This window comes from Garra rufa, chromosome 17, assembly GCF_049309525.1.
Source record: "Garra rufa chromosome 17, GarRuf1.0, whole genome shotgun sequence".
NCBI lineage: Eukaryota > Metazoa > Chordata > Actinopteri > Cypriniformes > Cyprinidae > Garra > Garra rufa.
In genome coordinates this window covers 31623180-31738196 of record NC_133377.1, presented here as the reverse complement: position 1 = coordinate 31738196, position 115017 = coordinate 31623180, and the positions used below count along the sequence as shown (strand labels likewise).

Sequence of the window (115017 nt, the reverse complement as noted above, 5' to 3'; positions counted from 1 at the left end):
TTATGTTTTTGTCTACTTGACAGGACCATACAAAGTTAAAAGTTAAAATTAGGTGCTTTAAGTACAATTCTCTCATACTGGCCACTGGCTTTGAGAATTAGAATTGTTGCTCTCCACAAAGATGGCGAAGGCTATTAGAGGACCAGTAACACCCTGAAACCAAGTTACACTACAGTGGTCAGAGTCATACAGAGATTTCACTCATTCTGTGTGTCAGGTGCAAAATCTGGCTTCAAAAAACAGATACACGAGTGCTGCCAGCATTGCTTTAGAGGTTGCAGAAGTAGAAGGTCAGCTTGTCAGTGCTCAGACCATACGCCACACACTGCAACAAGTCGGTTTGCATAGTTGTCGTCCCAGAAGGAAGTCTCATCAGAAGCTGGCTCACAAGAAAGCCCGCAAACACTTTGCTGAAGACAACCTGTCCAAGAGCATGAATTACTGGAACCATGTCCTGTGGTCTGATGAGACTATAAGATAAACTTGTTTGGCTCAGATGGTGTCCAGCACGTGTGGCGATGCCCTGGTGAGGAGTACCAAGAAAATTGTGTCTTGCCCTCAGTCAAGCATAATGGTGGTAGCATCATGGTCTGGGGCTGCATGAGTGCTGCTGGTACTGGGGATCCTGCAGTTCATTGAGGGAAACATGGATTCAATCCAAACACACCACCAAGATGACAACAGCCTTGCTGAGGAAGCTGAAGGTGATGGGATGGCCAAGTATGCTTCCAGACCTGAACCCTATTAAGCACCTGTGGGGCATCCTCAAGCGTATGGTGGAGAAGCACCATGTGTCTAACATCCAGCAGCTCCGTGAGGAGCGGAAGAGGATCACAGCAACAACCTGTGCAGCTCTGGTCAATTCCATGCCCAGGATGATTAAGGCAGTGCCAGATAACAATGGTGCTAACACAATATATTGACACTTTGGACAAGTTCACTTATGGCGCTTTTCCACTACACAGTACCAGCTCGCCTAGGCTCGACTCGGCTCTGTTTGGTTTTCCACTGTGTAAAAGTAGTACCTGTACCTCCACAATAGTACCTGGTTGTCATAGCGACGCTGCAAGAAACTGCCGTGATGTAATCTTCTATGCGACACACACCCGCTGTCTGGACCTCCTCGTTTGACCACGGCGTATTCTTCCGAGTTGCCATAATATGTAATGGATTGGATATGTCACGCAATCTCTGGCCAAACTTTTTAAAAATGGCGGGGTTATTCTGGATACTATTGCTGGCGCGTGCAATGATGACACAGTGAATAGTGACGATTCTCTCTGACCAATCAGCAGTCTGCTGTGTTTTCACGTCACATTTTAGTATCGCCTCAGCTCGCTTGGAACCTCGCCGGAGGTGGTACGAAAAAAAGTACCTGGAAGCCGGTACAGGTACAACTTTTACACAGTGGAAAACCAAACAGAGCCGAGCCGAGGCGAGCTGGTACTGTGTAGTGGAAAAGCGCCATTAGGGTGTACTCACTTTTGTTGTCAGCTATTTTGACAATAATGGACAATAAATCTATACTGCTATACAAGCTGCACACTGACTACTCTAAAATATATCCAAGTTTCATTTCTATAGTATTGTTCCTTGAGAAGATACTAAAATGGTTGCTGAAATGTGAGGGGTGTACTCACTTTTGTGAGATACTGTACATGCATGTTTGTGTATTTAGAAATGGTAAAAAAAATAGGTAGAAAATTATAATAATATTATAATAGTACACTACCAGTCAAAAGTTTTTAAACAGTAAGATTTTTTTTAAGTCTTGTCTGCTCACCAAGACTGCATTTACTTGATCCAAAATACAGCAAAACAGTAAAATTGAAGTATTTTTACTATTTTAAATAACGGTTTTCTATTTGAATGTATTTTAAAATATAATTTATTCCTGTGATTTCGAAGCTTAATTTTTAGAATCCGTACTCCAGTCACATGATCCTTTAGAAAACATTTTCCTATATTTAGATTTGCTGCTCAAAAAACATTATTATTATGCTGAAAACAGCTGAGTAGAATTTTTTTAGGTTTCTTGGACGAATAGAAAGTTCAGAAAAACAGCATTTACCTGAAATAGAAATCTTTTGTAAAATTATCGTCACTTTTGATCAATTTAAAGCATCTTTGCTAAATAAAAGAATTAATTTCTATAATTTCTTTCCCCTAAAAAAAATTAACTGCCACCAAGCTTTTAAACGGTATAGTGTATGTTACAAAAGCCTTTTATTTCAGATAAATGCTGATCTTAGGATCTTTCTATTCATCAAAGAATCCTGAAAAATGTACTCAACTGTTTTAAATATTGATAATAAATTTTTCTTGATGAATAATTTCTGAAGGATCTTGTGGCACTGAAGACTAAAGTAATGATGCTAAAAATGTAGGTCTGATCACTGGAATAAGTTACATTTTTAAAATAGATTTACAAACAGAAAGCAGTTATTTTAAATAGTGAAAATATTTCACAATATTACTGCCTTTGCTGTATTTTGAATCAAATAAATGCAGGTTTGGTGAGCAGAAAAGACTTCTTTAAAAACATTAAAAATCTTACTGTTCAAAAACGTTTGACTGGTATAAATATAAATATGAATCTAAATATATAAATATAAATGTGATATTTCAATTTTCTCAAATAGGATGCCGGTTGGTTCTTTTTCAAGTGAAATAAAACACTATTCCACTAAAAGACTGTTGATTGTTGTAAAAGCATTTTACTACTGTTTGCATAATAAGAAAATCAAGACATTACCAAACGTATTCAATCAACAGAGAGAATGAGACTGAAACAGACATATCAACACACTACGAGCATAATTGTCCAAGCTGACAAAAACACACAATAGGCCTATTCAGTTTTCTACCAAACACGCTTGTTAACACTCCTCGATGTTGAAACCACCACAAACATGATTAGAGTAGATTTAAACGCAACAGCACAACATAAAAAACTGGCTTAAATCAGAACACACTAGTAAAAAACGTGTTTGCAGCATGTTGCTGCACGGCAGTGATAAACCCTTTAGCTTTACACAGAGAAAGAAGGGGAGAAAGAAGTGATCAACTTTGGTTCAGATTCACAAGACGTCATAAAACCAGATCAGCACAACTATCATCTCAATACACCCCAGTTCAATCTGGTCTCCTAAAACTTAGACTATGATGAAGCAATCACCTTCACAACCCAAATAAACTTCAGAGGCTTTGGAAAAGAGAACATGAAATAGTTCTTAAATGGAAACATTCAAAAATCTATCATTGATTTTAGACACTTGTGTATTATTTCAATCTACTGATTTCAAATATTAGCATTCACTAAATGATCATAGTAATATTTTAATAAATCAGCAAATGTACTGATAGTGCTGTGTAAGAAGCAATAAGCAACATAAAACTCAAAAGATGTGCAAAGGAAAAATTGGTTTAGTTTAGAATGTAAGCCAAAAATGAAGTACAAAATGTTACATATCGCTTCTTAACAGTAGCATGCGGCGCCTCGCAAACCAATGACAACCAGATTCAAAATTGATCATACTTCCAAGAGTTTTATTATCAAAAGTGGCCTATTATACTGAGAGAGAGAAAAAAAAACATCACAAATACAGAAAAGGTGCCACACTGGACAAATGTCATCACCGGCTAATGAGTTGGTGATATGCATGGAAGAGACCAAGTTTAAGAACAAAACCAGACAAAAACTGGGACAATCTAATACCTGGAGATATGAACTGCAAAAAGATACAAAACGGGAGGGAGACGCTGCGAGTCGGCCAACAGAGAAGACGAATGACTTCTGAGAAGGATCCGTCAAAGTGGGATATTCAAATGAGAAATAAAATGAGATAAAAACAAGGTAAGAGACCGGAATATGACATTTTCATTTGAATTATCTGGCTAATATGAACACATAAACATTTGGTTGGGCATCAATAGTTCTTTCGTCTTCTCTGATGGTCACGATTTTACATCATTTGTTTCGGTATACAATTAAAAAATAGTAATTTTATTAACAGAATAAGTATAATCAGTATAACAGAGAATATCTCCCGCTAATGTTCTTAAAATACAAACAAAAGCAAAAGCCCTCCTGTAATTGCTCACAAATCATCTTAGCCTAAAAAAAACAAAAAACAAAAAAAACAGAACATTCAGCTTTTGGCTTTTTTAAAGAGTACAAAAAAAAAAAAATGATCCCCCTTTTGTCATCTCTGCCTCAATTTCACTTTCTTTTTATGAGTTATCGCGAAGCTGCTAATCCACCCAATTTTTCTTGCTCTCATCCTCTACCAGAAGTCTCGGCGGTGGTAAGCATCTGGATCGCAGTACTTGGTCACCACCACCCTGTTGGCGAACTTTCTCCCCGTTAAGGCCTGCATGGCTTTCTGGGAGTCGAAAACAGTTGTGAACTCCACAAAGATCTGGAAAAACAAAGCAAATCATGAGATGGTTTGTGTATGTTTGTGTAGCGCTACCAGATGCTCATTGCTGGAGGGTTTGAAGTCAAAGTGCTTTAATCAGCGCCTACGTAAGGACCGAAGAACCACAGAAGAAGTTTGACCCCAAGCCCATGGCCTCCATTCATCACTTGAGCTGGTTTGGTACAGAAGCATGCTTACCTTGCCGGTTCCAGGGACCTCAAGGCCGTCGACAGGCCGAGGGATCTCTATGCTCTTGACCTGGCCGTATTTGGAGCACTCTTCCTTGACGTCCTCCACTATCTCCTCGTATTCCTCATCATCCAGGAGCTCCTCTGGAGCCACCATGTTCATTAGGCAAAGGACCTCAGTGGGAATGCCACCCATCTGCATCATGGGGTTCGTCATCATCCCCGGCACTTGCAACGTCACCGGAGTCTCATTTATGCTCGTCTACAGAAGGTTAATGAATGGAAAAACAAAAGAAGAAGACAGCTTGAGATTCATTTATGCATTTTAAAATAATGAACACCTGCATCAAGGTTTTTGTCATTTTATGAAAGACTTCTTTTTGGAACAACATGCACGGATGACACCAAGAACATATACTCTCAGTCAAAAGTTTTTGAACAGTAACATTTTTTATGTTTTTCAAAGAAGTCCCTTCCGCTCACCAAGCCTGCATTTGTTTGATCCAAAGTACAGCAAAAACAGTAACAGTCTGAATTTTTTTTTACTGCTTTCTATTTTAATAGTCACTTTTGAGACTATTTGAGTGTGACATGATCCTTCAGAAATCACTTTAATATGAAGATTTGCTTTACAATAACAATTGTATTATTATTATTATTATTATTATCATCATCAATAATAAACAGTTGAGTACATGTTTTTCAGGATTCTTTAATGAACAGAAAGATTAAAAGATTAACATCTGAAATAAAAAGCTTTCGTAACATTATTGTCAGTATAATCTTTTTTTTTAAGTTATAGAAATTAATACTTTTATTTAGCAAGGATGCTTTAAATTGATCAGAAGTGATGATAAAGACATTTATAAATGCTGTTCCTCTGAACTTTATATTCATTTAAGAAACCTGACAAATTCTACTCAGCTGTTTTCAACATAATAATAATAAATGTTTTTTGAGCAGCAAATCAGAATATTAGAATGATTTCTGAAGGATCATGTGACTGGAGTTATGATGCTAAAAATTCAGCTTTGAAATCACAGAAATAAATTACACTTTAAAATACATTCAAATAGAAATCTGTTATTTTAAATAGTAAAAATATTCCAAAATGTTACTGCTTTTGCTGTACTTTCGATAAAATAAATGCAAGCTTGGTGAGCAGAAGAGTCTTCTTTAAAAAACAAAAAACTTTTGACTGGTAGCGTATACACTAGCATTCAATACGTATGTTTTAAAACGATTTTTTTTTTTTAAGTTGAACTCCATGCTTACCAGTGTGGCATTCTTGGCTCCAACACTTGCCCTCTGAACCAGCAGCTTCTTATCTGCTAACTGCATTCCATTCAGTCCTGCAATAGCCTGGAAAAAATATTAACGGATTAACTTAAAATGGGCCAAAGGATGTTAAAATCCATGGATACAGTGGAAAATCTAACTATGCCAACTCACCTGATCATTGATGTTAACATCCACATATTCACAGAAAGCATAGCCCTTTGAGAGGCCAGTAGCACTGTCCTTAACCAAATTGAAGGCTTTGAGAGGTCCAAAAGAGGTTAACAATTCTTTAACCTGAGGACATAAATAAACTAATTCAGATTGTTACATTACACCTAACATAAGCAAGAAAAAAAGTAACAGAATTTTTTTTTGCCTTGTCCCAAAACAACCTGTGCCACACAAATAATTGGTTACCTTTTTAAAAATTAACCCCTGCTGCTTATTTCTCATGTCTCGTGATCTACACACAGCCAAGACAAGCAGAAATCTTGGCAAACTTTACCACATATTATTGTTAGTTCTTATGGGGTTTAGAAATAATGCAATCCATCCACCAAGCTCATTATTTAAATAAAACTTACTAATTATTTTGTGCAGTTTAGTTCAGTGATTCTTAACCTTTTTGACCCCAAGGCCCTACACTGTCCACAACAATATTTGAAGGCCCTATGACTTTTCCAGTTGTTTTATTAATTACCATGATCATTTCTAGGTCAAGAATTAATAAAGGTGAACCCCAGGTATTAAGACTTGTATGGCTTAATATAATGTAAATGCAAATATGTAGTAGAAAACCCATGAAAGATTCACGTTATTTAAAAAAATCCACATCGTTTTACACATATTTTGGACTTTGGGGGGGGGCACCATTATGACGTGAAATCGTTGCACTCTGTGAGCTACAGCCACTACCCGTTGCTATTTTTCCCACAACGCAACTCGGAATACAAAACTCAGAAAATAAAATACTATACGATGACCACAAGCTACCGAAAGAGCTTACAGGTGGTGATGGATATAAGCGTTCACTGTCGTTTGTAAGCTCTTTCAGTAGCTGTGGTCTACTAAAAGCCTCAAAGGCATCAGGGCTAAAGTGGAGAAAAGAAAGACGCGGGTCTTTAGGAAGTTTTTTTTCATTCACAGGCATCTTCCCATTTTTATCTCCTCTTCTTACAGCAAGGAAAGCAGTGAAGACTTACATCACTTCTCTTGTTGCCCTTCGAATGAAAATTACAACTAAAAGCTGCACAATGTGCCATCGTATCAGTATTTTTTTATAGTTGTGTTGCAGTAAAAATAGCAAAAGGTAGCGCCAGTAACTCACCGAGTGCAGTCATTTTACGTCACCGAAATAATGGTGCCTCCCATAGTCCAAAATATGTATAAAACGATGTGGAGTTTTCATAAAATTCAAGTCATTGGTTTTCTGCTACATATTTCAGTAAGAAATATAATTTACGTTGCATTAAGCCATACAAGTCTTAATACCCAGGGTTCCCTTTAAAAGTTACATTATTAAAACTAGGCTACTTGACATATTCAGGTTTTCCTAAACAATGTGAATATTGTCTCTCCAAAGAAAAATACAGTTGTTAAAGGGATGAATTAAAATAAGAAAGTGCCTGAAAGCTGTTTTAGCCCATTTCAAAACTTGCTTTATCTTATTTTTAATCATCTTGATGTCTCCTTGAAAGTTTGCTGAGGCCCCCAATAGGTCCCGGTCCCTTGGTTGAAAACTACTGGTTTAGTTTTAATAAACGGTAGCTCTTTTCTTTACAATAAAATATAAATATATGTTTTCATAGTACATTAGGCTCTTTTATCTAAAAAGACTTGATAAAATTGGTTAAAATATGCTCTGATGCATAAAGTCTTATATAGACTTTCTACTAAAAAAAACTGTAACAAACCTGGTCGTCATTGAGATAGTTTGGCAAACCACCAATGAAAAGCTTGTGAATAGAGTCTGGTACAACAGTGGACACCACACCTGTGGAGCAGATGGAGAACAGCCATTAACAGACAATTGACTTACAGAAGAAAAGGAAGAGAAAAATAGACTAAAGGCTTAAATGGGGGGTTGAAATAAAGAGAAATTACAGCATGCTAACATGCTCATTTTCTTAGGGTCAACTTTAAATAAAATTCATTCACCTGGAAATGCGAATGTAATACAAATGTATGCTAAAGCCATTTGTGATTAAAAAAAGTCATGTTTGTTGTGATCTGAGATCATAGAGTAAAGAAGGAAATGCAAAGTCTTCATACCCGGCACATATACGCTGGGATTCTCGCTCATGCCAGGCAGCGGCTGATAGTCATGTGGCCGGCGAATCTTTAAACTCTGCCCCTGGAAGATGATGCCATCAAACGCCATAGCCTGCGTGGTTTCATCCACCGATCGGAACTAAAGAGTTGATTGGAGGAAAACTGTAAGGAACCCAGCTTACCCATTCATTAGAAATATAAGCCTCTGTTAGTGTATACAAGTGTTTCCCACCTCAAGGAAAGCAAAGTTCTTGTCCTGATTAATCTGGACGGCGAGGACAGGGTTTCCTGGGGCCTGAGTCAGACCACCGAGTCTCATCTGGGCATTGAAAAAGTCCATCATAGATTCCTGCGGAAGAGGAATGTTAGGTGAGCTATGGAAAAAATTTGAGTTTGTTATATAATGCAAGGACATTTGTAGTGTTAAAAGGGATGCACCAATAATAATAACATAAATATATATTTACATATTAGAAACAAAGGATTATATTAGTGTATACTATTTATGTGTGTGTAAATAAGAAAAAACACACTAAAAACAACTTTTTAAAATTTGATTATATCAAGACTTTCTAAACTATATTTAGCAGTGTTATTACATTTAAAGATTATATTTATGGGAGAAGTTCACTTCCAGAACAAAAATTTACAGATAATTTACTCACCCCCTTGTCATCCAAGATGTTCATGTCTTTCTTTCTCCATATAGTGGACTTCTATAGGGTCTCCGAGTTTGAACTTCCAAAATGCAGTTCAAATGCAGCTTTAAAGGGCTCTAAACAATCCCAGCCGAGGAAGAAGGGTCGTTTGAGATTAAAAAGTATAAAAATTGTTTCACTACATTAATTATTTATTAATTTATTAATTAATTATTAATTTATTAGATTAAGACCCTTCTTTCTCTGCTGGGAACATTTAGAGCCCTTTGAAGCTGCATTTTGGAAGTTCAAATCTGAGGGCACCATGGAAGTCTACTATATGGAGAGAAATCCTGAAATGTTTTCCTCAAACTATTTCCTTACAGCTGAAGAAAGAAAGACATGAACATCTTGGATGACAAGGGGGTGAGTAAATTATCTGGAAATTTGTGTTGTGGAATTGAACTTCTCCTTTAAGCGAGTATTAGATGACGGCAAGTGTAATCTAAATGTAAAAACAGAGGAAATGAGAATGCAAAAATAAATCCACAATATGCTTCTGCATAATACATCTAATTCTGCCAGCGATCTCTATGTGGATCTGTTCTCCAAAGCCCTGCAGAGTAATTCTAATATGTGAATAGCATTCATTTAACACCTCCGTGATGCCAAATGGGATGTTGCCAACGTAAAGTCTGCGAGCCTGGCGAGTCATCTGACTGCCCACTACGGGTACAGGGGTCGGCGTTACTGCCAGGCCGTCTGGCGTCATGGTGGGCAGCAAAGCGGTAGCGGGGATCTGACCAGCAGCTGAGGGAGAGACAGAGAAAGTAATTGCATTAGCAACAGAACATGAATGACTTAACTACATTGTTATTATCAGGAGAGCTTTGTAAAGACCTGAACCAAAATAAATAAGAAAATCTAAGAAAGTGAGGGAAGAGAATAAATAATAGTGATCGACCGATACTGATTTTTTATTACCGATACCGATACCAATTATTTGCATGTTTATGTGCCCGATAACCAATATTCATAACCGATATTTATTTACTATTATACTTCTGTTTTTGACACAATGATTACAACACCACTGAACTGAACAACAATCTCTTTATAACAATCACTCCCTCCTTGCATAGTTGAGTGATGTATCTTTAGGTGAGTCCACAGGTTGGAGGTATTTTTTGTTGTTTTAGATTTTGACCCCATGCTCACATTCATTTGGAATTCTTTGCAAACTCAGCCCTGGCAATGACTGAGTGAAGTAATGCCGCGTTCCAGACAACCCATAACTCGTGTTTTTCCGACCTTCTACCAGTGAAAGTGCACTGAAACGGCAGTCAAACCTGTGACTTCCCACTCGTGAACTCGTACTAGATCGATGGACTCCCAGTTACGAGTTCTGACGTAACATAGCCCGCGAAACAACAAATGTCAGCCCTAATGGGAGCGGTGTTTATGCAAGTGGCACATGGTGGAAAAATAGAGCTTAGGACAATATAACGTTGCAATCAAATTAATAATAATATAAAAATAATAGTAATTCATAAATGTGCCCAGGCAGTTTGGCTTGACTTGCCTGGAACGCTACAAAGTCGTGAGTCGTGGTTTGAAGTGGTGATTTACCAGTTAAAAAACCTGCCTGGAACGCAGCATAAGTCCATACTTCACTTTGCTGTCTATTTTTTATTTTGGTCATCTTAAAAAAAAAATGTTGAATGTTAGCAGTCTTTCATGTTAAATTTAATATTCATATTACAACAATAAAATATTTTATGAAAAGCATGAGCAGCAACACTAACATTACCAATAAGCAAAATAAATATAGAATGTCTGTCTTCTAGCACAGGAGTCATATCAACCTTGCAGAAATGTAACTTCATTTTAAACTTCAATTTTATTAGGTTTATAAAGCTGTTTATAGGCTAAAGAGTGAAGAATAATGTTAATTTACTGATTAGTATTCTGAAATATTGAAATATAACAAACAAAACATCATTTTTATTGCATTTCTTATGTTATATCACAATTATGTTTTTGAAAGAAAAAAAAATGTTTTTGTCGTTCTAGATTATGAAACGCATGCTGACAAAGCGCATTCAATTTCTTAGTTATATTTATTTAGAAGATGTTTATTAGCGGAATGATGGTTATATAGTAAATGTTAATATAATTCGGGGTGTTTTAGTGAATCTTGTTAAAAGTTACATGCGGTGGCTGTGCTGGAGCATTTCATGAGCATCAACCTGGTGAGTGAACAGCAAAATGGAAGCCACTTCACGAGACGAATGATGAGCATATAGACGCTCATTAGTGGCTGTATTTAATTCAGGCAAGTTGCGTCTTTATTGGAACAGGACATGACGGTTTATTTTAGCATTCGTGACTCCGACTTCACGAGACTAATAATGAGCATGTAGACAACAGAGAGAGAATTAAATTCAGGGCTTTTATTTACAACATGTGCTTATTCATGGCTGTATATTATTTAATTCAGGTCACGATTGTGACAGGATTTGATGGATTATCTTGCGTGACTCTGTGAGTTTGTCTTTATTTCTTAGAGACAATCTGCATAAACTACATATCAGTCATTTATGTAACACATCTAATCTGTGCATTAATAGCTGTTATGTTAAATAAAGTTTACTAAATATAGCAAAGCAAGTTAGTATACTATACCTGTGCACGCAGCTGTTGTTTCCCCTCAGACGCGGTGCTGCAACGGCGATCATGCGTGTAATTCTCAAAACACCCACAAGATGGCGGCGTTTATCGGTGAACCCGATATTACAAAACCGATAACCGATTATGGTAAAATGCTTAAGTATCGGGAAAAATATCGGTAAATTGATATATCGGTCGATCTCTAATAAATAATACTTAGTGATGGGGTGGGTGATATGATTTTTTTTAACTCCAATATTCTAGCATAATATAGAAATGATATAGCAAAATAAATAATAAAACGTCATTTAAAATGTTATTTTTATTTTTATTTGTAGTTTTCTACACATTTCTGTGCATTGTTTCAATCGGTATAACACACACCTCTACTTAGTGAATAAAATGATTGGACATTGGGTAGTGTTTTATATCATGTCCCTCACCTTGCATTGCCTTGTACTGCATGGGTGTAATATGCTCAAAGCCAGGAGGTGGTACATCCCAGTACTTCTTGATTTTTATCTTCTTTTTCTCCCGATGAGGAGAACGGCTGATTTACAGAAAGGCGTAGAGAAAAAGAAAGGGACTAAAGTTCATTCATTTGTATCTAACTGGTGTATTAAATGTTCAAGGACATTTTTTTTCTGACAGAGCTAAGACTCATTATTATATTACCCTTTAAATCCTAGTGAAAAGTAGAAATTAAATCACAAAATAAAAATACTGCATAATAATAAACCACAATACTTACAATTAGCACTGATCAAAAAGATTTTACCTAACGAAATGCCATCACAGAGTAGGCTTTTAAAAGAACATTTCACCCAAAAAATATGTAAATTGGCCTAAATTTACTCACCCTCAGACCATACAAGATGTAGTTTGAGTTTTTTTATTCATCAAAATAGATTTTGGGAAATTTAGCATTACATTACCTACTCACCAACAGATCCTCTGTAGCCGAATGTGTGCCGTCAGAATGACAGTCCAAACAGCTGATAAAAACCTAACAATCCACATGACTTAATTCAACCAATAACATATTTCAAAGCAAAAAGCTGTGTGTTTGTAAGAAACAAATCCAGTATTAAGTCATTTTAACTTTTAACTGTCACTTCTGGGCAAAATATAGTCTATATTAATGCTTCCTCCAGTGAAAATATCAACCCCTGTTATCCTCTTACATCTAAATTTTTTTTTGTTTGTTTTTTTGTTTTGGCATATTTGTTTTGAACTGTTTTCGCTTGTAAACAGTGCTTGATCTATGCATATTTCTCTAAAAAAAAACGATGCTTTTCACTTCACAGGACGTTAATTAATGGACTGGAGTGTTGTGGATTGTGATGTTTTTAGCAGCTATTTGGACTCTCATTCTGACAGCCCCCATTTACTGCAGAGGATCCATTGGTGAACAAGTAACCTGCAATGCTAAAATGTTCTTAAAATATGTTTTGATGATGAAACAAACTCATCTACATCTTGTCCTACATGCCTTGAGAGTGAGAAATTATTTTAGCAAATATTCAACTATTTCTTTAATACAAAACTGAGAGTCCTGATTCACCTGACAAACGCCTTCAAACAGTCATAACACTTGGATTTGTAAGATGTTAAAAAAAAAAAAAAAAAAAACTGGGTCAGCACATCTGCAATATTACCTGACATTGTCTTGGGGATGGTTCTGTGTATGATCACTGAAATGACATTTAAGAACAGGGTTTGACATGTAGCTACTTTGCAGTAGCTTAAACCATGTACATAAACAAATGGATGAGGTTTAAAAGCAGGACTAATGATTTTACTGGGTAACCTGCTTTATTCTTGTTTACTGTACACTACTTCAGTTTTACATTCAGGGCATAAAGTGACTCATACGGCTCAACAATGAGACTTCATTCTGCTGGCCTTAACTTTTCATTATATGCATTTACACCAACCAGCCTAACGCTCTCCCTCTGGACTGAACCATGCTTTATTGTTGAGTCTTGAACAGTGCTAATATTCATTTTACAACATCCCCTCTCTCACCTGCGTCTATGGCGGCGGTCCTTGCTGTCACTGCGGCGTTCCCTACTTCTCCTCTCTCTGCTTCTCCTTTTCCTCTCTCGACTGCGACTGCGTGATGGGCTGCGTCGCCGGTGCCGGTTCTCCTTGTCCCGCTCTGTGACAGAATGAAGACATGAAAAACATCAGAAAAAGTTGCAGGTTCGGTTCCTGAATCCTGAAGCAAACAGGAGTAAGGAAAGTATAAGGAAAAAGAAGAGAAAGCCCAATCCAGCTGCAGAATGAAAGAAAATATGTGATCTGGCACAATATTATGCAGCTTTTCAGTTTTCACAGTGAGTATCTAGAGGGAAAAAAGAAAGATTAGATGGAAAGGACAGAGACAAGTTGTGCATGCTTTTTTGGGATACCCACCATGACCGTTTAGACTGTCACCTGTGCGGAAGAGAATGAGAGAGGTCAAGTCACCTTTATGTATACAGGGCTTTATACAATACAGATTGTTTCAATGTCGCTTAACAATAACAAACCGAAAAACAACAAAAATGCTGTAAATTGGAGGGACACAGGAAGTTATTGCAAACGACTTATAAGTCCTACAAGCAGAATACAGAATGTGTCACTAATGAAAGGTGATCTACATACAAAGCCTTTAGTTACAAGCTGATTATGTTAGCTTTAAATGGCATAGAATTTCTAGGACAATTACAACAAGCGAGCTGAGGTTTGAAATATAAAACTCTCTCAGCACTTTATGTTGAGGTGTGTTTTTAAAGAATCAATTGTGACTACAAAACATTATAACAATATAAGATTTAATAAGTGTATTGTGCTTTTGTTGACACTTTTATATCCAAACAACTGTGTATAAATTAATTTAAATAACTTTAAATTTAAATAAACAGCAACAATTAACAATTCTCAGATGTTTACGCACATTTACAGCTTTCTTGATCTCTTTTCTTTATAAGTTAAGCATAAGTCAACCAAAATCCTTCGAGTGCTGAATGAGTTTCATTACCTTAAGCGTCAATATGTGACTATTTATACTGACAACAGACACTATGTTTAGTTATTAACGACGTTATGCGCGTGATTATTGTTCCTTGAAGTCAGTAGTGAACATTTATACTCACCTTGTTTGTTTTCAGATAACTGTCTCTCGAATTCATCAAAATCAGACATCCTGGTGTTTTGGTCTGAAGCTGAAACTTCAGTTAACACGCTCTTTCGCTTATAGATAGCTTTCTCAGTCACACGCAATTTAAAGGGACTGAGTATAAAAATACAGATGTTTTAAAATGTTACACCAGCATATATACTTTTCCAAAACGCGTAAATTCGTGCTGAGGGAAATAAACGCGTCGCTTGAGATGGCTGTTAGCTGCTAATGCTAAGTCCAATCGGTGCAGGATGGAGGAAAATGAAAGGTTCGCGTCGGTCAAACAGATGATTTAATCGCTTATATGTAATAATTTGCTCTTTAGATATATTCCCTGATAGTCAAATGCAGTTATTTGTCATTATTGACTGTGCTGAAGTCTTGCCCGTCTTGGCCAAAGAGGCTAACCGCTTACTCCGCGTTGGCGGATGCGCTGATCGTTTCTTCCCCGCACCAAAACTCACTCTGAACAAGAGCTGCGGTGCCGTGCGCCCCCTACAGGCCTGGGGGAATGTGTTTTGTTCTTCTTTTGTCGTTTTGTGGCGGTTGGTGAAGTGTTTCTCTGTTTCTATCAGAGGTGGACAGAGTACACAGCTTCGTTACTTGAGTAAAAGTACAGATACCCCTTGCTAAATTTTACTCAAGTACAAGTAAAAGTACTACAGTCAGATGTCTACTTAAGTAAAAGTACTGAAGTACTTGTTTTTAAAAGTACTTGAGTATCAAGAGTACAAGAGTACATTTTCTAAATATTGCATTACTACTGCCACAGTGCTTACATTTATGTACAGAAATGTTCAACATGAAGTTATGAAAAATGTTAATACCTTGGAGAATGTAAAAGGAATTGAAAGTAAAATCAAGTCATTTTCATCTTTTTACCATGTTGCTTTATTTAACATTTCTTACTTGCCCACAAGGCAATAGCACAATGGCAATGCTCTGACAAACCTCTGCTAGAGTTTTAATGGATTTTTTGCATTTTTTCACATTTGAACCTGACTGTGTTAAACACACCGCATACTCAAGAACATCAAAGCAAATGCTCAGCATACATTAATGTGTAATATCAGAAAAGAAAATTCAGCTAACGGTTGTGTGTACATGTGAGTTTCTCTGTTTTTTCATCAATCAAATCAATAAACGTAAACCAGCAAAGAAGGCAATATAGCAATGTTCTGACACAACTCTGAACTGGGGCCACAGGTTGAATGTTTATTTTCTCTACTATAGATACGGCAATTTAAATTAGAGGCAACCACTGAATGTTTAAACAATCTACAGTATAAATAACACAAAATAATAAACGACACAGTTCTTTCTTAGTCGTGTAGACAATAAATACAGCCATAATCTAAGTAGACTACTCTTTCAATATTTAAAGTGCAAATAGAGACTGAATTTTTCAAGCATGATACAGTTAGACAACTACACAACTTATTATAGCCCACATATTAGTAACAGCCTAGATATTTTATGTAGCCAAATTTGCGCTCATTGGGGAGTCGCTCTCTAAATGTGGGGTATTAAAATTGCTTTTGAATGCACGTGCGCGTTTTACTTTTGGTTTCGTTTTAACGATCCATTAAACTCTCGGCGGTGAGCGTGCATTCTGCAATACAAGAGATTACTTTAAGGTTGGTTGGGAGAGAGAGAGAGAAAAACGGCCGGTTCCTAGTTCAGTGAAGAGCAGTGTCAGAGACAGACAGAGATTGGCGGCTAATATCTAAAATCTGCATTAAAGTTAAGAATAACGATGAAGTTTAAATGGTTATGTAATGTTGGAGAGAACTCTCTGTATCAGCTCACAGCAGCCTGTGCAGTAGTTAGACTAGCGAAAGTTTTGTAAAGAAATGAAACCAAGTCGCGCCACAATAATTTCTTGCACAAACACTCCCAAATATAATTTGAGGTCACGGAGATTAAATTTTGGGAGCATATGCGACCAAAACGGTCGTAATTTGGAGCCCTGCGAAAAGCTGAAGGTATTAAATAGCTGATAGGCTATTCTAATAGTAATCAGTGGCGCCTGCACAATCCAATCGCGTTTGAGAGGGAAACAACAAATTGAGGGTTTCCGAGATTTTTCTTTTTTCCTTTTTTTAGAAGAAGTAATGGGTACTCACGGTTATGGATAGAAATGTAGCGGAGTAAAGAGTACAATATTTGCCTCTCAAATGTACTTGAGTAAAGCCATGAGTACTCCCCAAAAATGATACTCGAGTAAAGTACAGATCCCTCAAAATTGTACTTAAGTACTGTACTCAAGTAAATGTACTCCGTTACTGTCCGGCTCTGGTTTCTATCTATTCATCTATTCATCTATTCATCCACAAGTCATTTTAGCTTTGATTATCTTAGACTAGATGTGAAAATAGTTGAAAATGCCTGAATGATGCGCTCTATACTGCGTTACCCTGCTGAAAAACACAGCTAAAACCAGCCTAGGCTGGTTTTAGCTGTTTTTTTCAGCAGGGTAGAAATATGTTTAAAGTCCCCATGAAATCAAAATGTACTTTTTTGGGTTTTAGTATGTTAGCCTTAAAGGAGTAGTTCACTTTCAGAACAAAAAAATTACAGATAATGTACTCACCCCCTTGTCATCCAAGATTTTCATATCTTTCTTCAGTTGTAAAGAAATTATGTTTTTTGAAGAAAACATTTCAGGCTTTCTCTCCATATAATGGACTTCTATGGTGCCCCCGAGTTTGAACTTACAAAATGCAGTTTCAAAGGGCTCTTAACGATCGCAGCTGAGGAAAGAAGGGTCTTATCTTGCAAAACGATTCTTTATTTTCTTAAAAAAATGACAATTTATATACTTTTTAACCTTAATGGCTTATCTTGTCTAGCTCTGTGTGTACTGTACTCTGTGTTTTCCGGTTCATGACAGTTATGGTATTTCATAAAACTCCTATCTCATTTTCTCCTCCAACTTTAAAATCACCCTACATCGCTGTTTTACCTTTTTTTGTAAAGGGTGTTTGATCATCTTTGCATGTTCACTTTGTAAACACTGGGTCGGTACTTCTGCAGTGACATAAGACAATTTTGAAGGTGGAGGAGAAAATGAGATGGAAGTTTTTCGACATACCCTAACTGTCATGAACTGGAATACACAGATTTCACGCAGAGCTAGCCAAGACGAGCATTTGAGGTTAAAAAGTATATAAATTGTAAATGTTTTTAGAAAATAACCAATCGTCTTTCTAGATAAGACCCTTCTTCCTCGGCTGGGATCATTTAGAGCCATCTGAAGTTGCATTGTCCGAAATTTTTGTGTGCGTTTTTTTCAGTGGTGTAATGTAACAAAGTAATAATACTTCATTACAGTACTTAAGTATTTTTTTTTACTTTTACTCCGATGCATTTCCCTGAAACATATTCACCACTTACTACAAAATAGTCAGAAGTCAGGATCTCAGTCAGAATATCTCACAAAAGGATTGCATTCTATCTAGAAAGTGTTTGCTCACAAAAATATTGCCTTTCCCTCAAAAGTTTTTGTGAGCAAACACAAAGTTTATAAACTCATAATTCTGACTTTTTATATCAGGAAAAAGTCAGAATTGCGAGATAAAACTCACAATTTTGAATTTTTTCCCCAGAATTGCGTGAAACAAACTCAATTCTGACTTTTCTCAGAATTGGGCGATATAAACTTGCAGTTGTGAGCAATAATATCAGAATTGCAAGATATAAACTCGGAATTCTTTTTTTTTTTTTAGAAATTGATTATATAAACTTTTTCCTCACAAATACGAGTTTGTATCTTGCAATTCTGTTTTCTCACAATTGCGAGTTTGTATCTCACAAATCTGACATTTTTCCTCACAAATGCACAAATGTATCGCACAATTCTGACTTTTTTTCCTCAGAAATGGATATAAACTCGCAGTTGCGAATAAAATTGCGTATACTTGTACTTTTACTTTCAATTCTTAAGGACATTTAAGATTAAAAAAATACTTTTTGTAATTAAAGTATGTGATATTTATTGTACTTAAGGCTTTTACTCAAGTAATATTCTAAACGGTGACTTCAACTTCTGCCAAAGTCGTTTTCTGGTAAGATATCTGTACTTTTACTTAAGTATGGCTTTCAGGTACTTTATACACCACTGCGTTTTTTCGTATTTGTCATCCTTTCCTATCAAAATGGTCGCTACGGATGCGAAAATGCAGTAAATCGAACCTGATCCAAACTTTTTTATGATGGACGAAAGTTTTGGAGGTGGTATGTAAACGTGATTGACAGAACGTGACGTCATATTTTTTTTTACCTTGCAAAAATATTGGACTCAAATGTGCAGTGACCTTAAGTTTCTAACTTCCACCAATATGGATCAATGATTTTGATGACATCAAGCTGCATTTTAGCTTTTCATCCAACTTTGTCCAATCAAATGCTCTAGAATCTGCATCCCGCCCCCTACACTATAAATAGATGCTGGAGCTGTGGCTGAAATGTTGTTCACAGAATTTTATTTTCTGTACAGTAAACGTAGGATACGGTTTTGAAATAAATAGTCGTAATAAAACAGGAAAACAATAATAGATAATAACAATAACAAAAACACCATTTAAGCTTTTAAAGTGACCTTGTAATGTATTAACACTGCTTTAGTATTATATTTAATCCATACTATGAACAGCCAAGGAATGTGGTAAACAACATTTTCTCATAAATAATATTTTAATAAACAAACAATCTCAAAAGAATAGACTGGTGGGACTAGTACCCAAAGTGTACAAAAAGTGCACAAATGTAAACAATTGTCTCCAATATCACCGCTTATAAATTATATACAAAATTATGTACAAAAAAGAAATGTGCTTAAATAGTCCCATATTACAACTAAATAAGGGGTTGTGGGTCTAACATGATTTATAAGTATAACACTGTGTTGGAGGGCCACAGTTATTTAATAAGGCATCAATACACTTAAATCCCAGTGATTTCAATGATAAAGTGATTTAAACACAAAACCTACTACTCTTTGTTCTTCAAGTTTCTCTCATTAGGTTTTGCATGGAAAATAACTGCAGTTTAAGTTTAGAAAGTCTGAAGATGACTTTTTTCCTTTAGCTAGTAGCAAGCTGAGAACTTTATTTTTATTAAATAATCTTTAGTCTGACTCAATTCGTCCAAATGTGACCACAATGGTCAGGACACTAAAGAAAAGTGGCACTTTGTGTGATCCCCAAACTTATGAACACAAAAAAGACAAAGTCCCTTTTACAAAAGGAGTGAGTTTCCAAAATTATACAATAAATAACTTAAGCATATATACAAAATAAAGACAGGCAACCCTTCAAATACAATGGCTGACTACTTATCTCACAAATGTTCTTCTTCCTCCTTTTATTCACCCGCATATTTTTTTTTTCTTTTTAAACTTTCAAAACTGTACATTATTTGTCCAGATGTTTGGTCAACATGCCATTCTTGGAATCTACACACTTTATTTAAAGAATTACTATCATTAACAGAGTTGGCACAGAGTTCAATGTGTAGACCTAGAACTGAGGTAGGGAACAAAAAGAAAAAAGCAGCCCATTAAAGGTCACTGGATGTACTCCGTAGTATCCAAACCACTATGTTAACCACACTGGCTTCTCCTCCCCCCACAAAGGAATGCATTTAGTGTCTAAACCTGTATGAAATGGGCAGCAAGAGGCTGTTCTTCTTCAAGGCCTGCACCTTAGCATGAGCGTCCTCATCAAGAGCTTTATAGCAGCGTCTTGCATAATCCAGAAGCTTTTCCTTGGAGGAATCAAACTCACCAACTTCAGATACCTTCTCAGGAGCAACTAAAAGCATTTCAGCAATAGGAGTGGTGGAGGCGACAGTGTTTCGGTCAACCCCGTGGACCTGGAATGCTCTTGACATGCTCTTCAACTTCTGATAGGTCACGAGGATCTTATTGTAGCGAAGCAGAACACCTGCAGGGTCCTTAACTGCAAACAAAAATGAAGTTATTGATTATTTCTTAAATATAGAGAGATACTTATATATGAGCCATTCTACAGGAGTTGGAAACGTCTTTAAAAAAAAAAAAAAAAAAGGTCAAAATCAAATGCAAATTGTATATTATCCAAGGTAAATGTGCAGTTAATTCTCATATTGTATTTTCAGGACGTTTTGGAATATATCTAAATTTGTCACTACCGAAACACAGTAATATATCATTTAATTAAAATAGTTATATTGACCTATCAAGATTTTGCTTACATCTACATTGTAAATGTATATTTTTTGCTATTTTATTAACTTTTTTTTTTCAGAGGTAAATCAATAACAATTACATTTTTATTAATATCTCAAGTGTAACTTATGAGATTTGTTGTATTTTGAATCCTATCTTTCTATATAAAAAGGATTCATTCGTTTCAATAGATATTAAACCAAACACTATCATAACATCTCATCTGATAATTCAGTTTACTTTATTTTTGACAAAACATTCCATGTTTTAGTAGTGACTGCACATTTTCAGTAGTGACCACATCACATTACAGAATTTTAACTTTACCGTTTATTTGCATAACTGTACTAATATTTTGTTTATTTCCCCAAAATATTTGGATCATGCATTCCCTTTCATCACTACCGAAACAATGACGACATGTAGCTCTAGATCTAGCTCAAAGATGCTAATCAGCACATGGTTATCTAGCACAGTTCTAAACAGCTGTACATATAAAAACTACATTTTATGGAAAAACACCCCAAAAAAACCAATGACGTCACTACTGAAACTTCACCAAATGTTTCGTTGTGACTGTTTCAGTAGTGATACTTTTGAACTAGCTCAAAGAAGCTAATCAGCACATGGTTAGCTAGCACAGTTCTGAACAGTTGTACGCATATAAAAACTAAATGTTATGGAATAACACCCAAAAAAAGTGCTAAACTGGAAAAAAGAGGTGTCGTAGTGACATTCCTTAAAGTTACACAGATTTTTCAGACTTTTGAGCACATTTACCTCAAAATGATGAGGCCTATCTACTCACACCTTGTAGCTATGAGAGAGAGTTTTAATCATAAACGTAGGGGTGTAGTTTAAAATCAGTCTTAGCAAATGGACTAAAACATTGCTTCGATAGTGACATGAAAAATGCAGGGCACGTTTTTGTTTTTTGTTTTTTTTTTACATAAAATTCCCTAATTTACAAAGAAAATACAAAATAAATATTTTTTTGGAACTTGAAAACAGCAATGGATTTTTTTCCCCCCAATATCATTTTTATAAATTGAAATTTAGGGATTAGGGTTAGAAAGAAAGAAATGACACAGGCTTCTCCCAAAAGATAGTAAGACGAGGCATCATTGTGGAAAAAAATATTTCTCAGCTTTTATTTACATTTGAACAAAAAGTGGCATGTCCAAAATTATTCATACCCTTTGCAATCTGTCACAATCTACGGGGAAATCCAAAGTCCGATACCATTCCAAATAGTCCAAGCTGTTCAAAAGCATCCTAATTACCCTGATTCATTGGGAACAGCTGTTTTAATCAACTCAACAGGTGAAAAACAAAAGCTCTCTGCTGTTGGTTTGTGGACAGTCTTGGCTAAGACAAAGGAGACCCTCCAACCTGAAAAAAATTTGAGCTCATCGCTAAAGATGAATAGGCAAAAACACCAGTGGAGACATGCACAAAGCTGGTCAACAATTATAGGAAGCGTTTGATTGCTGTAATAGCCAATAAAGGCTTTTCTATTGATTACTGAAAAGGGTATGAATAATTTTGGACATGGCACTTTTTGTTCAAATGTACATAAAAGCTGAGAAATATTTTTGTTGCCACAAAGATGCCTCTTGTACATCCTGTGTCATTTCCGGTCAAAAAAAAACCTTGCTGGTTAAATAAAAGTAACTTTAAGTCAGAATTTGCCAGGGGTATGAATAATTTCAGGCTTGACTGTATATAAATAAACTTCAAGCTTACTAATATTTTAAATATTATTGTGGGTTTCAATAGATAATACAAGGATCTTAATAAACATCTAAGATTTAAATACTTAAATCCTTTTAAATGCGTTCTTTGGTTGTGGGACAGCAGTTTGCACCAGTTCTGCAGAATGGCCCATATAGAAACTGAAAACAGAATTTCTTACCTCGTTGTCTTTCCATGCTTCGCGCAATACGGAAAACACGTCGTCTTTTCACCCTTGTCTGGCCATTTGGCCTGCCTGAACGACTCTTACGTGAGCTTTTACTTTCGGACTCATCACCTTCATCATCTGTAACAATCTGCTCCTCTTCCACATAGTCTTCCTCTGCTATATACTCTTCCTCTTCAATGACCTCCTCCTCTTCTTGATCTGAGATTAATAAAATGTAAAAAAAAAAAAATAACTATCATCTTTGCAGATCAGTTTTTTTATTTGAATTGAACCTATATTAAAGAAAAAGAAGAACGTAGTTCTAAAAACATAAATGAAAACTAATTAGCTGTTTTTTCTGCTGCGCTTCTGGTTGCGTGTAGGGATTTTTCCAGAGCGTGTCTTCATGGGTGATGGAGAAGGAATGGATGTCTTCCGGGCAGGTGGTTTCAGATTGATGGGCTGCTTATGACTGGTGGATTGAGGCTCATCTTCTGCTTCAATTTCTAAAATTAAAGAAAGATAACACTGGAGATAAAACTGCATTATTACATTACAAGACACTACATTGCACATGTAAAGCTACCTTTTCTTATCATGCCATTGCTCTCCTGACTCTTGGTGGTAAAAATAAATCGGTCGAGTTGGCAGCGCAGAAAGTCCCTCTCCTCCTCCAGATCTTCAATGCGTTTTTGGAGCCAGGAGTTTTTTTCCAGAGAAATCTGCAGTTGTGCTCGGAGGCTGGTAATCAGAAGGTACGGACTGCAAGGAGGAATCTGACCTGATGCTGACTCTGCAGAAGCATTGAAACATATGACAGTGAAGACCTCAATTGTGATAATCAAACATGTTACAACATGGCTGAAGTAAATACCATCGAAGATGTGGTCACTTTGATTATAGAAACCAGACTCATCCAGGCTGGTGTCCTCAAAGGGGATGGAAATTTCATACCCATCTTCATTCTTTAAACCTGTAATCAGGAACAAGTCAAATCTGGGTTTATTAATCAGTTGGATGGTAGCTGATTTTTAAGGTCCAAATGGGCTATTTCCTGGTCCAAGCTGGTTAACCACCCTCAGGCTTCTTAATGATCAACATGATCAAAACCTAAAAGAAAAACCTGTTGTACATAGTCTACCACATAACTTCCATGACTTCTATGACCACTTTCAGGTTGTGGAACATTTATCTTTATGCAAGTAAATGTAAGAAACAACTTTTGAATTGTAATATTTCAAGATGAACATTTACTGGACTGAAGAAACTGAAATTATCTGAAACTATCCAAATTCCATTATTTTTTAGAAAAAATATGTTGAAGTGTGATATGTTCAAATACCATACAACAAGCTTTTGAGGAATGTTTATTTGTAACTCTCAATTATTGTAAAGCATTGCATTGTAAGTTTTGAATACAAACTACAGAGCTCTGATCAAAACTAAGCATTTAAATATATTTTTAAAACATACTGATGGGAGATAAAGCAAAAAAATTACATTTACATACATTTACACTACCAGTCAAAAGTTGAACAGTAAGATTTTTTATGTTTTTTAAAGAAGTCTCTTCTGCTCACCAAGCCTGCATTTGTTTGATTCAAAGTGCAGCGAAAACAGTACAATTTTGAAATATTTTTTACTATTTAAAATAACTGTTTTCTATTTGAACACATTTTTAAATGTATAAAAGCATATTTCAAAATGTTGCTGTTTTTGCTGTACAAATGAAGGCTTGGTGGGAAGAAGAGACTTATTTAAAAAAACACAAAAAAATCTTACTGTTCAAAAACTTTTGACTGCTAGTGTAAATATAAGGTCAAAATAAATATCAAATATAAGCTTTCAGAATAGAATATATATATATATATATATAAGCAACAAATTGAATATTTTTCCCTCTGAATAAATTTGAGGTGTTTTACTTCTTGAGTGTGAGGGCTATTTGTGTCATAAAAGCCTGGTGTGTCATTATAAGAATGTTTTAAAGACATTTTACAATATTTTAAGTTTCAATAAACTGTTCCATTTGAAAGATTTTTCTGACTATTTGTCAGGTTTTATCTTGGTAAACCAGAAAACAAATCACTGGTCAAGTTGGTTTGTGGAACCAGCTGGCAACCAGCTAATAATCAGCTTATTCCATTTTTGACTAACTAGAAATCAGCTCCATATCTCCAAATCGCCTAAAACCATTTCAAACTACATTTGATCCTGTTTAAAGACTTTTTTAAATGGATTAAATCTGACCTCTGCAGCTCCTCGTGCTTCTCTGTGTATCAGTCATCATGATTTCGGTGACATTGATCTCGCTGATATTCACAAACCTACAAGCAAACATAAATTCTCTCAAAAAACACGAATCCAGCTAACGTTACGAACTGAACTAAACTAAACCGATACAAAAGAGCAAATGCATGATACAGAGCAGGGCGTGATGAAATTAATAACAACCAAGGACAACTAAGTAGTTAATTAGTCATTAACAGTCACTAACAAGTAGTTAATTAAACATTAGTTAATTTGCTTGTGTCTCTCCAGTCCTGTCTGTCAGACAGAGCAACGGATGATTGTTTCATGTGCGAGTAGGCTATATTTAAATTAGTTTTGGATATATTAATTCCACTAGTGTGCCTATCACACCTATTACTTGCATATACGAGGGCTAATAAACTTGTGTACTTACAAATTCAACTTCAAGAATCTCGTTTGCTAAACCCAGACGGGATTGTATGGGATTGGAGCGTCCACATTTTGATTGGCTCTTGTCTGTTTGTTGTGCGCCTGTGTTAATCGCTGTGTCATGAGGATTGACTGACTGAACCACAGTCTGCACAACGAGATTATCCGGGTCATTTAGAAGTCATACATCATGTGCGACACGCTCAAGTCTAAACTCCTACGGCCATTTTTAAATACTTAAATACACTTATAAAACTGTTTAGACAGTAAGATTTTTTAAAAGAAGCCTCTGCTCACCAAGCTTGCATTTTTTTGATCCAAAATACAGCAAAAACAGTAATATTGTTAAAAAAAATTATATTTAAAATAACTGCTTTCTACTTGAATATATTTTAAAATGTAATTTATTCCTTGATTAAAGCTACATTTTCAGCATCATTACTCCAGTCTCACATTCAGAAATCATTCTAATATGCTGATTTGCTGTTCAAGACACATTGTTTTTATTGTTGTTGTTGTTGTTGTTGTTTTTATTATCAGGACAGGATACTGCGGAGGATCTCAATGGGCAATCGTTTCCACACTGCAGCTGGAATTGCTCACCAGTTCAGCGCTGAACAGGGTAAGGATCTGTCTCGTCATACAGTGTCTCGACGTTTAAGAGCATTTGGACTGAAAAGACCACTCTGAAGTGACCAAACCTCTCATTAGCAGAAAGAATCAAAAGGCTAGACTAAGCTTTGCTGAGGAGCATGTTGTGTGGACAGAGGAGAACTGGTCCAAAGTTCACTTCAGTGATGAAAGCAAGTTTAATTCATTTGGGTCCGATGGGAAACATTATGTTCGGCGACAAACTGTAGAAAGACTGAACCCAAAGTGTGTAAAGAAGTCAGTGAATAGTGGAGGAGGAAGTGTCATGGTTTGGGGCATGTTTTCTGCAGCAGGAGTTGGGCCTCATATACAGCTACATGGCAGAGTGAATGCAAATGTTTATCAGAACCTTCTTCAACAACATAAATGGTTCCTTCCCTGCGTTCATCACCCAATCAGCCCGCAGTGTTCATGCAGGACAAGGCTCCATGTCACACAGCAAAACGGGTAAAGCAGTTCCTTGAAACTGAAAACATTGAAATAATGACATGGCCTGCCCAGAGTCCTGATCTCAACCCAATAGAGAACCTCTGGAAAATCAAAGTTATGGCCAAGAAACCCACTACAGTCACCGAACTGTGGAGGAGACTGGAAGAAGAGTGGACCAAAATCACACCAGAGCAGTGTGAGAGACTAGTGCTGTCCTGTGGCTGCAGATGTGCTGAAGTCATTCAGAGTAGAGGCCTGTACACTTCCTACTTATTGCTGACTGTTGTAACCTTCAGAAAATGTTGTTGTAATCTTTTTCCATGCTACAGTCATTGTTGTTCTCTAATTTTGATCAGTGTGTTTTCTGCAAAATAATGGTTCTGGTTGAAATGCCTTAGTTATTTTGTGGAAAAGGTGCTCTGGTAGCATGGTATAGACGGGACAAAAAATCAACTGTTGAGCAGTGAAGATGACATTATTTCAGAATTGTTCAATTGTTTATAAATTGTTCTCTAATTTTGATCGCCAATATATATATATTGATGATAAAGTGATGATAAAGATATTTATAATATTGCAAATGTTACAAATCATTTCTATTTCAGATAAAGATTTTTCTGAACTTTCTATATTTATCAAAGACACCTGAAAAAAATGTACTCAGCTGTTTTCAGCATAATAATGATAATAATAATAATAATATTTGTTTTTGAGCAACAAATCAGAATATTAGAATGATTTGTGAAGGATCATGTGACTGAAGTAATGGTGCTAAATTTTTAGCTTTGACATCACAGGAATACATTACATTTTAAAGTTATTCAAATAGAAAACATTCTTTTAAGTAGTAAATATATATTTTAAAATGTTACAGTTTTTGTTGTACTTTGGATCAAATAAATGCAGGCCTGGTGAGCAGAAGAGACTTCTTTAAAAACATTAAAAACATCTTATTGTTCAAAAGCTTTTGACTAGTAGTGTATGTAGTTTATTTTTGTCACTAAATTGTGTATTTATTTATTAATAAATGTATTTCATTTTTTGGTGGATACTAAAATGAATGAGCTAATTTCGACTGATGTTTTTTGGGTCAAGGTAGCACACATTAACTTATTTGTAACCTCTATAATATGATATAGGCTAGCGTACTACAATGTTAAATTTCATAATACATAAAATTTTATCTCATTTAAACAGTATTTATTCTGTATAATTTATGATTTGATGAAAGCGTTACAACATTTCCCGAACTATTTTCGCGGTAAATTGGTTACCGTGGTAACTACTTTGAAAGGGCCGCATTCCGGTGGTGTCATATAACAACATGTCTGGGTGGGTCCGGAAACAGCTTCAGACGGGTTTAGTTCATACCTGACGCAACCACACCTGAAAAGCGATGAAATATTTAATATCCTTGAATTGAAGATACCGAGAACCAAGGTCAGTTTATTAAATAATGCATCTTAGATCGACGAAACTCTAATGTCTTCTGTGTTTGTGTAATTTTTGTGAGGAGATAACACTGTCTATTGTTTGAGTGTTGACACTATCACATGGTTTTGCCGAGCACAAAAACATTATGAACGAAAGTTGGTTAACGCCTAAAGTAACTTCACTTTTACATCTGTTGGCTTCAGGTCTCAGTTCTTACAAATGGCCTTACAAAGAAACAATAGTTTGTAGAAAGGTAAACAGTTATGGACTTGGCTTCATTGTTCTTGGTGTGTCAACCTTTTTTTTATTTGCATTGTGCAATTGTTAATATATAGGCCTATTTATATATTATGTATTGTTAATACACTGTTAATATATATTATGTATTGTTGATAAATGCATTAATTTATGCTACACAAAATATATTTTACTATCTCTTTGTCTCTAACAGTTAACATGGCATGTACTGGTTTGAAACACTGCAAAGTGGCTCTTGGCTTTGCTGTTATATTTGACATTTTTGGCTTCACGGCCCTGTTTCTGGGGCTCTTTGCGCCACTGGAAATGAAGGGGAGAGATTACGGGGACCTTCTTGTCTACACCGGGGCTCTCTTGGTACTGATATCTCTTGGCGGTTGGGTCATGTGGTACAGCGGCAACATTGAGGGTATGCCAACGCAAAAGGATCTGAGTGGAATCGGCAATGCCGTGGATCGCTTGGCCCGCAACCTCAGCAGGAAAATATATACACATCGTGTCCACAGAGAGCCCTGACTTTTTGACAGTGATGCTGTTAGCTGTTTTAGTTCTACTTTCTGTTTTTTACTTCAAAAAGTCAGTGCCTGGTGGATTTAAATATGGAGATTTTAAGGGGAAAGAAATAGTATTGTTAAATTAAGGATTCTGGCCTTGCTTTTAGGTGAACTGCCTGGGAAGAGTCTGTAATAGATATTTGAATAATTGTATTGTACTTTTTTAATTTAATATAATACTACTATTGTAGTTCCGTTACTGTAACAGCAAGTCATTAAGAACTTACTAAACAGATTGTTACATCTGTAACCTACTGTAATGTAGTACAGTGTATTTTTTTGTGTACATGTATTGTATTTACTGTTGTTCTTGGCAATTTAAGGCCAAGAGCAGTGTTTATTTTCTGTGTAGTGTGTTTTAGTTGTCTTTTTTTCTAGTTTCATTGAACATGTCCACAAAATGTATATGAGCTTGATCTTAATTGATTTTTGGCAAATTGTCAGTATTGTTTTATATTAAATGAGCATGTTCAAGTGGCCTACTAAGAAAATTGTGATCCAACCGGATCCAACAATCAAGAGTACAACATTTGCAGTACTTCATATGATCTCTAGGTGGAGACAAACCTGAACCTTTCATGTTCTGACATGAATTAGTTATTAGCAGTCAAATTTTTTTACACGACTAAAAAAATGACATTTTGACTAATTAATTTACATTGTTCTTTGCTATAGTAGATATGACAGTTGTGAAGTTAAAATACAAATTTACAAGAAAAAGGGAAAAGTAGTATAAATATACTGTAAGACTATTAATATTGTTATTTGTTACTGAAATATCCTCCTCCCTCTCTTCTTCGGTTGCTCCCTTTATCAGCGGAGTGATCCGCACAGCCGATTTGGCACATGTTTTTTTTTTTTGTACGCTGGTTGCCCTTGTTACTGAAATATCTTTAACAGTAAATATTGTGTTTTTCTAAGTAGATCGACTCTTTTCTGCCTCATCTAAAAGTGTCTCCAGTAAACAAAAAAGAAGCTTAGCGTCAGTCTAAGACTGGGCTTTATTTAGCTCTAGGGTCTTTTCCAGTTTTACGCTTTATCTCTGAGGGCTTTTCTTGTTTTAAGCCGTCTAATGGGATTGGGACTTATTAGCACATGTGGTCTAAAAGTGGCATATTCTGTGTGGTACTGACTGAAGTGCGTAAGGAAGATTGGCGCTTGATGTGAGAAGAGTTGGCCAACAAATGTGGAAAAAGAGCAATGTTACATACAAACACAAATCAATGGTTGACATGCAATTGTAAATCAATAAATTGGTGTAATCTAAAATAACCCAAATTGTGAAAAAACAACTGCTAAGATTTTACATTTTGAAAATCTTATGGACAGATTATAACACATTTTATACTCATATGCAACTATTACAGAGGGTTCAAATGGTCACTGATGCTTTAGAAGGAAACATGATACATTAAAAGCTGGGGGGGGGGGGGTGAAAACTTTTTGAATAAAGATCAGGGTAAATTTAACTTATTTTGTCTTCTGGGAAACATGTAAGTAGCTTCTGAAGGGCATTACTAAAAGGAAAAACTAATATATTTAGGCAAAATAAGAAAAATGTACACATCTCCACTCTTTTCAAAAGTTTTCACCCCTGGCTCTTAATACATTGTGTTTCCTTCTGAAGCATCAGTGAGCGTTTGAACCTTATGTAATAGTTGCAAATGAGTCCCTCAGTCGTCCTCAGTGTTAAAAGATGGATCTCAAAATCATACAGTCATTTTTGGAAAGGGTTTAAATACATAAAAATACTGAAAAACCAAAGATTTTGTGGGACCTGAAGGATTTTTATGAAGAACAGCAGACAGTTTAACTGTTCAGGACAAACAGGGACTCAACTATTACTTAACAAAAAATGTATTTTATGTGAAATATCTTATTCAGGTCAGTACTAAATAAAAAAAATTACATGCATTTTGTAGGATCCCTCTTATTTTGGTAACTTTTGCAGATTCTACAAGGTGTATGTAAACTTTTGACTACAGATTAGGCATTTGCCACAATAGATTCAATTAAGAGGCATTTACTGGGTTAAATCTTGGGATATGGCCACTGGGGAGTGTTTATAGTAAACTGACATTATGTTTGAGTTTGCACTTAATCAAGTATTGGAAGATGTAATTAACTCGATACCAGTCAATTAAATGACCTGTGCTCAGAAGCTTGGCTTTTATTCCATGCCATGTTCTCTTTCCTTCACTCTTGCCAACTATGTTTTTCTGCGTGTCAAAAGGTGGAGGGATTGTCTGGTCTGGGGACTTTATCGTGGGCAGGACAAGGTAGACTAGGGACAGTAAGCTGATCAGAAGACTATCAGGATGTTTTTATGACTCAGAGAAAATCCAACGCTTGAAAAGGTGGAAAGGTCAAAAAAGATTTCATGTTAGAGAAGAAAACAAATGAAAGGTAAGGACAGCTTGTACAGTATATCAGAATTTCTTCAAACAGTTGTGTATATTATAGTAGTTTGGCCAACTATTTTATCTAAAGTAACTTACAGTATACTTATTACAAGGACAATCCCCCCAAAGGTTAAATGCCTTGGTCAAGGTCACAATGGTGGTATAAAGCATATGAGGAGAAGACCATTACCACTTAGTTTAATGAGATTTCTCCCTTTCTCTAGGCACTAATTGTTGAGATCAACGCACCCCTTGAGGGTATTACTGTTGTCTCGTTCTGGAGTTTTTTAAAAACTTTACCGTAATGTTGCTGTAAGATAAAATAACCAATACCACAAATAAACTGCGAAAACTGTCATCATTTCATCATTTTACTTTGAAAACAAACATGAAATTTAAAAATCTATTATTGTGGCAAACAGTTGGCTGTATCATGTTTCAGCTCATCCAGGAAAGTGCAACTTGTTTGTCATTTGTGACCCTGGACCACAAAACCAGTCTTAAGTCGCTGGGGTATATTTGTAGCAATAGCCAAAAATACATAGTATGGGTCAAAATTATTGATTTTTCTTTTATGCCAAAAATCATTAGGAAATTAAGTAAAGATCATGTTCCATGAAGATTTTTTGTAAAATTCCTACTGCAAACATTTCAAAATGTAATTTTTGATTAGTAATATGCATTGTTAAGAGCTCAATCTGGACAACTTGTGAAAACTGGTGATTTTCTCAGTATTTTGATTTTTTTGCACCCTTAGGTCCTATCCTAACAAACCATACATCAATAGAAAGTTTATTTATTGAGCTTTCATGTGTTGTATACATCTCAGTTTTGTAAAATTTAACCTTATGACTGGTTTTGTGGTCCAGGGTCACATTTGTCAGAGCGGTTTAGTTGAAACAGAAAAAGTGACTATAATGATAGGGTTAAAAAGAGATCTGAACAGAACAGAACAGAACCTTAAATCCAACTGTGCAAAACATGAAATGTAAATCTTTTTCGGGCTAAGCCTTATGCAATCTTGTTTAATTGACTTAACCCAGTATGGAGAGGTAGCTGCCTCTTTCAGCTCTGCTTCATTACTCTTTCACACTCTGCCTTGATAACTCAGCCTTGATTCTTTTTCGTTGGTCTACAATCACAGGTAAGCATACTGTTTTCTATTCATGCATACAGATATAAGATTTTTGATTTATATCTAAAGAACTATTACTAATTAGCTGAATGATTTTAATCAGATCTTGCATATTCTTTGCTGGGTTGCACCTATATTAATATAATATTGCTATAGTTTAGAAAATGGTAATAAAATATGACAAGAACTCAAGAGTTAAACTGTGTCAGAATGAGTTCTTTTTGATAATGTCAGATAACTTTGATAGAAAGGTATGTAACAAAACATGGTCAGGTAAAAGTGTCAAATAAAATGTTTGGTCCTAAATTTTTATCAATTTTACTTGTAGTACACTGTATGAAGTATTTTTGGGTATAATACGTCGCAGCTTACTTTATTTTGCTATCCTCACTTACTAAATATAAAACATAAGTATAAAACATATCTGGTGTCTGAATAATATTTGGTTTGACTGTACATACTTCTGAATTTATTCATTCATTTGTAGTTATAGGTGTTTTTCTTTCTACATTAAATATAGCCTTGAAAAGAAGCTTTATAAGACAAAATCTGTAATATGGATTGTGCAAAAACAAACTTCTTTTAGTTTACTGAAGTTTATTAGGATACTTTTTTATTTAATGACTTAAAAAGGTATAACCACTGACTATTAACTAGACAATATTGTAAATAGATTAAATAATGTGAGCTATGCACATATAACCATCATTTGTAGTTACAATTTCCTAATTACAGCATGCAAAAATGTTGGAATGCATCTTTTAAAGTATTTTCATAATTTTTTTCAGTGACACTGACAATACTTTATCAGAAGAGGGTGATAGAGAGCCACTAAAAGCCCATTTTAGAATACTTGGGTGCAATCCACCTTTTTCCTGAGTAACCGATTAGCGCCACAAATGAAGGATTCTACCTTCCGCTCTCAATAGAAATTAAATGTTAAAATGGAGTTAGAAACGAGTTAATTCATTAAACTGAAACATATAAAACTATATACTATAAATATAATTTAATATGAAAATGTGCGCAGGGTTAAGCTGAGTGTTAATTTGACTAGAAACACCAAAGACCGGAAATATAAAGCGTCTTTCTGTTATGAGGCAGACGAGACTTCCGCGTTCAGGAAAAAGGCGGAAAGGACTAAATCAAGATTTAGAAACGATAGGAAACTGTCTATAGACTGTAAATTGTTTAGTCTCACACATCACACTCATATATCACACTCATAACAATCATAAAAACAACAGAACATACCTATGTATTTAGTATAGTGTTTATTACAAAGACAATTTCAAAAACTCATCTTTGGGATTTTTTATGACCCACACTTGCACACATTTTCACAGATTCACCTAAATTTGTTTTTGTTTTTTACTGGAAACCCAAGTGACTAACATACCACCTGATTAACCTGCTGAAAAAACTATCTAAAACTGGCTGGCTGGTTTTAGCTGGTCATCCAGCCTGGTCTTAGCTGGTTATAGCTGGTTAGCAGGCTTGTTTTAGAGGGGTTTTGGCCATTTCCTTAGCTGGTAGACCAGCTAGAACAACCATATAAAATCAGCTTGACCAGCCTAGCCAGGCCTGGAGACCAGCTTAAACCAGCTAAGACAAACCAACCAGCTTAGGCTGGTTTTAGCTGTTTTTTTTTTTTTAGCAAGCACACATTTCCACACCTTTCTTAGTATATCAGTTTCTTTTATATTCTGTTCTTCTATCACTCAAAGGGAGGTCATGGGAAACGCACAGAGTGGAGGGATTCCCAGAGAAATCCTGGATGACCTCAAGCTGACCACCAGGTTCTCAGAAACTGAGATCACCCAGTGGTATGAGAACTTCCAGAAGCAGTGTCCAACAGGTCGCATCACACTAAAGCAGTTTGAGGAGATCTACGCTAAATTCTTCCCCGAGAGCGATGCCAAGGCTTACGCCCAACACGTTTTCCGATCCTTTGACGCCAACGATGATGGGACATTAGACTTTAAAGAATACGTTGTTGCACTTCACATGACCTCTTCGGGCAAGTCGACTTTGAAGCTGGAGTGGGTCTTCTCACTGTTTGATGTGGACAAGAATGGTTACGTCACAAAATCTGAAGTGACAGAACTCAGCCAGGTAAGAAAATGATTCAATTTCACATAAAATATACATGAACAGTGGCTGAAAAAGCTATTCTTCATGCTACTGGACAGAATTAATCTCTTCCCAACATATATGTAATAAAATGCAGTTTGCAAATATATTATTATGCTTTTATATCCACCTTTTTCTTGCCATTTGTAAATTTCATGGGTCTGGCTTCTGGTCTCATCTGCGTCCAGCTATTTTTTGTTTTGCTGCTTGATATAGCTAATTGGTGTGTCTTACCGTATTATCTTAATTATAAACACACTAGTTTGTTATGCAAACAGATTTACCATTTACTGCGGCTAATGAACCAGAGGTCTCGTTCATATAGGCTTACTTTCGATGGATACCTGATAGATTTTGTTAGCTTGGATTTCTGTGCTACTAATGTCACCAAATGGAACTAGATAATTAATAATTCCAAACGGGTTTCTTGAACACGCCCTCATCTGTCATTGGTCAGACAAACAGTTAGCCCCACCCCCAAATACAAGGGTTGACTCAATGCTGTTTCAGTTGCAGAATTCTTTACATATAACAATACTCTCTTCTTATTTATTAAGTTAGGCATGTGATTGGTACATGTAAAGAAACTTGGAACAAGAACAACTGCGGTTATACAATGGAGCAAAAATAAATGCCGGATTATTACCAAAATGAAGAGCGATGCTATTTTTGTAGATATAATTAAAAGGCCACTTAAAAACACCTTTCGTCATTAAATAATATTAATATAAAACATTATTGACGTAAACTCAGACAGTAAGGATGAAAAGTAATTTCAGCCATTTCTGAATCTGCAAAACTAGGAGTTTCAAGTTCAAGCTTTTTGAAGGGATAGTTCACCCAAAATTGAAATTCTGTCATTAATAACACATCCTTATGTTTTTCTAAACCCATAAGACCTTCAGACCATCTTCAGAACACAAATGAACCCTTCAATGCATGAATGTTTCACCAATCATTATTACATATTCGGGTCTTTAGCGTCCCAGACCTATATATCCAGCACAGATGGGATCACTAACTTCTGCAATAGCAAAAAACTCTCTTGATATTTTAAGAACAATTACAGAAGGATAAAATAAAGCATATTTAGTTACCTTTTGAAACTTAGAAGAGTTCAATTTGAGCAGATGATTTTACGATTGCCGTCATCCTCAGAGCGCACTTCCACAGTGCATTCAGCATCTGGCTGATATTCGTGATCTCAAACATATTCTCAAATCATTTTCAATGACTTTAAAGTCAATATTTTGATCACTGGCAGCTTATTCACCACATCCACCATCACATTGATGTTTATATTTTACAGTGTACAGTAATTGCTCTGCAGTAAAGCCATTCAAACCAGTTACATTTTTGCAGATGATATTCTTTTTTTATGCCTGCAATGATTATGAGTGAAACATCACATTATTGTCTAATAAACAGTGCCACCTTGAGGAATGAAGGTGAATTGCACATATTCATCAGTCAAGTCATCAGATATTTACATATTTTTGCGCGAAAAATATACTTACAGTATTACACACCTCGGGTCTATAGCGACCCTTTTATATTATATTTTTTTTATATTTTGTTATTTTCTTCTTTTTATATTGGTTATAATGAATAGATTGAGAAATGTTTTATTGATGTCCTTACCACCTTTCTGGACCTTAAATGTGGTAGCAGCATTGCTGTCTATGCAGGGTCAGAAAGCTCTAGGATTTCATCAAAAAATATCTTAATTTGTCTTCCGAAGATGAACTAAGGTCTTACAATTTAAGTAATTAATGACAGAATTTAAATTTTTCTGTGAACTGTACCTTTAAAATTGCAAATTGTCTGGTGGTGGGACACCCCATCTAAATTATAAGGGATAATGGCTGCTTGAACATGTCTCAGACTCTGAGTCAGGTCGTTTTGGCAGCGACGATTAAAACATAAAGAGCATTTAACATAAAAGCTGACCTAAGAACAGCGATTAGAAGCATAGAGTGACATCATCCTTAAGCTTAGGCTCTATAAGGTCTCATTGCGGACAGAGGCAGAAGGATTGGGTGGTGGGTACTGTGAGAGAGATAAGCGCTTCGATGTGCAATCAGGATTTAAGACTACGGGCGCAGGGGGATTCAATGTCAACTCTTAAGCCTTCTTCTCAGAAATGGCCGATCGGTTTCCCAGGGAGTAGTGTTGAGTGTTGGACAAAGATGTTGGAGTAGAGATGAATGGTATCCCTTATGTTATATCATCTGGAAACAGTTGATATAACAACTTTAATTCAAAAATAAACTAGTACAATATTGCATCAAAGCAGGGCTGTCGTTTGGATTATGACAACCGGGAATGCTCTGTTGTGAATACTTGTGAATTGTGGTACATAAGTACTCAAGGGGACAACAGAGTTTGCTTCAAACACTTTAATGTGCTCAGCAAGATTCTCTTTAAACTGTAGCTCCACCATGACAGAAAATTTACTCACCTCATGTCGTTCCACACATGACTTTCTTTCATGAAACACAGAGAGAATCTTAACACTGCATTGCATACAGTTGAAATTAATGGGGGGTTGTTCTGTCATTATCATTTTTTTCCGGTTGCAGAGTGATTCATTTAATAGAAAATCGGTTTAATTTAGCTTTTTATTTATACTTTTTCACCTTGTTATGTATGTTTTGATTTAAGACCACTTCGGACGTGGCTGTCCTATTTATCTTGCTAAAGCTCTGAAGTAAGATTGCCTGAGCTGGCACCATCTCGTCTATTTGTATTGGTCTATTGTTAGGTAACCTCAGTTATATTAGGTTGAGCCGAATCAGCATGCAAACAAATTACCAAACAATCACGTTAAGCTTTAAGACATATATAGCACTGAGGCAAGACAGATAGGGAGCTGAGAGAAAGTGAGGAGAAATAAATTTAGCACATAAACACAATCCATTAAAACTAAGCTAAGCATGGATTACAAGACAAAATAACAGATTTGGAAATAGGTTTGTGCGTCATGAGATGTTATCCAAAGAATAGGTCCATGTAATGGCCAACAACATCGTCATACTAAACAAAGGAAGAAATTAATAACCATGTACTGCGGTACAGCAATATTAGATGAACTCTGACTCAAATGAAACATGTTGAGATCCATAAAACACTATACAAATCAATTAGGGTAAAACTCATTACTTGACCAATGAACAAAGACACAAGTGTGAAATATATGCAACCCTGGACCACAAAACCAGTCGTAAGTAGCCAAAAATACATTGTGTGGGTCAAAATTGTTGATTTTTCTCATCTTTAGGATATTAAGATCATGTTTCATTAAGATATTTTGTACATGTCCTTCTGTAAATATATCAGATTTTCAAATAGTTGTATCTCAGCCAAATATTGTCCAATCCTAACAAACCATAACATCAGTGGAAAGCTTATTTATTCAGATAAATATCACTCTCAATCTCTAATCTCAGTTTACCCTTATGACTGGTTTTGTGGTCCAGGGTCACATTTAGATGATGTATTTCAGCTTTCTATGTGGCACAGTAGCTAATATAAATATGATGAATTGCCACTAAACCAGCAGTGATTAAAATAATTCAGTAGTCGGTTTGACGGATTCGTTCTCTCTTTTCCCATCAGGCCCTTTTCAGTCTCATACCAAAATCGAAGCATGCAAGTCTTCCCAGTGATGAGAGCACGGCAGAGAAGAGAGCGGAGAAACTCTGGGCCATCTTTGACAAAAAGGACAACGGTAAGAAAAACTAACCAAAGAAGGGAAGGTCCGTTGGTAGTTGATATTAGCATACAGAAAACACTTACTCAGTATATTCCCTTTTACTCATGCAGAACGAGTCGCAGAGGGTGAGTTCATCCAAGCCGTTGAATCAAACGACGCTGCTTTACGGCTCATTCAGTACGACCATAAATGAAACAACGCGATCAAGTTCATGTGCATTTGTTGTATATTAAATGTGTTAATTAAAGATTCGCCATCCTTAATTTGTGTCGCCATTGTGTTCTGCTAGACTAGTTTCACATGTCTTTTTAGTAAAGCAACTGTATGTAAGTTTTTTTTAACCTTGAAATATCAGTTTCAACGTCCTTCCAATGGTATACTCACTTATAAAAACACGAAAGGCTTCTGTTTAAAAAAAGATGGACGACGGGTCTCCGCTTTATTCCACTAAAGAAAAGTGAAGCCAAAGCATCTCAATATGGCCGCTGCCATTTTAGGGTAAAATAAGTCATTTTGAGCCAGAGTCTGCGCAGTAGAGATTTGTTTGGAGCCAGATGCTGCGTCCGAAATCGCATACTGCTTCAGTAGGTACTACATTTAAATTCAAACGTACTTCATGACCGTTAAAACAGTAATCTAATGGGAGGTGAGACTCGTGCAGCACAATTGGGTGGCTCCAAAGTAAAAAAAATGCACAAAACGTTTTAAAGGAGAAGTTTACTTCCTGATTGAAAATGTCCTGGCCATTTACTCACCCCTGTGTCATCCAAGATGTTAATGGCTTTTTTTTTTTTTCAGTCGAAAAGAATTTTAAGGTTTTTAAGGAAAACATTTCAAGATTTTCTCCACGTAGTCGACTTCAATAGTGGCCAGTGGGTCGAGTGGATTGAAACTGTCCAAATTGCACTTTCAATGCAGCTTCAAAGAGCTCAACACAACCCCAGCTGAGGAATAAGGGTCTTATCTAGCGAAACGAACTGTCATTTTCTAAGAAAAATACAAATGTATATATTTTAACCACAAATGCTTGTATTGCACCAGTCTAACCTCAAGTCACATGTGACAGAGCAAGTACCGACTGAGTATGACCGAAAGTAAAAATAAGTGTCAAACGCCCTTTACAAAAAAAAGGTAAAACAACGATGTTGGACAATTCTGAAGTTGGACGACAACATATTTTAACCAAAATACACAGACGAAGAACTAACCGCGCGTGACTTTTCCAGTGTGATTTCATTATGCTTGAAGATGCAGACGTGCATCGCAGAGCTAGTGCAAGATGAGCATTTGTGGTTAAAAAGTATATCGATTTTTATTTTTTTTAAAGAAAATGGTAGATCGTTTCACTAGATAAGACTCTTATTCCTTGGCTGGGATCGTGTGGAGCCCTTTGAAGCTACAAATTTAAATCTTCAACTGAATGGCTCCCATTGAAGTCCACTATATGGGAAAAAAATGCAATGTTTTCTTCAAAAAACAATTTCTTTGAAAAAAAAAGAAAGACATGAACATCTTGAATGACTTGGGGGTGAGTCAATTATAAGGAAATTTCATTGCTGAAGTGAAGTTCTAGTTTAAGCAACAGATCCGTTGCAATATTATAGGCCTATTCTATTCCATTTGAGTGCAACTTCTAGGTTAAGGGTATATTTGATTTATGTCATGCAGTTGCTGAATTAGAGGTTTGTATGCACGGCACTTTGCTTACACATACCTTCTAATTCGAATAGTCTTTTTAAGATTGCAGTTTGTCGGTTTGCGTTCAGTTGATGTATGCCATTGTTTAGTGTCCATTTGAAATTGTTTATTATTCTCTCACAATGTGTACTTTCATTGTATGTTAATCCAAACAAGCTTCTCATGGTTTATTTTTGCACTATATTACATTGCATAACAATTGTGTAAAGTTTTTTTTTCCAGACTATTATTCATTAGATATTGACTGAATTGAACAATTAAAAAAAATAACAACAAATTCAATTGTGTGTATACTTTTACCATAACTTGAATATGCTGTAACCTGACTGATCACTAAGAGAACACTGGCTTAAAAACATCAAAAAAATTATCTCTTCGCTCTTGTCCTTTGTGATTTTCTTTCTTACTGTTTCTCATTCTCTCCATCTCTCACTTGATCTCTGTCTCTTACTGGGGAGATTATTCACATAATCTTCTGTCCAGCTTTTGAAAGCATCTGTCTAAAGCTGCTAGAATTCCTGTTTTTTGTAATCTGTCCATCACTCCATCTTGTTGTATATTCAGATTATGTGATATATTGTGCTTGGTAATCTTATTGAAAAACCAAAATATAATGAAGTGAAGAACGATTGAACAGACCTTAAGTGCCAGACGTGATCCAAGCTAAATTGAAAGCACAATTTTCTTAGAATTCCTGGAGCTAAAACTCTAAATCTAAATCACTGTGTGAACACAAACATGTTGAAATGAAGAAGATTTTTTTACTAATATGGTACAAACAATAAAAGAAACATCAAGACCTACATTTTGAATTCCCACTTATGCATGTAGGACATGATTGATAATTAATGATAAAATTACAGTCCAAAATTACATCTAGTATGCTGATCGCATGAATACAGAAGAATGTAAACTTCTTTTTTAAAGGCCTAACCAAAATATGGATCTACATTAGAAAATGAGACTCATTTAAGCGTGGTCACTGACACTGCTGCAGATGAAGAAGGTCTTCCTGCAGACGTTCTTCTCAACACATTTCATCGTTCCCGTCCCTCTCTAAAGCATCTTCCACCTCATCCAGTTCTCTCTCACAGTCCTCGCATCCCTCTCTCCCGCAACCCCCCACCAGTACCAGTCCATGAGGACTTTTTGACCCCACCATACCACCACAAGACACTTCCTCCCTGGGGCTCCACGTGGTGTTGATAAATGCACCCTTTTGGCATTGCTGAACCAGTCGGCTGACGGAGTAGAGGCTCCCGCCACCGGTTGTGATGACCTCATCATATGGAGGTGCGTGGTTGGCGGCACGGGCCTCCTCTAGACGGATCCGGGCACGGTGCTTCATTTCAATCAGGGTTTTGGTGTAAGAGTTCAGGGTGAATACAGCTGCTGCCATGCAACAGCTGAAGGAGATCCATGCCATGCTATGGAATGAGCACAGAAATGATTTGTAACAGATCCTAAATTTTGTGTTTATTAGCAGGTTGTGATTATATAATGAATCTCAAATTTTCAATGTCGTCCTAGACTTTTAGACCCTATAGTATTTTGCAGTTATGTATATATTGAAGCTAAAGGTTGGAAGACAATTATAAAATTTGGAAAATTTGAGTTGGAAGTTAGAATAAAAAGATGGAGACTCACGCAAATGACCAGCCGTAGTCCCACGTCTGAGGTCTCCAGTCTTTGGGTCCAATACTGACAGTCATCTGGAACACTGTTGTATACATCATATGTGCCACCATTCCCATCATACCTAAAATGTAGAGAAGATATTGTTCTCCCTGTAACATACTGATTAAGAACCTTATTTCCCACACTCCCAAACCTCACAGAAACTCACCAGACAGCACAGTGCAGATGGCTGCAAAAGCATTGATCTTGAGCGCATACATGTCCTTATTCAGACACAAGAGCAGCAATTCCACCCACATCAGAAGAAAACCCATCGCCAGGAGGCTGATGTATGCAAACTCTGATATCACTGAGAGCCACAGAACTCCTACAGAATATGAAACAGAATCAGAAACGAGCTACAGTTGAAGTCAAAAGTTTACAGCTTGCAGAATTTGCAAAATAAGAGGGATCATACAAAATGCATGTTATTTTTTATTTATTTAGTACTGACCTGAATGTTTGTGTATTGAAATTGTAATATTTGTAATTTGTGTGTATTTGAACCCTATCCAACAATGACTGCATGATTTTGAGATCCACCTTTTCACACTGAGGACAACTGAGGGACTCAAATGCAACTATTACAGAAGGTTCAAATGCTCACTGATGCTTCAGAAGGAAAAACGATTAAGAGCCGGGGGTGAAAACTTTTGAACGGAATGAAGATGTGTACATTTTTGTGTATATTTTTCTTATTTTGCATAAATATCATATTTTCTCATTAGTACTGCCTCACAATACTTACCCTGATATTCAAATTCAAAAAGTTTTCACCCCCTGGCTCTTAATGCATCTTTTCCTATTGAAGCATCATTGAGCGTTCATCTGTAATAGTTGCATATGAGTCCCTCAGTTGTCCTTAGTGTGATAAGATGGATATTCTCTGTATTTCATGCCAGTTCCTGTATGTAAGCTCATTCATTCAAACATCTCACCTTGTGTTTCTCCAGGGGTCAGTTCAATGAAGCTCCGACATTTCTCACCTGTGAAGAATAAGCACAGTCTTTGCCAACTGTTTCTTTGTCTATCTATCTATCTATCTATCTATCTATCTATCTATCTATCTATCTATCTATCTATCTATCTATCTATCTATCTATCTATCTATCTATCTATCTATCAAAACAGTGTGTATTATGTAACTTAAGAAACTTGCAGCCATGTTCTCTGAGTTGTGTAAGACAGTCTCTTTGTAGCAGATGTTGAGGACTGGGGTGACCCCATAGCAGATAAATAAGAGTTAAGAAAGGCCACAACAGGAAACAGATGTTCAAAGGGACTGAATCGGGACATTAGTGTCAAGAACCGCTTTGACAGTTGGTCATATGACAGTAGTTCTTTTATGTGTTAATTGTGTATTTTACTCATTTTCTTTGGATCCGAATTGAATTCCTTCCTAATTAATTGGAATTTTATATGAAGAATATTAAAATTCACCATTAAAAAAGATAATTACATCAATTAAGGTGGATTTTTTATGATTTGTAGCTTATTAAAGTCATCCTTAAGAGTTTACAGATATCAGAATGTAGTATACGGAACTATTTGCCCTTACCATCACCGTCATTGTGTTTCTCACAGGACAACCAGAAGCCAGTGTGAAAGTAACGCTGCATGTATTTGTCTTCTCCCGTCTCCCAGATGTAGTGAACCGCGTTTGCCAGATTTTTGGCTCTCATACGGTCCAGTTCCTCCTTCTGCTTGGGGGACATTGTCACATTGGAGTCTGGTTTCTTGGGGTCTGCTGTTGGGACCTCTGTGGAAAGAGTGGATGAAACTGGATGAAAGGACAATGACAGATAAAAAGAGACTGACTGCATGCTTCAGATCTATTCTGTATGATTATATACACACAAACTATAATGTTTTGCTTTTGACTAGAACTGTGCAAGTGATACTGACGGCTGTGTTGTCCAGGATCTTTCTTTTTGTGTTCACATAATCTGAAGCAAAACCTTTCATTTTGTATCCTTCATAATGTTCAGATTTAGTGATAATAAAGGGGTTAAAATGATCTGTTAGATTTGTAGAGGTTTGACCTGGAAGATTACACTACAGCAAGTACTGACCTGTAAATCTCTGATCTTTACAGTTTGAAAGTGCAGTAGGTTATTTTCAGAGGATTATGACGGTTTTTACTGTGGTTATGAGTAGTTTTACGAAAGAACACATCTGTATCTGTAAAACAGTCTGCACATTTCACACTTCTTACCAAATGTTAGTCAAGTGTAGTTATGCAATAACTAGGATTGGAGCTTATTCACAACCAATTCCATTAAAAGAAATACCAGAACAGAATGACGTTTGGTTTTATTACAGGTTCTCGCAAGTCCGACGCGAACGCAAAGTCGTACTGAAATAGCCTGACAGAGTTTCCTGCGCTATTTAATCAACACCGTAACTCAAACTTAATAGCGAACAAATGTCGTGATCAGAGCATTTAGATTCCAAAGCAATTTTAGCGAATCAAAAACACGCTACGCAACTAGCGCAGTTAAAATGATGAACATACGACTCTTGAATGAATGAGTCTTTAATGAATCAAACACATACATCACGAACATGGAAGTCCCATTTCCGAACAAAAGGCTCTGATGAGTCGGTTCTTTTATGTGAATTAAACACATGATGTTTACAACTATACGTAGATGAGTTTAGATAACTGTTGAAAAAAAGATTATCTACATTATTGGTTATGTCAGTAATATTTTAGGAATAATAAATTAAATATCCCATTTTTAATTTTTTGTTAAGTAGCTATTGTTGGCTAAGCACATTTCCCTTACAAAAAATTACCCATTGTTTTAATATAGTGAAATGTTTTTTTTTTTGGCGCATTTGTATATCCACAGTTTTACTATACCAATATGGTTAGTGTAGCAAAATCATGGTTAAATTTGGATTATTATTGTTAAACACTGTAAAAAGTTTTCACCAGTTTCAACTTAAAAACTTAAGTTTAGCAGCTGCCTTAAGATTTTAGGTTAAATCAACTTAAGCCATTTAAGCTGCCAAGTTATGTCAACTCATATTTATTGCAATAAGTTAAAATTGTAGTTTTAAGCTGATTTAACTTTTTACAGTGCATGTTTTTTTTTTTTTTTTTTTTGTAGTTACTCCATGGTTAATTTTCGTAAGGGTTCTATAACCAAACACTTCTATAAATAAAAGTGCAATGAACCCCTTCAAGGATAGACTTTTGATTTTCCTTAAAAAGTTAATGCAGCAGTTACATTTGAAGTTGGGTTGAAATTATTTTAGTGTACACTCTTAAAAATGAAGCCTCCTTATTGGTATCTATGGTTCCAGGTAAGCTTTCCATTGTACAAAATTCGTTAGATATGCCTAATATGTTAATAACACCAAGAAAAAATGTTTAATTTAACAGCTGAAAGGTTCTTTGGGTAACCAAAAATGATGGTTCTATGGCATTGCTGGCATCCCCCTTTTGTAACCTTTATTTTTAAGAGTGTAGTTACACTCCTTACCAGTTGTGTAAGGCTGGCTGTTGTTCTGTCCGCAGTTCTTCATTTTGACAGGCGACAGACAGAGAGGTTTGACAACTTTGTGTGTGCCTTCGCACCAGTATGAGGTGCAGAAGGCCAAAACAGACAGCGCTAGGGCCAGAGAGGTCAGTGAGAGAGACAGCAAAGACCGATTCCTGCGGGACAAATGCTCCAACATGGTGGAATGATACAGACAGGACCTGATACTGCAAATAACAAAGAGAAGACAACTTTCAGGTTCTAGGAAAGAAGCTACTGATGAAATCAGAGTTAGTAAAGATGAGGCGAGCGACATAAATGTGGGCAGTTGCGTGTGGGAAAGTAAGATTACTAAACCAAGAAGAAATGATTGAAATGGCAGGTCAATGTGAAAATGTCAGAAGTCAGAGAGGAGGAGTTTATATGAGCAGAAGATGCAAGGGCAGAATTAAAGGTCAATGGAAGTGAGATGAAGTTCAGAGGATTTATAGGAAATTAATGTGTGCATGTGAAAATACACTTGCCAGTGCCTTAGGTTTCCATATAAAAATGCAGTTGATCAAATGCAGAAATGGCTGAGAAGGTGTTAAACATGTTCCCTTGGTCTACGACCAACGAATGTGGCCAATACGTCCTCAAAGTCACTGGAGATGAAGCTGCCGATCACAAAGATCACAAATCTTCATGATGAATATTCAGATGTATGCTCTTGAAATGAAATTAGTCTGTACAGTCAATCAAGAATAACCTTTTTCTTCTCTTTGATTCTGCCCATCTCTCACCTGGTCTCTTTCTTGGAGAGATTAAACATTTCTGGGAATTTTGTACTTATTCCATGTCTTAATCACCAACATCCATTTCTTCGTAATCCTTCATGATCTGGGTTAATCTCTGGAAGAAAGGTACATCTGTCTCTCCAGGTCCGTCCAGAACCTTCCAAAACACCTAAAGCAACAAATCATTATCAAGACAGATTAAGTATTATGAAGTAGATTTAAATGCAAATCTTTTAATAATGTATACATAAATGTTTAATTAAATATTTACTTGGACACATGGTGAATTCAGTATATATGTTTGGAACAGAAATTTGAAAAGAAACATCTCACACAGATATATGTTTAAATAAGTATGATCACATGAGGAAAAAATGTCACCGTGTTTGCAGAAATATATGTGGAGCATATATGGCCCTTTAAAAAAAATCTGAATAATACAAAAAGTAAAGGCAAAATGCACACACATAAAAACTGCCAAATTGACATTGGATTTCCTAAAAAAAGTATGCATTATCAAAACTTATTTTATAGACAGAAAAAAAGAATTGCAACTCACCTCGTCAGCCGTGAAGACACTTCACCTCTGCGTTACTTTTATTACCTCACTGTCTCTCGCTGTTTTCTTTTATTCATTCTCAACCTCGAGTGAATGTTTATGACAAACCCACCCAGATTTCACTTAATCCACCCAAGTCCATCTGTTCCTTCGATTCTGCCTCTTTCTATAGTTCCATTCAAATCTCTCTCTCTCTTCGCCTACAACAAGGTTAGATTCACCTCCTCCATGTGAGCCAGTTGAAATAAATGGTTCTCTATAGACATACAGAGGTTATTAAACCTCTTATTAAGAAACCACAGCTAGACCCTAGTGAACTGGCAAATTACAGACCCATTTCTAATCTTCCATTTATGTCTAAAATTCTAGAAAAAGTTGTGTCTGCTCAATTGTGCTCCTTCTTGCAAAATAATAATATCTTTGAAGAATTTCAGTCAGGTTTCAGGCCCCATCATAGCACAGAAACTGCACTTGTAAAAATCACAAACGACTTGCTACTTGCGGCAGATCAAGGCTGCGTCTCATTGCTAGTTTTACTTGATCTTAGTGCTGCGTTCGACACTATAGATCATGAAATACTCATAGATCGATTACAAAACTATACAGGTATTCAAGGGCAGGCATTAAGATGGTTCAGATCATACCTGTCCGATCGCTATCACTTTGTGTATTTAAATGGGGAGTCATCGCAGCTAACACCAGTAAAGTATGGAGTGCCACAAGGATCTGTCCTAGGTCCTCTACTATTTTCAATTTACATGTTACCCCTTGGTAATATTATTAGGAAATATGGGATTAGTTTCCATTGTTATGCTGATGACACTCAACTATATATTTCAACAAGACCAGATGACACTTCTAACTTAGCAAAGTTAACAGAGTGTGTTAAAAATGTGAAAGACTGGATGACCAATAATTTTCTACTGTTAAATTCAGATAAGACTGAAATATTACTTATTGGACCAAAAAAGAGTACACAGAATCTCTTAAACTACAACTTGCAACTAGACGGATGTACTGTTGTTTCCTCTACAGTCAAAAATCTGGGTGTTATATTAGACAGCAACCTGTCTTTTGAAAATCATATTTCCTATGTTACTAAAACAGCATTCTTTCATCTTAGAAACATTGCTAAGCTACGGAACATGTTACCTGTTTCTGATGCAGAAAAGTTAGTTCATGCATTTATGACGTCTAGACTGGACTATTGTAATGCACTACTAGGTGGTTGTCCTGCTTCTTCAATTAACAAGCTACAGGTAGTCCAAAATGCAGCCGCTAGAGTCCTTACCAGATCAAGAAAATATGATCATATTACCCCAGTTTTACGGTCTCTACACTGGCTACCTATTAGGTTCCGTATCACTTACAAAATAATACTTCTTACCTATAAGGCCCTTAATGGTTTAGCTCCTGCATACCTAACTAGTCTCCTACTACGCTACAATCCCTCACGCTCCCTAAGGTCGCAAAACTCTGGACTTTTAGTAGTACCTAGGATAGCAAAGTCCACTAAAGGAGGGAGAGCCTTTTCTCATTTGGCTCCCAAACTCTGGAATAGCCTTCCTGCTAACGTTCGGGTTTCAGACACACTCTCTATGTTTAAATCTAGATTAAAGACTCATCTCTTTAGCCAAGCATTCACATAATGTATCTCATAACGTTGTACTTCAGTTACATCTGATCAAATGCACATTAATATTCTTCAGCTTGGGCTAAACTCATCATTTTTGTTTGGTTGGAAGTTGGAACAGCAGCTACGCTAATTATTTCTCTATTTGTTTCTCTGTTTCTGCCACGGGATTTCCATCCCGTGGTAACTAGGATTTACACAAGATTCAGTCTGGATTCAGAAGAAGAAATGATGCCGACCCCTCAGAGGACCGCAGATGATGCCAGCCTTGAAACAACATACAGCACTACATAATTTTCTTACAAGTTTGATCACAGCACATAATCATTGCAATTAGTGTTCATCATCTGTTTGATTACACAGTTACTGATTTTAACATTTATATCATATGTACATCGACTTAACATACAGTATTCACCACTAAATACTAAAATTACTAAATATATTGTAGTAGCCTAAACTTTTGTACAGCGCTTTGCAACGATTCGTATTGTGAAAAGCGCTATACAAATAAACTTGAATTGAATTGAATTGAATTGAATACACAGTGTCAAGTCCTCCTGAGCACATGTATTATGTCCCTTGTATAATCTTTACAGCTTTACAGACTACATTGTGTTGTCCTGGGCTGCATCCAAAACTAAGCAATTTAACTCAACAGTGCCTAGAAGTGCTCTCTTTTTCATCAGTTAAGGAATACAGTAGCTTAATGGTTAAAGGAATATGTGCTGCTAACCTAGTGGTTGCAGGTTCATCGTAACAACTGCAAGAAATTGCTCTGAATAATTTAGGAATTGCTAAAAAGAAATCATATTATAAAACTGCACTTTTTTACGAGTGTAGCCACAAGCCTTCACATCTTTTTGAACACAGTGGTGAGTCTGGACAAATATTCCAGCATTTACTGTTGATGCAATGATCCCCCTGGTGTTTAAAGCACAGTAGTGCAATGGTGGAACTCAGATGAGGTCTTTCTCAATGCTTTCAAAATTATTTTCTGTGGTAGTTGACGTACTATAGTACGGAGCCCCTTACGTCACCTGTAGAAGAAAAATAATTAATCCGTGGGGACGGTTTTGCAATTCGTTCCCTCAGTTTATAAACCGTACTCACGAATTCTTAAACTTTTCCCTCGGTTTAACAATTCGTGCCCACGGATTAACAAATCGTGCCCACGAATTTCCAATCCGTGCGCTCAGATTTTGTAAACCGTACCCTCGGATTTTGAATCCGTACCCACAAATTCATAATCCGTGCGCACGCTTTCGCAATCGAGATAGGGCCGATTGCAGAACAGCAGAACCATACGTCACAGCAGTCACACGGCAGCAGCGCCACGGCAGCAGGCTAGTGGGCGGAGTCTCCATCTGAGATCGAAAGTGGGTGAAAATAATGATCAACTTATATTTTTCTATATATTTTTAAACAGTATAAACTGAGTACAAAGCTCAAACAAAAAACAAAACAAAACTTGAGCAATAGAATGTTTTTATTTAGTTAAACTATATTTTTTACCTAATCATTTCAGTATTAACCAATTTTTCATTGTACATAATACCATGTACTATACACTATACCCATCATAAACTGGATTTTCCAAAAAATATTACAAAATCAAACAAAACGTATAGCACAGAAGGCACACATTTAACAACAATAATAACCACACATTACTCGCCTAACTAAATTAGTTTAAACCTAAAATAAATCAAAACTCTTTAAACATGCAATTAATCCAGAGGCATGATTTGTTCACACACTCATTAAGGAAATGTCCATATCATCAAATTCAAAGTGAAACATGAAGGGCTCTTTGGCCAGCAGACTCTCATCATTTGTTTCTGCCATTATAAAAGTTCATTATGTTGCTGCACATGAAATATAACGCGAATAACATTAAATAAATATTTTTTTATAAGCTTACACACTGATTATTTATAACTTAAACCCCATTTTTCTACCCATCCGTTGGTCGCGCATATACGCCATGTTTGTAGTTTTTTACACTTTTTATGCGTATTTGTAGTTCTAATCAAATCCTCGTTCAACACGCAATGTGTTGTGGGCAATATAATAGCCGTTAGAGTGCGCATTAATCCGTACTTCGAATTCTAAAGGTAAATTGTAGTAGACCGTCCGGAAATCTTTGGAATACTTTTTAGGACATACCAATTCTATTTTCGAATACTATTTAGGACGGATATTTTGTGGGACCTGATTGGGCTGCAGCAGGAGACTCCGCCCACTACCGTCTGAGCCTGCTGCCGTGGCGCTGCTGCCGTGTGACTGCTGTGACGTATGGTTCTGCTGTTCTGCAATCAGTCATTATTGTCGCAATCCGTTCCCACAGTTTGTAAACTGCTCTCGCGGATTTGTGGCCCCGCCCCCAAATTCAACCAGGACACCTGTTTAGGTGCCAGATGCATTGTGTAGCAGTGTGGGATGGGCTTCCCTTTTCTTTTCTTTTCTTTTTGGGTGGTTATCCCTTTAGGGGAGGGAGCAAAAGGGGATAATTAATGTCGGAGTATTTAAATGCATGGACAGGAAGCATTAGATCATAGCCTCTGTTATACCCATCCCTTTTCCGGTCTTCAGCGTTAAGGTAGTTGAGGTAGGTGATGGGTGATTTATGCGTGCATTCATTTGTGTGGTTTTAGCCGTTATAGTAATGTTTGTTTTTTATTGTCAAGATGTGCTGTAGCTGTTCCGGCTAAGACTTCAGTGAGTCGCGTTGAGCGCTCGTTGGAAGTTTAGGTATGCAAGCTATGGTATTACTACGCGTCTTTGTTTGTATTGTTAGTTTGAAGTGTTTCTTTTGTGCTTTAGTGAAACTATTTATGAAGGCGTCCTTACATCCTATGCTTGTGAAGTGGCGGATTTGAGTATGTATGATTCTATTATTGTTTAACATTAGGTTGTTTGGGTTGTTTGATTTTGTTGTTTTGTTTTGCAGCTGTCCGCAGTGTATTGGACGATCTACTGCGGGTCGTGCTGCTGTTTTTCATAGTTGGTTCTTTATAAACATAGCGTTTGTGTTGTTTTGCGTTTTTGGGTTTGAGTATGATGACCTAAGTTGAATAGTTTGAACTGAATTGGTAGCGTGTCCTTTATACAAAACCTACTAGTTGAGTTTGGTTTATTGCCATTGAGAAAGGACGCTACATCATTCCATCAGTCAATCCCTTGAGTCATCAGTTGTGATTTGTTTTCTTTTCTTTGTGTAATTATTTGGTATTTTGTATTTGTACTGGACCCACTAACTTTTCTTCTTTTTTTCCTAGTTTGGCTCAAGGCTGGGTGCACCGAGGGGGAGGCTAGTCACCTGGGTGGAGCACACTGTTGTGAGTTTGGAGCACCAGGGTTTGAACACCTCTTCCTATTGTTTGCTGTGCACACATGTTTGGTTGAGAGCACAATTTATTTCAGCTAGTTTGCCACCCCTAAGGTAAGCTTTAGCCTTGTCTTTTTTTCTCTAATAAATTGTTTATATATTGGTTTGTGGGGAAGGTACAAAATTTATTTTGATTATGGATGCGTAGTAAAATATTGTTCTTATTGTGAACCTTTTTTCCTATTTTGTAATAAAAGAACTTGTTAATTTAGGAAGTGTTATATTGGTTTATTTATATATATATTCTTTTCTCCTTTATTCTTTTTTTTTGAATAAAGTTCTGTTTAGCTGTAATCACGTCTCCGTCTTCTCTTTATACCATTGGACCGGTGGTCCTTATATTTCCTTGGGTGTAATTCCCAGGGTGGCGTAGTCATTTAAGGTTATCTAAAAGTATTGCCCTGGTCACAATCTGGCGTAGTCGGCAGGGTCGGTTATATAGTAAAAGCGGAGACGTGAACTCTGAAGTTGTTGTTTTTGTATGTTTTTTTTGTGTGTTTCGTTTTGTGGAATTGTTTATAGAGGTAAAAGGGAAAAACAGCAGCCGACTCTGAGCCATGGATGGCGAACTGGCAGAACTCCGAGATATGGTGGCACAACTGCGAGCCGAAAATGAACGTCTGCGTCAGGATCGGGTGGTCCTTGCAGCAACAGACTCTGTTCCGGCTCTTTGTGATGACACAGCTGTAAGGCCATCTACTAATGCTGAAGGTATTCCAACTGCTATTGAGAGACTTGTTCTTGTTCCTCGGGACAGAAAGTGTCCTATGTTCCGAGGCAGATCTGGCATTGGTATTGACGAGTGGGTCGAGGAGGCCCGTGCATGTATGCGAGCTCGTCATTTGGCTCCAGCTGAAAAAGCCTTTTTTTTGTTTGATCATTTAGAAGGGGAGGCTAGGGACGAAATTAAATTTCGTTCAGGTGCTGAGCGGGGAGATCCTGAAACAATTATTAAAATTCTACTAGAACTGTATGGTTGTTGTCAATCATATGTTGCTTTGCAAGAGGCTTTCTTTTCCAGAAAACAGCAAGAGGGGGAGAGTCTTCATGAGTTTTCTTTGGCTTTGATGGGTCTCATGGATCGTGTAAAACGAGTTGCACCAGTGGGTATGTTGAACTCTGAGGTATTGTTACGTGATCAATTTATTGAGCATGTTTGTGATGGCTCTCTTCGTCGAGAGCTAAAGCAACTAGTACGTCGTCAGCCTACGGTTACGCTGTTAGATGTAAGAGGGGAGGCTATTAGATGGGAACGGGAGGGTATGCCCGGGGGTGTTCGGGGTCGTAGTTATTCAGTTCCATCGGCCTGTGGCCTCCAGTATGGGGTTCAGGGGGGGCCTGCTACCATGCAATATGATGGTTCATTTGGGTCCGAGTTAGGGGATCTTAAAGAGACTTTGAAACAACAGCAGGATCAGCTTAATCAGTTGACACAAAGTATTGCCGTACTTCAGAATAATCAAAGGCGCACTAGACTGCCTAGAGAGGGGCCTGTCATTTGCAGGAGGTGTCAGCGTCCTGGGCATTTTGCCAGGGAGTGTGATGGTGATAGGGTTTCCTTCCGCCCTCGATCTAATTCTGTAGTTCCATCCTCTTTGTCTGTTGTTAGGCCCCCTGCTCCCCAACAGGAGTCGGAAAACTAGTGCCCACCGAACTGTTGAGCCACGGTTTGGGTGGGGCCCCTATTGGCTCTACTGTTATGAATAGTCTGAGTACAACAGCAAAATTAATGTCATCTTGCCCTCATGTAGATGTCTCTATGGGGGGAGTTAAGGTGTCTTGTTTATTGGACACCGGTTCAATGGTGTCCACGGTTACCGAGAGCTTCTTTCTGCAACATTTGAAGACAGGCCGTTTACAGGCCTGTCGGTGGCTTCAGCTTAGGGCTGCTAACGGGTTAGCCATCCCTTATTTAGGCTATCTAGAATTGGACGTGTCCCTGTGTGGAAGGGTTATACCTGGTTGCGGCATACTCGTAGTAAAAGATCTTCCGGGTGGTGTTAGTGTCCCAGGGGTTCTTGGGATGAATATCATTAGCAAGTGCTATGAGCTTTTGTTTTGTCAACATGGGCCTGCTTTATTTGAGTTGCCAACAGTGTCCCAAGCGCCGGGTCCAGTACTTCAAGCCCTTCAGCGATGTCATCAGGCAGATGGTAGTCCTCCACCCGACTTGAGGAGTAGTGTGAAACTATGTCAAGGGAGGGTTCAGCGTATCCCAGGGGGTGTGACTAAGTTTGTTGCTGCAACTTGTTCAGACCAGTTTTCTGGTGGTTTTGCTTTATTTGAGCCTCTAGACTCTGGTCTGCCTGGAAGCTTGTTAGCTTCCCCTGCTTTAGTTAGGGTGTTTAGGGGGACAGTTTACATTCCTGTAGTGAATGTTGGTACCACTGACATTGTGCTTTATGCTCGCACACAGTTAGGTCACTTATGTAGCGTGGATGTGGTTAGTCTGCCTAAGGGAGTAGCTGAGTTGAGGGCTATTGAAGCTGCTAGTTCTTCTCCTAATCCAATTTTAAGCCAAATTGATGCTCTTGATTTATCTGGTGTTACTAGCGAGGATAGCCATCAGGTTAGGACGTTGCTACATAGATATCAGTCTGTGTTCTCTGCCCACGAGGGTGATTTAGGCTGTACCAGTCTTATATCACATGAAATCCTTCTGTTAGACGAAGTTCCTGTTAGGCAACGTTATAGGCGCTTGCCGCCATCAGAGTACGAGGTGGTTAAAGCCCATATCGATCAGTTGCTTGAGGCACAGGTCATTAGGGAGAGCTGCAGTCCCTATGCTTCCCCCATTGTGTTGGTGCGAAAAAAGGATGGTAGCCCTCGTCTTTGTGTGGACTACCGCCAGTTAAACCAGAAGACTCGCAAGGACGCTTTTCCTTTACCTCGTATTGAAGAGTCTTTGGATGCACTCTCTGGGGCCTGCTGGTTTTCTACTCTTGACTTAGCCAGTGGCTACAATCAAGTTCCGGTTGCTGAAAAGGATAAGGCCAAGACTGCTTTTTGTACTCCGTTTGGACTATTTGAGTTTAACCGTATGCCGTTCGGTCTCTGTAATGCCCCTAGTACTTTCCAGCGTCTTATGCAGCGTTTGTTTGGGAAACAACATTGTCAGTCTCTCTTGCTCTATCTTGATGATGTGGTGGTATTTTCTTCTACCATTTCACAGCATCTTGAACGACTAGAGGGGGTACTGAGCCGACTGGAGCAGGAAGGACTTAAAGCCAAGCTGGAGAAATGTGCCTTCCTTAAGCAGGAGGTTGGCTATTTGGGACATGTGATTTCCAGTGCTGGTGTTTCTACCGATCCAAAGAAGATTGAAGCGGTGGCAAAGTGGCAACGTCCAAGCCATGTGTCCGAGCTGCGATCGTTTCTAGGGTTTGCCAGCTATTATCGTCGCTTCGTCGAGGGTTTTTCTAAATTGGCAGCACCCCTGCATAAGTTAGTGGCTGAGTTGGCTGGTACGAAGTCTCGAAAAGGGACTGGACGAGACTTTGCGGTGGCATGGACGGAAGCCTGTGAGCAGAGCTTTGAGAGACTGAAAGCTAAACTTATTTCTACCCCAGTTCTGGCTTATGCCGACTTTGCGTTGCCTTTTATTTTAGAGGTAGACGCTAGCTATAGCGGCTTGGGGGCAATACTGTCACAGGAACAAGAAGGTAAGGTCCGGCCGATAGCATATGCGAGCCGCGGCCTCCGCCCACCAGAACGTAATATGATAAACTACAGCTCAATGAAGTTGGAGTTCTTGGCTCTGAAATGGGCAGTCACTGAAAAATTTCGTGAGTACCTTTTGGGGCATAAGTGTATAATTTACACTGATAACAATCCGCTAAGCCACCTCACTTCTGCCAAGTTGGGAGCAACCGAGCAGCGATGGGCAGCCCAGCTTGCATGTTTTAATTATGAAATTCGCTATCGATCTGGCCGAATTAACAAGAACGCTGATGCTCTCTCTCGGCAGTATTTACCAGCTGTTACTACCACTCCTGTCCCAGAGCCTCTGCAGCAGGCTGTGGCTTTACAACAGCAGCCTCATGTTACTCAAGCTGCCATTTGTGTTTTACCTCATCACTCTGCCTCTGATATGTGTTCTCTGCAGTGGGCTGATCCGGATATACGAGCTGTGATAATCCTTCTGAGACAGAGGAAGCGCCCTAGTTCATCGGCGCGCCAAGCACTATCCACCTCGGCTCTGGCTCTGCTGCGCCATTGGGATCGTCTAGTAGAGAGGAATGGCGTATTGTATCGTCGGATTCTTCGACCTAATGGTGGTGAGGAGGTTTTCCAAATAGTTCTTCCAGCCTCTTTGAAGAAGGATGTACTCACTCAGCTACATCAAGATCATGGACATCAGGGGGTAGAGCGAACGACAGAACTCGTCCGCCAGCGTTGTTTCTGGCCCGGAATGACTGCTGAGGTGAAGCGCTGGTGTCAAGAGTGTGAGCGGTGCCAAGTTGCTAAGGATACTAACCTCGCTGTCCCTAGTTTTATGGGGCATTTGTTGGCCTCGCGGCCTAACGAGATTCTAGCCCTGGACTTTACAATTCTGGAGCCTACCCATCATGGCCTGGAAAATGTGCTGGTTATGACTGATATCTTCAGTAAATTTACTTTGGCCATACCCACTCGGGATCAGAGGGCCTCTACTGTGGCCAAGGTCCTTGTGACTGAGTGGTTTTGTAAATTTGGGGTGCCTGGCCGTCTCCATTCTGATCAGGGTCGCAGTTTTGAGAGCAGTCTTATTCAGCAATTGTGCCAGCTGTATGGAGTTACACGGACTCATACAACACCTTACCATCCAGCTGGTAATGGACAATGCGAACGGTTTAATAGGACTATGCATAATTTACTGCGTACGTTACCTGTTTCAAGAAAGCGAGACTGGGCCTCCTGCCTTCCCCAGTTGGTGTTTTGTTACAACACCACTCCACATCAGTCAACTGGCGAGTCTCCACACTTTCTTATGTTCGGTCAAGATCCTCGGTTACCAATAGACTTCTTGTTAGGCAGAGTGCAGGAGTCTGAGGTTGGCACTGTCCATGACTGGATTCGAGAGCACCAGGCCCGTCTACAAGTTGCATTTGAAGGGGCTAGGGAGAGACTGATGAGTGCTGCCTCTCGCCGTAAGGATCATCACGATCAGAGGGTGAAAGAAGATCCGCTATATGAAGGCCAGCGAGTGTATCTACGGAATTTTGGAGTAAAAGGCCGCCATAAAATTCAAGATCATTGGCGTTCTGATGTATATCAGGTGGTTAAGGCACCTAAAGACAGAGGTGCTGTGTATACGATTGCACCTGTGAATGATCTCGGGAAGATTCGACACGTACATCGGACTATGTTGAAGGCCCAACTTCAGCCAGAGGCTCGAGATATTGGTGAGGCTAACTTGTCACCAACAGCTGAACTATGCCAAGAAGATGTTAGCCGAGAAGATTTTAATGACGACCTGTTTTTAGTATCTACCAGCATGGATGGTCTTGTCACTTCTAGTAGTTTTCCAGTGTCCACAGAGAGTCCAATACCGTGTACAGTTAACGCGGAGGTTCAGGAATCAAGACCATCGACCTCCCTTCCTGATCAGCCTGACTATCCAGTCCCAAGCTTGTATACAGTGACCCAAGCCCCATTGCGACGTACGGCACGTTCGACAGCAGGGCAGCATTCAAACCTGCACCATCTTCCCCAGGCAGTGCGGGGGGTTGCTAGTGGGACTGTCCTCTCTCCTAGGCCGGTGTCGCAGGCAGTTTCTGTTTTGTTTAGGCCCTGGAACTAGTTTTATGATGTTTTAATGGGCTACCCTATGTTACTCTTCTTGAGGTCAGCTTATCGTCGGGGCGACGAAAAGAAGAGGGGGGATAGATTGTAGCAGTGTGGGATGGGCTTCCCTTTTCTTTTCTTTTCTTTTTGGGTGGTTATCCCTTTAGGGGAGGGAGCAAAAGGGGATAATTAATGTCGGAGTATTTAAATGCATGGACAGGAAGCATTAGATCATAGCCTCTGTTATACCCATCCCTTTTCCGGTCTTCAGCGTTAAGGTAGTTGAGGTAGGTGATGGGTGATTTATGCGTGCATTCATTTGTGTGGTTTTAGCCGTTATAGTAATGTTTGTTTTTTATTGTCAAGATGTGCTGTAGCTGTTCCGGCTAAGACTTCAGTGAGTCGCGTTGAGCGCTCGTTGGAAGTTTAGGTATGCAAGCTATGGTATTACTACGCGTCTTTGTTTGTATTGTTAGTTTGAAGTGTTTCTTTTGTGCTTTAGTGAAACTATTTATGAAGGCGTCCTTACATCCTATGCTTGTGAAGTGGCGGATTTGAGTATGTATGATTCTATTATTGTTTAACATTAGGTTGTTTGGGTTGTTTGATTTTGTTGTTTTGTTTTGCAGCTGTCCGCAGTGTATTGGACGATCTACTGCGGGTCGTGCTGCTGTTTTTCATAGTTGGTTCTTTATAAACATAGCGTTTGTGTTGTTTTGCGTTTTTGGGTTTGAGTATGATGACCTAAGTTGAATAGTTTGAACTGAATTGGTAGCGTGTCCTTTATACAAAACCTACTAGTTGAGTTTGGTTTATTGCCATTGAGAAAGGACGCTACATCATTCCATCAGTCAATCCCTTGAGTCATCAGTTGTGATTTGTTTTCTTTTCTTTGTGTAATTATTTGGTATTTTGTATTTGTACTGGACCCACTAACTTTTCTTCTTTTTTTCCTAGTTTGGCTCAAGGCTGGGTGCACCGAGGGGGAGGCTAGTCACCTGGGTGGAGCACACTGTTGTGAGTTTGGAGCACCAGGGTTTGAACACCTCTTCCTATTGTTTGCTGTGCACACATGTTTGGTTGAGAGCACAATTTATTTCAGCTAGTTTGCCACCCCTAAGGTAAGCTTTAGCCTTGTCTTTTTTTCTCTAATAAATTGTTTATATATTGGTTTGTGGGGAAGGTACAAAATTTATTTTGATTATGGATGCGTAGTAAAATATTGTTCTTATTGTGAACCTTTTTTCCTATTTTGTAATAAAAGAACTTGTTAATTTAGGAAGTGTTATATTGGTTTATTTATATATATATTCTTTTCTCCTTTATTCTTTTTTTTTGAATAAAGTTCTGTTTAGCTGTAATCACGTCTCCGTCTTCTCTTTATACCATTGGACCGGTGGTCCTTATATTTCCTTGGGTGTAATTCCCAGGGTGGCGTAGTCATTTAAGGTTATCTAAAAGTATTGCCCTGGTCACAATCGTATTGCATTTATTAAACTTTATTTTCTCATAGTAGGCTATATGAGACTATGCAACACTGACAAAACAGAGTTTTTAGCTTTATTTTATATTAATCTCCAATAAATTAGCTGCTAAAACACCACACCTGTGTTTTATCCTATTGGTTATAATGTAAAATAAACGCTAAAAAAAAGCCTGTTTTGTAAGTGCGGTCATGGTACCAAAATAAAATAATAAGTGAAGAGCGCTGTTCAAACGGCTTTGTTTTATTTAATAATATTTTTCAAAATATAAAATTGCCTGAATAATAATAAAAAAAAAGTATTGGAGAGGAGAAGGTAAAAAACAATACAAAACAAATAATGTACAGGTTATTTTGTCATTCCTTTGCTCTCAAACTAAATGCAATGAAACAATAGGCCTTATTTAATAATAAAATTAATAGTGCAGCATGTATCTAACTCTGGGTGAAAAGCTTATCACAAAAATCACCAAAATGAGTTATGTTAAGAATGACATTTCCAAAACTGTAAAAGGTAAACAGTTTACTGTCTTAAGTGCACTCATTTATTTAGTCTACAAATTAAAATAATAATTATAATAATTACTATTATCAGTAATATTTACGGTGAGCATTGTCACAGTGTCATGATCGGGGCTGTGGGTTTTCCCTCAGCCACCTGAGGTCGCTGTTTGCACTGCACTCTGATTCTTCACGTCTGTTTTGTCATTTGCACTGATTACTTCACACTCCTGTTTCATGTCTGCATTGTCTTTATGTTCGGTTGTGTTTCTGGTATTCTTGTTCCTGGCTTTTGACCGTGTTTCTTGTTTTGTTGAGTTATGTTTAGTCTGCCGTGTTGGCTTTTGGTTTGTTTATTTGTGTTTATTTAATAAAATCATTCTCTCCCTGCATTTGGACCCAGACCTCCCTTGTGTTAACCGTGACAGAATGCAGACATCACCTATGGGTCCAGCGGGGAGTAATTTTTTTTTTTCTCTCTGAGGAGGCGGCGGCTTTTGAGGCGGCGTCGGCCGCTCGATTCAAGGAGATAATCTACCTCCAACTGGCTGAGATGGAAGCCTGCAGGGCTGAGATGGCGCAACGGCGTTCCCGCTTTGCGGTGGGGGCGGAGTGGCTCTTCCGTGAGAAGGCGGAAGGGTCCGTTGTCTCTGTTCCTGTGACCCCACCTCCTGTTCCTGGCGCTGAGGCGTCCGCGCTCTCTGTTCCTGATGCGGCGGTGACCGCTCTCTCTGTTCCGGACGCGGCGGTGTCCACGCTCTCTGTTCCTGACGCGGCGGTGACCGCGCTCTCTGTTCCTGACGCGGCGGCGACCGCTATCTTGGTTCCTGATGCGGCGGCTACCGCTATATCTGTTCCTCACGCGGCGGTGACCGCTCTCTCTGTTCCTGACGCGGCGGTGACCGCGCTCTCTGTTCCGGACGCGGCGGTGACCGCGCTCTCTGTTCCGGACGCGGCGGTGACCGCGCTCTCTGTTCCGGACGCGGCGGTGACCGCTCTCTCTGTTCCGGACGCGGCGGTGACCGCTCTCTCTGTTCCGGATGCGGCGGTGACCGCGCTCTCTGTTCCGGACGCGGCGGTGACCGCGCTCTCTGTTCCGGACGCGGCGGTGACCGCTCTCTCTTTTCCGGACGCGGCGGTGACCGCTCTCTCTTTTCCGGACGCGGCGGTGACCGCTCTCTCTGTTCCGGACGCGGCGGTGACCGCTCTCTCTGTTCCGGACGCGGCGGTGACCGCGCTCTCTGTTCCTGACGTGGCGGTGACCGCTGACGTTCCTCTGGTGGCGGTGCCCGCGGACATTCCTCTGGCGGCGAGGCCAGTTCACGTTCCTCTGACTGCGGTGCCCGCGGACGTTCCACTGGCGGCGAGGCCAGCTCACGTTCCTCTGGCGGCGGTGTCCGCTCACGTTCCTCCGCTGCACGGGCCTGGCCCGCCATCCCTCCCCCTGATGCACCTTCCACCGTTCCTCCTCCCTCCAGAATTTTTGTTTTGGGAACGTCTGGTAGCCGTTCCCTAGAGAGGGGGTACTGTCATGATCGGGGCTGTGGGTTTTCCCTCAGCCACCTGAGGTCGCTGTTTGCACTGCACTCTGATTCTTCACGTCTGTTTTGTCATTTGCACTGATTACTTCTCACTCCTGTTTCATGTCTGCATTGTCTTTATGTTCGGTTGTGTTTCTGGTATTCTTGTTCCTGGCTTTTGACCGTGTTTCTTGTTTTGTTGAGTTATGTTTAGTCTGCCGTGTTGGCTTTTGGTTTGTTTATTTGTGTTTATTTAATAAAATCATTCTCTCCCTGCATTTGGACCCAGACCTCCCTTGTGTTAACCGTGACACACAGAGCACCTTCTCCCAAAAACAGCGCATACAGTTTCAGCTATTAAAATAGTTCTGTTTTGTATGTCATGGCAAAGTGACTATATTTCGTTTCTTTTTTTATTAAGTTCATTTAGAAAAAAGGTTTGGAGCATTTTTTGTTCTTTAAAAATAAGTTTTTATTTTTTTTTAAGTAACGATCAGGCGGCCAGCGGCAGACAGTGAGTTGATCGTGTTTGATAAATTTTGCCTTCTCAGATAATCACGACTTGGCTAAAATAAATATAGATATAGTCTCAAAAAAGTTAAAGTATAAAACAATGTAATTTCATCTAGGGATGGGGCCGATCCGATCCAGTATCGGTATCGGGTTCCGATACCAGCTTAATTAATGGATCGGAAATTTCCGATCCAACCTAGAGAAATTTCCGATCCAGAGTTATGTCTACGTACAGTGCTGTCTGCTGAAATGACTTCACAAGTGATCCCGGGCTAGGTGACATGTCTGTGCTCCAATGAGACACTGAGAGAGATGACATGCCTCCTTTCAGAAAATCTTCAGTTTGCAGGTAGCAGTTTAGCATTGAGCGTCATACATGTCCGCTGTGTGGAAATACTTTACGGTCGGAAACGCCGCAAAGACGGCAACGTGCAATGTTTGCAAAGCCGTTGTTCCGAGAGGTGGCACCTCGTGGATTTATTTAGTAGATTAACTGTTAAATATTACCCATCATAGAGTAAAAGTTTATAATTTGTAGACTTCGTGCGTGTTATTTTCTGTTTTTAACGTTGCCGCACACACCTGAAGCGAGCACGCGCACAGAGAGAGAGAGAGAGAGAGAGAGAGAGAGAGAGAGAGACGTGATTCAAACTGCGCGACAAAGTTATGTTTAAATACCCGTTGTTTTATTCTGGTAACACCGTCGGTTATGTCTTCAGTGAACCGAAACAGCTGAGAAGGAGATGCGTGCCAGTATTACGTGCATTAGGCCTTAAAGAGACAGCATCCTATAAATACCTGCAGTGAGAAGCACTAGTTATTTATCAATGAATTATTAAATTTCTGCACCTGAATACTAGTATTATTGATTTTATTAGTAACTTTATGTTGTATTCATCTACACTTGTCATTTGTGTTAGTGTTCTTGTTTTGTTACTTATTATATTAGTTCAGCTAGTTTTTGCTGTGGATTAGAAGTACTTAAAGTAAGCATTCAGTAATTAATAAACAACAAACTTTTTTTTGTTTTGTTTGTTTTTTGCTGATCCGAAAAGTGCACTTATTGCACTTTTATTCAAAATGTTTAACATTTGAAAACCTTATTTTGTTGCTGCTACACAAGCAAGAATTTACTGAATTTATGTTGATCAGATGCACATTGTTCTATTTATAGTGTGAATATTTATTTTTTATTTCAAATATTTGAAAACCTTTTTGTTTTATGCAACAAGAGTGTATATTGCACTAGTATCTAGTAACCCTGTCTTGAAATTTAAATAAATATCAATTTAAACCCTTAAAGTTGCATATTTGTTTTCAGGATGGGATTTCTGCCATTTTCTAACCTCATACTTACCTCAAGTTGCTTTTTGGGAGATACTTAGACTTGCTTGTAGAGAAGTTTGTTACAGCCTCATAAAATCAACAATAATGATAATAGTCATAGTGATATAAAAGCAAATAGAGCTCTGGTATCGGAATAGTATCGGTATCGGCAGATATCCAAATTCAGGTATCGGAATCGGATCGGAAGTGAAATAATGTGGATCGGTGCATCCCTAATTTCATCATTAAAATAATATAAATGTGCACATAACATATAGGCACATATGCAATTGTTGGTGCAGAGAGTGGAAAGTAAGCTGTTAAAGTAATACATCATTTGGAACTGTAATAGGTCTATACTTTTATTTATGTGCATCACAATAACATCAGAACAGAAAACAATCATAATACCCTTTCTATCTCAACAGGAGCAAATACATACCTCACAGACAATTACATGTAGGCCAGGGGTGCCCAATACGTCGATCGCGGTCTACCGGTCGATCGCAAAGGTGGTGTGGGTAGATCGCACGGCATTAATTAGACGTCAAATAAAGTAGACGATCAGCCAATGTAGTCAGCCAATCATCCGTCCTCACTATTAATTTTGTCACTTGATTGACGTACAAGGCAGCCAGTCTAACATCTGTCCTTTTATGACACAAATCACCGCGCATGAACGTGCATACAGCAGCGCCAAGTGGCTGATTCCATTCAGTGCAAGTCATCAGAGTAAAGTAAAGTAAAGTAATGACAAAAAAATGTACTTGTATGTAGTTGTATTGTGCAATATGGGTTCATGTAGTTATGCAAGCTACACCAACATATAAAGAATTCTCTATATATTCATAAATAAATATATGTTTTGCATTTTTATAGTAGGTAGATCATCTTTGACTTCGTCATTTTATAAGTAGCTCACAAGCCAAAAAAGTGTGGGCACCCCTGATGTAGGCCTATATCGAGAATGCTTTAAATTATTACTTAATGAAATAATAAAACAATTAATTAATTAATTGGCAATAGGACAAAATGCAGGCGGTAAATATATACACATTTCTATTAGTTTATTGTTGAAATTAACATTGTTTCATGCTTGGCCTATAGATTTTATTGTCAGCAAGTCGTGATGATTTGAGAAGGCAAAACTGATCAAACACAGGCTATAATGAACTCATTCTCTGCCACTGGCCGCCTTGTCATTACTTTAAAAAACAAAAACTTATATTGAACGAACAAAAAAATGCTCCAAACATTTTTCTAAATTAACTTATTAAAAAAACGAAACGAAATAAAGTCACTTTGTCATTTCATGCAAAACTGAACTATTTTAATAGCTGAGAAACAGTAGTAGGCTATAAGCTTTTTACGTCATAATACTTAAAATAGTAATTATTATTATTTTAATTTATAGGCTAAATAAGTGCCCAAATGTGTTTGTGTACTATTCAATTCTTAACATGTAGAATTTTGGCGATTTTATGATAAGCTTTTCACCCACAGTTAGATGCTTGTTCACTGTTAATGTAATTATTAAATATGTAATATATTACACTGCATTTAGTTTAAGAGCAAAGTAATGACAACATAACCTGTACATTATTTATTTCGTTAATTTACCATGACCGCACTTACAAAACATTCTTCTTTTTAGCGTTTATTTTACATGAATAACCAATGGGATAAAACACAGGTGTGGTGTTTTAGCAGCTAATCTATTGGAGATTAATATAAAATAAAGCTAAAAACTCTGTTTTGTCAGTGTTGCATAGTCTCATATAGCCTACTATGAGAAAATAAAGTTTAATAAATGCAATACAATGCATCTGGCACCTAAACAGGTGTCCTGGTTGAATTTGGGGGCGGGGCCACAAATCCGTGAGAGCAGTTTACAAACTGTGGGAACGGATTGCGAAAGCGTGCGCACGGATTATGAATTTGTGGGTACGGATTCAAAATCCGAGGGTACGGTTTACAAAATCTGAGCGCACGGATTGGAAATTCGTGGGCACGGTTTGTTAATCCGTGGGCACGAATTGTTAAACCGAGGGAACAGTTTAAGAATTCGTGAGTACGGTTTATAAACTGAGGGAACGAATTGCAAAACCGTCCCCACGGATTAATTATTTTTCTTCTACAGGTGACGTAAGGGGCTCCGTACTATTGTACACTTTAAAAAAATCTGGGTTATTTTTGTAACCCCAATGCTGCATTTAGCCTGTTGGGTTATTTTATTGTGTTATTTGTGAATATTTTTACCCAGGTGCTGGGTAGTTTTTATGCACTCTAAAAATTGCTAGGTTGGTTTTTTTCAACCAAAATGCTGTGTTCTATGGATGCCTGTTTCCACCAATGAATAATTAAAAAAAAAAAAAAAAAAAAAAAAAAAGGATATTGCGACTTGTTATCTCACAATTCTGACTTTTTTTCTCAAAATTGCAAGTTGTAAAGTCAGAATTCCGAGATATAAACTACCAATTCTGAGAAATAAAGTGTAAGTTATTAAGTCAGAATTGTGAGATACAAGATACAAACTCGCAATTGTGAGAAAAAGTCAGAATTGCGAGATAGAAAGTTGCAATTGCGAGAAAAAAAAAAAAAAGTCTCAATTGCGAGATATAACTTTGCAATTGCAAGAAAAAAAAGTCTGAATTGCAAGATACAAAGGTGCAATTGCGAGAAAAATTCTGAATTGCGAGATACAATTTTGCAATTGTGAGAAAAAAGTCAGAATTGCAAGATGCAAACTCAGAATTGCGAGATACGAAGTTGCAACTGCGAGAAAAGTCTGAATTGCAAGATACAATTTTGCAATTGAGAAAAAAAGTCAGAATTGCAAGATACAAACTCGCATTTGCAAGAAAAAAAGTCAGAATTGCAAGATACAAAGTTGCAATTGTGAGAAAAGTCTGAATTGCAAGATACAAACTCGCATTTGCAAGAAAAAAGTCAGAATTGCAAGATACAAACTCGCATTTGCAAGAAAAAAAGTCAGAACTGCAAGATACAAACTCGCATTTGCAAGAAAAAAAGTCAGAATTGCAAGATACAAACTCGCATTTGCAAGAAAAAAAGTCAGAACTGCAAGATACAAACTCGCATTTGCAAGAAAAAAAGTCAGAATTGCAAGATACAAACTCGCATTTGCAAGAAAAAAAGTCAGAACTGCAAGATACAAACTCGCATTTGCAAGAAAAAAAGTCAGAACTGCAAGATACAAACTCGCATTTGCAAGAAAAAAAGTCAGACCTGCAAGATACAAACTCGCATTTGCAAGAAAAAAAGTCAGAACTGCAAGATACAAACTCGCATTTGCAAGAAAAAAAAGTCAGAACTGCAAGATACAAACTCGCATTTGCAAGAAAAAAGTCAGAATTGCGAGATACAAACTCGCATTTGCAAGAAAAAAAGTCAGAATTGCAAGATACAAACTCGCATTTGCAAGAAAAAAAGTCAGAATTGCAAGATGCTAACTCGCATTTGCGAGAAAAAAGTCAGAATTGCGAGATACGAAGTTGCAACTGCGAGAAAAGTCTGAATTGCAAGATACAATTTTGCAATTGAGAAAAAAAGTCAGAATTGCAAGATACAAAGTTGCAATTGTGAGAAAAAAGTCTGAATTGTGAGATACAAAGTTGCAATTGCAAGATACAAACTCACAATTGCGAGATAAAAATCTCAATTGCGAGAAAAAAAGTCAGAATTGAACTTTATTTCTTGCCATTTTCAGTTTATATCCCGCAATTCTGACTTTATATCTTGCAGTTCTGACTTTATAACTCACAATTGTGCATTTATATCTCACAGTTGTGAAAAAAAAGTCAGAATTGCGAGATACAAAGTTACAATTGTGAGAAAAAAGGTCAGATTTGCAAGGTACAAACTCACAATTGCGAGAAAAAAGACAGAATTGAACTTTTTCTTGCAATTTTTAGATTATATTCCACAATTCTGACTTTACATTTTTGAATTCTGACTTTATAACTCAGCAATTGTGCATTTATATCTGACAGAAAAAAAGTCAGAATTGTGAGATGTAAACTTTTTTGTTTGTTTAAATGTACATCGGCACTGGGTTGCCAAATATTTAAGAAATTGAAGTTTTTAGAGTCTAGGCACCTGTATAAAAACTATAAAGTTTTTTTTTTTCTATTTTTTAAACCACTTTGGATAAAAATGTCTGCTAATTATATGTAAATATTTTATTGAACCTGGAACAAGCCTTAATGTAAATAATAGTCACTAGAATGAAGGACACACTCTTCATCAATGATCTTGTCACTTTATTCTTGAATTGTGCACTTTCACAGGTAACACCACAGGTTTACCATAGCTGGATAAATAAATAAATAAATAAATAAATAAATAAATATATTCGTAATAAAAAATAAAACTGTAACTGAACCTATAATTATAGTAAATATGGAAAAGTATGCTTTCTTCATACATTTTTGAATTTCCTCTAATTATGATGATTTTGCTTATCTTCCAATACCTTCCTCAATGACAGAATAACAGAATAATTCTGACAGAATAACAGAATAAACATGAGGACCAAAACAAGTCTGAAATAAATGAACACTACACTAATAAAAATAAATGTCTGATGAAGATGCATCTTAATAAACCATTTTATACAGAAAGAACGAGAATTTTCTTTATATCAATATTCAAAAGTTTTATCTTTCTTTTCATTAATCCTCTCATATTGTTAGTTTACTGCAATAAACAACAATTCCCAACAAACACTGTGCATAATCCTCACTTGCTGCCTTCCAGCCAAACAACAATAAATAAATAAATAGATAGATATTTAAAAAAGTGATGTAGTACTAGGAACCTCAAAATTTGGATACATCCCATACCTCCTCATATGAAATAACCAAATAATGCATTAAAAATGATTATGACTGGAACGTCTCTCATAATTCTGTGTTTTATGCAGAATGACGCTTATGGAAACTTTTCACAGTGATGAAAAAAAAACATGTAATGCTCACTGCTGGTTACACAAACTAAATTTCAATGTACGCCTGGGTCTCTAACTTAGAGCTTTCCTTGGTTATTTTGGGAATTTTTGAGTAGGTTTGGGAATAAACATCTGATTTTGGTCTGTTTATGGTCAGTAAGATTTTTTTAATGTGAAATTTAAGAAAAGTACTGACCCCAATCTTTTGAATGGCACTGAATATCCAAAATCTGCTCACTGGCAGACTATTTTCATAAAACCTTATGAGACCCTTATGAACTCTAAAACACCAATGAGTGAGCAAACAAAAAAACCTGCTTCAATCTCTCAATCCATCATGTTGGAAAGATCAGGGTATGCATGCTTTTTTTCCCAAAACAGAAAGTATATTGTTTTATATACTTACAGTATATTGTTGCTCATTAATATTTAAATATTTGCACACACTTATACTGTACACACATAATCAACTAGAATCGATGGAGGGGATGGGGAAAGCAGAAGGCTAGGGATGAATGGATGCTAAATGGAGAACTCAAAAAACGTTATTTCCTTTCCCAGCAGCCCAGGTTCCAGTGCCCCAAACCAACGGAGGTCGCTGAGGAACCGGACCTTGTTGGGTAACCGTTCCTGTGAGGGTCATAGGAGCTAACTCACCAATGAGAGTGCCTGCAGTGTTGGGTTGAACCATTTTAGGGTTACCCATGGAAAACCCCATGTTGGACATTGTCAAAGCTGAATGGCTTGCATTCTGGGTTGGAGATGCCATATGTGCAACAGGCATCCCGAAGGCTGTGTTTAGTGAGGACAGGCCACTGGAATAGGATGACATGGAGTTAAAACCAAAATAATTGGGGATTGAAGGCTGTGCAGCAGAACCACTTGCATTGGATATGTTGCCGCCCAAAGGCCTGGTCATGCCTGCGGCTGGCAAAAATCCTGGGAAGGATGACAGTTGAAAGTGCAAACAAAAGGATGATGGGTGATGGGGAGGAGGGAGGAAGGGAGAAGGGAAGTGGATAGCATATAGAAGCAGGGATAAAGAAGGTTGAGATGGGATCTACATCAACTACATAAAGGTTATGTTCCACATGACTATATGAACTCTAGGCTTGAAAAACACTGCGTCACAAACACTCAAAAATAAACAGATACTATACAGATCGTCTCTCTCTCACTCTCTTTCTCAGTTGTTCTTATTGTCAATGTCTCTCTTGTTCTCTCTCAGCCCTCCTTACCCGGGGCGTTTTGGGTGGAGATGGCGTTGAGAGGGGGCTGTTTGGGTTTAGGCTTGACTGACATAAGAGAGTCCAAGTCCACCAATGAAGCACCTTCTCCAAGGAAGGACGCTGGCTTTTTTGTGTCACCTATTGATAGAAAAAAAGGTTAGGTAAAAATCTTATTAACCTTGTTTGTTCAAACAAGAGAAAAGTGATAAAACAAGCCTTGATTTTGGTAGTTTTTGCATCAGCAGACGGACACTGAAGAGAAGAAATGTTTAAATAAAGTAATTATTTTTGCTTTCTTTGGTCACAAAAAGTATTTGCGCAGTTTCATAAAATTAAGGTTGAACCACCGATGTCACATGGACTATTTTATCAATGTCCTTACTACCTTTTTTTGTCTTGAAAGTGTCAGTTGCATTGCTGTCTATGCAGGGTAAGAAAGCTCTCGAATTGTATCAAAAATGTCATAGTTTGTGTTGTAAAGATGAATGAAGGTCTTACAAGTTTGGAACAACACGAGGCTGTGTAATTAATGGCAGAATTGTCATTTCTTGGTGAATTATCCCTTTAGACTAGCTTAAAGTTGACCATGAAAAATAAAATTTGAGACTGCAGAAACAAGAAACCGGTTTCAATAGTACCATTTTTAGAGGAACCACCCCAAGGATCTGATTTGCCTCCATCACCGAAAGGGTCATCAGTTGTCAAAGCATCAGTTGGAGCACCCCAGGGGTCATTTGCAGTAGGGGGTGAAGAAGCTGGGAGTAAGTAAGTAATACAATGATTAGTTAACAAAAGTGAATTTTTTTTTCTGAAAATACATTTATTTTGACATCAGCATATTAAAATACGGTTTCATTCATGCTGTAATCTACATTTACACTACGATTCAAAAGTTTGTGGTTAGTAAGATTTTATGTTTTTGAAAGAAGTCTCTTATGCTCACCAAGGCTGCATTATTATTATTATTTTTTTAATTAAAAATTGTGTATAACTGGAATATTGTGAAATATTTCTAATTCAAAATATCTGTTATTGATTCTAATGTATTTTAAAAAGTAATTCCTAAAATAAAATCCTGTGATGGCAAAGCTTCATTACTCCAGTCATCAGTGTCACATGATCGTTCAGAATTCAGAAATCATTCTAATATGCTGATTTGGTTCCCAAGAATTATATTTTTAAATGTTAAAAGCAGTTGTGCTGCTTAATATTTTTGTGGAAACCAAAATCACTCTAATATGCCGATTTGCTGTTCAAGAAACAATTATTATTATCAATATTTAAAATTGTTAAGCAATTTTTTTCAGTATTCTTTAAAGAATAGAAAGATCCAAACATCAGCATTTATCTGAAATAAAAAGCTTTTGTAACATTATACACTATAACATTTAAAAGCTTGGAGTATAATTTTATTTATTTTTTCTTGGGAAAGAAATTATAGAAAATGAAACTTTTATTTAGAAAGGATGATTTAAATGGATCAATACAGACATTAAAGGTTGTATCAGCGATTTCTAGCCTAAAACATAAAGTGTCAATTTCAGCTGACCTTTCTTCACGATCCGCTCGCTGCCTGCCCCATAAATTGTCTGTGAAAAAACCGCGTCTCTCTGGTCAGCCTAGGGTCCGAGATATGCCAAAAAAACAATCGGCGCTATCAACTATTATGCAGATAAACAAACAGTGTTCCAACCACTCACTGATTGGTTGGAACACTGTTTGTTTATCTGTGGAAAGGTTGGTAGTGCCGATTGTTTTTTTGGCATATCTCGGACCCTAGGCTGACCACAGAGACGCGGTTTTTTCACAGACAATTTATGGGGCAGGCAGCGAGCGGATCGTGAAGAAAGGTCAGCTGAATTTGACACTTTATGTTTCAGGCTAGAAATCGCTGATACAACCTTTAAATTGATGATACAGACTTTTATAATGTTAGAAAATATTTCTGTTTCACATAAATGCTGTTCTTCTGAACTTTCTATTCATCAAAGAACCCTGAAAAAAATTCTACAGCTGTTTTCAACATAATAATAAATGTTTTTTGAGCAGCAAATCAGAATATTAGAATGATTTCTGAAGGATCATGTGGCTGGAGTAATAATTCAGCTTTGAAATCACTACCAGTAAATAAATAAATACTGCTCTTTTGAACTTTCTATTCATCAAAAAGGTCTTACAGTTTCATGTGAAAAAAATAGCTTTGCCATCACAGGAATAAATTCCATTTTAAAACATTAAAATAGAAAAGCGCTATTCGAATAATATTTCGGTTTTTACTGTATTTTTATCAAATAATAGGAGTAAGAAAACTTTCCTTTGACTCACTGGAGTAATAATAACAATAACAATTCAGCTTTGAAATCACAAGAATAAATTACATTTTAAAATATATTCAAATAGAAAATCATTTTAAATAGTAAAAGTATTTCAAAATTGTACTGTTTTTGCTGCAATTTAGATCAAATAAATTCAAGCTTAGTAGGCAGAAGAGACATTAAAATCTTAATGTCTAAAAACTTTTGACTGGTAGCGTATATTTAAAAAAGAAATCTTACTGATCCCAAACTTTTGCATGGTTGTTTAAGTTAGAAGTAACTGTCAGTTGGACACTGGGGTGTGTTGTACCTTCCTGGTTCTTCAATCCAGTCACTCTCTTACCTGCTGTGCCCCAAGGGTCATTATCTGCTTTTGAACCATCACCAAATGGATCAGACGTAGCTGATGACACTTCTAATGGCGCCCCCCAGGGGTCAGAGGTTGCAGGGGCTGAATCCTGTACACTATCTGCAGGTGCCCCCCAAGGATCTGATGTTGCTGCATCAGAGTCTTTCGCTATTTCAGCTGGAGGCCCCCAAGGATCGTTTGTTGGTGGGGCTTTATCCTCTGAAAATCCAGAAGAGTCGCCCCATGGGTCGCTGGCGGCAGGTGGAGAACTTTTCTCTGCATTCGTAGACCCTCCCCAGGGATCACTGGAAGCAGGTGGAGAAACATTGTTGGCATTGGCAGATTCTCCCCATGGATCATTGGATGCATTTGCGGATCCGTTTGTCCCATCAGCAGATCCACCCCAAGGATCATTGGTCGCTGGACTAGATTCCTTCGCCTCATCAGATGGTGCCCCCCATGGGTCGTTGGAAGCAGAGGTGGATTCGTTGGATGCGTCAGATGGGGCTCCCCAGGGGTCTGAGTTGGATGAAGGCGCTGCTGTCGCTGCTTTTTCCCAAAGATCTGGCTCTGTGTCACCCTCCTTTGCCTGAGTCCAGAAATTTCCATTTTATCAGTCTGATAACAGTCAGGTAATGTGATCTAACTCAATAATACTCTAATGACGTTTCTCAGAGTAATTGGTCAGTGTGTCTCACCCGTCTCTCTGCCTCTTTTCTCTCGGCCTCCAGACGCTTCTGCTCCTCCTTCTTCTTGGCCATAGCGGCGGTCAGGTCAGCCACCGATGGGATGTTGTCCAGGGAGGGCAGCCCTGTATATGGCGGGATCTCTGGCTTTTCTTTTTCTGGTCCAGTAGCAGAGGACACTGAGATAGAAAAAAAATGAGAGAGAAATTAAATCATAAGTAAAAAAAGAACAACAAACCATTATCGGACAAATGTTAGCGGTGTGAAATTAAAAATATTTAAAATACATTTCTTTAAAGGAATGTTACAAAATACTACTGTTCTTTTGAACTTTCCATTCATCAAAAAAGTCTTACAGTTTCATGTGAGAAAATAGCTTTGCCATCACAGGAATAAATTCCATTTTAAATCATTAAAATAGAAAAGCGCTATTCTAATAATATTTCATTTTTTACTGTATTTTTATTAAATAATAGAAGTAAAAAAACTTCTTTTGATAAACTTGACTTCTTTTGACATTAATATAATTTGTAAGTTAAAGAGTGTGAATGTGTCTAAAACATAAAAAAAACAAAACACTATATTAGACCTACAGGACAGGTTTCCAAATTAAAATGTTAAAAAAATTACAACAGATGTGGCTGGTTATTATAGTTCATATAACTTGTTTATAGTGAACATGGTGAATACAAGTTATGTGTGCTACTTTCATGGTACTTCTTATGCCCTTTTTGAAGGTTTCCACTTCAGAAGTGGACAGTTTCTAACTTTCTTTCCACTTCTGTTATATAGAATAGCCTTATCACTATCTCTTTAACTATAATTTTATAATTTAAATTATGCATATATACACCCAGGATGGTTTAAGAGTTTAAGTGATTTTCATTTATGTGTAAGCCATCCCTTTAAAGGGTTAGTTCACCCAAAAATGAAAATTCTGCCATTTATCAGGGCTTTACAGTGTGACCATTTCACTCGTATTTGCGACTGAAAACTACTGCGTGCAACTATGAAAAAATATTTAGGAGTACCATGTGCGACTGACCCGATCAGCATATTTGTGTTTGCGCTGAGGGGAGCTTCAAAGGTTTCTACATGTTTTTGCAACGCTGAGTAATGTATCACAGACATATCTCACAAATCCTTTCATAAAACAAAGTGTATAGAGAGTGTAAATAAGAAATTCATTGTGCAGTGTAGAGAGCTTTGTTCATTATAATGGAACTTTTTGAGATCGCGATTAGATGAGTGACAGCTTTTATTAATTTATAAGGGAGTTTGTAAACAAGATATAGATTTAATACAACAGTTAAATGAACACAATGCTATTATTAAGTGACTTACATTGTCTGACTATAACGCTATTGAGTGATTATTGACAGAATTTTCTTTTTTGGGTGAACTAACACTTTAAGTTGTAAACCAAGCTCCATGCATGATGTCTGTTTTGCTTCCTGGTTTGTGAGTCTTACCATTAGGAGCCTTTGTCAGCTTGTCTTTTGTCTTCATAGCAAAATCTCTCTCCTCTTTCCGCTTTTCCTCATCCTCAATCAGCACCAACACTATCTTAGCCTTTTCTCTCACATTCACCCCCTATAAAGTGTAAATACATCAAGCTTTCAGACCTTTATCCTCTAATATTAATGTAATGAGAGTAGAAGAATCTAATATTTTGTAGTACCTGGTCCTTTCCATCCTTGTCTGTGAAGCGGTATTCTGTTAGAGCTTTGATAATGTGAAGATTCTCCACACTCTGTGGAGGGATGCGGTCAGAGCCCGTTTTCAACAGATATTCAAGAAGAGTTAAAGCCTGTGGAAGACGAAAAGAGAACATATGATCTGTCAGGTGTTTTGACAATCCTTAAAGGAGAAGTTCACATGAAGTAAACAAAAAATGTATAGATAATTTACTCTCCACCTTGTCATCCAAGATGTTCATGTCTTTCTTTCTTCAGTCACAAAGAAATCATGTTTTTTGAGGAAAACATTTCAAGAATGTTCTCCATATAGTGGACTTCTATGGTGCCAGAGAGTTTGAACTTCCAAAATGCAGTTTAAATGTAGCTTCAAAACGCTCTAAACCAGGGGTCTTTTTTGGGAGTTTTTCGACATACCCTAACTGTCTTGAACCGGAAAGCACAAAGTTCACACAGGGCTAGACAAGACAAGTATTTGAGGTTAAAAAGTATATAAATTGTCAGTTTTTTTTTCAGAAAATAACCAATCGTTTCGCTAGATAAGACCCTTCTTCCTTGGCTGGGATAGTTTAGAGCAGGGGTCACCAAACTCTGTCCTGGAGGGCCGGTGTCCTACAGATTTTAGCTCCAACCCTAATAAACACACCTGAACCAGCTAATTAATGTCTTACTAGGCATACTAGAAACTTCCAGGCAGGTATTTTGAGGCAAGTTAGAGCTAAACTCTGCAGGACACCGGCCCTCCAGGACCGAGTTTGGTGACCCCTGCTCTAAACGATCCCAGCCAAGGAAGAAGGGTCTTATTTAGCGAAACGATTGGCTATTTTCTGAAAAAAACTTACAATTTATATACTTTTTAACCTCAAATGCTCGTCTTGTCTAGCCCTGTGTGAACTTTGTGCTTTCCAGTTCAAGACAGTTAGGGTATTTCAAAAAACTCCCATCTCATTTTTTCCTCCAACTTCAAAATCGTCTTACATCGCTGCAGAAGTACCAACCCAGTGTTTACAAAGTGAACGTGCAAAGAAGATCAAGCACCCTTTACCAAAAAAGGTAAAACAGCACTGTAAGACTATTTTGAAGTTATTTTTAGAAAATAACTGATTATTTCGCTAGATAAGAGTCTTCTTCTTCGGCTGGGATCGCCCTTTGAAGCTGCATTTAAACTGCATTTTGGAAGTTCAAACTCACGGGCACCATAGAAGTCCACTACATGGAGAAATATTAATAATAATGAATATTAAAAGGTGTTACTAGGGTGTTTTGGGGCATATAATTCAATGTGATGATTCACTAGCAAACATGACTAAATATAAAGTGTAACTCAATCTCTCTTTCTCTCAATAATACAACAAAAGCCATAAGTAAACAACAGAGGAAGAAACATCATGGCAGTGAAGCTGAAAGGAACACCCTGCCTGCACAAAATCAAACATTGCAGCAGCAGCAGCAACAACAGTCCTGCTGACAGGAAAAGGCCAGCCACTGATCAGGTAACATGATCAGCTGCGTAATAGAGTCTCAAAAACGATCTCTTGCTATAAATATTCAATCAGTCTGAGCAGACAGGCAAGCAAATAATTTGGTTCCGTAAACCTGGAGACTGTTCTCTTCAGCTCTCTCCTTTATTCACCTTGTACACGTGCCTCCAATTCTTGTCATCGTTGAGGCGCTTCCAGAGCATGGCCAAAATCTCATTACAGGCCACCACATTGTAGGTTAAGTCAGAGATGTCAGCCATCTGGGAGCTTGATGGCCCCCAGGGGTCATTAGAAGTCGCTTCACGAACCTACACAACATATACAACATGTAAAAGCTCATTATATATATTCTTTACATAATTCATATAAACGTTCACTATGTATATACACACTCTTTATTTCATTGGCAAGAGTGATTAAATGTACAAAATTTAATATGCAAAGAAAACATGCTGAGGTCCACAATGTGGCATACAACTGTAAGAAATGTTTATCGTTCCATGATGCACACAGTTCTAGCCTAATAGGCAGTATAGGACTGAAAAAAATCTGATAAATGTATGTGACAAAAGTTTTGTAGTTTCACCTTGAAACTTGAATGGGGTTGACTTAAGAGTGATGATATAAGACTCAGAATACGCTGTGCGATAAACAGGAAAGTAAAACTCACCTTGACCTCTGCCTCAGAGAAGTTCTGAACAAGATTTTTCAGTTGTCGTCGCAGCATTGAGTGAGTCATGATGGCGGTTTTGTCCTAGACCTTTTTGAGAAAGCCATTTTTGTTAAACTTAAATGCACTTAAATGTAAAACTGGTGTAAAATGCACATTATGTAATACAACAAATATGATTTTCAAAAACTGCTGCTTTTATATCACATATCATAATCATTTTTGGATAACTTTGATCATTTGAAAACAGCTTTTAAAATCAGGCACTATTGTTTCTGCTATTAGTCAATTTATAATAGAAGGTATATGTCAGAGCAGTCTTATTTCTGGATAGTATAGTATGTAGATTTTCTGTTTTCTATTTAATTTTAGTTACATGGTATGCTTTTGTCATTTGTATTATCGTTTTTAATATAATATTTTATTTCAGTTTAAATTTAGTTATTTTAGTCCATCAAGTTAAACTGAACAAAATTGAGAAATCATGCAACTAGATGACATAAAATATATATTTTTTCTCAATATTTGATTTCAGCCATATTTTTTGTCAAGTATTTTTTAGTTTTAGTTGTAGTTAACTATAATAACCCTGATCAAAGCTCATAGTATACACTACCAGTCAAAAATTTTTAAACAGCAAGATTTTAAATGTCTTTAAAGAAGTATCTTCTGCTCAACAAACCTGCATTTATTTAATTCAAAGTACAGCAAAAACTGTAATATTTTGAAATATTTTTACTATTTAAAATAACTGTTTTCTATTTGAATTTACTTTCAAATGTAATTTATTCCTGCGATTTCAAAGCTGAATTATTAACATTCCATCAGAAATCATTCCAATATGCTGATTTGCTTCTCAAGAAACATTTTATTATTATTATTATTATTATTATTATTATTATTATTATTATGTTGAAAACAGTGGAGTGGATTTTTTTTGTTTCTTTGATGAATAGAAAGTTCAGAAGAACATTTGATCAATGTAAAGCATCCTTTCAAAATAAAAGTATTAATTTCTATAATTAAAAAAATAAAATAAAAAATATATACTGATTCTAAGCTTTTGAATGGTATAGTGTATAATGTTTGAAAAGCTTTTTATTTCAGAGAAATGCTGATTATTGGATCTTTCTATCAAAGAATCCTGAAAAAAAACTCTTTTTAAATATTAATGATAATAATAATAATAATAATAATAATAATATTTAATAATAATAATAATAATAATTGTTTCTTGAAAAGCAAATTAGCACATTAGAATGATTTCTGAAGGATCATGTGAAACTGAAGACCGGAGTAATAATGCTAGAAAATTCAGCTTTGATCACAAGAATAAATCGCATTTTCAAAATATGTTCAAATAGAAAAACGTTTCACAATATTACTGCTTTTGCTGTATTTTAGATCAAACAAATGCAGGCTTGGTGAGCAGAAGAGACTTTTAAAAAAAAAAACATTACAAATCTTACTGTCCAAACATTTTTGACTGGTAATGTACACCTGCTATTATGAATAGGTTTTTAACAAAACACACAAGCAAACAAAATGAAAAAGACATGTAATGTAATTTATTTATTTTGCTCCACTAACCTGATAAATAAAGTATGTAGGAATGGCTGTTGACTGAATTTCTCCAATCGTTGACAGGCACTTCAGTCCATGAGCTTTTCCCTATAGTGGATTTAGAAATACGAGGACATACTCTGTAATAAGTGGCTGTATTGAAGAAAGAGTTTACCTCAAAATTGTCAATGTTTGTAGAAAACACACACACACACACACACACACACACACACACACACACACACACACACACACACACACACACATATACATATATCAGCATTTTGTAACAGCAACATCAAACAGCATCATCCTACCATCAAAATAACGCTTATTTTTAATGCTATTTTCAGCAGCAAGTCCAGCCTGCACTATGAATATTTGCCAAATGCTATGTGATCCAAATGTTGATTGATTTATTTAGCAGCAGAGCAGATAGACATCTTATCAATGCTGCAGACAACAAACACCTCTCAGGTAATGTGTGCTTCAAAGCATCATTTGGTGACAATCTCTATAACAGACATGAAATTACAGCGCTAATGCATCATAAAGGTCTGATCGTGCCCTGACTGTAATCTGACACCTGCAAAAGCTGATTTTGGTTGGGTGAATGAAGAGCCATCGCCTTAAAAACAGGAGGATAATAATGCATGAACATACACTGCGCCTTAGCTAAATGTTTAACGTTACATAGAACATCGCTCCTTCTCAGCTCGAGGATAACATTTCTGACTAACGGATACCAATATACATATGTATGTTTTAATATACTAACCTTTTAGGAGAGTGAACGGGAGAGAAGATGAGAAGCTTTTCCAGAGCCTAGCGGAAATTTCCGCTTCCGTTTACGGCTACCTGTCCAAGCCTCCTACTGAATATTAATGAGATGGGAGTGGCGGTTTGCAATGGTATAAACCAGAGCCATAGAGAAACAGAGTTGCTACACTCCCATAGGCTTCCATAGGAACTGAGGAATGCGAAAGTAAAGCGTGTCATGGAGCGACCAATAGTTCCAAACAACCAATAGCTCTTCCATAGAAGCCCATTCATTTCAGCGTTTCTCAAGCACTGTCGCCGGTAAATTGAAGAAATTACTACATTTTTTTACATTTTAAAGCATCAGTTGACCTGGCCAGTGTGGTATTTTATGAAGCGTGTTATATAATGTTTATCGTTAAAAATAAACATTTATAGCTACTGTAATTGCAGTTAGATACTGTGAGAAACACCGTAATAGCGACCATAACCAGATACTAATTGTCATATTTTTACGTTTTTAGTCTTTCTGTAATCTTTCTTTCACTGTAGGAGGTTGAATGAGTTTCAGTAAAGACTGCATTCAAGAAATACGATAAAAATGTATGCTGAATGCAATTCGTTGCCTTGTGTTTTTTTTAAACACTATTTTCATCTTTTCTATTATGTTACATGCCATGTTTGCTTGCCTTTTATAATATTCAGTTATGTTGTTTATTTGAATATCATAAAATAACATGAGTAAATTACTTTTTTCTTATTTAACATTAAATCTTTAAATCGAAACATATAAAAAAGAGAGTGTTTGATCATGTCCAAATACACATTCAAATGTATTTTACCTTAAATATCACACTAACTGTAATATAAATACTATATTAGAAAATGTTATCTTTTAAATGGTCAGGATCAATATTGCACATATTATTTAGTACAAAAACAAAAACTCCTCGAAATATTAACTAAATAGAACTGAACTATATATTACAATTATTTAATTGAATAAAAGTTACACTTGTTGGCGTTTGGTCACATTTGACTGTCAAAGTGCATGAGAACATATTAATTATGTCTCTTTATCACTCGCCAGAATAAAATGCGACTGTGAACCGTATTCAGAGAAGTTATCAATACACAATCAATGTACATTATGTGTCAATAATTACTCGAAATTGCTGCAAATATAGTAAAACGGCTGTCTATCCTACTTAAACCCATTCAAACACATTGACAGCGTGGAGTTGTTTGGAACTATTGAGAGCTCCATGAACCACGTGACCGCGCGGCGGCGAGATCAAAGCGTGTCGCAACTCTCTTTCTCTATGGCTCTGGTGTAAACGCACTAATCCGCTGGTTAGTGAATATTTATGAGTGGGCGTGGTTTTGTGGTTTACATTGAAACCCGTATGGGTAAACAAACCCGCAGGATTTTGTTTTTTTGTATGAAAGCCTTTAGACAATAAATAATAGGGGAAACAAACAAACAATTTATGAATTATGAATTTGAAGTGTTGGTCAAATCTGCCAATTGGTCTATTGAATACCAAAGGGACGCGAACAGGCGATGACAAATCCGCTAATCGCAACATCATGGTTGCTAATGCACTGATCACTGTTTCCACAAAAACGAGTCGATCCATACATCCTCAGATCTGATGACGCTTGACGCGTGATTCTCAAGCTCGTTCCTGAAGCATCGCTGACGTCACTGACGCTCCAGTGCCTGTAGAAGCGGCTGGCCCGCAATAACAAATTGGATGAAGACAGAAATATTGCTCACATCCACTGAAATCAGTTCAAGATGGCGTCCGAGGGGGAATACGAGTCGATTCTGTGCGTGAAACCAGATGTCAATGTTTACCGCATCCCGCCGCGGGCGTCGAATCGCGGATACAGGTGAATTAAAGGATGTGCGGGCCTGAGCCTATAGCTGCTGTCTGTTCTGTAAATAATGCTGGCATACCATTTTGTCTTGACTGTATCAGCACCACACTGTTATTATGAACATTTGATAATGAATAATGCATTTATCGTAATTTAGTATTATGATGCGCATTGTTATGCCGCAGAGACAGTGCTTTGTCAGTGGTTTACCATACAGGTCTGCTGCTAGAAGGAAAAACAGATGATTCAGATGATTGCTGTGTTTGACTACGAGCTCACGACTGAACCTTAGTAGGAAGTGGTCTAAATAAAATATAAAAATTGTATTGTATTATATGGTTATACATAATATGTCATTGTGTTCATGTGTTGATGTGAGTTGTGTTTTAGGGTCGTATATGTGGTCCAGTTTATGTAGAGCATATTAGTCCTAAAAGCTCTTGCCCACAGAGAATGTGATACTTCACTGGCACACATTTTAGAGGCGAAATCCCAGTTGTATTCCTTCATGAGGAGCTTGAAGGCTTGTAATAATAGTTATGAAAATTGAAATCATACTGCTGGGTTTGCCATAAACTGTGGAAAGAGGTTAAATGTCTTCTGTTCCCATTGTCTTCTAACTGTGGGAACAGAAGCCATTTAACCCCTTTCCAGTTTTGACATTTTAATTAAAAAGTAGAAATTCTGAATAATAATAATAAAAAGCCTGGATGAATTTTTCACAATATAATTAATAACATGCATTTAGAAAACCGGTAGATTGAATATTATATAGAGGGTTTGCGGCTGCGGCATGCTTTGGTCAGTTACCCGGATGCACGGCCATATTTGCTGTACTTGGATGTAAATAACAGCATGGATTGGATGGTTAATGTAATACTGAATACTTTTTTCTGCTAATATCTGCTGTCTAAACCATGGAAAAAATGCGTGGAAGCTGCTAAATCATATAGAGAAGAGCTTCGTAAGCAGGAAAGGGTGTAAGATTTTAACAAACTAAAGTTAATAGATGGTACAGATACGTACAAGAAGTATTTCTTAAGATATTAGCCTAATATTTCACATACCTGACCAGAAATGATAAGTACAAACATAAATGTTATCAAGATTCTTGCCCTGGAAATCCTGGTTCAGTTTGGCCAACCACAAACTCCTTTTGTTCCTATAGTACTTCAAATGTTTTTCCTGGTCTGACTGATTAGTGCAGCCAAAAACATGATAATAATTTGACCATTTTCAGCAGTGGTAATCAGCAAAATATGTAAGTTTCATTCAATGGCATTGTTTACGTTCAGTGCCGCCAATATGGCCGATTGATGATGCATCTTGAAAACACTCTATAGGGTGGATATTTTCATAGATCTAAAGTGACATTTCTGCTGTGATAATGGCAGGGCGGCTGACTGGAAGCTAGACACTCCTGACTGGACAGGCCGTATGCGCATAACCGCAAAGGGGAATGTGGCTTTTATCAAATTGGAGGACAAAGTCTCAGGTTAGAAAAAAAATGACCTGAATGTTTGATTGGATGACTCTTTGTGCAGAGACATCTGTGCAGCAAAAGCTCCTATTTGTCCTTTTCTTAATTTTCCTCAGGTGAGCTGTTTGCTCAAGCACCGATAAATGAATACCCTGGCATTGCATTGGAGACAGTCAGCGATTCCAGTCGCTATTTTGTTCTCCGGATACAGGATGACAATGGTTAGTGTATTATCTTTATACTCACCTTATTTTACATACAGTCATAATGGAATGTCTTGCAAATAAGTTATATTTCACTTCTATGTTACAGTTTAGACATGCATTATCCTTGCTGCCTGTATTTTAGGTCGGAGTGCATTCATTGGCGTCGGGTTTGGAGACAGAGGTGATGCTTTTGACTTCAATGTCGCCCTGCAGGATCATTTCAAGTGAGTTTCCATCAAAATTCATGTGGATGTTAATGACTGGAAATGCTTTTGTGTTTGTTTGGGGCATAATAAGCCATGTTAGTACGCACACTCTTTAAAAAATGTTCCAAATGGGTGTTTTTGCAATGATGCCATAGAAGAACCATTTTTCGTCCTCTGAAGTGAACAGTTCTTACAGTGCCTTGCGAAATTATTCATATTGGATATTGGATTATTGGATGGACATTTTCTAGAGTCCTAGTTGTTCCAATCGTCTTTATTATGGATAATGCTTCTGTGAACCTTCAATGCAGCAGATATTTTTCTGAACTCTTCCCTAGATCATTACCTTAACGCAAGTCTGTCACTGAGCTCTACAGGCAGTTATCTTGACCTCAGGACTTGGTTTTTGCTCTGATTTTGCATTTTCAGCTGTTAGACCTTTTCTGAGAGGTTTGTGCCTTTCTAAATCATACTCATTCAAATTAATTTGCCACAGTTTAACTCCACTCGAAGTGTAGTAACATCTAGAAGCAATATGAATGCTCCTAGCTAAATTACGAGTGTCCCAGAAAAGGGTATGAATACTTATGCAACGGGATCTTTTCAGTTTTTTTATTTTTAATAAATTTGCACAAATGTTAAAAACCTATTTTTTGCTTTGCCATTATGGAGTGTACATTGATGTGGGAAAAAAAGTAATTTAAAGTAGTTTAACATAAGGCAGCAACATAACAAAATGTGAAAAAAATGAAGGGGTATGAATAATTTCGCAAGGCACTGTAAATAACCATTTTTTTGTGTGTGTGTGAAGAACATTTAAAAAATCTCAAGAACATTTCCACTATCCACCTTTTTCTTTAATGTGAAAGTAAGCCTATGGATGAGACTACCTGTACGTTAGCCACTATAGGGAAATAACGTTAAACTTGTTTGCATTAAAACCAGTGTGCTCATAATTAAGATGCTACATTAAAATAACATAGTAAGACTCACCAATATGCAATATCAAGCATCAAAACTAGCTGTTTTGTATAGCTAAAAATAACTGGACACAGATGAGACAGGAAGCCGGACCCATAAAATGTACAAATGGCTGCGCCCACTCGTATGGCAATTTTCCTTTATTTACCATTTGTGGAATGGAAAGTTTAAATACATGTTAAAGGTTCTTCGTGGAACCTTCAGTGCTAGTAATAAACGTGTATTGCTTTTGATTATTTTTTTCCTTAATCTTTCCTTCTCTCTTTCTGTAAGGTGGGTGAAACAGGAGATTGAAATCAAAAGTTCTCAGGCTGCAGACTCAGGTCCCAAACTGGATCTAGGCTTCAAAGAGGGGCAGACCATTACACTGAATATTGGGGTAAAACAAAACTAAAGTGCAAAACAGCTAAAAAAACCATTATGGCCTTATAGTCTAAAAAAAATTATGGCCTTACAGTCTTGCATAATTACATGCCCTCATATCAAAAGTAAACAGGAGTTTGTGTTAGATTAGTGAAATGTTTCTTTGTATTTAGCAAGGTAAAAAGAGGGACAAGCCCCGCCCTCAGAGCTCAGGAGGCTTGGGACTCCTCCCTCCACCTCCAGGAGGAAAGATAGCCCCTCCTCCTTCATCTAATCACAACACAGTACAGCCATCAGGAGGAGCACAGACAGGTACAGGTCATTTGACCTCATTACTGCTTAAAAAGGTTCATGACATTGTTTTTTTTTTAAATTATTTTAATGTGTTCCTGGAGGTTTGCTTAGAATAATAATAAAGTTTGCACAAAAAAACAAATAAATATGTGAAAAAATGATTATTTTTAACCCTTTTTTATAGGGTGTGTCCATTAAGGCTTCTCAGTAATCGGCCACTGTTATGATTGGCTAATGTCAATGTGAAAGAAAAAAAACAGTATCAACACTCTCTCAGTATTGAATGAGTGTTTTGACAACATGATTAAAAAAACACAAAAAAAAAAGCGGTCATTTTCAGACAAAGACCAGAAAAATAATTTACTTACAGTTTGTGATGCAGCTGCAGTCAGATCTAGTACCGCTTTATCTTTCAACAAATGTTTTTTTTTTGTGAACTCTCTATGCCTCGATTACAAAACAACATGCTTTCGAAGTCCGAACAATCCTCTGACACGATGCGGGATGGCATTAAAAATAAACTATTCACTTGTTCCTTACGGTGGGATCCTTCTGATATCTGTACAAAGATGCGAACAAGCTTTTTCAACCAAACACGTCAAAGCGAACGTTCTTGCACTCCATTTGTCCTGACGACAGACTCAAGCACGGGGACTGTGTCAGAAAGCGAACACGCATCTGTATCCAGTGTGGACAAGATAGCGGCAGTGATTGTAATTTCTGTTTGCTTTTGAGGTGACGCAACACTCGCATTTAACGTGTCAGCCTATGGTGAGAAGATGACTAATCGTCAATGTGTTGCTCTGGAGGCGGTGTCTATGCAAATGACTGCACCCGGGTGACCTCAGATCCAAACAAGCCATTTTTGGAGCTTGATTAAATAAATGCTTTGTTTATAATGAGGAGGACATTTGAAACTTGCAGGATGTTTAGTGGTACAAAGATTTCATATGTCATGACCCCTTTAAATGTAAACTAAATAAAGCATCATCTGTTCTTTGCCATGGATTAGTATATAAATGAAATATATGAATTCTGTAAATGTACACTCTTATAAATAAAGGTGCTTCATGATGCCATAGAAGAACCTTTTTTGTCTATAAACATCTGAAGAACCTTTCTGTTTCACAAAAGGTTCTTTGTGGCAAAAGAAGGTTCTTCAGATTATAAAAAGGTAAGAAAGAGATGGTTCTTTAAAGAACCTTTGACTGAATGGTTCTTTGTGGAACCAAAAATGGTTCTTCTATGGCATCGCTGTGAAGAACCTTTTGAAGCACCTTTGTTTTTAAGGTTTGTAGATTAGTTTGTTTCTTCATCTGAACAGATATGGAGAACCCTCTGCAGTGAATGAGTGCCACCAGTGAACTGTAGTCCATCAGTTAACATCTGATTAAGTGAAAAGAAAAAGTTTTTAACTTCTGTAAAATAAAATGTGACTTGTCTATCCTTAATGTTGCTTTCTCTAATGATAAAGCAGTCATTAAGAGAAAAATGTGCAGCTTTTGATGTGTGAGGACAACAGGGGATGGACTTTTAATTGCTAAATTTTCTCCAAATCTGTTTTTAATAAAGTAATGAGCTCATCTTGGATGTCCTGAGGGTGACATATTTAGCCAATTAAAATATTTGGTTGAACTAATCCTTTAATATGTCAGCCTACTTGCATATTATTATACTATATGCATTACTATATGTCTTGACCTCACATTCTTTTTCTACTTTTAGGATGTTTATTAGAACTGGACAGCAGTAACTCTAACACAGTGGTTCAGTCCAACCCCAGCTCTGAACTATGGGGTGACTTCTCTAGCTCTGCAAGGTAACATGATTTGTGACCTTGATTCTTGACCATTGAATATGTTCTTGTACTATAACTGATCACTTAATATTTTCATAAAACTGGTCTTGTATAGTTGTGTAAAAGATGGTATTAGAATCATGTATTTTTTAATGTCTTTTTTCCTTTTAGCTCTGTTCCTCCTCCAGCACCACGCCAAGAACCCTCTTCTGGGAACTGGGTCCAGTTCTGAATAAGTTTTATCCTCCTTTGTTCCATTATTGTTCCCATTCCTCCATCAAAACTACTGCAATTAAAAGATACTGCATACTTGTATGGAAAATTAGAAACAAGCTGTATGTAAAGCTGCTAATCTTAGCAGAGCACAGAGGCGAGAAATAGGCTATTAGGAATTCTGTTACTCATATGAAACAAATCAACCAAACGAAATTATGAAAAAGATTGTATAAAAGAGAGAGGAACATCCCAGGGGTGTTATATGTAAAACTTTATGGTACTGTTTTGAAGATTGTTTCGGTATCTTTACATTTATCCATAAGGTGTTAGTTGTGTCCATTATGTTGTCATGACCTGTATGTGTTTGTCTTTGGAGGAGTGAACATACGTGTGTTTGAGTGTTTAAAAAAAGGCAAAGATTTTGATTGAAAGTGGAGAGGCCTGGATATGTTAAGAGCTGAACACCTTGTATATCATAAGAATATATCAAATCTGTACAGTATAAATATACAAAAATATTGAAGGCCACCATGTAGAAAAATTATGTCCCTCAAATAAAGGGATTGTCTAGATATTCATTACATATCCATATTGTCATTTACTTGACTTACAGATAGTCATTTACGTGTTAAACAAAAATAAAATATACAGAAGAACTAAATCACTTGTTGCTTCATTGATTGTTTTAAATAAAATAATCTCTATGGAATATGATTCTCAAAAATATTAGCATTTGCTCTTACAGTCTTTGAAAAATAATTTAAGTGCGGTAAATCAAATGCTGTCATATTACTGTTATGGAGGACCAAAGTTATTTACATTAGGATTTGAAATATCAAATGTATGAGTTATCTTTTGATCTAATTGATATCAAACCCGTTTGACTCCAAATACACCAGGTATGTTCGCTGCTTTGTTAACCTTACAAAAAGGTTATCGTCAAAATGCCCCTTCTGAAAAAAAAAAACCCCAGCTAAAACCAGCCTTGGCTGGTCTTAGCTGGTTTAGGCTGGAAGTAGCTGGTTTTAGCTGGTCTCCCAGCCTGGCCAAGAGGTCCTTGCTGCAGGCTGCAGCGCGATGACGTAGATGGAACAGGTCCAATATGCACTGGACGTTTTTTTTTTTTTTGCCAAGGTACAAAGCACAAAAGTACAAAAATGTCAGCATTATACATGTATATAATACAATTAAAAAAATAAAATAAATAGAAAACAAAACCTTTAACAATATAAATTAAAAAGATTAAACAAATTGACAGTTTAAGATTGGATAATAGTTTGGATACTGTTGAACCTCTTTTTTAAAAATAATAAATAAAGGATTTTGTTGAGTGAATTTGCAGCGGTGAATATGAAATTTTGCAAGTAGTAATAGTAGGTTAATGATAAAATATTCGTTAATTTGAACTTTTTGATAATGAATGTTGTTAGGCGCGTGCGCGGTGGTTTGTTTTGCCGACGTCTTAATCACATGCGCAGTAGCGAACTCTGAAGAATGCGCTGGTTTAGAGGTACAATATTGTATTGTGATGATATTCTAACCTGTGTACTAATAGTGATGAATATTAATTTACACAAATGTGATGCTTAAGTTGTGATGTGATGCTCTCTACACATGCAAAATGTTAACATTTTAAAGTTTTAATTTAAATTGCATAACTTTAAAGCTTTTTAATTTAAATTTAATGGATTAAAAGCATAATATCTTTGTCAAGTATTATTTTCAGTGAGTGTACATACAACATTAAAATGAAGCCATTTTAATCAGGTCATATTTATTGTTGAGTGGAAGCAAAAATTGTATGTGTAATTTTAAAAATATGTCATTGTAAATTTGCAAAGGGTTTAGGGTTGGTTGAGGAATGTGCTACCAGGATGGTGTGTCCATTAAAACACAGATGAATCCAGTACTCAGTCCATGCATTTTATTCAACATTAGAGGCATAAGATTCAAGCCAGGGTGGCATGACACAGAGTTGTATGGTTAAAGTCAGGAACACATCAACTCTAAAAGAAGCTCTCTTTGTGGAGAAGGAAAGGCAATGTTAGCTTCAGCAGCATGTTGCACACACTTCAAACAACAGCAGCTAAATACTAATTAGTGCACCTGAGGAGACTTAGCTCCACCCATGGCTGACTGTCATGTGACCTCCTGGGAATTCTTAACAGTCATTTTAATCCTAAAGTTACAATACAATAAGGTATGTAAAATACTTGAAATACCAGTACACATTCAAAGGAAATGGAAAAATAATGACAGCACTAATAATCTTGTCAGATGTCATAAAAAAGAGTGTGCTTAATGATATTTTGACTGGTAAGAGTTCCTTCTTTAATGGCTATACTCATTTTTCTACATTGATCAGCAAATTGAATCAGAACCCAGTATCAGCAGGGCATGTATATATGGGGAAAAACAACATTAAACATTAGATTCAATATACAAACTGATCATAGCTGTCAGATCAAGCTGTTTTCACTCATGTGACTGTTTATATTGAAATATCAGCCAAACAAACCACCGCGCATGCGCGTTACATCATCCAGTACGTATTGGACCTGATCCAGCTACGTCATCGCGCTACAGGCTGCAGCGAGGACTGTCTCAGCCTGGCTGGTCAGGCTGGTTTTAGCTGGTGGTCTCCCAGGATGGAAAAGTGGCCAAAACTCCTCTAAAACCAGCCTGCTGACCAGCTATTACCAGCTAAAAGCAGCCTGGTTGACCAGCTAAAACTAGCCAATCAGCCTAGGCTGGTTTTAGCTGTTTTTTTATTTTCAGCAGGGAACGTTTCACTTAAAATATGATAGCGTTATTTTTGTATTAAATATTTAAAAATGTGTTTGCTTGGTTATGTGAATGTTAGAAAAAACATTGAGGGAGCGTTTTATCAATATAGGAAAGTTACTTTTTAATGTTTTCTGAACCATCTGAAACTAGTAAATGTTAACGTTTACTAGACGTTATGAATAATGTTTTCGTGCTAAAGTTTGAGAATTGAAAAAAACAGTTTTAGCTGGTTAACCAGCCTGGTTTTAGCTGGTCAGTAGGCTAGTTTTAGAGGGGTTTTGGCCATGTTCCCAGCGTGGTCAGGCTGGGAGACCACCAGCTAAAACCAGCTAAAACCAGCTATTTCCAGCATAAACCAGCTAAGATCAGACAACCAGCCTAGGCTGGTTTTAGTTGTTTTTTTTCAGCAGGGACCAGTTATTGTTACTACAGTAATATTCTGAAAAGTACTCTGTTTATTGTATTATGGTCTTACAATTGTAACAATAACTAAAGACTAATTTTATTTTAGTTAGACGTGTTAAACGTGTTTACCATGATATAGACGATTGTTCTAGCCGTAAACGTCTTTGTGGCCCCCCTCAAATACACAGTAATTTGCATTTATTAGCATCTCCTTTAACATATTTGACTAATTCGCTAGCGGGAGTTTGTGAAGGGATTTAGTATCTCGCATTTAATATCAAATCACAATTGTATGGCACAAGTAAACGCATTTCCTATGTTCACCTTTAAATTGTTTTATATGGAACGACATAGTCGAGGTAAGTGAACTTTTGAGTTAACCTTTAATTTGCTAATATCCTAATATAGTCAAAAAACTTAATTCATAACGGAGAATGGCTTTTTAATTACTTAGGGAATACCACTTAATTCGTGAAAGCTACTAGATTTGGTTTAAGTTAAGTAAATAAAATCACCACCACAAACAGATGGTTTGTAAGTCTCAAGTGATTTTTGTGTTTATCAATTTTTTGCTGGAAAAGCAAGTTTAGGCTGGTAAATGTGGTGGATGGTAGCTGGTATAAGATGGACGATATTAGACAAAAACATAAGCTCACAGTTCAAGGTGCTTTAGGGATCGTGGCTGGTCCTCTAATAGCCAGGTTAGACCAGCTAGAAACCAGCTAAATACTGCTACCAGCTTAAGATTGATTTTTACAGCAGACAACCTTAGGCCATGCAGCTGGGTCTCACATCTGTTTCCGTTCATTAGTCTATATCTAGTTAGATAACATCTTGCACACTTCCTTTTTGCAGACTTTTCCAAGCTCAGCTGCTTTGATTGATTGCGCAAGAATACTGTTACTCTAACAGCATGTACTTCTCAGTTTGGCCACCAAACGTCTCTGTTACACTATAGTGCTGAGTATTTTGATAAAACATGCACACCTGCTACTTGTCTGTGGTGACTTAATCCCCTTTAGTTCCTTTAATCTTTGTAAGCAAGTTTGTTCAAAGCATCACTTTGTTTGGCTTAGTCGTTCATTCTTACAAATGTTTGCCTGTACCTTTGACTCTTTTCACTGGGTTATGGATTTACCTTGTTAACATAATTAAATGGATTAGTTTTAAACTTTGAACTGGACAGCTTTTAATGGGTTTGGAGATTTTTTTAACCGTGCAATTGGATCCTGCTTCAGTTGTTGATTTTCATAGATAATATACAATTTATGAGTGAAACCAAGACCTGAGACTTTTAATAGGTACATCATTTTCCAGCTGTTGTATATACACTTTCACCAGATTAAAATGGTTGTACTCAATTTCTTTTCAAAATGACTGAGTGTATGGATTATCATTTAATGTAATGGAGTGTTTTCATGATGTGGCATCAATCGCCCACTTAGGCGGCACTGAACATAAACATGCATATTTTGCTGATTATTGCTGCTGAAAATAGTCAATTATTGTCTTGTTTTAGGCTGTACTAATCGGTCGGACCAGGAAAAACATTTGGAGTACTATAGACAAATCAAGGAGAAGAGTGCAAAAAACTGTCTGAGGAACAAAAGGCATTTGTGGTTGGCCAAATTACACCAGGATTTCCAGGGCAAGAATCTTGATAACATTCATGTTTGTTCTTATCATTTCCAGTCAGGTAGGTGAAATATTAGGCTAATATCTTAATTAATACTGCTCGTATGTGTCTTTACCAACTATTAACTTTAGTTTGTCAAAATATTGCGGCCTTTACCGTTTACTAAGTTCTTCTCTATATGATTTAGCAGCTTCCACACATATTTTCCCCCATGGTTTAGACAGCATAACTTAGCAGAACAACGTATTTAGTAGTACATTAACTGTGCAATCCATGCTGTTGTTTACATCTGAGTATCAGCATATGGCGTATGGCCGCGCTTCTGGGTAACTGACCAAATCAAGAACCAAGTCATGAATAATGACTAACAATTTGGTCTGTTTTTCATATAAAACTATCATAGCTTTAGAACATTTGAAATACATTGTATAATTACACTTTCATTGTGTGGAAAAGAGTGGCCTGTACATTATTCATCATTTTACTTCACTTTGGAACAACATGAGAATGAGTAATGATGGTAGAGTCTTCATTATTAGGAAAGCTGTTTGTTTTAATGTTTAATTACTGTATGTGAAGTGAGATTTTGAATCAGTGGGATTTCAAAATGGTCAGAGCCTTAGTGCTGTAGTGCAGAAATGGAAACCAAGCAATGAACGCAATGTCCTGTCCCCCTCATTGTGGTAGTGGCAAGTTAGGATACAGTGTTACGATTTGTTTCGGAACGTTGCAAGGAAATGTTCTTGGCTAATAAACCGGGAGCATATTTGGGGATCAGCTGTTCACTCGTTGATGCAAGTTTGAATCGGTCCTCGTTCAGAAATCTGAATGTGTCAGTGACGCGTCAACACGCGAGTTATTCGGCACCACCCTGTCAACATGTCTCACTGACAGATTGTGGACTTGATCTTTCTCTCTTTCAAACACATTTATCCTGCTAATGTGAATACAATGTGGTTAGGAATTAAAGGTGCAATCATAAAGTAGCCAATCGGAGACACTGGAGACAATCTGGCTGTAAATGGCTGTTAGGTTTGCTGGTGACTGGTGCCGATCTCCATTCCTCAGTGCCTGATCAAACATGTGCTATCATGAGATCTTGACTAAAATTCAGAAGAGTATACTGTTTTCCATGCAGTATTTTTTATGGCAGTGAGAGAAGTATGCTATTCTGAATTCATCCCTGATCACATTTCACATGCTGTATAGTAGGAAAGTAATCATGTATGGAAATGTGGTGTTTAATTAAAAAAAAAAAAAAAAACTAAATCATTAATAATAATTACATTTCAGATAATTTCTAATAGGGCACTGACAAATTATCATGCCATAGTTGATTATTAAGTATTAATATTAATATTAAAAGTGATATTAAATTTAATTAACAAGTATGAACATGATTTAAATATGGCAAGCTGTAGACATGTAATATTTAGTTAATGTATAAGATTAGGTTACATATAATTAAATTGAGTTATTTAGTTAAATGTGTAAACCCGGTTACATATTAATTTTATTAGAAATGTTACGTAAATATCATTCTTCAAACTTTTTTATTTTGAAGATCAGGGTAAGTTTAACTGATTTTGTCTTCTGGGAAACGTAAGTTTCTTCTGTAGCTTCTGAAGGGCAGTACTAAGTGAAATTGTTTTTACATTAGGCAAAATAAGAAAAATTTACACATCTTCATTCTGTTCAAAAGTTTACACCCCTGGCTCTTAATGCATATTTTTTCTTTCTGGAGCATCAGCGAGCGTTTAAACCTTCTGTAGTAGTTCCATATAAGTCTCTTAGTTGTCCTCAGTGTTAAAAGATGGATCTCAAACTCATACAGTCATTGTTGGAAAGGGTTCAAATACACAAAAATGCTGAAAAACCAAATTTGTGGAACCTGAATGATTTTTATGAAGAACAGCGGATAGTTTAACTGTTCAGGAAAAACAAGGTACTCATGAACAACTATCACTAAACAAACAAAAAAAACAGCTGTGGATCATTTAGGTAACAACACAGTATTAGGAATCAAGTGTATGTAAACTTTTGAACAGGGTTATTTTCTCTTGTGGACTATATGTGACCCTGGACCACAAAACCAGTCATAAGGTTAAATTTGACAAAACTGAGATATATACATCACATGGAAGCTCAATAAATAAGCTTTCTATTGATGTATGGTTTGTTAGGATAGGACAATATTTGGCCGAGATACATCTATTTGAAAATCTGAAATCTAAGGGTGCAAAAAAATCAAAATACTGAGAAAATCACCTTTAAAGTTCTCCAAATTAAGTGCTTAACAATGCATATTACTAATCAAAAATTACTTTTGGATAGGTTTACAGAAGAAATTTTACAAAAAATCTTAATGGAACATGATCTTTACTTAATTTCCTAATGATTTTTGACATAAAAGAAAAATCAATCATTTTGACCCATACAATGTATTTTTGGCTATTGCTATAAATATACCCCAGCGACTTAAGACTGGTTTTGTGGTCCAGGGTCACATATGTAAATGTCTTTTATGTAAAAATATCTTATTCAGGGCAGTACTAAATAAAAAATAACATGCATTTTGTATGATCCCTCTTACTTTGGTAAAATACTTAACATTTTTGCAGATTCTGCAAGGTCTATGTAAACTTTTGACCTTAACTGTATGTATGACAATAGGCATCATATTAAATTTTGTAGTTTGTTAAAACTATGTAATTCAAATGAATAGAAATTTCATATCCAATTAAAACATTTCATTTTCTGAACTAAAGAAACTTTACAAACAAAAAGCTGGTATTTCGGACTTTTCAGTGCTATAAATTAATCAAATTTATAGACAGAAATTTCTCTCATGCACATTTACTTACAAATTAACATATGCAAGATGACAGCATACTTTAACACTTGCATAATTGCACATAAATGTGTTTTAATATAGTATATCAAATGAAAGGTCATACATACAGTGGCTGGAATAGTTAGCAGGCTTGTCAAATGATCTTCGTGGATCTTCTCCCTTAATGTAATGAGCTATTTCAGCTGTTAATCTCTTAACAAGGTGCCTAAATAACTTCAGACTGAAAGGGCAAAATCTGACACTAGTACTTTTTGATATCTTAATTTAGCAGCCTAGATTGTATTAATTTAGTTTCTTGTAAAAATATTTGCTATTTTTTCATTATAAGCTATGTTTTCATTATGCTTTTTTTACGTTTTGGAAAGTCAGGTGGTCTTCATTTGTATATTATATGTTATTTATTCTTATTTTATAGTCCAGACGTAATACAAAATTATTTTAATTCAATGTATTTTGCAAATACGGTTGTCATATTTACTCTATAATTTACAATGTTATGTTTTCATGGATCAGTTGAAGGAGTCTAAATACAAGCCAAAGACCTATCCGTTACATGTAACTTCACACTTTGTGTGTGTGTATGTGTGTACAGTGTTGTTGAATGGAGAGACAGGTTTGAATGCAGAAGTGTGAGACACTTAAGGATAAAGATCGGTGAAGACCGCGTGTGTTTGCCCATGGATGTGTATGTGATTTCAAGTGTGCGTCTGACAGAGGTGATGATGGCTGAAAGAGTTTTATTAATGGTCTGAGGGTTATTTTTAAACCTAGGACACATAGTGTCTGAGTGTTTGTATGTGTCTGCATGTCTTCTGCTGAAACTTGAGAGATGTGCTCCTTCTTACTCTTACGCTCACAAGTGCTCCACGTGAAGATGACATTTCATGAGCATACTGTAAGTTGTTAAAAGCATAATATGTTTTTAAGACTGGAGTGAACATTCCAGTCTTTATGACGTTAAGCAAATACAAAAATATGTATATAAACATAGTTACAGTTGAAAATAGATATTTAATGATTCATTTTTGTATGGTAGAACACAGCAAACTGTTACATTTTGAAACTTTTTTTATTTTATTTATTTGACATTGACATTTCTATAATTTCCACCATGTACCTCTAGGTCAAGATGAGATCCCCTAGATAGGAAATCCTGCTTCATTATGTATGCGTAAAATATTGTAAAATTTATTATAAATGTGCCCTTGTAATATTTAATCAAATATATTAACTTGGTCTCACAACGTCTTTTCTCTGATGTGTGCACCAACATTAAGGCGGTTATCCATCCCGTCCACCTGTCACTCACATGAGATTGCAGCATTCAGCAAACAGTGATCCAAACAAATTCCCTATGAACAAAATCAAGTCCCAAGTTTTGTTTGAGAAGCCATTTTACTTGGATATATCAAAGTAGAGAAGAGATTATAGCAATTTCTATTTCATGCCGGCTTGAAAGTTGGGTGAAGTTTTGGTGTTGCTATTCAGTGTGTGTTTCAGAGACACTATAAGGAGCAAGAGACTAACCACGGATAGTAATCAAAAAAAAAAAAAAAAGCCTGATTTTTGATACCATTGTTGTTAGATTTTGATGGCATCATAGTTGCGCATACATGAAAATAGAAAATAGCTGCTCAAGATGGCTGCCAAGTGAACTGATTTGCCATAAATGGACTTTGTCTGGGTTTTTGTCCCACCATAAACTGTGCAGCAAACAAGTTCTTCAAGAACTTCTATTCCACAGGTACACGTATAGCTGTACAGTAGAAATTCCAGATGGACTTTGGAAAGTGGAGATGGCAGCAATTTTATTTGGACTTGATAAACACAGATGTTATTAAGATGCCTGCAGATCTTTAGCTGTCACTCTAATATTCCCAGTAAGGATTCCATAGTGTAGCCTTACACTGATCTTTGTAGGACGCACATTGTTTTGAAATGTGTAGTAACGGTGCTGGACTGTGGATGAGGCCCAAGTTTTTAGAAATTCTTTTTGTACCCCTTTTCAGTTACATAACCCTTAACAACTCTTCTGAAACATACAACACTATTTACTAAGGTTCACGCTTGTCAGTTTACTGGTATTTGTGTAATTTAACACCCAAAAAAAGCATGTCTCAAACTAGATGCTAATTCGCACTGCTCTTGGTAGATTGCGTTGGTCATTGGGAAAAGATCTGGCTGTGTCTGTGTTCTGTAATGTGCACATTGTCTTTAGATCAACCGCAGGACTTTGTTTTTAGCGCTCTTACGCTAATTTGCCCTGTTTAGTAGATCTGGCCCTTAGTGTTTACAGCTAAGATCTATAGTGGTCAGTTGGGAAAACAACCTCTCAACTAATGCTTATATGTAGCATATTAAACAGCTGGCGTATGATTAAAACTACCATCAGAATAACAGGTTATAATCATTGTTCCCACCATGGAGTGAACCGACAATCATGATGCATCACCCACTGACATCCTTGTCCAATAGCCAAGCTCCTCCCAGATACTTTTCCACCTCATTTGGCCTGCCACGAAGCCTGGACTGTGGATGGAGCAGGGACCTAAGAAGACAAGCCGCAAGAGGGGTGAACGCTGCAAACTTCGGTGCCACCTGGTTGAAGTTTTTAGGCTGATCTGATGCTCTCTCTTGTGATGTTGAACCTTCCCATTTGGTCCACTGTAAATAGCTTTTATATGCAGTGTTGTCTGAAACCGTCTCAGACCATGGAAGGCTCCCCATGAGCATGGCGTAGATTAGAATGCCTAACGCCCAGCTGTCTGTACTGGGATCCACAGACACCAGCATCCTTTGAGTCTTTCCAGAGTTTCCGTTTTGCTTGTTCCCATTGTTGTCCACCTCCAAGGTGCCTGAATCAATCTCTTCGCTCTTCTTTGCCATCTCAGCCTCAGGCGTGCAGTAAGCGGAGCTGTACCACACGCATGGTACTCTGGTACCTGCAGCCTTCACCATGCCAAAATCACCAAGCCTGACCCAGCGGCACTCACGGTCGCATAGGAAGATGTTCTCTGGTTTGACATCACGATGAACAAAGCCATAAGAATGGAGGTGAGAGAGGGCACCGCTGATCTGGGAAGCCACTCCCTGGGCACAGCTCTCTTCCAGACCAACCTGCAATTAAGTAATCAGTTTACCACTTGTCCAGTCCTGCTCCTGGAGCACCTGGAGTTTAGGTCCAACCTGCCCAAACACATTTGCTTGAAAGTTTCTAGTAATTCTGAAGACCCTGTTAACTGGTTCAGGTTTGTTTTATTAGAATTTAAGGTACTCTGCAGGATTTTGCCAGCACAGGAGCAGGATTGGAGGGACACCCCTGATTTAGGCACTAATCTAGGAGTGTCCAAACTCGGTCTAGGAGGGCCGATGTCTTGCAGAGTTTAGCTTCAACCCCAATTAGGCACACCTGAACCAGTTAATTAAACTCTTACTAAGCATGCTAGAAACTTATAGACAGGTATGTTGAGGCAAGCTGGAGCTAAAATCTGCAGGACACCGGCCCTCCAGGACTGAGTTTGGGCACCCCTGCACTAATCAATGTACAGAGCTTGCATCAACCTGTCACTGCAAACAAATATTGTACCTGTTATTTACAATAAGTTTTTTTCTGTCCTTTCATTGTTCACTCCATCTAAACCAGTGGTTTCCAACCCTGGTACCCAACAATACGCATTTTGGATTTCTCCATAATACAACGCAGGAATGGACAACATCAGTCCTGAAGGGCCACTGTCTTGCAGAGTTAAGTTTCAATACCTGCCTGTAGCCTTCTAGTGATCTTGACGACCTTGATTAGCTTGTTCAGGTGTGTTTGATTTGGGTTAAAGCTAAACTCTGCAGGACAGTGGCCCTCCAGGACCGAAATTTCCCATTCTTCATCTACAACACAATAATTTCAGTGGTGTGTTTCAAATGGGATATATCGCCCTCCGAAGGGAACTTCAGAGTGAAAACAATCATGACAACCATATTAAAGGATCTTCAAAGGGCCCTTCGGAATGAAGAATTTCTAAGGGTACAACTGATGGACAAAGTTGGTTGGTCCCCTACCTACACCCTTCAAAGCTCTCACTCCGGAGGGTAAACCCTTTGAAGAGATTAGGGCATAGGTATGAGCCCTTCTGAATGGAACGCAGGGCAAGTCTTGAAGTTTCTACTAATGAGTTGAATCAGGTGTATTTAATTAAGAAGACATCCAAAATTTGCAATACTGGGGGTACAGGCTCAGAAACCACTGATTCAAAATTGGGGCATGTAATCCTGCTCCTGGAGGGCTACAAACCTGCAGAGTTTAGCTTCAGTCCCACTGAAACACACCTGATTCAGCTAATCAAGGTCTTCTGCATTACTAGAAACCATGGTGTACCAAGTGTACTGGGGCAGGTTGGAACTAAACTCTGTAGGACAGGGGTGCCAATCCCTATTCCTGGAGATCTACCATCCTGCAGAGTTCAGCTCCAACCCTGATCAAACACAACTGAACCAGCTAATTGGGATCTGAAGGAGCACTTAATAATATCAGGTCAGGGTTGGAACTGAACTCTGCAGGAAGGTAGATCTCCAGGAACAGTGTAGGGCACCCCTGCTGTAGGATATTGATCCTCTAGGGCAGTGGTTCTCAATCCTGGTCCTGGGGGACCCCTGCTCTGCACATTTTGCATGTCTCCCTTATTTAACGCACCTGATTGAGATCAGCTCATTAGGAGAGAGATCCATGAACTGAACTAACAAGCTGAAGATCTCAATCAGGTGTGTTAAATAAGAGAGACATGCAAAATGTGCAGAGCAGGGGTCCCCCAGGACCAGGATTGAGAACCACTGCTCTAGGGGCAGTCATCATTAAGAGCAGGGGTCACCTGGAGGGCCGGTGTCCTGCAGAGTTTAGCTCCAACCCTAATTAAACACACCTGAACCAGCTAATCAAGGTCTAACTAAACAGACTAGAATATACCTAGCAGGTGTGTTGAGGAAAGTTGGAGCTAAACTCTGCAGGACATAGGCTCTCCAGTACCAAGTTTGGTGACCCCTGATTAAGAGGCATGAAACCAATGTCAAACTTTTACCAACCTCAGGAACGATTACATCATAGAGGTCTCCATAAAGGCAAGGTTGCTGGGCGAACACATAGTGAGTTGGAGTGGAGAATGCGATGCCGAAAGCTGAAGTAAGTGAGGGGTGGGTGCAGAAGGCCAAAGACAGGTTATATTCCCTCAGAAATGACAGTAGAGATGTGTCGTCTCGTAGAAAGAATTTAAGGGCCATTGGGGTTCCTAGTTATCATGTAAATTTGAAAGAATAATGGAGATATTGTCAAAAGGAAAGAAAGAAGGAAGCATTATACAGTAATCTACCTGTACCACTTTTCCAGAAATGTGATATAGCATGGATAAGATCAGATGAGAAAAAGATAACAAAATAAGCACCATAACTTACCTCTCTTTTTGTGAACTGCTAACTTGACTTGTCCGTATGAACCCTCTCCAAGAAGTTTAATAACTTGGAAGTGTTCTAAAGGCTCCAGTGATTCTAGAGACTGAGCCGTTAAGTGACACAGTTCATCCAGAAGTCTTGCGGCAGTCTGTAATTGAAGCAAAACTAGGCTGTCAGGGTTGCAGATGGATGTGCGAAACATTCAACACGTAGTGTAATTTGAGGGAGACTGCATGCCCCGTTTTCCATTTAGTTTCAAAGAATTTAAATTAGACCGTCACTATTTACTTATTAGCATGTGAAAAGTCTTATTTATTACCCATGGCATAGTTCCAAAACATTGTTGTTGCCATTTCTATCTTTCTGGGGTTTCACTAGCTCTCAAATGCCACAAAATGCCATGTTGAGGGTAAACAGGATCTGTCTGGATCAGAGATATACTGCTGGGATCTGTCACTGCATACTATTATAAGGTTGCTACAGCGAAAGGGTGATTTGGGGCTTAGTTCTGAGGATTGTCTATTCTGTCAACACATCTTAACTGTCCCCAGACAGCTGTGCTATTCAGCTGAGCTTCACAGGATTAAGTGTTCAGTTCATTAATAGTATTGGTAACTGATCAACATTTATTCATGTAGCATGATCGAATGCCATTCTTAACTATTTGAACTGCATGTTGTTTTCAGTGTTTTTTAGTCAAATGTGTATGCTTTGGTGTCCCCAAAGCAGAAGGGTTACAGTAAAGCAGCAGTTCAGGATGATGAGGGACATGTTGCATAAGAGGGATAAGGTGCACCTGTTGGGCATCAGTTGTGTGAGGACAGACAGCTCTCTAGAAGTTGTGTGTGGCTAACCCCTTGACAAGAACAGCAGAATGAGCAGCACATATGAGTTCTTTAGGATTAGTTGTTAATGGTGTAAATCGGTTCCAAAAACCCTTTCATGTACATGTAACACTTATATAACTTTTAAGCACTCTTATACACATTTACAGTTGAAGACAAAAGTTCACATACACCTTGCAGACTCTGCAAAATGTTAATTATTTTACCAAAATAAGAAAGATTTTACAAAATGCATGTTATTTTTTATTTACATAAAATACGATAACATATAGTCCACAAAAGAAATAATAGTTACATTTATAAAAATGATCCTGTTCAAAAGTTTACATACACTTGATTCTTAATAATGTGTTGTTTTGCAGATTCTGCATGGTGTATGTAAACATTTTACTTCAATTGTATATATATCCCTTGGTGACTTCTTTCTAAAACATTGAATAATCTCAATAAACTTTTGAACAACAGTGTACATATAAGCTTTTGTACCTATTCCATATAGAATAGACATTTTGAAAGAAATCAAAAGACTTACTGTCATGTTTGCTGTTTTTGAGAGCTGAAAGGGAATTCAGAGGTGTGGTTCTCTATTGATCAGTCTGTCAATAAACTCTGGTCACTGAAAGCTGCAGGTCAAACGGGCAACAGCAGGTCAACCAGCCATAAATCAGCTTACAGGTTACAGTTTCTTTTGCTTCTGAGTGCATATCCCGATTGCTACTGAATCTGTCCTCTGCTTTATACAGTTCAACCATCTCTCTGTACCCTCTCTCTCTTTCTCTCTATCCAAATTCTCCAGTTTGCTCGCTCACATGGTCTCTCGCTGCCATTACCCCTCCTTTTAAATGTTACACCATTCATTTCTGACAGTATGTTCTGTAGGGTTTCTGTAACAGGCAATTTGTCTCTACTGGTTTTTAAAACCCCCAACCTTTTCAGTTTATATGCTCTCACATTTTGTACCTTCTATCTTTAGCAAAGACATTTTGTATCTCATTTGGGCTGTCAGTATAATACAGTTGAAGTTAAAAGTTTGCATACACCTTGCAGAATCTGCAAATGTTAATTATTTTACCAAAATAAGAGGGGTCAATCAAAATGCATGTTCTTTTTTTATTAAGTACAGACCTGAATAAGATATTTAACAAAAAATATGTTTACATATACTCCACAGGAGAAAATAATAGTTTTTATAATTTTATAAAAATGAGCCTGTTCAAAAGTTTACATACACTTAATTCTTACTGTGTTGTTACCGGAATGATCCACAGCTGTGGCTTTTTTTGTTTAGTGATAGTTGTTCATGAGTCCCTTGTTTGTCCTGAACAATTAAACTGTCTGCTTTTCTTCAGAAAAATCCTTCAGGTATAACAAATTCTTTGTTTTTTCAGCATTTTTGTGTATTTGAACGCTTTCCAACAATGACTGTATGATTTTGAGATCCATATTTTCACAATAAGGACAACTCAGAGACTCGTATTACGAGGATCAGGGTAAACTTATCTTGCTATCTGGGAAATGTGAGCATCTTCTGTAGCTTCTGAAGGGCAGTGCTAAATGAAAAAAGTATGATATTTAAGCAAAATAAAAAAAAAAGTACACATCCTCGTTCCATTCAAAAGTTTTCACCCCTGGCTCTTAATGCATTGTGTTTCCTTCTGAAGCATCAGTGAGCGTTTGAACCTTCTGTAATAGTTGCATATGAGTCCCTCAGTTGTCCTCAGTGTGAAAAGATGGATCTGAAAAACATACAGTCATTGTTAAGCGTTCAAATACACAAAAATGCTGAAAAACCAAAGAATTTGTGGGATCTGAAGGATTTGCATTTTGTACAATCTCTCTTATTTTAGTAAAATAATTAACATTTTTCATATTCAAACTTTTTAATTTCAACTGTATGTTAAAAACAGGTTTAATTGCAGTTGATTTGATTGAAAATCGATTATTCTGTTTTTCTGCATAATGGATCTGACAAATGTGTTATGATGCTGGCCAGCATGATTGATTCTCTCTCGGGGAGCATGACAAATCCAACAGCTGTGAGAGAGCGGTACACAAAATGCTTATAACGCAGATCTCTCTTTCTGCACGACGTGCCAAGTCCTGACTTTTCAGCTTTTTAAACTCTCTCACACACAGTCATATGACATATCCTTTATCCATATCCCATTCCCTATTCTGCAGCGTTTGGTATTAGTCATCATGACAGAGATTTTGACATTCATGGCTGATTACACTATTACTGGCAGAAACTTTCTGGATCTAGTTAAGCTCAACTATCTGTGAAATGCTCATCCAGACGGGGCAAGAAAACGATTTACAAATCTACAAACACGACGCACAAGTTTATTTTAGCAGCAAATATTAAAATCCAAATATAACCGTTTGTATACAGAACATCAGAAATGATGGGATGACAGTTGGATTATTGTTTTATGAAAGGTTCAGTTGTTGCTGACGCAGTTCAACAAGTTAAAGAAAAAAGCTGTGATTGTGTTTGATGTAAAATTATTTTATTGAAATAAAAATGACAAAAACAGTTAAATAATAAAAAAGTATAAATAAAAAAATAAATATATTGATATGTATAAAAAGTATGAAAAAATAAACAACATCCAGGACAATACTAAAACATCTACATCCATCTCACTGGGTAAATCAGAGTAAATTAGGGTGTTTGTCCCCTTAATTCTCAGATATTAACACAACTAAATGTCTTCAACATTTGTCTGCAAGTATTCTGATGAATCCAACATGAACAATGTCAAAGTCCTTTTCAAGTAATGTAAGGCCTCTTTTTCAGTACATTTCTAAAATATGATGACACCTTTTACCTAGACTAAACATAATCATGAAATAAATACAATCTGAAGGCAGTGAGTACATTTCAAGCTACTATATCTTCAGTATGTTCACAAAAAACAAATGGTGCAGCAGCAGTAACATCCATTCCCTTACGAAATTAACCATAGATTTATTATAGTAAAAATGTAGTAACCATGTTTTTTGCCATATCGATTACCACTTGTATAAACACAGTTTTACTACAAATTCCAAGGATTAACTATGGATAGACCATGGTGAGTTTTCATAGTTTAACTATAATAACCATGATTTTTGTTGTTGTAAATGCCCAGTTTTATCATCCATTTATCATCCTACTTTTGGCAAATAGGCAATTGATTAACATGATTCACTGCTCAAAATTCCTGTTTAACAAATATAGGCTCAATCCTAACAATTAAAGCAACTATATGTAGTTTTAAATATTTTTGCGATTTTGGAGCCGTCTGCTGGCGTAAACTGTCGTGATTACAGTGCACAGCTGTACACATTTGTACATTTCGTAACGCTCACCAAACTTATGTACAAGCAGAACAGACCTTTGTAGGTTGTATGAGAAAGAATCAGGAAGCCATTCGCTTTATTATAAGTAAGTGTACCGTCAGAATGATTCTGAAATTGATATTTCAAGGTTAACTGCATACAGTTGCTTTAACTACCATGCTGTAACATTTGAATAAAAGATAGTTATGTTGTTCAACAAGTTCTTCGCAAAATGACTACCTTAAAAAAATAGATATAAATAAATAAAAGTTAGTAAAACCCGGTCCTGAACCGCATTAAATATATAATCACGTTAACCACAGTAAAAGGTTTCTAAGCGACACCTATTGGTCATTATTAGCAACTGCCAGCAGCTGATTTTTGCATACAAACTTCCTTATTGAAATTACACACTTAATATTTTTCTAAAGTGCTATTTTTCTCATTCACTCGATGTATAAATGTAACGGTATTGTAAATACCGTCATACCGCAATAACACATTTTTTCGATACTACCGTGGTCGCATTACTCGATAAAACAATAGGTCTTCTGAGAAAAGTTTGCTCAGGCGAATGGAGCGAACGGGAGGTAGCGGGAACTACATTTCCCATCAGCCCAGGCGTGTCTGTTGTCGCTACAGACTGTAGCAGCAAGGAAAAGAGATGGAAATGGTCGAACCTGCTCCGTCTGAAGTGCGTATGCGTCACGTATTCTTTTCAGCACCCATGTTAACGGATTAGAGCGTTCACACTGCACGCGGTTGCTGTCCGGCAGTACGTGACGTCCTAGAAGCGGTGCCTTTGCAGCAGTGCAGCGATCGTTTCGGCACCGAGTATTTTTTGCTGCGCTGTCTGCGCTGAATTAATATTACAGTACGTTGTTCGCTGTAAAAATGAACATGGATTGACACGGAATGTACCATAAATGCATATAAATTTCACAGTCAACACGTGGCTTTTTGGCTAGGTTTAAAATAAGGAAAGGTGCCGTTTTAAAGAGGCTAAACTAGGCAACATAATAGATGCACTTGTCCAGGTAGAAAAGTTCTTTAAAGGTTTGTTTTTAATAAAGATTTAATGCGAAAGAAAGGCATGAGAGCCTACTGCACTGCAAAAAAAAATGCTTTTCTTACTTAGAATTTTGTCTTGTTTCCAGCCAAAATATCTAAAATTCTTAAATCAAGAAGGATTTTCTAGACAAGTAAAAATTATTTTCTTGTTTTTAGTAAAAACAAGTCAAAATTAAGTGAGTTTTTGTTTAAAACAAGCTAAATAATCTGCCAATGGGGTAAGAAAAAAAGTCTTATTTCAAGCAGACAACTCATTCAGCTAAACTGATTTGACTGTTTTTTTACATGCTTTAATATTTAAGTTTCTGTTTCAAAGTTTACAGATAGATGGCTAATTTGTATGCCATTGATATGTTCAGTGTTCATCTAAACTGTTTAATAAACACTTCTGGCACTTTTTTCGAGTCTCTTGTTTAGTTTTGTTTTTCCTGTAAATGATTCAATAAATACCGTACCGTGACATTCATACCGAGGTATTACCGTACCGTGAAATTTTGATACCGTTACATCCCTAATAAAAATCCTTCATTGTAAACAAAATACTGTTCAATAAATATTAAATACATAACTTAAAATAAGTAAAACTACAACATAGGAAACATTAATAGGAGAACACTGTCAAAATAGAGGATGACTACCAAAGGCTGGAACGTTCATCAAACATTAAGGCAAGTCAGGCATCATTGAGATGAGCTGAGGGCTACTGGTGTCGTATGATGCTGTATGATCACTGTTGTTTGTGTTTCAGGACTCCCAGTGCTCTAACGTACCAGTTGCAAAAGTAGTACAGTTTGTCAAGTATCTCCGCATTGGCCTGGTACAAGTTCCAAGCCGTGTTTAAAGGCGACAGGGAGGGGTAGACCAGCTCAGGAGGTGTCGTCCCAATCTGTAAGAAGGTTTAGAAGATTTCTGTTTAACAAATTCTTTTAGCGTATTTTTAAAATAATCAATCTATCCCATGCGTTTCCATCTATTGTCACCCTTGCCCTTTCAACCCATTTGGCAGTTGAAGTCAAAAAATTTACATACACCTTGCAGAATCTGCAAAATGTTAATTATTTTAGCAAAATAAAGGGGATCATAAAAGATGCATGTTATTTTTTATTTAGTGGCCTGAATTTTTTAATGACCTGAATACGATATTTCAAATAAAAGACATTTACATATAGTCCAAAAGAGAAAATAATAGTTGCATTTATAAAAATAACCCTGTTCAAAAGTTTACACACACTTGATTCTTAATACTGTGTTGTTACCTGAATGACCCACAGGTGTGTGTGTGTGTGTGTGTGTTTTAGTGATAGTTGTTCATGAGTCCCACAAATTCTTTGGTTTTTCAGCATTTTTGTGTGTTTGAACCCTTTCCAAAAATGACTGTATGATTTTGAGATCCATCTTTTTACACTGAGGACAACTGAGGGACTCATAGGCAACTGATGCTCCAGAAGGAAAAACAATGCATTAAGAGCCAGGGGTGTAAACTTTTGAACAGAATGAATATGTGTACATTTTTCTTATTTTGCCTAAATATCTTATTTTTTGCATTTAGTTCTGCCCTTCAGGAGCTAAAGAAGATTCTTACATGTTTCCCAGAAGACAAAATAAGTTAAATTTACACTGATCTACAAATTTGAAAAGTTTTCGCCCCCAGCTTTTAATGCATCATGTTTCCTTCTGTGTTTTTTTGTTTAGTGATAGTTGTTCATGAGTCCCTTGTTTGTCCTGAACAGTTAAACTGCCCACTGTTCTTCAGAAAAATCCTTCAGTTCCCACAAAATTCTTTGGTTTTTTAGCCTTTTTTTGTATTTGAACCCTTTCCAAAAATGACTGTATGATTTTAAGATCCATCTTTTCAAACTGAGGACAACTAAAGGAACTCGTAGACAACTATTACAGAAGGTTCAAATGCTCACTGATGCATTAGAAGGAAAACCAATGCATTAAGTGCCAGGGGTGTAAACTTTTGAGTGTAATGAAAATGTTTACATTTTTCTTATTTTGCCTAAATATCTTAAATTTTAGTTCTGCCCTTCAGAAGTTAAAGAAGATTCTTACATGTTTCCCAGAAGACAAAATAAGTTAAATTTACACTGATCTTCAAATTTGAAAAGTTTTGGCCCCCCCCAGTTCTTAATGCATCATGTTTCCTTCTGGAGCATCAGTTCACTAGTTCGCTTTTGCATATAATAAACAGCGTAAAAGTTAAGCGTGTTTGGCATGCTGTCCGGGAGAGGGCTCCGAGCTCGGTAGTCATTCCCGAGCCCGGGGCACTCCCCCTGCCCAGGGAGAGGGGTCCGAGCTCGGCCTTTGGCCCGAACCCAATAGCGCTCCCCCCCTGGCTGGAGGTGAGGAGAAAATAAACAGGGGGGGTGGGAGGGATGCTGGAATCAGAGATAGCTGAAGGTAGGACTGCTTGGTTATTTAAAGGGACTGTAGTAATGGGATAGGGAGAGTGATTGGATAGGGAGTGATTGCTGATGATGAATTGGCCGTGTTAATTATCTGCGCGAGCTCCTCCTGAAATTTGTTAATGAAACATCACTTATCAAATAAAGTGTTCATATTTTTAATCTAAATATATTCATATTGCCTAAAATATATTAAACACAAAAAATACTTTTTGCATTTACCCAAAATATATTTTAAAACTTAAATGGATTTTCTTGCTATATATATTTTTTGGCATTTAAATTCATAAAAAAATTCATAATTTAGCATGTATCTTACTCTAGGTATGCTTTATTTTATAAAGCATGCTACATCCTTTTTGGCAGCTTTTAAGGTAAATATTGTGGTGGTACATAGTGGTTCGTACCTGATTGAGCACCATGTGGCTGAGGACTTGGATACGATGAGCGAGTTTCTTTGTCTTAGAATAATCACTCCCCATTTCTTCTTGTTTCTGCTGGATCCAGTCAAGATGGAACTTGAAGGATTTAAGACCAGAATACAGCTGTTCTAATGTACTGCTCATCTGTGGGTCAAAAGTAGCCAGATGTTACACACAATTCACATTTCATTCTTAACATCTATAGCTATCTATCTTTTTGGGATTTTGGATCTTATACATAAAAATATTCTATCAAAAAGAGATTCTACCTCAAGTTTTTTCAGATCTTCTGTTTTGTAGTTCAGCGAGGGTAGGGATGTTATGAGTGATTGTTCAAAATCTTTCATTTCATTCTGAAAAATTTCAAAGATTTTATTAGACAAACCGTAAGACTAAATATGTGTTATTCTACACTTGAAATTTACTCCTAAAATGAATTAGAAAACCTATTTACATGAAAAACTAGTACTTACCCCATGCTTTTCTTGAGATACTAGCGTCAGCAGTGACCGCATGTCTTGATACAGCACCTGCAGACCCTTTTTTCCTTGCGGTATATAAGCGGGACGGGCTGTGACGAAGGCGAAGAGCTCAACGCAAGTCATCAAGATGACGAGGGGAAAAGTGGAGTCAGGTGACACTGTCAGCATAAAAACAAGCGGGATTTCTTATTAATGTCATTGAAACAGCTGCTGTGACTCACAAGTGTTTCACTGTGTGTCCTGACACCTGTTTTACTCTATAAAAACTTGTATCTAAGCAGAGGGATTTGCACAGAGAGCTGTTCCTCTAGGTTTGTAATGGTGACACCAGATGGGATGATTTACAGAAGACAAGAATTCCCACAGGAATTTCCAAGGCATGTAGTACACGAGTTTGTAACAGTTGCTGGGTTTGCCGTGATTAATTTCTCATCAAAAGGACAAAATTAGAAGAGGTGCTGGGATGAAAGGAAGTGAGTCAGCATTTTTTTTTTTTTCGGATGTAATGTTTGTTGCGTATGGTGACGTGCCTATATTTTGATGCACACTTGTTTAGCCTGAGCTTGAGAGACAAGATCATAACATCTCACCAAACCAGTAAAACTGGTGGAAATGAAAGCAGAGAATTGCAAAATCCAGGAAATTCCAGTTTTTAGTTCTTTCAGGAAACGTATCCCTTACGTCACATATTACTAAATAAAACATGCATCATCTCCTTATGAATGAAACCCTTATTAAGTGTAATTTTTTTATTGTCAACCCATTTCCCTGAATTTGTATCCAATTATTAAGCAGCATTTAATACATTTCAAGACTTTTACAGTGAAAATTAGTATATTAGGCCTAACGCAGCTCTTTCTTTACCCACTAATAATTGTCCCGTTTGATGTTTGCGCCAGTCTTTAGCCACAGCAAACTCAAATGAGCCATGACTGAAGTCTGTGTGAAGGTTGTAGGCCTTCAAATACATGCAGCAGATATGTGATAACTGTGAATTAGCCCTCTGATAAGTATTACGAGGAAATGAATGGCTATTTACGCAATTAGCATCCTTTGAAACCTTTCTAAATGGAGAAATTGTTCAGGTCACCGATAACCATTGCATGCAACCTCTACAGATTTGACGGCACAGTCAAAACCGATGTTGGGCATGCAAAGATCACATTGACTCAATTAGCCTTGCTGTTGACTAACTTGCAGACATCCTCTGTCTGCACTTGTGGAAAATGATTTTCACACTGATAGCATCTTTTCGCTTCTGTCAACACAGCTTTGAAAATGCTTAGGTGATTGTTCAAGTGTTCAGTAAATAAGCTTCTTACTGAAGTCTATACGTGTGCATATTTTTAAATTGGATGTTATCATGTGAAAGCAGTGTAAGAATGTTTAGAGACTGAGGTTAGAACTCTGATCTTGCAGCAGTTTTACAAACCACTGAAATTTTGACCCTGAATCAGTATTATTTTTGTATTATTTATATAATATTATAGTATATACTCTACCAGTCAAAAGTTTTTGAACTGTAAGATTTTTAATGTTTTTTTTAAGGAAGTCTCTTCTATTAACTAAGCCGGCATTTATTTCATCTGAAGTACAGGAAAAACAGTACAAATTTGAAATATTTCCACTATTTTTAAAACAGCTGTTTTTCTATTTAAATATATTTGAAAATGTATTTTATTCCAAATTCAAAGCTGATTTTTTAGGATCATTACTTCAGTCAAACATCCTTCAGAAAGCATACTAATATTTTGATTTGCTGCTCAAAAACATTTATTATTTTTATTTCGTTGAAAAAAGCTGAGTAGATTTTTTTCAGGTTTCTCTGATGAATAGAAATGGCAGAAGAACAGCATTTATCTGAAATAGAACTCCTTTTTAACATTATAAATGTCTTTATTATCACTTTTGATCAATTCAAAGCATCCGTGCTAAATATAAGTATTAATTTCTATAATTTCTTTCTGAGCTTTTGAATGGTATAGTGTATAATGTTACAAAAGCTTTTCATTTCAGATAAATGCTGATCTTCAGATCTTTCTATTTAGTATTCTGAAAAACTGTTTTAAATATTGATAAATAATAATAATAATAATAATAATAACAATATAAAATGTTTCTTGAACAGCAAATCAGAATATTAGAATGATTTCTGAAGGATCATGATCAAGCTTTTTTTTCAGTTTTTGGCTTTTCATTTTGACTTTAACTTTTTATTATTTTAAACATTTCTAATTTTATTTTAGATTTTTTGGTCTAATATTTGGATTTTATTTTATGTGTATTTCAATTACCAAAAGCAATATTAAATAGTTTTAGTCTGCAATAACAAAACTGGCTTGAATTATATTATATTACATAATATTTAGGTTATGTAATTAGAGAAATGACTGGATTTAAATGAGTTTTTGTAAGTTAAACATCTTCAAAGGCACAGATGTTCAGTCTGACTTAATTAGGTGAAAATAATCTTGACCCTTGACCTTAATGTGACCTGCTATCAAGGATGTTGCACATAACCAGAAATTGAGGAACCAAAGTAATTTAACTAATAATGTAAGCACTGAAAACCCCATATTGGTGGAGAATTAATCTGAATGTTAACTTTCATGGTGGTTACAGCCCTGGCTATCATGTTGATAAATATCTAAACAAATATGAAAAAACAACTTTTTCGATAAATAAATTAAACTTAAAGCATTTCTTTGTCATATAAATACACAATATGTTGTATAAATCACTAACATCAGTCAAATTAGCTTGAGGTTAACAAGCCAGTGTGCTTTACTAGAAGACTTTTCACACAAAATTCATAGAAAGCAAAATCTAAAAAAAACCCACCCACAGTATATACCCACTTGTTTGCTCTCACTAAAACACATCCCCATGCCTGTGCTGTAAAGCTGAATGAAAAAAGAATGATGAAAGTACTTACATTTCATGGTAATCCCAAAAACACAAGTAGTAAATACAGTGTACAAACTTGTGTTATCACTCTACTAACATTTGAACTAGTGAAAGGGTTCTCCTTTATAGTATGGGCCATGACACACAACTCTGAGTCATTCACATTCAGGGAAAAAAAAGTAGACTACACACCCCCTCTCTCACTAAACCTATCTTTTTTCTAAAGAACTTAACAGTTTTTGCTATTTCCGCCAAAATGATGCCTCAAGATTCTTATGTTTCTAATTTTGCATTTCTATTTTAGGGTGGTCTTTGTGCCTCGAAAAAACTTTGTGTTAAGCATCTTTGTTAATGTTATCAGACTCTATATCCAAGAAATGAAGTTTTTCTTTTTATTCAAACCTCCAAATCTGATACTTACTACTTTGTTTGCATGATTAGACAAGTTATCCTTTATATACATGCAATATATACATTCAAGACTACAGTCGTATCAGATTTACAGCACGCCATAGGGAAATGCCACAGAGATGATGGACCGAGATGAGACGCTGTTTTTCTTTTTTTGAGACAAATTAGGTGCAATTCACAACAGAACAGAGTCATAATACACTCACACACTAATCTTTAAGATCTGAAGCCCCCCTACCCACGTCTCCCCGTTTTCCCCACATTTGCCCGCTTGGCCTCCTCTGACACATCGCGTTGTTATTTCCACTCAGACATCCAGCAATGCACAAGTGTCCTCATGCCTCAGTGCACATACATGCATTCCTTCCTCATCCCTCTTTCATTTTCTCCATCACCCACTCATTCTTATGTCTTCCTTTTTGTGTGGCCCACGACTGCAAGGCAAAGAGGGACGTATTGATAAGGAAAATGACTGTTAACATGCGTGGGGTCATATCCTGTACCTCATTAGGAAGTGGTGAGAGTAGCCTAGAATCCTGTGGTCTAGTATACTTAGTATGCAGTGATAACATAGGGCTTTTCACACTTCCCTGGATCAGGCTCATAATAACAATCTTGAGTTCTGCTTTATGTGCTTCATGTTTTATATTTGTCACAGTTAACAATTAATCTTTAATATTCACAAACTGATGTTTACCGTTTCATTTGAAGTGTCAGCGTCACCGATCGGACGAACGCAGCGCGTATGTTTACATAACGGCTCAAGCTTTGCTCATCTTCGTGTCATATTGCCACCTACACGGTCAGGTTTTTCCTGAATGGCCTTTTCCAACTAAAAAGGTAAGAATACAGCGATCTCTTCATTCCAATTGACGCGTTTTCCGTACTCGTTTGAGTTTTCCTCTCAAACCCTGAACCGTTTATGCAACGCGCGGTGTTTCCGTGGCCGTCCAAACACGTGACTATGAGGCTGCCGCTAGAGTGACTGTTGCTATAGCATCTAACATGCTAACAATTTTGACCCATTATTGGACATTTTCCCATGCTTTATAAATGAATCATGACTGAATGTGTATAGATCAGTTCAATGCCGTCATTTACTAAAAACATTTGGTCTTTGATGCAATGATGCATCCACACCGTCAACGTCACACAACATAAAAAAACTAAAATAAATACAGAAAATGCTAATAATGGAAACATGAGTGAAAATACTAATTATGGGAAATTATACATGTACAGTAGGGCTTTCACAGTGTGCTAAACAACAAGTTATCGGCATGCCCTGCTGAAAAAAACAGCTAATACCAGCCTAGGCTGGTTGGCTGGTCTTATCTGGTTTAAGCTGGAAGTAGCTGGTTTAAGCTGGTCTCCCAGCCTGGGCAGGCTGGACAGGCTGGTTTTAGCTGGTGGTTTCCCAGCCTGACCAGCTAAGACCAGCCTGACCACCTTGGCCAGGCTGGAAAAGTGGCCAAAACCCCTCTAAAACCAGCCTGCCTTCCAGCTATGACCAGCTATAACCAGGCTTGTTGACCAGCTAAAACCAGCCAACCAGCCTAGGCTGGTTTTAGCTGGTTTTTTCACCAGGGTGGTTTTACACGCACCACAATGTTAAAGGGTTAGTTCACCCACAAATGAAAATTAGCCCATGATTTACTCACCCTCAGGGCATCCTAAATGTATATGACTTCCTTCTTTCAGACAAATGCAATAGGAGTTATATTAAAAATTGTTCTGGCTCCTTCAAGCTTTATAATCCAAAAAAGCGAATCCATTGATAATAAAAAGTGCCTCACACGGCTCCGGGGGTAAATAAAGGCCTCCTGTAGTGAATCGATGTGTTTTTGTGAGAAAAAAATCCCTATTTAAAACGTAATAATAATTTTTTTTTCTAGCCTGCGCTAATTGTCATATGTGCAAGCCATTCCAGGCAATTACTGTAAGATGTATGCGTTGCGCAAGTGCCGCTGACAAGTGAAGAATTGGAAGCGCAGAGGAGAGAGCGAAACAAAACAACAATCATGAAATAGAAGTACAAAACAAGGATATATGACAAGAGGAGATCATAATTTTTCATTTGCTAAACTTTGCTTTATTTGTTCCTGTAAACAAACATTGGTTTTTACAATGGCTACCCCCGTAGCCATGTGAGACACTTTTTTTATCGATGGATGCACTTTATTGGAATTGTTTTAGACTGATGAAGAGAAACACCCGCCCATTGCATTATAAAGCTTAAAGGAGCCAGAACAATTTTTAATCTAACTCTGATTGCATTCATCTGAAAGAAGAAAGTCATATACACCTTGAGGATGAGTAAATAATGGGCTAATTTTCATTTTTGGGTGAACTAACCCTTTAAGTAAACAACTTGTGGTTTAGTGGAGTGTGAAAGCCCTACTTTATATGTGTAAAATCCCATTATTGTAGTATTTTGGCTTTCTTTATTTTAAATCTATTTATTTATTTTATTACTATTGTGTGACGTTGGCATGGATGCTTCATCAATATTTTTAGTGCAAGTTTTTAGTAACTGACATCATTGTCGAACTAATCTATACACAGTCAGCCGTGATTCATTTATAGTGCATGGGGAAATCTCCAATAATGGGTAATTGCCTTAAAGTGAGTTGTGAATACCTTGGTTGATCTCATGATGATGATCTCATATTCCCCAGTGCAACAGGTGGAAAATCAATGGATGGGGAACACACCTTAGTGCCCTTCCCAAAAAAATTGGAAAAACTGTTACTCACCACAGGATATTCTAATCTTTTGCTGTAGTCATGCACCTCATTGAATGCTTTTGTCCAGGCAAATCATTCTTCTGCAGCGTCGGAAGTTGCATCATATTTTTGACACAGCAGCCTTTTCATAGCGCTGGGGCGGGGAGGTGGATTGTTAATGCTCAGTAGGCAGCAGTTCATTGTGTCATATTGGGATGTGTTTTCACCAGAAGACAAGCCACATTTAGCCCAAGTGGGCGGATTCTTCGAGGTGTTTAAATTCCTAAAAGGAATGCATGATCAAGCAGAAACAACATCCTTTCCTCTATTAATGAACTGATCATCGAATCTGATGCCATTTGATGAACTCACCCTTTCAGTTTTTCCAACTTGTGCTTTAGCGATTTAGCCAAGTATAAATCTCATCAGGTTTGTGATTTTAAGCATTGTACATTTATTCCAAAATAATAACTCAAGGCTGTAACAATTTAAACAATATATTTTATTTGTGAACTAAGTTCAGCTATTCTTTTTAATAGTTAACTTTTACCTATTTTTAATTTTTTGGTGCATCAGTCATCAAAGCTCAGTAAATACTGATCACACAGGCAGATTTACATTAAATTTCACCAAGCCAATTACTTACTAAAAGCTCCCACAGATCATGTTTTAATGCCATTTTAAGCCTTATTTTGATGTCACAAAGTTGTTATATTTAAGTGTGAGTTGTTTACTTACTTTTTAAAATTAGTCTTCCAACTAAAGGGTTAGTTCACCCCCACACTTGACATGTGCGGAAATAACAAGATACTATAATTAATTAATAATACTTTTCCATGACTGATTAATTTGTTCCCTTATTGCAATTAAAATTTTGTTAAAACCCTGTATGTATATTATTAAATAAAAAAGGTCATTGCGACTTTTTATCTCAGAATTTTGACTTGTTTTTATAAATTGTGACCCTGGACCACAAAACCAGTCATAAGTGTAAATTTGTCGAAATTGAGATTCTTACGTCGTCTCAAAGCTGAGTAAATAAGCTTTCCATTGATGTATTGTTTGTTAAAATAGGACAATGTTTGTCTGAGATACAACTATTTGAAAACCTGGAATCTGAGGGTGCAAAAAAATCTGAATATTGAGAAAATCGCCTTAAAAGTTGTCCAAATGAAGTTCGTAGCAATGCATATTACTAATCAAAAATCAAGTTTTTATATATTTATGGTAGAAAATTTACAAAATATCTTCATGGAACATGATCTTTACTTAATATGCTAATGATTTTTGGCATAAAAGAAAAATCGACAATTTTGACCCATACAATGTATTTTTGGCTATTGCTACAAATATACCCATGCTACTTAAGACTGGTTTTGTGGTCCAGGGTCACAATTGTGTGATACAAACTTGCAATTCTGTCTTTTTTTTCTCGGAATTGTGAGATATAAACTTGCAATTGTGAGTTGTAAGAATTGCAAGATATAAAGTCACAATTCTGACTTTAAGCTTACAATTGTGAGTTTGTATCATGCAATTCTGTCTTTTTTTTTTTTTAAATTGTGAGATATAAACTTGCAATTGCATGTTATAACATCAGATTTATGAGATACACTCGCAATTGTGAGTTATAAAGTCAGAATTGCAAGATATAAAGTCACAATTCTTTTTTTTCTAGATATATAAACTC

General features: G+C 37.0%; 8 protein-coding genes across 11 annotated transcripts; 2 read left to right on the top strand and 6 right to left on the bottom strand.

The window, feature by feature from the left end:
- Positions 1-2697: 2697 nt before the first annotated feature.
- u2af2b (U2 small nuclear RNA auxiliary factor 2b) lies at positions 2698-15072 on the bottom strand. Of its 3 annotated transcripts, XM_073822043.1 has the most exons (13): positions 14610-15072; positions 13888-13908; positions 13498-13630; positions 13128-13163; positions 11913-12019; positions 9458-9609; positions 8394-8510; positions 8162-8300; positions 7804-7883; positions 6062-6184; positions 5885-5971; positions 4620-4871; positions 2698-4421 (listed from the first exon to the last, which is right to left on the bottom strand). In XM_073822043.1, exons 1-13 carry the CDS (start codon positions 14656-14658, stop codon positions 4287-4289), a joined length of 1431 nt encoding a protein of 476 aa, XP_073678144.1. In that variant the 5' UTR covers positions 14659-15072; the 3' UTR covers positions 2698-4286. The 3 variants fall into 3 exon arrangements, with proteins under 3 accessions (XP_073678144.1, XP_073678145.1, XP_073678146.1); XM_073822044.1 differs by lacking the exon at positions 13128-13163; XM_073822045.1 differs by lacking the exons at positions 13128-13163; positions 13888-13908.
- A 4098-nt stretch (positions 15073-19170) lies between these two features.
- Positions 19171-25087, bottom strand: ccdc106b (coiled-coil domain containing 106b). Its single transcript, XM_073822210.1, has 6 exons — positions 24997-25087; positions 23621-23719; positions 23333-23539; positions 23093-23252; positions 22759-22970; positions 19171-20595 (listed from the first exon to the last, which is right to left on the bottom strand). The coding sequence occupies exons 1-6, from the start codon at positions 25085-25087 to the stop codon at positions 20279-20281; spliced, it is 1086 nt and encodes a 361-aa protein (XP_073678311.1). The 3' UTR covers positions 19171-20278.
- A 7120-nt stretch (positions 25088-32207) lies between these two features.
- On the top strand, positions 32208-40207 carry rcvrn3 (recoverin 3). Its single transcript, XM_073821951.1, has 4 exons — positions 32208-32300; positions 34019-34406; positions 38043-38154; positions 38250-40207. The coding sequence occupies exons 2-4, from the start codon at positions 34026-34028 to the stop codon at positions 38330-38332; spliced, it is 576 nt and encodes a 191-aa protein (XP_073678052.1). The 5' UTR covers positions 32208-32300; positions 34019-34025; the 3' UTR covers positions 38333-40207.
- A 371-nt stretch (positions 40208-40578) lies between these two features.
- LOC141289769 (germ cell-specific gene 1-like protein) lies at positions 40579-47835 on the bottom strand. Its single transcript, XM_073821950.1, has 9 exons — positions 46338-47835; positions 45785-45947; positions 45527-45658; positions 45006-45229; positions 43073-43273; positions 42453-42500; positions 41684-41842; positions 41485-41596; positions 40579-41264 (listed from the first exon to the last, which is right to left on the bottom strand). The coding sequence occupies exons 4-9, from the start codon at positions 45199-45201 to the stop codon at positions 40865-40867; spliced, it is 1116 nt and encodes a 371-aa protein (XP_073678051.1). The 5' UTR covers positions 45202-45229; positions 45527-45658; positions 45785-45947; positions 46338-47835; the 3' UTR covers positions 40579-40864.
- Positions 47836-66732: 18897 nt separating this feature from the next.
- Positions 66733-78297, bottom strand: epn1b (epsin 1b). Of its 2 annotated transcripts, XM_073821909.1 has the most exons (11): positions 78208-78297; positions 77457-77537; positions 75867-75956; positions 75349-75504; positions 73700-73828; positions 73491-73611; positions 72031-72197; positions 71327-71921; positions 69307-69423; positions 68678-68806; positions 66733-68378 (listed from the first exon to the last, which is right to left on the bottom strand). In XM_073821909.1, the coding sequence occupies exons 3-11, from the start codon at positions 75933-75935 to the stop codon at positions 67975-67977; spliced, it is 1887 nt and encodes a 628-aa protein (XP_073678010.1). In that variant the 5' UTR covers positions 75936-75956; positions 77457-77537; positions 78208-78297; the 3' UTR covers positions 66733-67974. The 2 variants fall into 2 exon arrangements, with proteins under 2 accessions (XP_073678010.1, XP_073678011.1); XM_073821910.1 differs by having other exon boundaries at positions 68238-68806.
- Positions 78298-79870: 1573 nt separating this feature from the next.
- necap1 (NECAP endocytosis associated 1) lies at positions 79871-86277 on the top strand. Its single transcript, XM_073822077.1, has 8 exons — positions 79871-80084; positions 81467-81567; positions 81669-81773; positions 81901-81982; positions 83219-83324; positions 83482-83620; positions 85328-85421; positions 85572-86277. The coding sequence occupies exons 1-8, from the start codon at positions 79990-79992 to the stop codon at positions 85630-85632; spliced, it is 783 nt and encodes a 260-aa protein (XP_073678178.1). The 5' UTR covers positions 79871-79989; the 3' UTR covers positions 85633-86277.
- An 8071-nt stretch (positions 86278-94348) lies between these two features.
- On the bottom strand, positions 94349-100376 carry LOC141290035 (serine/threonine-protein kinase SBK1). The gene is made up of 4 exons (XM_073822233.1): positions 100109-100376; positions 98735-98879; positions 98369-98571; positions 94349-96415 (listed from the first exon to the last, which is right to left on the bottom strand). Exons 1-4 carry the CDS (start codon positions 100112-100114, stop codon positions 95747-95749), a joined length of 1023 nt encoding a protein of 340 aa, XP_073678334.1. The 5' UTR covers positions 100115-100376; the 3' UTR covers positions 94349-95746.
- Positions 100377-104526: 4150 nt separating this feature from the next.
- Positions 104527-107406, bottom strand: il11b (interleukin 11b). Its single transcript, XM_073821288.1, has 4 exons — positions 107275-107406; positions 107071-107154; positions 106787-106945; positions 104527-104857 (listed from the first exon to the last, which is right to left on the bottom strand). Exons 1-4 carry the CDS (start codon positions 107404-107406, stop codon positions 104699-104701), a joined length of 534 nt encoding a protein of 177 aa, XP_073677389.1. The 3' UTR covers positions 104527-104698.
- Between the last annotated feature and the right edge of the window lie 7611 nt (positions 107407-115017).

What these genes read in the sequence shown, in the direction of transcription:
- necap1 (XM_073822077.1), top strand. Translation starts at nt 79,990, where the DNA reads ATGGCGTCCGAGGGGGAATACGAGTCGATTCTGTGCGTGAAACCAGAT. An exon ending in ATTGGAGGACAAAGTCTCAG is followed by an intron (nt 81,568 to 81,668) that starts GTTAGAAAAAAA and finishes AATTTTCCTCAG; the next exon opens with GTGAGCTGTTTGCTCAAGCA. An exon ending in CCGGATACAGGATGACAATG is followed by an intron (nt 81,774 to 81,900) that starts GTTAGTGTATTA and finishes CCTGTATTTTAG; the next exon opens with GTCGGAGTGCATTCATTGGC.
- epn1b (XM_073821909.1), bottom strand. Translation starts at nt 75,935, where the DNA reads ATGACTCACTCAATGCTGCGACGACAACTGAAAAATCTTGTTCAGAAC. An exon ending in TCTCTGAGGCAGAGGTCAAG is followed by an intron (nt 75,505 to 75,866) that starts GTGAGTTTTACT and finishes TATGTTGTGTAG; the next exon opens with GTTCGTGAAGCGACTTCTAA. An exon ending in GGGTGGTTCCTCTAAAAATG is followed by an intron (nt 68,807 to 69,306) that starts GTACTATTGAAA and finishes TTCTATCAATAG; the next exon opens with GTGACACAAAAAAGCCAGCG.
- LOC141289769 (XM_073821950.1), bottom strand. Translation starts at nt 45,201, where the DNA reads ATGTTGGAGCATTTGTCCCGCAGGAATCGGTCTTTGCTGTCTCTCTCA. An exon ending in CAGCCAGCCTTACACAACTG is followed by an intron (nt 43,274 to 45,005) that starts GTAAGGAGTGTA and finishes CTCTTTCCACAG; the next exon opens with AGGTCCCAACAGCAGACCCC. An exon ending in GACTACGGCTGGTCATTTGC is followed by an intron (nt 41,265 to 41,484) that starts GTGAGTCTCCAT and finishes CTCATTCCATAG; the next exon opens with CATGGCATGGATCTCCTTCA.
- LOC141290035 (XM_073822233.1), bottom strand. An exon ending in AGCAGTTCACAAAAAGAGAG is followed by an intron (nt 98,572 to 98,734) that starts GTAAGTTATGGT and finishes CATGATAACTAG; the next exon opens with GAACCCCAATGGCCCTTAAA. An exon ending in ATGATGTAATCGTTCCTGAG is followed by an intron (nt 96,416 to 98,368) that starts GTTGGTAAAAGT and finishes ACTTAATTGCAG; the next exon opens with GTTGGTCTGGAAGAGAGCTG.
- il11b (XM_073821288.1), bottom strand. Translation starts at nt 107,406, where the DNA reads ATGACTTGCGTTGAGCTCTTCGCCTTCGTCACAGCCCGTCCCGCTTAT. An exon ending in AAGATCTGAAAAAACTTGAG is followed by an intron (nt 106,946 to 107,070) that starts GTAGAATCTCTT and finishes TTTGACCCACAG; the next exon opens with ATGAGCAGTACATTAGAACA. An exon ending in GCCACATGGTGCTCAATCAG is followed by an intron (nt 104,858 to 106,786) that starts GTACGAACCACT and finishes ACCTTCTTACAG; the next exon opens with ATTGGGACGACACCTCCTGA.
- ccdc106b (XM_073822210.1), bottom strand. Translation starts at nt 25,087, where the DNA reads ATGTTTGCTTGTAGGTTTGTGAATATCAGCGAGATCAATGTCACCGAA. An exon ending in AAGCACGAGGAGCTGCAGAG is followed by an intron (nt 23,720 to 24,996) that starts GTCAGATTTAAT and finishes TCCTGATTACAG; the next exon opens with GTTTAAAGAATGAAGATGGG. An exon ending in CGCAGCAGAAAAAACAGCTA is followed by an intron (nt 22,971 to 23,092) that starts ATTAGTTTTCAT and finishes CATTTTATTAAT; the next exon opens with CTCAGATCAAGAAGAGGAGG.
- rcvrn3 (XM_073821951.1), top strand. Translation starts at nt 34,026, where the DNA reads ATGGGAAACGCACAGAGTGGAGGGATTCCCAGAGAAATCCTGGATGAC. An exon ending in AAGTGACAGAACTCAGCCAG is followed by an intron (nt 34,407 to 38,042) that starts GTAAGAAAATGA and finishes TTTTCCCATCAG; the next exon opens with GCCCTTTTCAGTCTCATACC. An exon ending in CTTTGACAAAAAGGACAACG is followed by an intron (nt 38,155 to 38,249) that starts GTAAGAAAAACT and finishes TTACTCATGCAG; the next exon opens with AACGAGTCGCAGAGGGTGAG.
- u2af2b (XM_073822043.1), bottom strand. Translation starts at nt 14,658, where the DNA reads ATGTCTGATTTTGATGAATTCGAGAGACAGTTATCTGAAAACAAACAA. An exon ending in TGACAGTCTAAACGGTCATG is followed by an intron (nt 13,631 to 13,887) that starts GTGGGTATCCCA and finishes ATTCTGTCACAG; the next exon opens with AGCGGGACAAGGAGAACCGG. An exon ending in AGAACTTTGCTTTCCTTGAG is followed by an intron (nt 8,301 to 8,393) that starts GTGGGAAACACT and finishes TCAACTCTTTAG; the next exon opens with TTCCGATCGGTGGATGAAAC.